Raw genomic sequence first — 144,179 nt, 5'->3', positions numbered from 1 at the left:
AATGTCACTTTTGATCAATTTAATGCATTCCTGTAGAATAAAAAAAAAAATTTCATTACAAAAAAAAAAAGATTACTTAGCCCAAACTTAAAAAAAGTGCTGTGAGTTGTATTGTCTAGCATTAATATATTGAATATTAATTTGCCATATAATTTTGATTAATTATAATACATCAACATGCAGTTCACAGCCTTGAAATGGCATCAGGCGTTGAAAAGCCTATATCTGTTTACTACTAATGTCTTACTAAATATCAGCATTTAAATCTCTGTTTATTTAATCTAATTGCAGGAGGAACATCAACTGAATCATGAAAAAAATAATAATGGTAGTTTCCAAACAGGTTTCCCACCTTTTTGCAAACACAACTGAGTAAAAAGCAAACTGTATTATCATTTATCTCAATCCTCTGATTTTCATCCAACTTGCTAAATTTCCACAGTGGGCCAGTGTTTTGGAAATTGAACTCGATTCCCAGCCAACTCGCCCAAGATTTATGAGCAGCTATTCTCAGAGGACATAAATGTTTGAGATTAAACAGCTCCCCGTTATCACAGAACAGAAACAGATGCTTTCATCAAGGTGTCCACATGGCCATAACTCTCAGACACAGAGGAACACCACCCCCTCTCTAATAGATTAAGGTTTGGCGGGGTGCCGCTTGTGGACAGACAAGTGCAATACATTTCCAAACAGGTCAAACACTGCCATCATGTGTCCCGAGAGGAGCGGACATTTCTGCACAAAGCAAAGGTGTCAGTATCATTTTTAAACATGATTTAATAACAGATGCTGAAATCGGGTAAATCAGGTAACTAATGATAATAAAACCTTGATAATAATAATAATAAATAATAATAATGAGCATAATAAAAGTCTATTATGCTCACCTAGGTAATGTGGCATATTATTATAAATTAGAATAACTGTTTTTTTTTTAAATACATTTAAAAATGTAATTTATTCCTGTCATGCAAAGCTGAATTTCCAGCAACATTACTTCAGTTTTCATTTGTCATATGAGCCTTCAGAAATCATTCTAATATGTTGTTAAATAAACATTTATAACAGATACTGAATCATGCAGGTGATCAATGATATTAAACCCCCAAAATAATCATCTCTTATGCTCATCTCTTATGCTCACCAAGGCTGCATTTAAATTTAATTTAAAATAACTGTTTTCGACATGTTAAAATGCAATTTTTTGTAATATGCTGATATGCTGCTTAAGGAACATTTATAACAGATTCTAAATCATGCAAGTAATCAATAATATAAAATAAAAAAACATAAATTAAGCTTTTTAAATGACTCTAGCAGAGCAGTTAAAAGTCCAAATCAATTCCATTCTTAATAACCATATGATTTTGATTGTTCTCAACATGAAATAAAACATAATTCTAGCTTTCTTCCATGTTCTATTCTAGGGGACCCAAATCAGAAGAACCCAAAGTGATAGACAATAATCAACCCCTGCCTCCCATTCATCCTCTCCCTGGAGCAGCGGAGTGTGAATCACTCCCAAAGAAACAGCCAAATCACCCACTCCACGCAGTCCACGGCTGCCACCACACACACTGTGTGAGACACGGCACAGAAACAACCACCTGTTGATCCCGCATCTCCAGCAAACTACAGATGCATCACATGCAGCCGCGAGCTACACGTAATGAAATCCCTCTTTAGTGCTTTGGGAACACTTCCCAATTTCACCTTGAATCTAAAACAACACACAAAATCTCAGTCCTTTGACCTCAGTTCCTCACGCACTTTGCTCAAAGCAGAAATCTCTTACCTCACATCTGCAGCACTCGCAATTCTCTCTCGGCATCTGAATTACTGAGGTTCAAAATAACATCAGCCTGCAACTCCGAAAAGCTCTCTGCCTCTTGGAGAAGGACACAACAACTGAGCAGAACGGAGGACGTGAGGGAGGTAGAGAGAGAGAGAGAGACGGACAGATAGAGAAGCAGCTGGAGGAACGTTTACGCAGTCAATCAGCACAGCAACATGTGGTTATGAGAGCTGGAAACGAGTGCTTGTCCTGTGCAACACATGAACATGAACCCCACCAGCCCCCCGCCAACGCTCGATTCTCCCCTCAGCATCTGTACCACCCACCTCTCTGTCTCTTCGTAATCAGTGACGAGAGCCCATTCATGCATCCTATTTGATAGCCAGGGGTGCCACTGGCTGAAATGCAACACCATGCATGGGGGAAACGAGGGGAGGGAGGAGATCATAGATCATGCGAAGGATCCAGTTTGAGAATTTTGGTCTCACATCCTTTTCTGTCGCGTTATCCGACACTTTTGTCTTCCCATCATTCATGTTTTTCCCTCCAGTGACTGCTAAGCTCACTATCTTGACTTCAATATGACAGGGACTGTTTTATTTCATTTTTTCTGAATGCATGTTGTGGCTGTGGTGCATGTGATTAATCTGCTTTTGCGGAAGACGTAACCATGACAATCAATATGGAGCATCCAGAGCTTTTTAAAAAGACAACAGGTTGGTTGAAGAACGTGTGTGTGTGTGTGTGTGTGTGTGTGTTTAGTGATGTGCTGCCTTGGCTTAAACCTCAGCTTCTGTTTCTCAATTAAATTAACATGTGCTATTTACTGTATCTCCCTCTCTTGCTCACTCACTCACCCTCGGTGAATGTCTCTTATCTCATCTGCTGGGATTTACTGAGGGCTGCAAAGGCTGCTGATTATTTCATCTGCAATAAAGAAGAAAATATCTCAAATCCAGCTTCCGAAAGCTATGATTGGATATCATAAATATCAGCTGCACAATCTTGTTAACTAAAGATTCTTTGTACATATACATTTGACTCACAATTACGATGGAAATCTGTATTTCCTATATGAGAAAGCAGGCAAAAATAAATAAAACCATTATGCATAATGACTTTTGAGACAAATGCAAAATTGCATGACAGAAAAATGGCCTCGAGCACATTTTAATAAATCATTCTAAGCACTGAGTTGTCGGTTGAAGTAGTTTTTTTTTTTTTTAGAAAACAAGCATGGTCCAAACAGGATAAATCCCATTGTTGTATTAATCAATCGTTTTGGATAAAAGCATATTCTAAATTAATAACTGTACAAAAAGAGCATGGCTTCTAAAAAGTGCAACATAAGGTTAGGGCATCAATAAAATCTGTATAATGGATTTAAATAGATCAGAAAAAAGATTTTAAAGATTTTAATGGAAAATTCTGTAATCATTATTCTTACATGATGACCATAACCTAACTTTGGCATTTCTAGCAAGAGCAAAGTAACCACAGGCAAAAACAAGCATGTCTCTTTATTACCATGGTTACATCAACTATGGTTTCCTATATGATGATAATGAAGGTATTCAAGTAAAAAGGGAACTATCAAGAAATGTGTAGCCAAAACACATTGTGTCATTATGTACACTGTGCCTTTCCTCTCCTAGATTATAGAGTACTCATCAACTATCGCTTGCAAAATACCATATTACTACATGTTTTACATGTGAGAGATTAATGGTCACAATAAAAATTATCCATGGTTTTACTGCAAATTAAACCAAAACCCATGATTATAGTTACCATGGAAAACACAAATTAACCATGGTTTTGCTAAACTAATCACAGTTTAACCATAGTATTTGTAGTTAAACTGTGGTTATACAAATGGTAATCAATACATCAAAAAAACATGGTTACTTACATTTTTCTAAAATAAAACAGGTTAATTTTCATAAGGGTGGAACCATTTTTAAGTAAAAAAGTAAGTTAATGTAAATAATGTCTAACCATTGCTTTGGCCAACAATTATTGCAATGAATACATTTTGCAAATTGCTATAATTTAGTACAGTATGTGACCCTGGATCACAAAACCCATCATAAGTAACACGGCTATTTTTGTAGCAACATTGTATGGGTCAAAATGATCGATTTTTCTTTTATGCCAAAAATCATTGGGATATCAAGTAAAGATTATGTTCCATGAAGATATTTCGTAAATTTATTATCTTAAATATATCAAAACTTAAATTTTGTTAAGTAATATGCATTGTTAAGAACATTTGAACTACATTTCACCCTCAGATTCCAGATTTTTCAGTTGTATCTCGGCCAAATATTGTCCAAACAAACATGAATGGAAAGCTTATTTATTCAACATTTCAGATGATGTATAAAATAATTGACCCTTATGATTGATTTTGTGTGTCTAGGGTCACATTTATAAAAAAATATGATGAAACTGAAATTTTAATTTGGTGCACGGAATTCACAATAAATAAATAAATACGTTTATTTCTTTATATATAATGCATAAAAAAATAGAAAATGTGGTTGGTTACCAAGGAGCCAACAATAAAGCTGATAGTTTAAGTGAAGTTCAATCAATATAAGCAAAAAATGAGACACTGAGGGTATATTTGTCTGCTCTAATGGCTTATTATAGAAATACGGTATACTAACTTACAGTAGCATTTAATTTGTTTGAACTAAAACCCAGATACTTACAGGAAACTGCTTGCAATAAACAGTAAACCTGACCCAAAGTCACTTTTGTAATCTCTAGTCTTTTGACTGGAACTGAGTGACCTGTGCTAACTTCCGGCCGGACAGCGTTCTGTGCGCGCGCTGTCAGTGTGCGTGTTCTCGCGAAACTAACCGAGTCGAGTGCAGTGAAGTGAAGCCCATCGGAAGACTTATCAAGTCCGCCTAATAGTTTACATATCTTCCACTGAAGCGATGGCAACCGACTCGTGGGCTCTAGCTGTGGACGAACAAGAGTCTACAACCAAGACTGTGAGTGAAAATGCGGTTTAATTGTGTTGTAATGGATTAGCGGACTAGCAGCGTTGAGTCAGGCGCTGGCTGTGTCTCAAAATCCTAGTGAGCTGGCTATGGTAACTGACTTACCTAGACAGCATTTCTGCATGTCACAGGCTTGTTTGAAATGTCCAAACAAGGTTTTGGCCATCAATATACTTTTTATTTAAGTTTTGAGACACTGCCTGTATGAGATTTTATATCTAGCAGCAACAGTTCAACTGTTAACGTGCGTAGTTTTAGTTTGAAAGCTAACGTAATTTGGTGTGTGTTTGTATAATACACGTTAGCAATAAAGGACTTGTATGATTAGCAGCAAACAGTTCTGCTTCATTTATATCATCATCGACTTTTGTTTAATCAGTTTGAGACGTTATTGACTCATAAATTATGAATGTTAATTATTAGATATTGACTCAAATGTATTAAAACGGTAAATGTTCTTGTTTGAAAACAGATTGGGAACTTGCGGATTATGGAAGCGGGAGATGCCAATTTACATCAGACTGATGGTAGTCATTTTTTGCATTATTAAATTGCATTAAAGCATAGTTCACTCACAATTTACTTGTTCATGATGTTCCAGACTTGTATGACTTCTGTGTAACACAAAAGGAGAAACTTAAATTAAAAAAAAAAAAATGTAGATAATTTTTTTGTCCATACAGTTACAGTAAATGGGAACTGGAGCTTGCAATCTTCAAAAATAGTGCAAAAGTACTATAAAGTGTCATTATAAGTGTGCACTTTTATTCTAATACTTTCAAGTCATGCAATATTTTTGTGAGGAACAGCCCAAAATCACGTCATAATAATAACCTTGCTATTATCTGGTTCTTGATGCAAGGAACAATCAGTCCTTTTCTGTCTCCCTTTTTAGTTCATCTACTGAACAAAGTCATACATATTTGAAGTGACATGAAAGTGATTAAATTACAGTTTTTGTGTGTGCACTATTATTTTAACTATTATTTGTTTCGACAAAACATAACCGTTAACAATAATTGCATGAAAATATTTCTTAGCATTTTCTGACCATCTATTTTTTCTCTCCTGTATCATAGATGATGGCGACAAATCCGACGAAGAGGAAAAAGGTTCATTTTTAAACTGCAGTCTGCATTTAGAGTCAACATAGGACCAAAATATATAGTTAATTTATTTGCGTAGTTTAGCGCAACAGATTTTTGTGAGTGATTCTGATTCTTAAGCTGCTGTAAGTACTTAAGTAGTTTAAAAAGTGTGGGGTTACATCTTAAGTTACTTATTCAAATAACATCTAAGCTTTATGGATTAACTGTAAAAGACCATCATAGTAGCCTGTTTCTTTCCTAATCTACTATTTAGAGGACAGAGCCACACAGTCTCTCCTAAACAAGCTGATCAGAAGCAATGTGGTCAACAACACAAACCAAGTGGAGGTTCTTCAGAGGGACCCAAACTCACCACTTTATTCAGTAAAGACCTTCGAGGAGCTGAGACTGTGAGTGCTTTAAAACAGTGCTATCTGAGGAAAAAAACTGAAATGACACAACCATTCAGAGATCTGAGGGCAATTTTTCACAAAAATATTAAGCAGCACATCTTTTTTAAATGTTTATATTAAACAAAAAGTAGATTGCAGCAAAATATTAGAATGATTTCTGAAGAATCATGTGACACTGAAGACTGGAGTAATGATCCTGAAAATAAGTGGTCGAGATCTATATATTTTTTTTTGACAGCCGATGCCGATATCTTGGAAAGCAGGGGGGCGGAAAGCCGATATAAAGCCAATATAATTTTTTAAAATTATTATTAATATTTAAGAAATTTGAAATAATTTGACAATGGATTAAAAAATAAATGTGTAAAAGAAACATTAGATGACAGTATTTTTCACAAATAAATGAATAGTTAATAAAAATGTAATTAAAAAGAAAGTAAACACTGTAATCAACAGGCCACTCAGAATTCTGGGAAGTTTGTGTGCACTAGGAATCATATTTTTTAAATAAAGCCAGGTTAACCCTCATTTTACATATAGCACACAGTGAAAGTGACATGAATATGACAGTGGGCAAATGCATAAAGCGCAGCATAATTTGAAATCACGAGTTTAAAGTTTAAAACCATTCAATTCACAATGACTGACCGTCACAGAGAGAACACACGATCATGCTGAATACACACTTCACAAGATCTCACAGATGGATTTGACTAAGTTTGTGAAATTAAATGTTCATTAAGCATTCAAAGATTTGTTTAAATTATATAAATGCATATTTTTGTAATTCTGACGGCAACGAGAATGTATTATAATGTTTACCTTTCTACTAAAAGGCCTAATATAAAAGCAATCGTTATAATACTTTCTGTATACATTAATTCCTTTATTTAACCGTTCTATCTAATTATTACACAGACTTCTATATGTATTAGACAGAACTGTTAACGACGACAACAAACAAGAAAGAGAGTGTGAGCACTGTGCGTGCTCAGGGGCTGCCGCTCTCAGCGCTGTCAAAATAAAAGTCCCGCTTCGAACACATCGGACAGAAAAACTTATCGATCGATGCCGATATTTGAAAAATATCAGCCTTGGCAATATATCGGTTGACCACTACTGAAAATCCATCTTTGCATCGCAAGAATAAATGACATTTTTTAAATGTATTCAAATAGAAAACATTTATTTTAAATTGTAAAAATAATGCAGTTTTATTTGTATCTTGTGTCGACCCCAAACCTTTGAACTGTATTTTACATTCCTAACATTCAGAACAATCACTGCTAACAATCTGTTCAATATATGGGAGAACTTAATATAAAAAAAGAGCATCCAATATATATGGAAAGCTCTCAGACAGCATACATAAGTCAATTTTATTCATTTTAATTTGTGTAACTTAGGAAACCACAGTTGCTCAAAGGCGTCTATGAAATGGGCTTCAACAGACCTTCTAAAATCCAAGAGAATGCGCTTCCCATGATGCTCGCCGAACCGTAAGTCCACATTTTTTGTCAATTTTATTTTAATTTAATATAGAGTTCATATTATAGGTTAGGAGCAAAAAGTTGATTTCACTATGATCCTGTATGGGCTCAAAACCATTGATATATACAACTAGAATTATTATTATGGTTTTATTTTAACTAAAAGCCCACAGATTGAATATTTGATTAATAAAATTGGACTATCCAAAAGTTTATGTGAAATATCTGGGTATACGTGTGAATTGAGGTTTAATAGACTCGTATGTTTCCCTGACTCTAATGTGTTTCCTTCACTTCCAGACCTCAGAATCTGATCGCTCAGTCTCAGTCTGGCACTGGTAAAACAGCTGCCTTCGTGCTGGCCATGCTCAGTCATGTGGACCCAGGCTTAAAATGGCCTCAGGTGAGTTTGAAAACTGAGATTCACTCTTATGTTCCCTTTCATTCTGACTAGAGGCAAGATGCTGCAGGTCAAAACCTTTGTTTTGTTTTTTCAGACACTGGTCAATTTTTAGATTTTAGGTTCATTACATAATGAAACATTTGCATATTTAAACATAACATTTCAGAATTGAAGCAGTAAAGAACTGCCTGAATGTACTGTGTTTAATCAGCTGGGAAAAATATAGCCCTATCTGTTAGTTTAATATCTATTCGTTTATTCCTTTCAATAAAGTTCATATCTCAGAATCTTCAAAGTTCAAATTGTAAGATAAACATTCACAGTTACCTTTATTTATTCCTTGGCAGAATTACAAAATGTCAACTCAGAACTTGGAGGGGGAAAAAAATTTACTAAGATTTCTTAAGTTTATAGATCACAATTCTGACCTGCAAAAAAAAATTAGAAATGAATTAAATTCCTTTTTTGTATGAAAAAAAACTTTTTCTGCCATGTACTCAGCCTCATGTTTTTATAAATGTAATCATTAAAGTCACAAGGGTCATTTCAGTGTGAACTATAATGTAAATGCTGTTAATACTTTGGTGTCCAATCTGTGTCTGTCCTGCAGTGTTTGTGCATTTCTCCCACATATGAGCTTGCTCTGCAGACGGGGAAAGTTATTGAGCAGATGGGCAAGTTTTATCCAGAAGTCAAACTGGCATATGCTGTTCGAGGACATAAAAGTAAGTGGTGAAATGAAGCCTCAGAATCGTGTGATGTGTAAAGCAGATTTAAATGCGTGATGGCTGCTGTGCCCTCTGCCAGTGGAGCGTGGCGTTAAGATCAAGGAGCAGATTGTCATCGGCACACCTGGGACGGTTCTAGACTGGTGCGTTAAGCTGAAGCTCATCGACCCCAAAAAGATCAAAGTGTTTGTTCTAGACGAGGCCGATGTGATGATCGCCACACAGGGACACCAGGACCAGAGCATCCGCATTCAGAGGTGAACTCAGCCTAGCGTTTGAAGACATGCTGCGGATTATATGATCTATTATGATTTTGATCTACTGTATAATTAAAAAATGTTGTTGCCCTACCTTGTGGATATATAATTATTATATATATTTTTAATGTAAGAAATAATTGTTTAAAAAAATAATTCATTTTCACTTTTATTATTAAGTAAAAAAATAAGTAGTGGGACAGCTTTAAAAAAAAATTGCCATTTTGTTTGCGAGATTCAGAGGGAAAAAAGACCTCATTATAAAGTCAGAATTGCAAGAAATAAAATTCTAAGTTTATGTCTTGCAATTATTTTTTAGAATTCTAAATTCATACAGTATCTTGAGTCTGTATCTCACATTTATGAATTATGAGGTGAAAAAAGTCTGAATTGTGAGCGAAAAAGCAATTACATTAAAAAAGTACTTCTTGACAGAAATGTACAGTGACATAAAAACTCCTCTTCAAAGATTAACATGATTTTCAGATTAAAAAAACAAAACAAAAATTGTTCTAATACTAAAATTCTTGAAAAATACAAGTGTTTTTTTTTAAAAGAAAATTCATGATTAAAGGATTATATTATATATAATATAAAAGAACTAAAAATTTTGTGTTTGCTTCTGTGTTTTCAGGGTGTAAAGAACATATTTTGTTTTGTAAACAACTTTTTTATTTAATTTGAACACAAAGATTACATTAATTGATATCCTTATTTTCCTCTGATAGTTTTGCATATTTTCACAAAAAACTAACTCATTGTCCTTCAAAATGATGTCTGTGACATTTATTTTTTTAAAGAAATAGATAGGTTTAGCACGAGATAAAGTATAAATGGTTTCTATTTCCCATCACTGACAGAATGCTGCCCAAAGGCTGTCAGATGTTACTTTTCTCTGCCACCTTTGAGGACTCTGTGTGGAAGTTTGCAGAGCGGGTCGTGCCAGATCCCAACATCATCAAGCTTAAGCGAGAAGAGGAGACCCTGGACACTATCAAGCAGTACTACGTGCTCTGCAACAGCAAAGAGGACAAGTTCAACGCACTCTGTAACATCTACGGAGCCATCACTATCGCACAAGCTATGATCTTCTGTCATGTGAGTCTGTTTGCCTCTGGTTGATATCTATTAGTTTGCGTTTCTTTCATTTAATCATCCTATATTGTCATCTTTTCTCAGACTCGGAAAACAGCCAACTGGCTCGCCGGCCAGCTGTCTAAGGAAGGCCACCAGGTGGCGCTGCTCAGTGGGGAAATGGTAGTCGAGCAGAGAGCTGCAGTTATTGAACGTTTCAGAGATGGCAAGGAGAAAGTTCTCATCACTACTAATGTCTGTGCAAGAGGCAAGTACACCATTGCATCTAATAAGATGTATTTCTGCAGCCTTGAGAGAATATAGAGTTTCTATTTTAACCAAAAGTTGGGAGTATTTGGTCCTTTCTCATCTGTGTGTAAATTCTGTAGTCTTCAGTAATCAAGCTTTCCATCCACAAGGTATTGATGTTGAACAAGTGTCAGTGGTGATCAACTTTGACCTCCCTCTGGACAAAGATGGCAATCCAGACAATGAAACGTACCTCCACCGGATCGGCAGAACAGGACGTTTTGGTAAGAGAGGACTCGCTGTCAACATGGTGGACAGTCAGCGCAGCATGGAGATTCTCAAGACATATGAGAGGCATTTTAGTAAGTGTTTCCATTAGTTTATATCAATAGTTCACCTGTAGTATGTAATAGTATGTATGAAAAATTATCTATTAATTTTTTTTAATCTTAGAATTATTATTGAATATTTTGATTAATCATAGATCTTTCTCCCCCTGTACATATGGGTCTATATCACCATACTGTAGAGTGCTTTTCAAACCCTCACGATACTCAAAAATTTTGGTTTAACTTTCCCATTCGCTTGGTCAAGTACTATAGAAACATATTAGCTCCGCTCCCACGCATTTTTCTTTAGATAATTGTGGGCCATTATTCGATAATAAAACATAAGATATGCCCACCTTGTCAAGGACATATATATTACTGTTAAATACGTTTTCATTGCAAAATTATGATGCAAATTATATTTTCTGAAAGGAATGATGTCTCTTTCTTAAACAGGGTTATTTGTTTGCTTTCAAAATATGAATACATAAAAAATGTTATGTAAGCCATGTGTAATCTTTAAATAATATAATTACATCCTCAATCACATCTTATATAGCCCAGCCCCATTAATTTGACTTTTCAGCAATATTAACTACAAATGAATGCTTTGTCCACCCTGTCATGTCTAGACCAAGATGGCTTTTAGAGGCTTTTGCATTGGAACTTTTCATGTGTGTGTGTGTGTGTGTGTGTGTATATATATGTATATGTGTAAATTACAAAAATAATAAATAATTATAAAATGAGCTTAAATGTTTTATTTTACTAATTTGTTTTATCCAACAGATAAGAAAATTGGGAGGCTGGACACAGATGATCTCGATGAAATTGAAAAAATCGCCAACTGAAGTGATGAAGCACTCTACATTATTTTCATAAATATCAGTTCTGCTGTTACCTTGTCAGATTTGATGCTTGAAAAATCTGCATTACAAAGACAGATGTTTACATACATTATTAACTCATATTTAGGAGAATATGCTTTAACTCAAGCTTAATGCCAAATAATGTTGATGCTATGCTTCTAGCCGTTACAGGACTTTTTGAATCAGTTTGCGTTTGACAGTTTGTTTTGATTTTGAAGTGAATTGCCGTACTAATTCCTACATTTAATCTTGTTTACAGGGGAGAGTTTTACATAGGCATTTTTTCTGTTATCTATTTGACTAATGAAGCATACCTTGCATAGGGCTGCGCTGTGAAGAAAGTGGACTACTTTTGGTTTTGTCTGTGAATAGAATTATAACAGACTTCAGTATTTATTCCATCACAGTATCTAATAAGATAAAAGTTAGGAAAAGAATCTCTGATAAATATGGTTTACATGCCTACTGATTGGTACAAAATTATAATAAGGCGCACAAATGACACAGTCTCTTAAGACCAACTCAAAACACTAACATTCCTCAAGACAAGAGAACTTTAGAATAAAAGATCATTTTAAATGAGAATTATTATGAAAAATACAATAGAGTATTATTTTGATGTGTAGCAATGCCATTGTACTTGAACTGCAAAAAGCATTTAAGCTCTTTGAAAAAGAGTTTTTGTTCTGTTCAGAAAGACCAAATAGTAGTTAAAGTTTTAGTTGAACTGTGAATTATTTGCTCAGATGTTCTTTTCCGTTGCAGGAAATGTGTTACTTTTACAAAGTATAAAAAGCTACTGAGGAGTGATGTTGTATTGTAGCTATATTGTTAGGAATAGCTGCTCTACTGTTGTTTGCGAAATGCTAAATTATTTGAGTTTGTTTACATTTTTGCTGCTTAAATTAAGGCACCTTGTTTGACCGAAACCCATTTGTGATTACATTTAGCTGCAGCATTTCCGTTTCATTTTTTTGTACATTGCTGCATTTAGGGTTTTATAGTTGTTTCCTATATATTCTTATAATAATAAAACTACCATTTGGCTGATTTCTATGTGGGGATATCAATCATTTTTACGTGTTTGCAAAAATGTATACTTTTTTCATTTTTGCTTTTTTTAGTCTCCAACTCCCTGCATCCACTGTGCAAAAGACAACACCTTTATTATAGCTTGTAGACCTGCATCGAACATCCAGTCTTGAATCAAAAGACAAAAAAAGTTGTATAAAGGGGAAAAAAACTTTTTGGATTCTTTTATTTTGTGTAAATCAAAAGTTTGTAAGAAAACTGTATATAAACTGTAATTATAAAAATAAAAAAATTAATGTCAAAGCAAAAACTTCTTAATGGTCCTAAACACACTTAATGACCACTTTCTTTAAGCAAAATGTAAAACTTTTTTATCTGTAATATATCATATATTTTATCTAGATGTCCGTTATGTCTAACTCTTCCCATTGTTTATGACCCAAACTGGTTCTTGACAGATTTTGTCAAGCAAGATGTTGATTATAGTAAAGAGTAAACTTGAAGAGCATGATTTAGTTATAGTAACCATGAATTTTTATTATTATTATTTGTGGTAAAACCATGGTTAATTTCCGTAAGGGGTTATTTTTCTTGTTTGTGGTACAATATAATGCTATAATTTATTTATTCATTTATTTTCAGGTTGTTATAAATATATATATTACATTTAATATATAAATTATATATATATAATCACGGTCACATTTTATGTTATTTCATATCGTTACTCATGAATTCATGTGGGATATTTACTAATATGAGATATTCACATCTCCTAAAAACCTTTAAGCAATTTGAGGCCAAAAAAGTCACTTTGGAAGAAACGTGAAAAAAAAAATATATATATTAGAGCTGCACGATTAATCGTTAAAAGATCGCGATCTCGATTCAGACACCCTCTCGATCTCATTTCTAAAAGACGACGATCTTCAAATCCGTGCGCGCACTGCCGCTGACACAGAGAGAGCTCTTACCATGTTTGGTTAAGAAACATCTTCACAAACAGTCTTTTCAACTACACAGTATTATATCTGTCTTACAGTCATTTATATTATCACAGAAATACTGGGATAAAGTTTATAGTTTAAATATAAACATTGATGTCTATATGGCAGCGATCAAAATATAACAAATCCCCTTTTGAAAGTACTGCGCTTTAAATAACGTTTGTGTCGATTGCATTGTTTCACCAATAGGTGGCGACAAGTGTCTTAATTTATTTGTCAATGAATTAATTTTTCATTCAAGAGAATCGTTCAAAAACGCTGATTCATCCAGAAATGAAACAAGTGTAGTAGGTTTATGAGTGAGTCGTTGAATCAGTGATCTAAACAACTTTTTCATCATTCTAATATTAAAAAAACTGGGGTTTTAAATATATTATATATACACTACCAGTCAAAAGTTTTTGAACCATAAGATGTGTAATGTTTTTTTAAAGTCTCTTCTGCTCACCAAACTATATTTATCTGATCCAAAGTACAGCAAAAACAGTAAAGTTTTGAAATATTTTTACCATTTAAAATAACTGCTTTCACTTGAATGTATTTTAAAATGTAATTTATTTCTGTGGTGTGCAGCTGTATTTTCAGCATCATTACTCCAGTCTTCAGTGTCACATGATCTTCAGAAATCATTCTAATATGCTGTTTTGCCGTTCAAAAAAAACATTATTATTATTATTATTATTATTATGTTGAAAACAGATGAGTAGATTTTTTTCAGGTTTCTTTGATAGAAAGTTCAGAAGAACAATAATTGTGTGTAATATAAATATTTTGTTATAAATGTCTTTGTCACACTTGATCAATTTAAAGAATCCTTGCAAAATAAAATAATTAATTTATATACTTGTGATAATGATAATGTTAATAGTAATAATAATAATAAAGAAACGTAGGAGAATCGTGATCTCTATATGAGATCAAAAAATCGTGATTCTCAATTTATCCAGAATCGTGCAGCCCTAATATATAGATTAACTAAATAGCGTTGTATTGCTTGCTAAAAAGTATGTGGTTTGTTAATCTGTAAATGAAGTTTTTAATACTGAAAGTAGTAAATACCATCATCCCAAAAATTATTGCTCAGTGTTATTTTAATTTTAAATATAATATGAGAAAAACCATAACAAAAACACATTCCTTAGAAAATTATTTTCAATTATTTAATTACATATTATTTATACATTCACTACAAAATCCCCGCTTTGTAGTTTCAACAAAACTGCAGATGTATGACGCACATTCGACATGAATTCAAGTAAAAGTATTTCCAATAAAATAATTAACACTCACGAAAAAAAGAGCTATATATTCAAATATACATTAGTTCACTTTTAAATTCTAATTTAAATATGTATCATGCACATCCTTTGCCTTTAAATAGCTTTATATTGTTCCCTAAGCTCAAATATATTGAAGTACACCCAGCATTTAATGCCCACTTGGTGTTGTGTAGTTGATAGCTTAAAATGAGCATTAAATCTGCATATTGCATGTTTGTTTGGTTTATAAAAAGCCAGACAAATAAGTTGATGTTTGTAGATGTGCCACAAGGATTGTGTATTAATTAGTGTTAAGATAAAAATACATCTCAGCCCCCCTCTATGGCAACTCCAGGAGGTTGTTCTTCGCATACAAGTCTTCTGTGATCTGGTAGACTTCAGCAATGAGAGGCAAAGACTCTCCCAACAGAGCCACCACTTGCGTGTGATCCCCCGCATTCATCACATCAAAGAATGTGTCCCGCCCTGGAAGGACACAGAACGCCACGCCGACAGCTTTCCGGATGAGCCAGGGGTGGTGCTGAGCCAGAGACTCGTTATAGGCATCAGAACACATGACGGAGGTCTTGCTGTCCTCGCTGCTGGTTCGTAGTCTCTCCAGGAACAGCTCCAGCCAGCGCAGAGCCCGATGGAGCCTCAGAAGAGTGCGGCAGCCAGATTCTGGGTGGCTGTCTCTTTTGGTGAGGTCCACCAGGTCATTCTCCAGCTCATACTTCACCATGGACTGGATGGTGGCATAATAGGACCCGTTTTCTCCTGAGAGGAAGTTCTCTAGGATCTGGATTTTGCTGACCACATCCTTGGAGATGAAAGAAAACACGTTCCCTAAACTATTCATGAAGCTGATGGTGGGAAAAAAATAGGGATTTACATTACTGCATTTTTTTTTTTTTTTATTGCTCATAGTCTTTATACACAGATGGCTTTTCTAAATTTTTTGACCAATGCATTTTACAGCTGAGCATTAAAAGCTTTTAAATGACAATATACATTTACATTCATTCAAAATAATAATTAAATATAAAATAAAATGTTCTTAATATTTCACGAGATGTGGCATCACTTCTTTAAATATCCCACGACTATAATATAGACAGTATAAAAACAGTAAATAAACAGTATAAAACAATATATAAACAGTATAAAAAAGGTACTCACGAGACCAGCTCTTGCCATCCTGCTATATAATATTTAATGTAAACCTCCTTATTCTCACTCATACTTGATCTGAATGCTTCCAGAACCTTTTGGAGACTGAATGTATCTGCCATGTCTGGAAAAAAATCCTATATATTAATTTTCAGTAGCTTATGTGTTCTTCATTGGGATAATATCGCTGTAAATAATTTGCTTTCCTCTTGATTCTCTTCCGGGATTTTTTTTCAAGCAACGTTAGACCAATCAAATCGTGTTTTTCATGTCACATGACAAGAAGTGCCATGTGATTGGACTTTGGTTTTGGCCCTCTGTAGTTGTAAATACCTAGACGCCTCATTGGCCGCTTTGAGCCGTTGCCGCGATACGTCAACGCGTCCGCCATGTTAGTGATGGCAAGACTGCCTTAAAACCTAAAACAAATGAAAGTAAACGGGGGAGCTGCGGTTTTTACTGAATAAAAACACGTTCTCACTTACCAACCAATTTCAGAGATTAAAAAACAGTTAAAAAAATTTTTGCCTCCAGTTGATTAGTAAGGTTTGGAAAATTATTAATTGAAAGATCACATTTGTCTCACTTGATGATTTATATATATATATATATATATATATATATATATATATATATATATATATATATATATATATATATATATATATATATATATATATATATATATATAGAAAATCCTCTGAATCAATCTCAGCTCAAGAAACACATTTTATTTAAGTTTTCAGTTCTGCCTTTCTCTGGGAATAGAGTGGTTTATTTGTGAAGACAAAACCTGACTAATAAACATTAATTCCCCACCACTTCCCTCAAGATTTTCTATTTTATTCAATTAATGAGTCAAATAATGTAAAATACTTGACGGTGCTTGCTTGACATTTTGTTCTATAATGCACATTAAACACACTCATGCAGAAAACACTCATTTTGAAACAGTGGTTTGTTTTTCCATATATGTTGGGCGGCACTTTGGAGCCTGTTTGCGACTCGGTTGATTCAGATCGGCACTTCGGAGCTTGTTCGCGACTCTGTTGACTCAGATCGGCACTTCGGAGCCTGTTCGCGACTCTGTTGATTCAGATCGGCACATCGGAGCATGTTCGCGACTCGGTTGATTCAGATCGGCACTTCGGAGCCTGTTTGCGACTCAGTTGATTCAGATCGGCACTTCGGAGCCTGTTCGCGACTCTGTTGATTCAGATCGGCACTTCGGAGCCTGTTCGCGACTCAGTTGATTCAGATCGGCACTTCGGAGCCTGTTCGCGACTCGGTTGATTCAGATCGGGACTTCGGAGCCTGTTCGCGACTCGGTTGATTCAGATCGGCACTTCGGAGTCTGTTCGCTACTCTGTTGATTCAGATCGGGACTTCGGAGCCTGTTCCTGACTCTGTTGATTCAGATCAGCACTTCGGAGCCTGTTCCTGACTCTGTTGATTCAGATCAGCACTTCGGAGTCTGTTTTTATTATCGTGTGACGGTTTGTAGGTGTCCAATCTGTCGATGAGTCAGGTATGTTTTCTTCTGTCCTGATGTGAGAGTTATGAGAGTTGCCCGCTCCAATATGGCGGCGATGTTGACGTGCGGTCGAGCGGCCAATGAGGCGTCTAGGTATTTATATGTCTATGGTTGTATAGTAAGTTTTAACCGAGCGGCAACCTCGCGCTCTCTCTCGTGAGGCCAATAAGGAAGTGACTAAAACTGCAAATCATCGACTGGCCGCTTGAGGCTGGCTGCAGAAGAGAGTCAGTCCCATAGACTCCCCATGTTAAAATGCCCAACTTTACAGCAGAAAAAAACATGTTTACAGCCTGGTTCAAAAAATGATTTTGGTCTATATTGCTAATTTTGCCCTTCATGACAACTGTGAGGGGGATGCATTTTTTTATAACTCATCCGTTTAAATTATATTAAGCCTTAAAGTTCTGCATAATTAAGGGCGTGGTCACTTGAGTGACAGGTGGATTGCCGCTGCTGACAATGCCGTCGCGCTAGGTGGGCGTGGCTTCATCAATCAGCTCCCGCCTTTTTGCCCATTTTCGATTATCCGGGAGAGTCGTGCGGTGACGCGCTGCCAAGATGCCAATCAGAAACGAGCATGATAGGTCCAAGCCACCAGCGCTGTGAAAAGTAACAGTTACCACGTGACATGTCTGTTTTAGTTTACTTTACTAGTGGACCTGGTAGTAATTTATTCATGAATAATAATTATAATAAAATACTGTATTACCCATTAAATTGAAATAAACAGTAAATAATTAAAATAATCAAATTGTTCTTTAGAAACAAATGGGCCACTACGCCACGCCCACATCGGTACCCGATGAAATTCTATTGAATTCTACTCTCTTGTCATGCAGTGGCGTGAAGTTGTTTAGCTTGTTGTGCTAACCGGTGTCTGATTGATCCACTATTTGAACACTTTAAAAAGTCATAGCTTACTTTTGGTTTACATCCCTTGTAAGCTGACTGACATGCACCCCTCAAGTGTTCATATCCGGCTAAAGTACAGTCAACGTTAGTGTTTGACCATCAGTCTCTTGTAAACATAAAACATTCATTTCTGAGCTTTTCAAAGCTGTCAAGATGCCCGAAATCAGAGTTACGCCTTTAGGTAAGAAGTTGACTTGATTTTTAAATAAAACTTATTAAAAACGTTAATAAATAAGAAATTATTAAATATATAAGTTAATGCTTAACAAATAATATTGTGCAGTATTAGTAGTTGGTGTGTGTGTGTGTGTGTGTGTGTGTGTGTGTATATATATATATATATATATATATATATATATATATATATATATATATATATATATATATACAGAAATAAATATAATATAAATGTTCATATAAATATGCTTTCTAAATGTGTGTATCTGTTGTTTTGCAGGGGCTGGTCAGGATGTTGGCCGCAGCTGTATTTTGGTCTCCATCGGAGGCAAAAACATTATGCTTGACTGTGGGATGCATATGGGCTACAATGACGATGTGCGTTACAACAGTTATTGCTATCTTCATTTGTTTGTATTTTGAGCATAATAGTTGAAGACTATCCCCTTTACTTTCTGTGTTCATTTTCAGAGACGTTTCCCAGATTTCAGTTACATTACTCAAAACGGTCGCCTCACCGATTTCTTGGACTGTGTTATTATAAGGTTAGTTTGTATTTGACATGTTATGTGACTGTTGTGTGTTTTTTTTTGTTCTCCACTGTGATTTATATATATTTTTGTTCTGCTCAGTCATTTCCACCTGGATCACTGTGGTGCTCTTCCTTACATGAGCGAGATGGTGGGTTACGACGGGCCCATCTACATGACCCACCCCACCAAAGCCATCTGCCCCATTCTGCTGGAGGACTTCAGAAAGATCACCGTAGACAAAAAGGGAGAGACCAACTTCTTCACTTCACAGATGATCAAAGACTGCATGAAGAAAGTTGTGCCACTCAACCTCCACCAAACAGTTCAGGTGAAGTTTACAATTTTTACAATTCACATTAATGAAGTGAATTAATTTTATGTATTGTTATAAATAAAAAATAACAAAAAAAAATCATTTTAGTAAACTTATTAATGATTAAGGAAGTCGTGGCCTAATGGTTAGAGAGTCGGACTCGCAATCGAAAGGTTGTGAGTTCGAGTCTCGGGCTGGAAGGAATTGTGGGTGGGGGGAGTGCATGTACAGTTCTCTCTCCACCTTCAATACCATGACTGAGGTGCCCTTGAGCAGCATAAATGGCTGCCCACTGCTCCGGGTGTGTGTTCACAGTGTGTGTGTGTGTTCACTGCTCTGTGTGTGTGCACTTTGGATGGGTTAAAAGCAGAGCACAAATTCAGAGTATGGGTCACCATACTTGGCTGTATGTCACGTCACTTTCACTTTCTTTAATGAATTTTAAGTGTTTTGTTATTGTAAAATTTCCTTATTGAAAATGTTGAAAAACATTTTTGTCTTACAAATAACGTAATCATCAAATTAATTTATAAATATTTGTAATATTTTTATTTATATTTAAATAAATATTAATATATTTTATTTATTTCAATCTACTGTTAATGCATTTTTTATTGTGTAATAATAATAATAATAATAATAATAATAATTGTAATAATTATTATTCAGTTATGCATGTTTTGTGATATTTCTTTCATTTCTTATTTTCTTTATTGTAATAAAATAATTACATTTTAAAAATAATTTTTTAGATGCATAATAATATTTTTAATTGAATATTTTTTTTGTTTATATGTAGAATGTATTTAGATGTTCTGATGGATTTTGCTGTAGTACACTTTCCCCACTGAAAAGCCAGAATTGTATTTAGTCTGATTTAATAATAATAATTTTTTTGCATGTTTTTATTTTTTTTTCCAGGTTGACGAGGAGCTTGAGATCAAAGCGTACTATGCAGGTCATGTGCTGGGAGCCGCCATGGTTCAAATCAAAGTCGGCTCAGAGTCTGTCGTCTACACCGTGAGTGTCACATTGCTAATTACATACATACTCCAATTTTAAGATGTTCCAGCTGATGACATCATTTGCAAATGATATATAAATCTGTTGTTATAGGGAGATTACAACATGACACCAGACAGACATTTAGGGTGAGTAAAATCTCTTCCTTTGTCATTATTTTATGTACATTTTGGTTCGATTAATTCCGGTTAAATTAAGTCAGGTTTAAATTCTCAGAGCTGCTTGGATTGACAAATGCCGGCCAGATCTTCTGATATCAGAGTCCACATACGCCACCACGATCAGAGACTCCAAACGCTGCAGGGAAAGAGATTTCCTCAAGAAGGTCCACGAAACTGTGGAAAGAGGAGGGAAGGTAATTAAGGCACATAAATATATGTAGAATTCAGTGGGTATTTATCCACTCATCCAGATTTTAAAGCCTTTTTTAAAAGTGTCTTTGTTCTGTTCATCCCGGTGTCTCTGTTTTAGGTCTTGATTCCAGTGTTTGCTCTGGGAAGAGCACAAGAACTCTGTATTCTGTTGGAAACATTTTGGTGAGCTTGTACAGTCGTTTGCTGCGTACAGTTTTTGAATACGTTTAATATAGTGAATTCTGTTAGAACACACTTAAAAGCTCTGTGTTGAAACAGAATTGTGTGTAATTGCTGGCTGTTCGTTTTACCAGGGAAAGAATGAATCTGAAAGCCCCCATTTACTTCTCCACCGGTCTGACTGAGAAAGCCAATCACTACTACAAGCTCTTCATCACCTGGACCAATCAGAAGATCCGCAAGACCTTCGTACAAAGAAACATGTTCGAGTTCAAGCACATCAAAGCCTTTGATCGCTCGTATGCTGATAACCCTGGACCAATGGTGAGACGGCTGCAAAGAAATGTGTATAACTGATCATTTATCATTGAATCTGCAAGCCCACAAAGAGATATTCATGCATTTTTATTATAAAAAATATTATCTATTTTAATTTCATATTAAATGATACATGTAGAAACTTTCTAGAATATTAAGTAGTATAAAAAAAGTGGATTGATTTCTTTAAATCTGATTTTCTACTATTAATATTAATAAAAAAAAATATCTAATACATATACTCTGATAATTGATACATTATTAATGGATGTTTATTGCAAAATTATTATTACTATTATTTGTATTAAGATGATGGTTAAATAATGCATATAGGAGCCTTTTAGAATATTAAACATGACGTGTTAAATCTTATTTTTTTAATTATTTTTTTTCCTTATTTTGATAAACATTTAATTTGTATGAGTTACATAAAAAAAAAAACAATTGTAGTATTTAAAATGATTTCCCGCTAATAGGTTGTTTCATCCGTCGCTGAATAAATCAGTGAAAAGTAAATCTTTTTGGTTATCAGAATCAAAAGGGTTGAGATTTGGTTTGAATCTTGATTGCCAAGGCCTCTAATTTTAAGTCCTAGGTAGAGCTAGCTTTTTCTGCTGTTTCAGAATTATCAAAAAATAGTTGATAGATTGTTGGAAAGTGGAATAAATGAGTTCATGATATTCTGGAATATCAGAGACATTGTTATTCTGTTCCCTCAGGTTGTGTTTGCCACCCCTGGAATGTTGCATGCTGGCCAATCTTTACTGATATTCAAGAAATGGGCCGGCAATGAAAAGAACATGGTAAAACCCCTTATGTTACTGAGACTTGCGTATCACTTCAACTCATTCAAAGCCCGCTTTGGCTCGAAATAGAAGATATGTTTATTAAGTTGAATATATTTATTTTCTAGGTCATCATGCCAGGGTACTGTGTGCAAGGCACTGTGGGACACAAGATCTTGAATGGACAGAAAAAACTGGAGATGGAGGGAAGAGCAACGGTAATAACTGGCACTGATTTTAACTGAGCTTCACTAGATGGCATCAGAGAACTCTGAGCTGTAGTTTATATTATCCAGTTTCCCATAAAAATCTTTTCATTTTTACCCTCTCTAACCACACCTGAACTTTATTTACGTCAAACCTCTATAATTTACATATGCATCTCTGGATTTAAGTCTCATGCACTAAAATTTTCAAATACTTAATATGAAAGCATCAATATTGTGAATTGTTGCCATTAAAAATACCTGTTTTCTATTGTAATATATTTTAATAATAATAATGATAATAATAATAATAATAATAAAATAACTGAGCAGTAAATCAGCATATTAGGAATATTTCTAAAGGATCATGAGACTGGAGTAATGGATGCTTTAGGAGTAATAACAGGGATAATTATATTTCAAAATCCAGTATAGAAAACAGTTATTTAAAATTGTAATGATATTACAGTTTTTAGTGTATGTTTAATCAAATAAAAAGTGAAAGTGATGTGGCCAAGTATGGTGACCCATACTCAGAATTAGTGCACTGCATTTAACCCATCCGAAGTGCGCACACACACCCAGAGCAGTATAAATGCAGCCTTAGGTGAGCATAGAAGACTTCTTTAAAGCCATAAAAAAAAAAAAAAAAAAAAAAAAAAAAAAAAAAAAGATAATTTTTTCCAAACTGTTGGCTGGTGTTGTATGCGGGGTGTGTGTCTTTAGTTGGATGTGAAGCTACAGGTGGAGTACATGTCCTTCAGTGCTCATGCTGACGCTAAAGGCATCATGCAGTTGATCCGCATGGCAGAACCCAGAAACATGCTGCTGGTGCACGGAGAGGCCAAGAAAATGGAGTTCCTCAAAGACAAGATCGAGCAGGAGTTCAGTAAGTCATTTCAACTTTGGACTGTACGGCATGCTTGCTAATTTCCAGTTTTGTGATTTTATTTATTTTTTTATTGTGAACTTTAGGGATACAAATACAACACAAAATTGTGGGATATGATCACTTTAAGTAGTGTAAATAGTTTTCATGTTGTCTTTGTGCTGATGTTTTACCCCATGCAGGTATCAGCTGCTATATGCCAGCCAATGGAGAGACGACGAGCATAGTGACGAACCCCAGCGTCCCCGTGGACATCTCGCTCAACCTGCTGAAGAGAGAGATGGCTCTCGGAGGTGTTTATTGACTCCCACCGACTCCTTTAGTTGACCTGAAATGCCAAAATATCTTTTTGTTATGTGGGTCTTGTAGTTTTATGCTTTTCCTCTTTTAGTTTGAGTTTCTGGATCCCATATATAATATAAGCATGCATTATTGATTTTACACCGTGCACAAATTAAACTGATTTTTGTGTTTACTTTTATTTGGTATGACACATTCACTAACTGCAATATATATATATATATATATTTAAACATTAACATACAAATACATTGTGACAGGATTTCTTATGAAACTGTTACAGGTCCCTTGCCTGATGCTAAAAGACCTCGCACCATGCATGGGACATTAATAATGAAGGACGATGTAAGTCAGATTATTTATTCATCATTTATTTGACTAATATAAGGTTTCAGACGCTGTTTTCTGAATATGTGTGTCTGTGTAGAGTCTGCGGCTGGTTTCTCCAGAACAGGCTCTTAAAGAACTGGGTCTCAGCGAACACCAGCTGCGCTTCACCTGCCGTGTGCTGCTCCACGACCCCCACAGCGACACCGACACACTCGGCCGCATCTACACACACCTCAAGAGGTCAGCAAACTATACCACACACTTTTCTGTTGCAAAAATGGATGCAGTTAATCATGCATGTAACAGGGTTCACTTAAAAATGTTAGAAACTTTTCTAACTTTTTTAAATTTAAATAAAGCAGAAATACAATTAAATTGAAATATTAGAACAGATTAGAAAAATGTAATTAATCCTAAATTTAAAATAATAAAGGCTGAAATGCCAGATTGCTTACTAGAAATGAATAAAAAGAAAACGTCATCTAAAACTGCAACTGAAATAAGAACAAATAAAATCTAGATAGAAGTAATTCTAAAAAATAATGACAAAATGCAAAACAGTTACTAAATATGAAACTAAAAAAATAAATTAAAGCGTATTCTAAATATTTATAAAAACTGTAATAGATTATATAAATAATGCAAAAAACGATACTGGTATGTATATTAAGTAAAGCAAATTTTTCTAACCTTCAGATTAATTGAAGCTTGAAGGTCGTGTTTTTCCAAGTCCACAGTGGTGTGGGATGTGTTAAACGCTGAATTAACACTTAGGGGTTGGGTGAGACTTCTTCAGCAGTTTTAACTTCGGAGACACAGTTTTGTGACATGAAAATGAAAGGAGACTAATGGAAACGGGGCTCAAAATGCCACTGCAAAGTACAGCTTTATTTAAGTTGGGGGAAAAACTTTATTTTTCTTAAAAAGTTGGTTGAGTCACTGCCGATAGCCTTGTGTGCAGCACGCTGACCTACAGCACTGCTGCGCTACGGGCGTCCCGAGATCGAGTCCCAGCTCGTGGACCTTTCCAAGTCCCTCTCCCAATTCACTGAACTGTCCTATCAAAGCAAAAAACACAACTCTGCATGCGTCCATCCATCAGAGTTTATGTTGTCAGAGAGTAAAGCAAACTATGAAAGTCTGATTTATGAACAATTTACTGTTGTAAACCTTTTTTAATAAGTTAAATAGATTGACAAAGCAGTGTCAAATGTGTAGTTTGAATCTGAGTCACTTAGACAGTAAATTATTCAGAGCTGGAGTTATTTATCCAGAGAGTAATATATTCAGGAAAGTTAGAATCAAATAAAACTTGCAATCATTTTAGGTTTTTGGAGACTTGCATCAGTCTATCTACAGGCCTGTTATTCATATAACAAAGTGTAATTAAATATCCACGGCAAAGCTTTGGTATAACTACAATGGAGTTTTAGTGCCATGTTAAAGATTACAAGGTTCAAGTCATAATATTTAGCGAAAGTTGAAATTATGAGAATAAAATTGTAGCAATGTGAGAATAAAGTTAAAATATTTTGAGAATAAAAAATACAAATTACGAGAATAAAGCCAAAATATTTTGAGAATAAAGTCAAATGATGACAAATTCTTTCAAAATATTATAATTTAATACATTTATATTATAATTTATTAATTGGTACGATTTAATTTTCGTTATTATTCTCTGAACATTTTTACTTTATTCTTGAAACATTCCGATTTTATTCTCTTAATTTCAATTTTCTTGTAAAATGTTGTCATTTTTCTTGTAATTTTTACGACTTTAATCTCGTAATCTTATTTTTTTATTTTTTATTATTGTTATTCAACTTGGCACTAAAACGCCATTGCATGTAATCAATTTAAATCAATTCTAATAAATTCAAATATTTGAATTTTTTCGAAGTTAAAAAAGCTATTTCACATTCTTGGTACTCAGTCATTTCACCCAAATGTTCGCCCCTCAGTGAATGACACATTTACCTTTCCTCCAGCCACAGTGTAAATGCCAGTCCCTATGGGCAGCTATAAGGTTTGAGGTTCCTATATGTGCATGAACCACACATGTGGTTCATACTTTCAGAAAGGTCTCATGAGAGGTCAAGTCTGTTTTTCATTCTCTCTTACAGTGTATTGAAAAGTTACAGCATCCAGCACGTCTCAGACGGCACCGTCATCGTGGAATCCATCGTTATTAAAGTGACATCCTCGGCCGAGGAGCCCAACCTCAAAGTCATTCTGCTGTCCTGGAGCTATCAGGTGAACAAATGTGATGATCTAAATCTCTAATAAATGAAACTGGATTATATTGTCTCAAGTAAGTTATATTTTGGGTTTGTTTATGTGGAACAATACACTTTTTTTTTTGTCTTGTGGTCACATCAGGAATTTACAGCACCTCACTGCCCACAAGGGGAAATTATTGCACTTATGTTTCCAAACCAAGACTGGTGTCACCAAGTGCCTGGCTTAACAAACATGCATAAAATCACATTCTTCAGTATATTGCAGGCTGTCACAAATGGATTGCAATTGAAACAGCAACAAGTGTGTGAGAAAGTGTGAATATGTGTTGTCACCTTCTCACGTGGTTTACATTACATTTGTCTAATATTGCATCTTCTAAAAATGTCTCTGACCGCACCAAGACACACTCAGTGGATTCAGAGCTTGTACTTAATTAGACTCTTTTTTTAAATAAGCTTAATTTGAATCTGCAGCGAAGCAATGGATTGATCAAAAATGACCGTAAAAGCATTTAGAATGTTACAAAAGATTTTTTATTTCAAATAAATGCTGTTCCTTTGAAGGTTCTATTCTTTAAAAAATCCTGGAGAAAAAAATAAGAACTTTTTCTTGAGCAGCAAATCAGTATGATAGTATGATTTCTGAAGCTCAAGTAACACCGAAGACTGTAGTGATGGCTGCTGAAAATTCATCTTGGCATCAGAGAAATAAATTACATTTTATTATGAATAATATAAAATGTATTAAAATAGACATCTGTCGTGTAAAGTGTAATAACATTTTGCAAGTATGACAGGTTTTACTAAATTTGGCTGAAATGAATGCAACCAAAAAAAAAACTATATATCACATTTGAGATGTACAATTTTAGCTTGTTTCTCATTGTGTCCCTCAGGATGAAGAATTGGGGAGTTTCTTGTCTACGTTGTTAAAGAAAGGTCTGCCTTCGTGACCGGAGACACTTGATGACATTTGATGTTTGTCGTCGGTTAAGAGAAATGACAATAAAGTTTTTTTTTTTAGTAAAATTGACAGAATTGTGATTTGTGAAAATATATTTATTTCTTAGCTGCAGATAAAAGTTAAACAATTTTTTTTTTTAAAGGTAAGTATTCATAATTTGAGACAAAATACAGTGATGATGATACAGACATTTACATCTACTAATATATGTAATATTTCAAAGGTAAGAAACGAGACACAAAAAAAAAAAAATTCTGTGAACCACTGAAATGACAAGTCAGTAAAATTCAGAGCCGACTCAATTGGGAATCAGTTTAGCTGCCAAGATCATAAAAAAAGCCAAATATTGGCCAATATATCAGTCTATCAATAAGTTTCCTTGTTTGATTTTGGCACTGTATTAGTACAATTATATGGGAAATATCCTGACTCCGATTCTTCAAGCCACACTGGAGTCCATATTTCTGTATTGCAGTTTTTTTGGCTTTACGGATTCATTTTAGGTGCTTTCTTTCCTCTCTTGAAATAGTTCATTTGGAACGAAGCTTTCAGAAGCTCAAAAGCAATTGGAAATGGAATAAACACCCATTTTCTTCTTCAGCCTCAGTCTTTTGGGCCTCCACTTGTAGTGACCCGTGGCAAAGTAGTACAGAAGCGGGTCCAAGATGCTGTTTAGACTGACCAGAGCCATGGTCACCCTACGGAGGATGAAAATCATGTCATTCTCTTTGATGTTTTTCAAGCGTGTCATGAGGTACGCAAGATGCACGGTGTGATAAGGAAGGAAACACAGAAGGGTGATGGTTAGGATGGCGTAGATGATCCGCCGTGCCCCGCGGGCGGTGGAGTTGTTGATCCGGGCGATGCGATGGGCCACGATGGGGTAACAAACCAGGATGACCGCAGAGGGCAGAAGGGATCCAAAAATAAGACTGGTTATGCTGTAGGGCGCCAAGTCGCTCCACTCTTCTTGACTGAAGCCCTCAAAACACATGTTCCCTTTGCTTGATAATGGGCATTTTAACATTAATGCCAACATAGCCGACCCAGAGACCAACCATACAGCGGTGCTCACCAGCGCTGTGAGGTTCGTGTTGCGAAGCTTCAGGTAGGTGTGAGGGTGGAGGGTGGCGATGTAGCGGTCCACGCAGATGCAGGTCATGAAGCTGATGCTGATGTAGATGTTGGCGAAGAAGATCGTACCAGTGATGCGACACATGGCATCGCCAAATATCCAGTTGCTGTCATTGAGGTGGTAGTGGATTCGAAATGGCAGGGCGAACAAGAAAATCATGTCAGCCACGGCCAGGTTTATGATGTATATGTTTGAAGGAGATTTCTGTTTGATTTTAAAGATGAAGTAATACAAAGCTCCGAGGTTTCCAATCAATCCGAAAAACAAGACCAGACTGTAGACGGGTGTAAAGAGATAGCGCTGGAAATTAATTTGGAGTTCGGTTATGTTTTCCATGTCCTTGGGTAAATAAGATTTTAGAGATCTGCTCACATCAACTGCCAAGATGACTTGCTAGAATTATAATAAATGCATTGTTCGTTATTTGAGTTAGTACTGTGCTTTTCGGTTCCCCATCGGGATAGAGGTGAAAGTCCGTGAGTTTCTGCTGTGAAAATAAAATATTAGAGTTTATCATGTACTGTAAATCACCCTAACGTGAATTGCACAAAGTGTTTATCATGCAAACAGCTGCCAGGTTCAATACAACATTAGAATTTTTACAAGTACACAAAATGAGTTTGCTACATCATGTCAAAACGTGTTGTGGCTGCACTTCTAAAACAGTGAGAAGTATATTTAATCGTTTATGGATGAATTGATCAACTGACTTCCATTATAAGTGCCTCATTAAGAAATGAACGTTGTGAGGTAATCAACGAGTGCTGTCGATGGAGTATAACTGAATATTCAGTTAAAGCAAAAACGGATTTCTATGGCGATTTATAATTTAAGAAACGTATTAATTTATACAAAAAATATAAAATTGAAGCATACATCACACTCAGAAAATAATTCAAATAACTTTGATGTAACGTTAACTTACAGTAGAAGCGTCCTTAATCCCGTCGACCCCGAGTTAATGTAAAAAGCACATTATTTTCAGAGCAAGTCTTATGAAAGCTAGCTGTTGTTCTGTCAGTGGTGGAAACTTATTGTGAGCACTGTGGTTTTACGCGGTGATATGAAAAGACAGAACAGGAAATCCAGAAAATGCTGCCTCCCCCGGTGTTTTGAGGGCGCTGTGGGGGACATGCAGACATTTTAACCCGTGCATTACATGTTCCACTCAATGAACTATTGTGTCTAGACACTTTAAAGGTGGAAGTGTAAAATGAGTCACATTGGAACTGAAGGGTGGTCGTATACTGCATTGACTGAGAGTGAAAGTGCACTGTACGACCAAAGTGTAGACTACGACCAATATAGGCCTATGAGTCGTTACTCTCTTTTAGCTTATCGCATTGCTTCTTTTCTGTTTTTGTTACTCTTGTGTAGAATCAGATTTGCTGATTTAAATTAGTCTCTGAAACCTAAAAAAAAAAAAAATTGACTTTATGTGATAAACATCTCCAATCATTGATGGTCTAGACACTAGATGGCGCTTTAAAGCTGTTATAACGATATTATGGACTGAAAGTAACATTTCTTCAACCCAACCAAATTATATTTTATCATATATATCAACTTTCATCTGCTATTATTTTGTATGATAATGGTGCTTTCCAAGGCAGTCATTACTAATACTATTACTATTTTAACAAATTAAAGCCCTAAATAATCTAATCCTTCATGTGTTGAAAATTCGATTAGATTTTTTTCCCAATATATATTTTAAAATATATAAAATTAATATTTTTGAATGAAGTGTTTAAAAATATACTTTGCCTACAATGAAGGCTTATTTCAATCCAATAAAAAATTATTAATTTATTAGCTACAGACTCATGAGGACAGTCAATTTCATTTAGGATTCTGTAAAAGCCATCGTGCTGAATGGAAAAGGCTGCGTTGAAGTTTGAATCAGAGAGGACAAGAATGAGATTTGTGTTTTGGTTTAAGGGCCACATTAAGGGCCTTTATATAGTGACAGATGAATTCAGTGAATACAACCCCATCACATTCCACACTTCCTGTGAGGATGAGCTTGGCATTCATGATGGAAAAGGGCTCTGAAATGAAGCTTTTCCGTTGTCAAATTTATAAACTGATTGTGAAAGAACAGCATTTTGTTGGTTAGCATTTTAGCTCTTGATACAGTAAGTGGCTGAAAATCAATAGGATAAAGTGCAGATAAGCATGTTTTATCAAGATGATAAAGAAACTTTGCTTTCACTATTAAGATAGCATGGAGAGATCTGAAATAGTCTTTCTTCCCTTCATTTTTTAAAAATGTATTATTGAATTGTCTAAAATTACTGTTTACATTAAAAAAGTTAATTTAGTATCACAGATATATTATTTTTTTATATCTGAATTTGTTTTTATTTTTTTATAATTTTTTAACATGTCTGTATAGCTATTAGAGCAGTAACAATTTATATTTGGATGCTTTCACACAAAGTTGCATTGCATTCAAGTACATGATATTTTGGTTACACTTTACATGAAGCCTTTATAATGCATTATACATTTTTTATGCATTTTTAATGCATGAATTATTTCTTTTAATGCACCTCATAATGCACTGGTGTATAATTATAATAATGTATAATAATTGTACCAATAGTTAGCCTAATACATTATAAAACCATTTATTTATATATTTATATTTACATACTTGGAAACTAGAAAACACAAGCCAAACTTACAATTTCAGACATTACAGTGAATCTGCAATGTATCATAATGCAATTGCACTTGGTTATAATTATTTATGAAAAGATAAATACAACACTTATTTTCTTATATATATATATATATATATATATATATATATATATATATATATATATTTTACAGACTTATGCACATAAGTCTGTAAATCTTAAAGCAAGCATAAGACATAATGCTTTACAAAGTCATGCTACAAAATGTTGAGAGAGGATGTTTGCACTGAACTGCATGACAGATTATCTTTGATGCATTCATCTTTAATGTGCTGTAACTTAAGGATGTGGTGCTTTGGCAACTGAAGCATCTCGATGCTGAATTAAAAGTGCCAGGATGGTAAAACTGTTAAATCACCAGAAATTCAAAAGAAACTGAAATTGAGCAGTCACCTTCTGTAACATCCTGCCCTACATGTGACCTCTCATCTAATGGTCTGATGAATGTAAGTAGTATGTTTAATTGGAGAGTTGACTTCATCTAATGTTGGGAATCTGACCTATAAATAGGAGCAGATGGTGTTTCCCACCCTAACCACCTGCTCAAGTGAAGCTTAGGATTTTCTGGAAACCATGTGAGGTCAGATGCTGTTTGTTTGGCATGTAGAGAGTCACATGCTTGTAAGAATCCATTCAAACACTAGTTGCAACAACATATTGCTTTTTTTATTGAGTTTACAGAAATACAAAGCGTAATTCCCAAACTGAATCACATGTATTCAGAATTTCCTTTGACTTCTTGTGTTCCAAATTAGTAGTTAACTCTAAGTTGTAATGTGGCAGAAAAACTTTGTATGTTGAATTATTGTTAGGGAGGAAAAAGAATATACCAAATATGTCATTATGATTCAACCCATGGTTTAAAAATATAGGTTGAGCTGAACTTGAGAAACAGATGAGTCAGATTCAGTGACGAATCATTCAGACTGGATTTGTGAAGTTTTATTACAAGTTCAGACTAAAAGTAAACCGTTCTGAATGCATGAACACATCAAATAAGCCTAAAGGGGTCATATGATGTGATTAAAATTTTTCCTTTCTCTTTGGAGTGTTATAAGCTCTTGGTGCATGAAGAAGATCTGTCAAGTTGCAAAGACTATAGTCTTAAAACCAAAGAGATATTCTTTATCAAAGTTAAGACTCTGCCACACCCCCTAACACGTCTCGTTCAAACACGCCCCACATATCTACATCACGATGTGGAAATATTTGTGTAATGCCGCCCAAAAAAGAAGGCGTGGTTTCAGTAACACAGTTAGTGTTGAAGCAGTCATGTCAGAGAGATGCTGTTTTTTTTGTTTTGTTTTTTTTTAAATAGAATAATCTTCTACCATATTTATATATATATGACAAAGAGTAATAAATCAATTCCATTTGTTGTTATCAACAACATGAAGTTCAAATTACATCAAAGTTTCCCAAACTGGGCTTGTGAAGGAACATGCAGGGAGTTTATGAGTTTAATGAAAAGCTAATAATGAATTAAATCATAAAAATGTTCAGTTAAAACAAATAACCATAACCAACATCAGTGAACCAAGAACATGCAAATGTAAAAAATAACCGACTGAGTGATAATTTAAATTAAGATGAATGTGTTAATCAGTAGTTAATGCAATATTGAAACACTTCTTAATAAAATTAAAATGATATTTTCAAATCAAGTAGTAAAATGCCTTGTAACCACCTGACTTTCTGGGAATATATAAGCAGTATCTATTTTAAAAAAATAAAAGGAAGCATTAGGGAGAATCAATAAATCATGAATAAATTATTACCATTGTGTAAACATATAATAAATAAAAAGTAACTAGTCTGATTATGAGCATTTTCAAATGTAATTTAATCTAATTACAAGTACTTAATTTTTGGAATCTGATTATAATCCAGATTGCAAGTAATCAGTTAACACCCAGCTCTGTAAATATTATCATGCATTAATGATTTTACAGCATTACATTTTTTTTTTACAAAAACTGAATTATTTATGCACGCATCCACCAACTGCAAAATAACAAAATGTAACAAAATGTTTGCACCATTTTGAATCTTATTGGTACAATTGTCCAGATCCTTCATGCTGATCCTAAAAATAAAACTAAAATAAACTCTGGCCTGGTCAAATAATCCAATTTACATCATATTTGCAATATGTTTCTCATTGCTACTTCCATTTTTCAGACCCATTAAATGTTTAATTGCTACCAGATGGTCTAAAAACCAGCTTTATGGGTTTATTTATTTATTTTAACTGTTATAACTTGGCATTTAAAAATGCACTTGAGACTTAGTTTAAGATGTTGGCATATGGGTCTGTCATAGTCTCATATGTTCTGGTGACTTGGACTGAGCTGCTGAATCTATTTTATTGGAGCTAAAGGATGTTTAGTAAAATTTAGTAGGCTATGTTGCAAGACTGAGTTATTTCCTGCTAATCAGTTCTGAACGTTTGTCTGTGTAGCCGTTGATTCACTGAGATGATGAATTGTTGCCAGTTTGTGGTTCTGATGGGAAGAATTTGAATCTCATGGAACAGAAAAACTAAAAAAATCTGACTGCAGAGACTAAAACACTTCCCACAAAAAAGGCCAGAGTATGTACTAAAAAAATGCAAACACACTGAGGATGAATAATGGATCAGAGACAGACCGAATTAGAGAGAGAGAGAGAGAGAAAACATGCATAATACACTGTTGGCAAGAAAGTGGCTGAATCACTCCAGTGGCTTTGAGTTGTAGCACCTGCAGTCAGAAATGATACTGTTACATACGGTGTGTAATCAGTGGAGAGTTTACATCTTCCAGCTGGAGAAAGAGGGAAAGAGAAAAATAGAGAGCGCTGAGAAGTGCTGGGATCAAAAGTAGGTCATTCTCCCTGAGACTCGCATCTCTCGCAGCAAATCCCCCAATCCACACTGCTGCAGCACATGTGCCTGAGATGAGAGAAGAACCGACAAAATCTGATCTGACAGGACACGGCCACAATACAGCTGCTCATGCGCTCTGTTGTTCTGCTTTGGCCTATATTGACTCGTTTCTTTCTGTCTGTCTGTCTGTCTGTCTATCTTACGCAGAGGTGTCAGACATGAGCTATTAGAATTTCCTTTATTCTGAACGGTTTATTCTGAATAATCTGCTCCATTAATGAGATATTAAGATGTAGAATTCTTTATGGAATGCCAGCAAAAATAATGGAACAACTTCAACAGAAGAGATGGAATACTTCTTGTAAATCTCTCTCTCTCTCTCTCTCTCTCTCTCTCTCTCTCTCTCTATCTCTCTCTCTCTCTCTCTCTCACTCCTCTGCCTTTTTTCATTACTAATTTAGATTGCTGACTCAACAGATACCAAAAAAAAAAAAAAAAAATCCAGCTTTGATCTGTGAAAGTTGTGGAGAAAGCTCTGGGGAAGGGAGACAGGAGAATGGGAAGTCTCACTGGATTTGAAAGCGCTCTAATTTTAACACCCGTAAGAGAGCAGAGGAGGTTTGGCATGTGAGACGCAGCTGGAGGCTGAGAGCAGATACAGACACGTGTGCTCTGGTGTCCTCACGATCTCACAGCGGCTGATTCCATCACTGCTGGTGTCCCGAGGCCCGGAATCAGCATTTCAGTCATGCTGAAATGGAGAAACTATTTGCTGTTTGTGTTTAGTCACAGGAAGGTTTTGACTGAAGCTGGCCTGAGTCACTCAAATGACAACACCATGTTGGAGCAGCAGCGTTTCGGGCGACCCGAGTTCAAGTCCCGGCCTGAGGTGCTTCATGATCCCATTCCCCTCTCTCCTTTACTTCTCTTCTCAAACTATCCTGTCAAAATATAGGTAAAAGGGCCAAAACTGTCATTTTAAAAGACAATACAATAGGCTTATCTGGGACGTTATAAGCTTTAATAATGGGGATTGTTTCTGAAAATATAGGACTATACATTTTAATCAGAATTAGTAAATGATCTAATCTTCTTTATTGCTGCATCGAGTGAACCTCTGGATGATTGCTTATGGATTTGACTATGTAATCAAATTTACCCCTTTAACAGATTTATTTCTGTATGTATACATGCATGTAACTCAAAAAGATTTAGATTCACGCTTAAAAACAAAAAAACACAATGTTTAAAAACTTATTAGAGGTACTTTATGCAGTTTTGCTTTTAAAGTTAATTTTAACATATTTTAAGGATGTTTAGCTGTTTTATCTGGACATTAATGCATTTTAAGTGTTCACTTTTATTGTTTGCTTAAATAAAAGTGAAGTGTTTCAGTGTGGTGTTTGCCTGTGGATAACTCTGCAACATTGTGTCTGCAGCACAAATGCTCAGTGATGAATTATGCTCTGATGATTAAGACTTTGAGCTAGACATTTGTTCTAAATCTCAGTATGAGCAATAACAATGTGACTTAACTTCCTAGCCCACCTCAAACAAACTGTCACGGACAGTCCAAGCCTATTCTGACATCTCAAGTGTGGAAAAAAGGGAATGACATCATTCCAATTTATGGGCATGGCTTTCCCTGCGTGGGACAAGACTGAACAATAGCTTTCTATAAAGGCCCGGAGTAAAATCCGCGGGCCTGTCCCTCCCCCAGGCTGCCCCATTTCCTGTGAATAAATAATGCCCTCTATTTTTGGCTTCAAAAAGGAAATGCGGGCTTTTGAAATGCTCTAATTTGGTTCTTGCCATAAAAATGCCATTAGAACAATTGACATGTTAATTTATCTAAATGCTGGCCATCTACTCATGAATGACCTTGTGGATTACAAAGAACAATAGAGATAATTATGAAGAGCCCATTCCAAATATGTCATTTAATTAAGTAGCTCAACTGTGATGTTTCAGATTTAGTATTTTAGTATCTTCTCCAGTGTATGCATTTATTTAATTAGTAAGGTGTGTGTGTGTGTGTGTTTAATTCAATTCAATTCAGTTCAAGTTTATTTGTAATGTCGCTTTTTATGATACAAATCATTGCAAAGCAACTTTACAGAAAATTAGGTTTCTACAATATTAAATAGTAGCTTATCAGTGTTGACTGACAGTTTATGTGCATATGACAGAAATTAAAGAAAAATTAATAAAAGACGTAGTTAACCAGAGGATGAACACTATTAACAGCAATTATGATATGATGCAGTCACACTTGTAGCAATATTTGTTAGTTCTGTATGTTGTTTCAGGGTTAGTATCATCTGGGGTCCTCTGAGGGGTTGACATCATCTCTTCTCATGTGTTCTGGATCCAGACTGGAGCTTGTGTAAATCCTAGTTACCACGGTAGGTAAATCCCGTGGTAAAACAGAAAAACAAATAGAGACATAATTAGTGTAGCTGCTGTTCCAACCAAGTAAAATGTATTAGTTTAACCCGAGCTAAAGACTAATAATCTGCATTTGATCAGATACAACTGCAGCCACAAATTATGAGATGCATTATTTGAATACTTGGTGAAAGAGATGTTTTTAATCTAGATTTAAACCGAGAGAGTGTGCTTGAACACCGCACATTATCAGAAAGGCTATTCCAGAGTTTGGCAGCCAAATGTGAAAAAGCTCTACCTCCTACAGTATACTTTGCTATCCTAGGAACTACCAAAAGTCCAGTGTTTTGTGACCTTAGCTAGGTAGAAGGCTAGTTAGGTATGCAGGAGCTAAACCATTTAGGGCCTTACAGGTAAGTAATAATAATTTGTAACTGATACGGAACTTAATAGGTAGCCAGTACAGAGACTGTGAAATTGGGGTAATATGATCATGTTTTCTTGACCTGATAACGACTCTAGCTGGTGCATTTTGGACTACCTGTACTTGTTTATTGAAGATGCAGGACAAAGAAGTGCATTACAATAGTCCAGTCTAGAGGTCATGAATACATGAACTAGCTTTTCTGCATCAGAAACAGGTAACATGTTTCGTAGCTTGGCAACATTTCTAAGATGGAAGAATGCTGTTTTTGTAACATGAGAAATATGATTTTCAAAAGACAAGTTGCTGTCTAATATAACACCCAGATTTTTGACTGTAGAGGAACAGTACATCCGTCTAGTTGCAGATTGTAATCTACAAGATTCTGTGTAGTGTTTTTTGGTCCAATAAGTAATATCTCTCTCTAATCCGAATTTAATAGGAGAAAATTATTGGTCATCCAATCTTTTACATTTTTAACACTCTTTTAGCTTAGATAATTTTAAAACCAGAAGTTTCATCTGGTCACGGTGAGATAGTTAACAGTGTAACAACATAACAGTGGAAACTAATCCCATATTTTATAATAATATTACCAGGGAGCAACATGTATATTAAAAATAGCAGAGGACCTAGGACAGATCCTTGTGGCACTCCATATTTTATTGGTAATAAATGAGATGACTCCTCATTTAAATAAACAAAATGGTAGCGTTCGGACAGTCTAAACCATGTTAGAGCTCGCCCTTGAATACCTGTATAGTTTTGTAATCGATCTATGAGTATGTCATGATCTATGGTGTCGAACGCAGCACTAAGATCAAGTAAAACTAGCAATGAGATGCAGCCTTAATCTGACGCAAGAAGCAAGTCTTTTGTAATTTTAACAAGTGCAGTTTTGTGCTTCTTCAGTCAGGTTATAAGCAATGGGCATAAGAGACTTCTTTCAAAAACATAAAAAATTAAATAAAATACTTTCAATATACTGTATATGACCTCATAAGAACATAATATCATAATAAACATTATTTTCTTCTGTCCAATGTAACTTGATAAGCAGCATTGTTTTGCACAAAATCCTCCACAGATGTTTGCATTTCTGCTGTGGCATTTATCACAGCCTGCCAGAATGCAAATCCCTCTTAGTATCAGGTTTCTCTGTGAGATCTACAAACACTTACAGATTTTAATCAGTGCAGGAACTGTAGTTGTGTTAGTTTATTCTGCCAATTTCAGGGCAGAAATGGAGTGAGCTTTGATTCTTTAGAGAACTCAGACCTTCTGACAGTAACACACTGAATCTGTTTTCATAATAGATTAAGGGCATGTTCACACTTGGCAAGTTTGGTTCTGTGTGACTCTGGCGCAATTGCTCTGTTAGCGTGGTTCATTTGAATAAGTGTGAATGTTGCGATCAGAACCACTGAAAAGTAGGGTCTCAGTCTGCTTCTAAACAAACTAAGGCGCGTTTCAACTGAATTACAGTATTAATATAACATGAATCAAAAAAAGGATATGATGTCACAAGATACAACCCTAAAAAGGACAGAATGCTTTGCAGTTATGAGCTGGTAAAAGTACCATCATATTTAAACACATGCAACAAGTGCATTTAGCCCAGAATACAGCATTGTTTTGGATGTTCTGTAAGTTTGCAAAATATATGTCATAAAAGTTGTCCAATCAGGTTGTGACCATATCATTACACCTTTTGTATATATCTATGTTTGGTGTTAACAACGACAGTGTGAATGCTGAGAAAACAAATGTTTTCTTCATTTTATTTTTTGGTTCAGACCAAAATCCCAACTAAAGTTTCTGGTTCCCAGAACAGACGTTCTAATGTTCTAACAAGTTCTAAAGTTGTCTTTACATAAATAGAGATTCCCTATAAGTTTGGAGAACGTTCCTTTAACATTCTCAGGACGTCTCTTCTTTGGTTCCCAAAACATATGCAAATTGGAATGTTAGGGGAATATTCTGTGATTGCTGGGGAAAACAAATTACAAGTATAAACGCAATGTAAAATGCCTGTACATTCAGCTCAAATTAAAGTACATACTGTGCATTCAAGGTCATGGGTTCAGTTCCCAGGTAATGCATAAACTCTGCTCTGGATAATGCCTAAATGTAAATCTGATGTAATATTAATGACGTTCATTCAGTCCTACAATGCTGTGCTTTTTTCTATTAATAAAACCAATTTAATTGCCTTTGTTTTTATTTATACCAGCTTGTCTAGTGATGAAGTATGGCTGGCTAATGTTTATATTTCCATTGAGACTCTTATTCGCTTTAAATCCACATTTGGGGAATATTCTAAATTTATTTGTAACTGATTCAGCAGTTTTGACCCAGGAGGAACAATCTAGCAACTTGGTTCTGTTACATTAAACCTGTGGTTTGTGCTAAAGATTGCAATGAGCATTGCAGGTTTTTCAAGGTGAGCTGATCATCATGTCCTCAGTTTATTTGCCTTTGGTCAGCAAGATGCTAATATACCCAGCTGTTGTCCAGGCATTTTATGTGAATTGGCGCTGCTTTCCAGAGCTGAATATGAACTGGAAACATTTTAAACAAGACAGGAAAGAGAGAAGCTGCCAAGTTAAAACATATGTTGAAAGATATCTTCCATGCTGCAGTAAGATTTTCTGAAAGAGGAGAATTCATAGTCTAAACATCCTTGTAGGATGAAAAAATGACTAACTGTATGTGTATATATATAAACGTTAAAAGCATAACATGAAAACATTCCTCAATGCAGGTTTATTTTTGCAGTCTGCATGTAATACCCACAATCGCCTATTGTCAGACCAATTTGCACATTTACAGACTTTAAATACACGAATAACATATAATCTATGAAAATAAAATAATTATATAACATGTAAAACAGCACATGACCTTTTACAAATGACTAGCCTTTATTTCAATGCAAATATAAGATTGACAAGGAGGTGTGTTGGACCTGAATAGATTTAGGGATCATCTCAAAACTCTAATCACACAAACACTTTCACTTTTCTGTTACTTTCATTTATTTCTGTCATAAACACACACATGCACATATATTATTATGATTTTCTTAGGGATATTAACCAGAAGCAGTGTTGATCTTTGACATCTTGAGTTTTAATTAGACTTTGATTATATTTTTTATTAAAAACACATTCTAAATATAAGCAAAGTAAAGGGCAATAAAAAAAAAAGTGATAAAAGATGTATTCTCAATTTAATAATAAATGTTGAAATGTTTATATGGGATGAATCAAAAATTTATTGAACTAAAAAAAGACTTCACAGATCAGAGGTTGCATGAAATTAACACAGCATGAACACTAAAATATACTGAAGTAGTCTGAGCTTAGACTGGTAAAAAGTCCTTATGAGAAAATGTCAACAAATTATATATATTTTTTAATTTATTTTATATTTAGTTTCATTGTTATTTTACTTTAGTTAATTCCATTTCATTATGTAATTGTTGTCTTTGTTTTATTTTGTTTATCTCATTTGTAAATTTAATTTTAATATAATTTTATAATTTTGTCATTTTTAATTTTATTTAGCTTTCATTTCATTATTTTATTTTTATTTTATTTTATATCTCATTTTCATTTAATTTCTTTATTTTATTTTATCATTTTGTCCTTTTATTTTAATTTTCTTTCTTTCGTTCAGTTGTTTCATTTATTTTATTTTATTTTATTTCATTTATTTTTATTTTATTTTATCGTTCAGTTGTTTCATTTATTTTATTTTATTTCATTTATTTTTATTTTATTTTATTTATTTTTCATTCGATGTAATTTGATTTGATTTTCAAAAATGAATAAGCATAAAAAAGACAAAGACTCTCGTATAAACTAAAGTCTGACGGTAGCCGTTCACGATTTTATGCGCTTTAGTCAGAGTAGAGAAACTGCTGACAGTCCCTTACTGTAGCATTAGGAGCGAGTCTTGAGCTCCGTGGATTCACTCTCTGTCTGTGGAGTGAAGAGGCTGTAGTACCCATTTACACTCTTGTTTACTGACGGCGATGCAATTTCAGTTTTAATCTTTGGAAATAAATCGTCCAGGATGACGGTGGATTTTGAAGACTGTATCAAAGATTCACCCCGCTTTCGGTAAGCTGAAATATCTGTTTTCCACGATACGTTTGTGATGAGAGGTTTAACGTTACATTGAGTTAGTTGGTTAGGCGCTGTAATTAAAATATGTCATGTTGCGAATGAGATATTACATAGCTTTTATATATTTCCAATTGCAAGTCTTAAGTTATTTGCTATTCTGTTGTTTACTCACGATTCAGTTGATCAGCGAGTCGGTGCCTTAGACACTATGAATTCATTTTATGCCAATCCTAGTCAAGCTGAAAAATGTATGTAGCTAGAACAGAATTGTTACTGATTTATTATAACTTAGTTATTATTTACCCGTGAGTTTTGAAAAGCTGTTCCTAAGTCTCAAATCTGGTCTGAGAACTGAAAGTTTTCAAAATTATGTACTATTTTGGTGCTAAAAAAGCTATGGTTTCCCCCCCTGTAAACACACAATAAAATAGTGAACTGTCTAGGCTGCTCTGTTCATGCAATGTGTGTCATGGTGTTGAAGATGCAAAATTGAAAAAGCACCAACAAAATAGTCCATTTGTTAAGTATGCTAAAGCGTGAGTGAAATTAAGTGATTGTTCACTTAATTCACTGCTATTGTGCACAAATCTTGTCTACATAATACTTGATCAATGTGAGGGTGAATATGACAGATTTGTAATTTTTTAAAGTGAGACATGAAGAAGGCTAACTTGGGATTAAACCTCTACTAAATGAGTAATTAGTCTGCAATTTGTTGCTTGAGTCATTGATTTTACCCTAATTACCTGTTAGAACTGCCGATTAGATGTTGCATTACACTGGTGCTGAACACTTACGGGTTTAATGACTGACTTAATGGTCAGGATTTACAAATCCAAATCTGTTCATGGAAAGACCTTCTATTGATGTGATGTTCCACCGTGTCAGCTGACTGAGCGTGAGAGGGATGCTTGGCCAGCTATCCAATGCCCAGCAGTCATTGATTTTCCATGATTCACTCAGCGTGGCTCATATCCCATGCTCTGATGTCCTGATGTTCCTCTCAAGGGCTCAGAGTAGTTTTTTGGCTGTGATTACATGGGCACTTAAGGTTGAATCATGCACAGCATTTCTTCATACTTGTTTCCTTTTGTTTCTTTGAGTTAATGCTCTAAATAATGCCTCTTTGTCTGGGCTTAAATAGTAAAATGAAAATGTATATGCCAGTGGCGTCTAAGGATTTTTTTTTTTCAAAATATTGTTTACATTATACAAAATATTGTCTTTTTTTGTTTTCAGTTTTAATACATTTTAAAATGTAATTTATTCCTGTGACGCAAAGCTGAATTTTAAGCATCATTACTCCAGCCTTGATTGTCACATGATCCTTCAGAAATCATTTTATTATTATTTTTTGATACAATGTTAAAAACAGTTGCGCTGCTTAATATTTTTTGTGGAAACTGTGATCATTTTATCTCAATATTCTTTAATGAATATAAGGTTCAGAAGAACAGCATTTACTTAAATTCAAAATATATGTTATTGGTTAAAATGTAGTGCATCCCTGCTAAATAAAAACTTAAAATAAAAATATAAAGCAAACATAAGAAAAATTTAAGATATATGAAATATATAAAAATAATATTAAATAGTAAGTTGTAGCCAATATTTCTCAGATCATGTTTATTTTTCACGAAGCACACTGGGTACAATTCTATAATTTAAAGCAGAGCAGCTTGATACAGTGTGAATGAATGTATGGTTGAAATGGAAATGGTTGAGAAAATTCCTTTCCCATCCGATGGCTCTCTTGACAATATATTCCGAGAAGCTGGAGGTAAGCTGCTCCAGCATTATGGTGGAACATCGGATCTAAAGAATTCCGAGTGTCCCACGCACTGACTCTAGCTGTGACTGTGGTGAGCACCGAGATCCAGAGGTTAGACAAATAAAGCAGCATTCCTTTACACCCACATCCCCTCCTCAGCACCAGCTCCAGTTACTCCCCACGTGAGCGTGTGTGTCAGAGTGAGAGTGTGTGTGTTTGAGAGGGCGGCATATATAATCCCTGCTCCTAATCAAAGACTTCCAGACTGGGAAGCAGCAACTTAATGGATGCCATCTGGCCGTCTGAGTCAGGGCTCCGCAATCTCTTCAGGGATTTTCAGGAACTTTCTAATGTTTATAACGAAACTAGATTGATAAATCTTCTCAAGAAGAAACAATGTGTGAGAGTGAGATGTCATTCGTATCTGAGCACAAACATACATTAATGCTTTGGGTGAGCGAGGGGACTTGCATTGTCCAAAAGGAGCAATTAGGACACAAACAGTGAACAAATACAGTGATGTTTAGAGCAGGTGACTATTTTAGAATTAGAATTAAAATATAATATTTTATAAAGTTTTTTTTTTGTAATAATAAAAAAAAATTCTGGGCGCAATTTGTTATATTTTTAATAGTATATCATATATACAAGTGTATATTCATATTTGAATGTATAATAAATGCAATAATTAATGTAATCATATTTTGTCGTTCATTACTTAAACATTTTAAAACCCAACATTTTCAAAGAAAAAGAAGACTACTGTTCAAAAGTTCATGGTTGATCAATTTTTCAAATACTAATGCTCACTGAGACTACATTTATTTGATAAAAAAAAAATGCAGTAATGCAGAAATATTGTGAAATATTGTTACAATTTCAAAGCACTGTTTTCTATTGTAATAAGATTTAGAATGTAATTTATTTCTGTTTAATTTTCGGCCTCATTACTCTATTCTTCAGTGTCACATGATCCTTCAGAAATCATTCTTATTTGCTGATTTGATACTCAAGAAACATTTCACTTATTATCAATGAAAACAGCTGTGCTGCTTAATAATTTTTGTAACCTTGATACATTTTTTAGGATTCTTTGATAAATAAAAAAAAATAGAAAAAAAATAAAAATAATAAAAATGTATAGAAATCTTTTCTCTCACATTTGATTAATTTAATGCATCCTTGCTGAATAAATTATTATATAAAATATTATTAACTTAAATATTTTTTCTTGTCTTAAAATTTGAGTGTGGTTCAAGCCTTGATTAGCATCCTGGACACAAGTACTGTATTAAGGGCCTTTGTATGGAGGTAAAAGCTCTTATGTAAGATCCCAGGATGTTTCTGGGGTTTTCTTTGTCTAAAACATTTAATACAATCTACTTTCTTCACTTGTTGCTGCATGCTGCGCATTACCTTTGCACGGCTAGATTCACACACTGACTCTTCACATGGCATTCATGCATCCACACCCTGTACAATTATCCATCCCTGTCATCTGGAGCAATCCTATTCCTGCCAGTATATCTGGCAACCCTCGAAGTCCTTGCGCTTTGGACACAGACCCGTCCAGTCACTCTGTGAATGGTCGTTTGAAAGGTCAAGGCCACAAAAGCGCCAGGAGGTTTTGCATTAAAAAGTCTATTTTCTTTGTGCTCAATCAGAAATTTGGTTGGAGGTCATTTGTGTCATTTATGTGCAGTTTTCAGATTTCAGTTATATGTCTAACAAATATGGAACAGATTGTAGCCACCCGACTAAATATTATTCATCATTCCTGACTCAAGTCTACTGTGTCACCTTCCCTTCCAACAAACACTGAGAGCAAATCAGTGCATTCCAGCGCCTGGACAGAAGTTACTAATTTCACAGAACTTTCACTTCCAATCTCCAGTTCATTTGAGGCCTTTTACTGTCTGGGGAAACACAAAGCACATTCGAGTCGGTGTTGTTTGGGTGCTAAGCTCAATGATTCAATCAATAAAGTGTCTTGTGTAATTACTCGGTAGAGAACCGACTGCTTTTTTTTTTTTATCCTGTGAAGCTTTTTAAGTTACTTTAGTGTTCCGTTGAGTGCACTAGAGGCTTTTGCTTGCGTAAAATGGTTATGAGAGGTCATTGTGGCTATATTTGTCCTAGACCACTGAAACCATCTCTACAAGACTGAATTTTGCAAGTAAGGAACCTATCATCATATAAGAGCTTTTATTATCACTCTTATAAAAAATGTTTTTGCCATAAAACATTTAGTGGACAGAAACTGTGCAGCTTATATTTAGGCTATTTGCGAGTGTGAGTGCTTTTAATATCAAGTACTAGTGATGCACAATATATCATTATATCAAAATATATCCAATATATCAAAAAATATTGTATATATTTTGGCCTACTGTATATCAGATATTTTATTGTGCATCCTTGTTGTTCCTATATTTACATAGTGGTTTTTTTTAACTATTTTATCACATTTGTTAACATCTAATGCTAAGTTCATCTTTAAAAACACTACTAGTTTTATAACATTGTTAAATATAATCATTACAAATCTCAAAATGAATATCAAATTTTATACTGTACATTATAATGTTGCACTGCCTGAATTCACTTTTAGCATTTGCAATTATCGATTTGACTTTTTATCTTATGTTTATTTTTTTTTTATGTTTGAATTTTTGTTAATTTTATATATTTTTATTTATTTCATTATTCATATATATATATATATATATATATATGCATACATACAATGTAGGTACATATACATTGCATATATGTGTGTGTGTGTGTGACATAAATGTCATTGCCTCTTTATTAAGAAATCCTTTAAAAGTTCTTGGAAAGCTCTGTCCTTGTGACTTTGTGTGTCATTGCCTGAGTCTTGAATGGAGCTGCTGTTTATATGTAAGGGGCATACTGTGGGAAGAGGGCACATCCTCGTCCTGTTGCTGTGACCCGCAGCATAAGTTCAGTTTATGATTCACATGTGTCGTCTCCGGCTCGTTGCAGAATGTTCTCATTGTTCACGATGCCTCTCTGTCACACTGGCTCCTTTCACTGAGACCGATCAATTGGGTCAACATGATTAGAGACCAACAGCTGGATGATGTATGGCTTCTCATGAGCATGTGAGGACTGGAAGACCCAGTCACACCACAGGAGGACTTCTGGACTTGTGTACAGATTCATTTATCAGTGTTGGAATGTTTTATTTGTCATGTATCTTCTTCTGAACTGCTTCATCTTGAATTGTTGCCTTGTTTAGATCCAATTTTAGATAATGACCACATTAATCTGTGGTCACAGATCATTTGAACCCTGCTTTAGAGTTATTTTGAGCAGATTAAGTGTGTTGTCTACAGATATCCTGTATACTAAATACAGACTGTAATTAGTGTCAGTAGAACATACACTATGTGCTAAAGAAAGCTGACTAAAGATAGGGAATGGCTTGCTTTATTTAGAAACATTATAAACCCTTTGTACAAGCTGCTCTGAAAGTGTGCTAGACCATCAACCAGGTATTTTATAGTTCACTAAAATTGAATCCATAATGTGTGTACGTATACCTAAATTAGTAACTTAAACAGATTTAATTTCAGTTAGAGTTGCCATTAAAATAACTAAACCTGAAATAAAGAATAAGGAAAGCTATATCAAATGACAAACTTGATGAAAAACTTTAACTAAAATAAAAATAAAAAATAATTAATTAAAATATGTATAAAACTTTTACTCATTTGATGTATATTGCACCTAAAGTCAACCTGTTTTTTAGATTTGAAAGAACTCAGCATGTCGTCAGAGAGGCCGTTGTTCGGTACGATTTTGAATTTGTTATTAAAGAGTTGCTGTTGCTTTGAGCTGGAAGGGATTTCTGCAACATGCTGTTATTTCTTCTGCTCTTCATATTGACCTCCTTCTGTTCTGAATGTGTGCCAGCAGGGCCAACATCTTCCTTACCTCCACACACCCAGATGGGCTCAGATGACCCTCCCATAATTGGGCTGAATGACCGCAGTGTGGTCATAACAGGTTTCCTGACCAATTATAGGTCACCTACAAGATCTTATAGCATGATTCTAATATAGAGAAGGGTATTTGGGCCAATTAAAATAATAAGCACACACAGTGATTGCACAGTTTTGATCTTGAATCAACGTGCGACGCCTCTTTAGCTCTGTGTTTTGAGCTAATTAGATGCCCCTCACGTCTAGATTCCGGCTCGCCTTCAAGGCCGTCCCGTTAATTTAATTGTTCTATTTTTACATGATTAAATAAAACGCCGTGAGCATGTCATTGAGCCCGATGGAGATTCTTCTCATCTACGAGTGTCACTGATTTGTCTTGTCTTTGCCTTGTGGGATGACGGGCTCAATGTGAAAACAACAGGGATTAGGTCAGCAGTTTGAACGTTTCAGCTAATCATGGATTAGCCCACATTCCCCCCGGACACGGTCCCGGGACGTCAAGGTGTGTGGACAGCTGTTTGATCACCGCTGCTTGATCCAATGAAAATCATGAAAACAGTGTTAGATGACTCATCTTTAATGATCTGTGTAATGTGCATCATATATAGCTGCACAGGCTGCATTTATTTAATAAGAAACTACAGTAAAAAAAGTTATACCGTCAAAAATTATTATTATTAACTTAAAATATCAGTATGAATTAAAAAAATATATATACATATACACACACACATAAATAATACTCAAGTTTGGAATAATTAAGATTTTTAATGTTGGCTACGTTTATTTGATGAACTATAATGTACACTGTATTAAATTTATAAATATATATAATATTTAAGCTCTGTTTACAGCAAGCCGTTTTGTTGCATGTTCCTTTAAATGCAAATGAGCACTGCTGACCCCGCCCCTCTCTTCCAGGCTGCTCACTGAGAGACTGTAAACTTTACCCGCGTTCATTGTGAAACTTGCTAACTAGCACATTACTAGGAAAGATGATATGCAAAGATTCGTAAAATAACTTTACATTACTTCTGTGGGTGAAGCTGGGTCACGAATGATTCTGAATACCGTATTTTTCCGACTCGGATAAGTCGCACCTGAGTATAAGTCGCATCAGTCCAAAAATAGGTCATGATGAAGAAAAAAACATATAAGTCGCATTTAGTTAGAACCAAGAACAAAAAGAAAACAATACCGTCTTTAGCCACGAGAGGGTGCTCTACACGGCTGGAGATGGTAATGGTTTCTCTTGGTTCATGTCTCTTAGTTCATTTCTCTTGATTCATTTCAAATTAATTTTGATAAGTCGCACCTGACTTTAAGTCGCAGGACCAGCCAAATTATGAAAATATGGTACCTTAGTACCATACCAACCATGGCATCTCTAGTTTGTTTGCTGCTGTGATAAACTCCTCGAGTGCCGACCACATTCCTACCTCTCCAGGAAATGGGATGAGCCTGTAGATCTTTGACAGGCAGGATTTCTTAAGCTAGCCAGGCTCAGGACAGCCGTCGGAGGATTCCTTCCATGTGATGATAGGACCGTGTGAAACAAACCAGTCCCAGGACATACAGCTGACTTCAGAGGGAGAGCAATCTGCAGAGGATTGTGGGGGAGTCTGCATAGTTCTGTGGCTTAGGATCTAAGAAAGAGACCATGAGATTCTCAGTCTTATCCTTGATTTGAAAGAATTTAGATATTTGAAGTGTAAATGGGAGTTTTTTAAACATTTTTTGTGATCTTGAAACCTTTAATGTCTTCCATAAATCCTCAACAGAAGAGCATGAAGGTGAATGAGAGAACTAAGACCCTGCAAGTCATGTTAAACAGACTTAATTTATGAGGCTGAGCTCATGTCAATACAGGCTTTTGTGCGCACGGCTCTATGTGAAGCCTGGCAGTCCTTCCTGTCTACAAAAGCTCAATAGCCTCTCCATTCACACACCGCCGCACAATGGCAGTGCACTCTGAGTGGTTTGCACATCTACGTTTATGCAACATCCTGGAAGAGATGCCACCGTGAGTGAGGACCCTAGAGTGCGAGCGGTTTATTAAGTGAAAGGAAATCGAATAACACGACCGTATGACTCAGTTTGCTTCCTGCTCGTGTTTGGCTAATGATGGAGGTTTGTTTTGTTGAGTCACAACACAATCCTTTGTTGATGGCTGCACAGCGCACAGGAAAGGGGGTAAAAATAGGGGGAGATTTCGTTTTGGAGGCAAGCTAAAGCTGGGAAACCTGAACCCAAAGTTGTATTGGCAAACAAGTGGTTCTTAAAAAGAATGTACATAGTGTGCCTTTGATCTCAATTGCTCTCAGATTTCTTCCTTTTGAGTGTAAATCTTGCACTCCCACCAATTTTTACACTATAAAAATTGTTTTTCCGAAGGTTGTTGGAGTATGTTTTACAAGAAAATGCTATTTCAGTTAAAAAAAAGTTATAGAAACAATTTTCAATCAGAAATTGCTAGTAAATTTCACAAAGGAGCAGCAAGTAAAACAAAATTAAACATAAATTATTGAAGCAGAAAAACTGAAACAGTATTTTCTAGTAAATTGTAATCTGCTTTGTTTACTGTACAGCTTCATTTTTTTTTTTTTTACGGAGTACTTAAAAATTTAGGGCAGTTTCTCTGTAATTAATTGCAAAAAAAATCAGTGATTTTTTTATTATTTTTTTTTTTACAATTTTTGTACACTTAAAATATTTTTACAACTTTTAAATAAAACATTTTTAGAGTACATTTTATGAGAAAATATTTAACATCTAATTCAGTAAGTTAATTTGTTTCTTTTAAATTATTTGTGAAATTTACTTATTTGAAGCCATTTTGTTTCAATGGACATCAGGAGGTTACTGTAAAAAGTTTCCCACAAAGCCCCCCTGTTGATAGATGATGCAGTCTTTCTAAGTCCGTCTCCACAGGAAGAACAACATGATTCCTTTATTCAATGCTAGGAACTCTAAGATATGCAGCATTTCATAAAGTACTAGTAAACAACCTCCAATCCCTCAAACGGGTAAAGCAGTTAAAAGCCTCCTAGCGTGACCAACAGGTGGATGTAAAGATTCTCAATTAGGATTATTGTTATCCACCCACTCCCATCTTTCCCTTCTGCTGAAGTTCACAGCAGGCAGCATCTCAGCGGGTGGTTATAAATCTCTTATAACTTAGCATTTATAAAAATAGTTACCATAAAGCTCTATGTGGATTAGTCATATATACTGTAACCGGTGTGATTTACTGTCATGAGGCATGAGGCTGGGGAATTATGCTGACACTCTTATCTTGTGAACTTAAAGTATGAAGTGAACCTTCTTTTTGCAGTGCGACGTATGATTCTTTTTAGTGAATCAGTTGAATCAACTGGTGAATCAGACTGATTCGCTCTTTAGAATCAGGTCTGAATCATGGACTGAATCAACTTGATGAAACACAGGTTGTTATGTCTGACTGGAGCTGAGAAGCGGTACTGTTATTTGTACTTAAAAAAAAAATGAAAGCTTGTATGTAAATAAATACATAAATAATTTATTTTTGTAGTTCAATCAGATAATCAGGAAGTCGAGAAGGAGAAGCTAAAAATCTCAACTGATATTGCATCCAAGTAATTCACTCTACAAATAGGTCAGATCAGAAAGATCAAGTGCATTGCATTGTGGGATACAGTAAACTTGTGCTGTATACCACGATGTTACATATTTAGGTCATATATTTAGAACCTGCTTCAACTGACTGTACTTTTCTGATTTGATGTACTTGACTCTGTAGAGTACAGTAAAGAGGAACCGCTTTGGCGGAAGTCCAGAGAGGGAACCTGGCATTAACTAGATGACTTTATTTTTATTTATTTCTTCCCCCTGAATCTTTGTCCTGTATCTAACAGTTCCTCTCCTGCTGAAGGAGCGTGTTCGTGAATCACGTCGCTCCATCTGGGTCTGTTGCTGACTCACATCTGGAGCTCTTACAGGCATCTGGTCCTGATCGGGATAAACCCACTCGCTTTCTCTTTCCCTCTGCGCTGCTCCGTCCTGTCCCTGTGCAGCACAGGAAGTGCACGTGGATGATGGTGGCCTACTGGAATATTAACGAAGGTTCGGCAAAGTCAGCAGGGAGCGTGTGTGTGTGTGTGTGTGTGTGTGTGCTTTATTCACAGCACCCAAAGCTCCATTCAATCTGAGTGAGCCAGGTTTTCCAAAAACAGTACAATAGCTCATTGTGACATACAGTTATTGTGTACAACATTCTTTACAGTTGAATAATAACTATAATCACAGTACTGCACAACATTGAGTGTCCTCCTGCTTTATTAAAATGAGGAATATGTTGCAAAACAACGTTCAACTGTAACAAATAGTTAAATATGTATATGTAAAAATAATAATAGACACCAAATATTGTATTTATTTATTATTGTTTGTATTTTTGTTACCCTACTAATCAATAATCACAAGATTGCCTAAAAACTGTAAGACTGTGGGTTTGTAAATTTCCTAAATGTTGTTTATCAGGTTAAGATAATGACAATTTCAGGCATTACACATAGATTTTTTTGTATATTATGCAAATTTTGCACTAAGATGCTTTAACGCAATAAACACCTTTATTAATAAACATCATGATAAACACCTTAACTTACTTTATTAATCTCCTAACTTGTTATCCAGTGAGTGTATTGACGTGTGGAAGCCAAATGTTTTTTTGCCTTTAGATTTTTAGATTTTGCATATTACATCGATTTTTGAAACGGGTCATCCAGTCAAAATTTTGGATAGTAGCTATATGTTTTACAATAGTCTTTGCGTTAATACTCTGCTGTTCAAACAATTTGTGCAAGTCATTTTTTTTAGAGAGGCTTCTTATGTTTTGTAACAAATATCTTTACTGTAATTTTTTAAAACAATTTAGAGCATCAATTCCTGCATTAAAAGCTCAGTAAATGCTCATTAGTGTGCTCCGTGTAATTGTTGAAGACTTTCCCTTCATCTGTGGCATTGCGTCAATGTTACATTGAGGGCTTTTGAGTCTCAGGAGAGTCTGTGGTTTGCGTTTAGACTCAATGAGGCTTGAGGGAACTTCCTCTTCCCGCTGCAGGCCTGTTTGCACACTGATGTAAGCTTGATTCCCAAAAGACCTGCTGCCACTTCCAAGAGTGCTAAATATACACTGACCACATCCATCAGTGTGGAACAGCTGAGCTGACATTTCTTCAAAACCTCCGGGGTTGACATATTTCTTGTACTTGCTATCAGTGACTTATATTTTAATATGAGTAGTTCATTTACTCACAAAAAAATGTGTAATGTTTAAACTTTTAATTAAATACTTCCCTGAAATTTGAATTGAGAAACATTCAAAAGCGTTGGGGTCCACCATTGCTTCTACAGTATATTCTGTGATGAATATCAGTGTGTACAGGATGGACTGCGCTAGCTTTCTGTCACGTGACTGGCGTACACTGGTTTACATCACATATGGAAAGTTTATCAACATCCTGGTCAGGATGACAGCATGGTGACGTCTAGTGCATACTATTGAACCCAATTTTCAGGAAGCACCTGGAGGAAGGAGAAATGAGCATAACCTGTGATATGTGGCCTCCCTCTGGTTTCGTTTGTGCGTGTATCTTGGACAGTTCATGGGGTTATTATTTGCTCTTCCTAGAAGATCTGCGGAAACTATAGAGCCTCAGTCCATCCACTGATGGAAACCAGAATGACCACAAGTCACAATATATATATGTGTGTGTGTGTGTGTGTGCATTTATTATTATTTTTTTATGGTATAGAATTGTAATTTAATACATTTATCAGTTGTCAACAATAGCAAAGATTATCACCTTTACAAGTGATAAAAATAAATTCAGTTTTATTTTATTTTTATTTAGAAATTTACTTTTTTTATCAGCAATAACAGAATGTCTTCTTGATATTTAAATATTTTTTTATTTTTTTATTAAGACACTGTATGGAATTTTAATATCGGAAATGTATCAGTTATTATCGGTCTTTTTAGCTATCTGTAATTTTGCAGTATGATTTTAAAGTAAAAGAGATCTAGAAGAACATCTTTTTGTTTTTAGTGATTTATTTTTTGATTTATACTATATAATTACATTTAAAAACATTTTTTAGACATGATAAAATTGTAATATTGGCCATTTATCGGTTATTGGCAAGTTTATCGTCTTGTCAGCAGTAAAAGAGATCTTTTAAAACTCCTGAAGCTGGTTTCAAATGGCATAATCGCAGCAATGTACATTTCAAGTTATTAATGAAATCAAAATACATATTTTGTGTGACAGTGAAAGTTTCAACTGCTCAGTCTGTTCTGAGTCCCATTTTAGCCACTTTTTACGGGATACATTTCCAGGAACAAAAACTCCCCGTGTCTGGTATGTTGTTCCAGAGCCCTTCCAAACTACAAGTGCAGCCCACAAAAATGTAAGATCTCTCCACATCAACCAGAGCCAAGACTGCTGGAGCGTCAGGAGATTCTTTTATATGCAAGTTTTGCCTTTTTTCCTCGCATATGGTCACAAACGGCAGCAATAATCCTCATTCCCTCATTTTCATTAAGCTCTCTCTCTTTCGGATGAGATTTGGGAGTCTCTTTTGTCCCTCACCCCAGCAGTGACGCATTGTGAGGTCTTTTCTCATAGCCAGCGTCCTCGATCCATCTCAGCTCAGCCAGGCGGAGTGCGTCTGTGTGTGTCTCTCCATATCTCCATTGACATTTTTGCATGCTGGAGTCACGACGGACCACCCTGAGCTAATATAAACCAGCCCGGCTAGCCAAGACGCTTCACATCCTGAACACTCACCGTCTGCCCTTCGTCTTCGCTCCTGGACCTACATTTGGGTCTGATATTTCACCACATCACGTCCTTGCCCCAAGTGTTGTGTCTAGCTGTCATGAACATCTTGCATTCCTGGTATTCCAAGTTGCTTGAAATGTAAATGAAACACTGTAATGTGAGAGATGCTGTGTGGAATGCGCACAGAGCGCTTGTCTATAGTTGTCGGACTCGGTGGCGGGAACAGAATTTGTATGAGGGTATTGTGTTAGAATGAAATACATGACCTGAAAGGGTTAATTATGCCACTTCCTCCCTGTGATGGTCTTTGTTTGGTTGCTGGGCTTCACGTCTGAAGTGTCTGTTCCCCATCGGCGGTGCCCTCATCGCAGGCCACACGCAAAGAAAGGGGTGTTGGAGGGCCTTATACCGCAAACACTTGAGCCTCACTTTAATTTAAACTGAGACCTCTCAGGTACTGTGAGAGACTAGAACTGCAAATCGAATAGAATTTTATTATCATTATTATATATTTTGAGCTAAGGTTTTGCTACTGTGTAGGCCTGTCGCGATTGTCGATAAATCAATTAATCACACGATAAAAAAAAATGAGCTCGATTATTTTTTCAGCCGCGATAATTTCTTTTTTTATTTTTATTTAAGTAATGTAACATGTCACGATGTGGGGTTGGTCTGGAGTGCTGCCTGTGGACAGCCCGCAGCAGAAAACACCCTCTCCGATGGCACAGATGTCCCGGGAATAAAGAGATAACGTCTTGCTAGAGTTGCCAGCTTTGATACAGCATACAGCACTGAAGTGATACAGCATTGTACTTGCACTACTGCTTTATTTTAATACCGTGTAGCATATTTTGCAAGTAACTTCGTTGCCCTTTCTCTCGAAATGGGCCTACTTTTCGCTCGCTTCCTTTGGCTTGCTCAGCTAAATATGTCTGTACGCGTGTGATTGCGTGTGTCAACGCGCCCTGTGAATTCACACGCACTCGGGCAGTTGCGCTCCTGAGGCGTCTGTCGTTGCTAAGCATCCATCAGCTGTGATTTCCGTTTCAAAAAGGACATTTCAGGAATGGATTTCCACCACCGAAAAACCCTTGCTGTAACTCTGCTACAAGATTTATTTTCGAAGAAAAGTAAAAACTCTGCAGTGTTTCACCCGGAAAGGAAGCCAATTGAGCTGGTTCTTTTCACATGACCTGCTGCGCTTGCGTGTTTTTAACTAGATGTTGTGTGGACGCGCAAGCGCATTGCTTCCAATATGAGCGTGCATACCGCATTTGAAATAACGAACTTGAGCACAAAAAAAGACGTGATATGTGAATGGCCCCTTCATCGGTCAAAATGTGTACTTTCGGTTAAACGGTCAATATGAGCATCCCTAACTGGCATAATATAACATAAAAACATACAAAATTAATTAATTTTAAGCCACACAAAGTCAACATTTTTGTATTTCTTGCTCTGAATCTGCCATAAAATAAAGTTTATTGATCTTTGAAAAGGTGTACCTGGTTATTATGCCATTATCATTATATTAGTTGAAACTGGTCTTAGAACGGCAATATTATCGTTTATCGCGATAATTTCTTGGACAATTTATCGAAGAGCAAAATTTGTTATCGTGACAGCCCTGCTACCGTGACAGTGTTACATTGAAATATATAATATATTTGCTGTCATTTCCTATATACTTTACACATGTCCCCGTGAGACTGTAGTGAGCTTGATGTGCAGTATTGTCTTTTTTGTGTGACTTTGTGATTTCTCCTTCCTGTTTTTATTCGGACTGTAAAAACTCTGTCCATCACTCTCGTCATCCACTGATATAATTTCTCATTTGTTACATCCGTTTATTTACTCAACAGTTTGCTGACATTGCAGGTACCAAACCATGTGATTTTTAAAATGCAGCGGAAAACCATCCCTGTAGCTAGTTTTTCCAGATTGTAGCCTGGCTCCGGAAGGATGTTATGGGTCAGAGCTTTGAGTCCGGCTGGCGTCTGTCCCTCTCAACCTCACGAGACCCGAGCCTGGTCTGTGGCCCCGTCCTTCCTCCACTCAGCCTTAAATCCCAGAGGATTCTCCCATAAGCCCCAGCGTTGTGCTGGCCGCTTCCAGGCTTTAGCATCGACTCTTGGACAAACATGTAGCGGTAATGAAATCCCACTAGACTGTGACAGAGAATACGTGGTTAACAGCTTATGCTAACAGCCTGTCAAAACCATGATAGCTGTAAAAACAACAAAGCTAGAGCAACAATAAATAGTTTGTTAAAGAAAATTATTCTGGAATGTTATTCTTTAGCAAACCAAAATGAATAACAATAACGACCATATTAAATTTGCTAAAAACTACTTCATTACCTCTCATCGTTTTTAATCTGAGAGAAATGCCATCAACCCCAGAACATTAAATAGTTCACCAAAAATTGGAAGTTCTTCCATCATATATTCAATCTAGACACTATGTGACTTAATTTCTTATATTAAACGTTGCACTCATGAACGCTACTTTGTCAGATTAAATGAAAATGCCATTGAAACTTTTCTAAAGGACAGTTGGTTCCCTTCAGAGATACTTTCATTGTGCCCCATGTAGAAAACGAATAAGATGTTTAGCAGAATGATCATGCTGCTTATTTCCATACAATAGAAGTGAATGCAGATTCAAAAAAGCATCAGAATCCATATGAGGTTAACTTTTTATTTATGAAAATGATGAATTTGGAATGATTTTCATTTTTGAGAGAACAGTTCATTTAAGACGGCAGAGTATTTTTCTTCGCTTTAATTTTAGGAAATATATTTTAAATTTATGAATCAATAAATGAACTTTTTATGAGTACATTTTATTGTTTAGCCCATAGTTGTTGTCGGTTGAACTTTGCTCCTTTTCTGGAGGTGGTTTTATTATTTTAACAACTGCAGACGCCACATAAATGAAATCTTCATATTTTCTTTCACATAAGCTCTGAAACAGTTGTTTCTTTTATCTTGACTCCATAAATCCTTTTGACATATGCATGATTAAATACTTAAATTTACAACTGTAATAGAGACCAGTGTAAATACTTCTAAGTCTCTGCTGAAGTATTATTTAAGGATCTTCTGCGTGTGTGAGGTAAGACTGTCTATGAACATCTCTGTTTATTCTGTAGTCATGATGAGGGATGGTTAGGGCAGCTGCTCTCTCTTCAGGGGTCAGAGGTCAGGCTGGAGTCACTGGGATCCTTGGCTGCATCAAAGCCCATTGGTGGCCTGCAGTTATTAGCTGTTTTAGTGCATTACTTGCATAGCATCCATTGCTTCAAATGGTGTTGACAGTGAAATTGTTAAAATAGCTTTATGGTTTATTTTTACACAAGTTATTTTGATACGAGCAGATCGGGTCAGAAGTGTCAATGATTTATTACACTACTTTTTCAGGCGTGTGTTTCAGCAAAGCTGCATCAGATTTGGAGCCTTTGCATGTCGTGTGCTTGTAGTATCTCTTCAACTGTTTTGGTTTAATGTTTTGTCAAAGTAGAAATGTTAACTTGTTGTTTTCCTACAAACGCTTTCATGATTTCTTATTGGCATTTCTGGAAATCATGTGAAAGTAAATGGTGTCTAAAACCATGCTTGACAAGTTTTCCAGTATCGGGTCTTTTGTAAGGTGATACTGCAAAATTACAGTGTACAAAACTACAGTAAAAATACAGCAAATTGAGAAAAAAGAAAAAACTAGCTTCAAGGTGATTCATAACATTATTTCATATGAAGTAAAAAGATTTCAAAATTGGACAAAGACAAATGTGCAAGACTGTACATGATGGCTTAAATAAAAAAAACTACAATACAATGATGCAGAAAGATGGATAATATAAAACTATTGATATAATGATCAAATCAACAATTTATTGAAGTTTATTATGAAATATATGTGTGTGTGTGTGTGTGTGTGTGTGTATATACACACAAACTTAATAGACAGAGCCATAGATCGCTGGCAAACTACGCAATATTGCGTTCATTATCGAAGGCAATTCATCTGAAATAATGACGCGATATTGGGTAGCTTGTCAGTGATCTACTGCTCTGTCTATTAAGTGCCGCTCCATTTGAAAGCAGGTGATGGCGATTTAGTGGTAATCACGAAATCAGATTAACTGACTAGATGCGCATGATCATATAGTTAGATATATCGACCAGCCCTAATGTATTCTACTGAAAGCTGCTGATATTGACAGTTAATTCCTCTCAGGAATGTGCAGAACACGTGTTAGTTTGCTAGTTCTTTGAAGTCGGCTTGGTGTGTTCTGGTCTTTTAATAAAAGGATATACTGTACAGTAGTTTTGTCTTTAGAGATCTGAGTTGTCTTAAAGTTTTCATTTAACCTTTATTTAACCAGGCTATTTAAGAACATGTTCTTATTTTCAGTAGTCGATTCACACATATACGAGTTATGAGGCATTTTCTCCTGATAACCCTGAAAACACTTTCAGTTTTGATCATACAGATAAGAGTAATACATCAATCGAATCTGTAAAGAGTCTACTTTTGTTTGTATATGGACATAATATACAAATAAACAAGAAAACTTTGTGCCTTTATAAAATAAAGATAACAAAAAAGGTGTGCTGTCTGCAGCCTTTGTCTGCGCTGATCTTCATTTACAAACACGTCATTAAAATGAACTGTAACTCACCGAATACTGAACGAAGAGACATGAGAGAGATATCTATAGAAAGCTTGACATGTCTACTTTTAACCTACCGAAAACAAATATTCTGTGATAAAGTTATCCATATGAAAACAACTCGATGTCAAGTCTTTCACGTCTCCCTTCATTATATCTAATGTGACTACACATTAGCTGAACGCGCTATTGAGATTATAATGTTTCACTGAAGCACGTGGCTTGAATACGCCCACACAGAAAACAAAGCAGTGAGACTGTTCTTTAAGTTATACTTATTTTACTGTTAGCTTCGCGCCGAGAGGAATAAGACATAATTTACCCCCAAAATATGCACTTTGGATTACCTCAGGATTTGAGATTTGGATGTCCTCAGAAAAAAAGCATGAAGCGCTTTATTCAGCAGAGATCATAAACAAGAGTAAGTCTCTTTTTATTTATTTATACTTGTATTAGGTTTCACATAATGTGTAAACATTTTACTAGTTAGACTTTTCCAAGCTATAATTCCTTACTTAGTGTATAATCAAGTGAAACATTATGAAGTTTAAATAATAATATACAACTATACCATACAAAAGCTTGATGTAAAAATACAAATAAATGTAACTGTAACAAATGTAACAATCAATGCTGTTCTTTCAATTTATCCCAAAATAACCTGAAAAAATATTCTCAGCTCTTTTCCAAATTAATAAAACAAATAATAATAATAACAATAATTTTCTTTTTTTTTTTTTAGAAAATCAGTGTGTTACTGGAGCAATGATGCTAAAAAATCAGCTTTGAAAGTCAGCTTTGATTGTTCCTAATAAACTGTTTTACTGCACTCGCAAGTGGATTTTAAATTATTTTGTGGGATAATTAAATATATTGTAAATAAACTACAAACATAAAAATATATTAAAGCTGCAAGCAGCGATGAACGGGCCCTCGCACCCGGGCTCACCGCCATCGTGTGGCTTTAGTAAAAAGGCGAACGTTGAGAAATATGCATTTAATGTCCTAAATATAAGTGGAATATATCAAAGTATATCCCATATATGTGCCAATCTTACCGTTGCCAGCAGGTGGCGCTATCATTATAATGGAATATTGGCCTTCAGATGTGTTCAGGCCAGGACTCTTATCAAACATGTGGAGTTTGGGGAAGATTGAACATTTTATGCTTGAGTTACAACAACTTCTCTTGCTGTGGCAAGACATCAAATTTTGTCATGGCGCCATGGAAACGCCCTTTAACAAAAACTCAAGATCTCCAAAAGTTAACATTGCACAGGCCTTTAGATTACACTGACCACAAAATATATGTTAATCTCAAAAAAATTATAGGAGTAGTTTGTCGCAGCGTAAAACATGTCACTTCCTGTTGCCAATAGGTGGCGCTATGACTATAACTGAATGTGGGCATGGAGATCTGTTAAGGGCAGAAGTTTTATCTAACATGTGAAGTTTGGGGCAGATTGGACATTGTATGTCTGAGTTACAGCAACTTCCTTTTTCATGGCGAAACATCGAAATTTGTCAGGCCGCCATGGACACGCCCTTTAACGAAATCTAAAGATCTTCGCAATTTAACATCGCAAATGGCTTAAGATTACACTGACCAGGTTTGGTGTTGATCTGAATAAATCTCTAGGAGGAGTTCGTTAAAGTACAACCCCTGAAAATGGCAAAAACAACGCCAATTTTGCAGAGAAAATTCTAAATAACCGACTTCCTGTTGGGATTCGGATTTCGTACCAAGAGACTTTTTTGTAGGTATTGGTGTGTTACATGTGTATACCAATTTTTGTACATGTACGTGAAACATAGCTCGAGGCGCACTCTGTTGAAAGTGTATAGGTGGCGCTATCGAGCCATTTTGCCACACCTGATGGAATTTTGGCCTTCAGATGTGTTCAGGCCAGGACTCTTATCACACATGTGCAGTTTGGGGAAGATCGGACATTTTATGCCTGAGTTATAACATATTTTATTCCCATGGCGAGACATCGAATTTCGTGACGGCGCCATGGACACGCCTTTTAACGAAAACTCAAGATCTTCACAACTTAACATCGCACAGGCCTTTAGATTAGACTGACCACAAAAAATACATTGATTTCATAAAATTTCTAGGAGTAGTTCATCGCAGTGTAAAATATGTCACTTCCTGTTGCCAATAGGTGGCGCTATGACTATAACTGAATATGGGCATGTCAATCTGTTCAGGTCAGGAGTCTCATCAAACATGTGAAGTTTGGGGCAGATTGGTCATTGTATGTCTGAGTTATAGCAACTTCCTGTTTCATGGCGAATCATCGAAATTTGCCTGGCCACCACGGACACGCCCATTAACGAAAACTCAAAAGCTTCGCAATTTAACATCGCCTTCAGATTAGGCATACCAAATTTGGTGTTGATCTGAATGAATCTCTAGGAGGAGTTCGTTAAAATACAACGCATGGAAATGACAAAAATGACACAAAATTTGCTCATAATATTAGTAATAACCGACTTTCTTTTGGGTTTCGGATTTTGCTCCAAGAGACTTTTTTGTAGGTATTGGAGAGTTACATGTGTATACCGATTTTCATACATGTACATGAAACGTAGCTCGAGGCGCACACCGTTGAACGTGTATAGGTGGCGCTGTTGAGCCATTTTGCCACACCCACTTCTGAAACCCATATCAGACGTAAATTTTCGCCAGTTCTGAGGTGTGTGCAAAGTTTCATGACTTTTCGAGCATGTTTAGGCCCTCAAAAATGCGATTCATTTTGGAGAAGAAGAATAATAATAATAATAATAATAATAATAATAATAATAATAAACGGAGCAATTCCAAGAGGGTCCTCACACCATCGGTGCTCGGGCCCTAATTAAAAAAAATGTCCTCACATTCTTTCTTGTAACTCCTCCCTCTCAGTGACACACAGCTGACTGAAAGGCTCATTATGCAGCTCATTATGCAGGCCTTTGTCTTCTCAGGTGTAAATCACAATGATATTCATGATAGTTGACGCCTACTCGAATATGACTTTTACAAACAAAAAGTGTCTTAGAAAATTTTAATCAATATATTGTTTTCTGTAAGTGAGTAAACAAGTTTATCTTCACATCATTTAGAAAGAAGAATTCTAGGCTACAAACAAACAATCCCGGGAACCAATGTTCTGTGTGTGTCTTATGGACTTATTCAAATCATAAAAAAAAAGAAGTTTTTCACTAACCACACATTTTTTTTTCCACAAAAACACAATCATGTACATACTGCTGCTCACATATTATTATAGCACAGTTTGTGCTGATAACAGTAATATTAGACTTTAGCCATTTAGATGTGTGTAAGTAACTGAAAAAAGCACAAATGTCAGGGCATGACAAAACTTCTCCAGGCCCCAAAAATACCCTTAGACCTCAGAGGGTTAAAAGTTATCATTAAAAATCAATATCTCTGTGGAGAAATTGAATGAATTTTTGAACATCTTATGAACCCGATTGTTGCACTTTATAGCTATTTGTGTGCAGCAGGATTGTAAACCAATGAGATTTTAGCGTGGGCGGAGCTATGCAAACAATAGCGCAAAAATAAAAAACCTAGTAGAATTGCTGTTATATTCCACATTTGTATTTTGTTTTGGGTAATATTGTTTGCTAAACAAATACATAAGAGAGTATAGTGTCACAATAAATGTATCTCTCTGATTTCTTCCCAGCCGTTCCCTCGATCTTTGAGTTTTCTGCCATTGATTTTGTAGCATGATGCCATGTTGGTTTGTAATTATCTCTACAGTATATTCCATCTCTTCTGTGTCAGGCTTTATCTCTTGACGCAGATATGCCATGGACATTAGGAAGGAAGAGATTTCATGCCCCTGCTGTGGAGATTCACTCTTATGTGTCCTTCTTTTTCCATTTCCTCAGATCGTATCGAGGCTATATCATTATATAATGAAGCTTATGTAGAGAAGAACATGCCTGCCATTTGAGCCACAAGTTTTCTTTTTTAAACTTCTTGAAAGTCTGTATCCATTCCACACAAATCCTATCGACCACCTCTTGGCATTCCCACTGTGGTCTGGTGTTCATTGGCTGCACAGGAAGTGGCTCTAAGCTTTCCTCCAGTGCTGCTCAGAGGTGGGTGGTAGAACATTCCTCCAGCGACGGCTGTGAAGACACTGTATCTCTGCTCCGTCAGATAACATACTGAGAGCTGTGTGGGGTTGTGGGAGTGCTGTCTATCCCAGACCATTTCAGATGACCTTTGAGAGCTGAATCATCTCATTTGCTTCGATAAATTACTTTTCTTTGAAGATGACAAGAAGTCTTGCACATTTCAGTCGATTAATCTTACAAAACCTGTCAAGACCTTGTATTTGCATTTTTTACAGTAATTATAATCATCTTTGGGATTTGTATTACTTTCTACTTTTGTTTTTAATTGTCATTAAAGATAATTGATAAGAATGTGCTTGACTTTGATTTTTAAATTTTTTTTTAAATAATATTATAATAATGTTTCACATATTATAGATATATTAATATGAAAATGAAATGAAATTATGATGTTGTGTGATGAATTTTACAATAGATGTGCATTTTATATATTATTATTTAAAATAAAATGAAGTTTAATGGCTTTTAAGAAACAATTCATAATTTAAAGAAATTTTAGGATAATTAAGATTTCTATTTGTGACATTATTTTCAATATTATATTATGTAGATAATATAATATAATTTAATATTTTACAAGTATATTTTATAATTGTTTAAAAAGGAAAATTAACTTAGTTTTAGGACCATTTTCATAAAAATTAAGTACAATTAATTTCATAAAAATTAATTTCCCTGATCTACATAATGAAAATGATCATTGAGAATATTTTTACTCTTGACTTTGTTTGTAATTCTTATTAAATATAACTGAGGAAAATAGTGTCAGTGGAGGAAAATAATAGATAATCGTCATTTTGTAATAAATTATCCGTAAAATAACGTCACAGTGAAGAAAAAATCTTAGCAGGATTATATTATTTCTTACTTAAATATTATACTACTCCTTGAATATAATATAGTCTTATCTATTTGTTTGTTTGTACTTATTGTAAAGTGTGTCATATAGAGTTGAATGACTTTTGGTGTTTGTGTTGTCAGGAGAGTTGTCTGATCTCCATCTGCTCTGACCTGTAAGAATGTGTGTGTAACATTAGTTAAACTCCCACACTGCACTGCACAAACCCCTCGCTCCTGGACGCATTAGCACCTCAGTACGTCTGGAGATATTTTGTGACATCAGCTCTCAGACAGCAACAGATTTTTGGGTGGGAAAGGATCCGATAAAGGGAGGACCACCGTGTTTACTCACACATGATCCTCACAGGAGGGTTTAGGAGCGGCGATTAGGAAATCGTTTGCACGCACACGCCAGCTGGGTTCACTTTGCCCTGCCAGAACACCACTAAACACAGATAACTCATGGTGTATCTGGCCGTGGTGGCCTCGCGGGGTCTGGATGAGGAGGGGTCCGTGTGGGCCACTCTCCTCTCTTTTGCTCATGACACATTTTTGATGCTTGACTGCATGCTAACCCCTCCAAAATCAACACGCTTTCGCTGAGAGACGTCTGAGAGCTGACGTCTCCAATGAGCTGGACGGCCCTGTCCTCCACACACCCATAAAGCAGACTAGAAAGAAAGCCCACTTGAGTTAAATCCGTCTGTGGCTTTTTGGAGACTAAAACCAGACCTGAATTACAAAACAAACACAGACGCAGCAAGTCATGCAGCTGTAGAGGAGAGAAGTAGTGTCACTGATAGTTGTTTAAAGCGATAATGTACAGTCATTATCACAAAAATAAACTTGAAAAAAAGAAAGAAAAAGGAGGAGTCTTTTTATCACACTGAAGTTATTTATATTGCATTAATTTACAATGCTTGTATAATCTTTCCATTTATGCATCATTGCATCATTCAAATAAAGGAGCTTCAGGCTTCAAGTAAATGAAGAAAAACAGAGCAAACTGACAGAGTCGTTATAAAATGTAATAGCCCAAAAAAATGTGGATTAAAGACATTGTGATACTAAAAGAATTTGTCTTTTGAAGTCTGATGCATTTTCAGATTAATTCGATTTTTATGCACACTGGACATGTTGCAAGCTTCGGTCTTGTCTCTCTTGTCTGGATCGGACAATATTTGGCCGAGATACAACTATTTGAAAATCTGGAATCTGAGGGTGCAAAAAAAATCGAAATACTGAGAAAATCGCCTTTAAAGGTGTCCAAATGAAGATCTTACCAATGCATATTACTAATCAAAAATTACATTTTGATATATTTACGGTAGAAAATGTAGAAAATATCTTAATGGAACATGATCTTAACATCCTAATGATTTTTGGCATAACAGAAAATCAATCATTTTGACACATACAGAGTTTTTTTGGCTATTGCTAAAAATATATCCCAGCGACTTAAGTGATCCAAGGTCACATGTAATAATATTTTTGCAACCAAAATTTGCTGTTAAACCATTTTGAAATGTGTTGAATTAGCCATTAAATTATAATGCTTTTTAATATGACACTAATTTTTCTTTATTAATTCAAATTTTCTGCACACTGGCCACACTGATGCATGGTTTGCTCTGTTTTTGGACAGTGGCTGTATAGCTGGAGGCTGCAGGAGAATTAAGGCTTTTACTGAATTTAAGAGGTCCAGACAAGAGCACGAGCAAGAGGCGTACAGTCACACACACACACACACTTCTCTCTGAATGACTCACTCAGACACTCAGGTCTCCACTAGAGCACTTGGAGCAATCATTCAATCAATACTGAGCGCAGTGACGTCATCATCATCATCAGACCCTCATGATGACCTCATCCGGATGGAGAACCTTTCAGCAAATCTCAATACATGCAGTGATTAAAGCTGTGGCAGTGTAACAGTGAAAAGATTCCCTCTGATGTGTGTGATGTGTCTGAGAACACAGTGGATGTTGTTCTCAGCTGCTCTTTTTTGCAAATTAGCAGGTCATTTGAAAGTGTCCGCTGGAGTGTTTCTCTCATGGTGGGCTCCCAGAGGACGAGGGTTGTGCCCCTTTAAGCTGGTACCATCTGGCAAATGCGTCAAGGTCAAATAGTACAGGTCACTCATACCGTATTGTACTGAACCTATACTGAATCACGTTGTGCTGTGATGTTGTTCTTTTGTTTTTTGGATTTGATCGGATTAAAAAAAAAGTTGAATGAAATTTGTTTGTCTGCGATTGTGTTAATGGTTATTATTATCATGTTTCATTGCCCACATGGTCTTAGTTATATCGCCAACAGTATTGTTGAAAGTGGAGAACCTTATAAAGAGGAAAGTCAAAAATGTTTTCATGTTGTCCTTAAACCATATTGCTATTGTATTCTCTTCATTTGCAAGTTCAAGTGATCTAGTCAGACATAATAGGGTCTGTAAGTGTGGGGTCAGCCTCCACAGCGGTTGCCATGGTTACAGGCCCGGGGGCAACGTGTGCATCCATCCCAACAGTGGCATGTGCAGTGAGCTGGCATGATCACGGGTGAGAGAGAGAGAGAGAGAGAGAGAGAGAGAGAGAGACACGGCAGCTGTGCCTATTCTGCCCAGGAAACGCATCAGGAGGTCAGACAGCTGCAGGACTCTTCAGATGAAGCTCAGCAAGTCTTGAGACATTATATAAAAGCTCGGCCTGGGTTTGCTGTCAGGGCAGGATTCCCAGAATGAGCAAATGTTTTGGTAGGGATAAAAACAGACTTTATTTTGGTGCAGGTTATAGAAAGAATGAACAAAAACAGTTGAATTCGATGAGAAAGCAGCATATTAAAGATCTTTGTGACACTGATTTGTGATAGAGGAATGTAGGATTTGTAGGTTTTTTCCAGACATTGCTGTGCAGCTGTAAAGGTGTTTTGAGTTCCCTGTTTGAGAATTGCAAGGTGCTTACAGGGATGTAATGTAACTTTAGGGGATCTTTCTGGGGGGTTTTCTGCCTTTTATTCTTATCTGTGAGACAGAAATCGTAAGGCAGTGCTTTGTCACCATCATGTTAATTCTGTGTGTGCGTGTGTATTTTATCATTTATAATAATTATTAATCTGTATAAATATACATCATGTTTATAAAAAGTGTGTGTGTGTGTGTGTGTTTGTGTGTGTGTATGTGTGCATTAGTTTTTTTAGTTCGTAAGAAATAGATTTTTAAAAAATTATTTCAAATTGTGTTAAACACTTTTAACTATAGATGTGTGTATGTGTGTGTGTATAGTTTGTTTTTAGTTCTTTATGTATTTCCTTTAAGTTTTCATTTTTGGGGGGAAATTGTTCTAATGCCATAAATATATAAACACAAATATACATATTTAGATTTTATAATATATATATATATATATATATAAAATGGTCAAAACCTGTCACTGGGATGGTACCTTTTAGGATTTAATGTGTACACCTTAGCTACTAATATGTATGATCAAGGTGCCAATATAGACCATTTAGTCCTGGGAGTACTGCCCCAGCTTTTATATAAAATGGTCCATCACTCATAACCATCTGGTGTGACACAAGTGTGTGTGTCTCTGTACTCAAGGCACAATTGCTTCTGCTCTAAATGGAGTCAGCGCAGCCTCGCTCAAACACGTCACACGCAGAGCACAGCAAGAGACAGAGAGATTACACAGAGATTCAGATCTCAGTGATATGGCTTAACGTAAAGCCTGAAGCTTTTAAACCTTACAGTTCAGAAGAAAACCCTTTCTCATTCAGGAAGACTGGACAGAGGGAGGAGACAGAAACTTCTGAAAAGAAAAGGCCAGATCTGATTGGTCAATTGTATTCAGGACTCGTCAGGATGATGATAGTTGCGAGATTAAAAGACTTTAACTGTTGTTGTTGCTGTCATTTCGGTTGTTTTTACATGTCGGAAAATTTAAGAAATATATGAATGGTTTTAGTTTAGAATGGTGCTGGGAAATGTTTTAAAATTGTGATTAATCGCATGATTGTCTGCGATTAATCGCAATTAATTGCATTGTTATGCACAAAACTAACAATGCATTCAAAAGTAGTGTATTGGGCTCTTTTTGTTCATATAAAAGTACTGCTATATGACCAAAAGTTCAATAATATTTGATTTGCAATCACTTCAAACAAATAAGGTGCTTTTTTTACAGCAGTATTCCTTTTACATAGTGGCAGTTAAAATATATATTTTAAATCTTAATAAACTTTGACATTAATGTTATCATATTAAATATAAAACAAGACATTTGTCACTGCCAGGACATGGAAATTTTTTATAGAAAATATTTTATAGTTTTAGAAAAACAACTCTTGATGTGCGGGTAGAGACTCATGTGTACGGGAGAATAATTAGGGTGTGCTCACACTAGGCAGTTTTAACCCCCAAAGCCTGGTTCGTTTGACTAGTGTGATCGCTCTGTTTAGAATTGCTCGGTGGACAAGAGCACAGTTCAGTTACATGTAGATCAGTGTGTGTGCACTATCCGCACTGGAGCGCAGATCTTCTGATACGTGCTGCATGATTGCGTGAATATTTCTGAGCGGCAAAAGCAATAGATGTATAATGCAATACATTGTGAGAGAGCAAACTATGAACTCCACTGTACTGAGCAAGCTCTTCTCTGCTGTCTTCACATGCTATCAGAAACTTCCTATTTCCCATTTATGAAGTCATGATTACGTATGATTACTTTGTGAATGCTGATGCTTAGCCTAAATAATCTGATCGGTAGCATCCCCCCCTGTGACCCGTGATCTGTCTGTATGTGTATTAAGCCAGTGCGCAACAGACTTTCATAATAATAAAAAAAAACTGCATTAACGCACAATGAAATAATTATCGCGTTTAATGCGTTAACGCGATAATAATGCATCAACTTGCCCAGCCCTAGTTTTTACTATTCAGAAGCTCATAATTACAGTAAATCCTTCATGAAAGCCTCATAAAGTCACAGAGTGGCTGCGTTTTATTTGCATATTCGTGCTACAGTATGCACTAAAAAGTGTGTACTTTACTAACTGTGGGAACTTACATACTGCAGTGTGCAGTCAAAATGTGTGCCAGAATTTGGAGATATTACCATACTATATCATTTAGGAATACAAATTTAATTCATACTTCACGTTTACAATTATACTAATAAAAACTGCAGTAGCAGCTACATGGCTTGTTTTTCGTCTAAATTTTTACAAGTGGAAAATCTGCCTCTCACCTTATTGCAAGGGTTTGTTAATAATATTAGACAAAAAAAAAAAGTATGTTCTTTGAAAATCAACTGGAAAAATGAACATTAGACTGCAGGAATTATTCCACGATAAGCATTTCATGCTACCTTTTTGTCACATGACCTCATTGTTATATATTTGGTTGATCTTATTTCCTGTTTGTTCAACACTAATCCGGATTTTGTTTTATTATGTAGTTGTTATCATGTATTCTGGGTAAGATTTAGAGAGTATGCATTCTGGATACTGCAAATATAGTAAGATTAATATGAACATATTGTTATTCTCACTAACTATTTCGAGTGAATACGAAATGAAGAATGAAATGTAGATCCTATGAAATCTGCTGTTAATTTGTTCCTTTCTGTGCCATTCGTCAAGCTGTGAATGTCGAGCCAAAATAATTCACGTCATCGTCTGTCTTGTGTTCCAGGGCTAATATTGATGAGGTGGAGACGGAGGTGGTGGAGATCGAAGCCAAGCTTGATAAGGTACAGTAAGACGCTTTAAAGCCGTCACTTGACCTTCTGACCCCACCAGAGTGCATTTAGGCCACATGTTTGAAAATCACAGCTTGGATTTGTTAGAAATCACATCTAATACCTTCCAAGGCCTCTGTAGCCAAACACTGACATCAGCCGCTCCCACAACAAGGTCAAGCGGTCAAGCTCAGGCTTTACGGATCATCAGTGTGCAAATGCTGGTGTAAATCTAGCAGAGAAAGCAGGGCAGTTCGTCATTAGAGAGCAGAAAAGGCATGTGTGGAGAGACGTTTGAGGTATATGAGTTTGGAGGAACATTGTGGATTAATGTATAGCGATGGTAATCCTGTTTAAATGCTGTAAAAGATGGCTGAACGCCATCGACAGGAAGATCTAATACTGTAATACAGGAGTCTAGTCTTGTGCTCACAAGACACTACCTTTGGGCAGTTGACATGACATTTCTGTTTTATTTTATTTTAGATCACAAAAACGAAAGCTAAATATAAATTTTATTCCAATTTAACATGAATTACATTTTCCTGTATTAATAAAAATGACCTCTTAACCTTTTTGGAGTGCAAATATTTCTATTTTTGTGATCTTTTTATATTTATTTTATACAAAATTAATATGAGTGAAAGTTTGTCTTATATTAATTAAATTGACCACCTATTAATACAAAAAAAAATGGCTAGAAATGATGACGAGTTACAAGTTAATCTAAAAATATACACACGATCCCTTATGTTTATACATTTTAATCTAAAAAAACAAAAAAGCTAAAAAAAGATAATTCATGAGAAGATATAGGTTAAATAATCTTTAAAGAAGTGTTCATGTGTTGACAGATGTCTGGAGCACATATGCTTCTCTAATTCCTGCGATCTCCATCTGTTCCTGAAAACCTTGAGTGACAGCTGTCAATCAAGATTACACAAGTGTCATTTTAAAAGTCTTCTTTGGTCTTTTTTTCTGAAATAATCAGGATTTAACAAATTACTTAAAATGTATATTTCTTTTTTTATTATTAAATTACTGATCTATTTATTTTTTACATTTTGTGTTTAATGTTTTTATTTAATGTATATAATTTACTATAGAAAAGTCCTAGATGCAGTGATGCAGAGAAATGAATTGGTCTCCTCTCATGCATTAGGTTTAGTTGTTTGTTGTTTAGTGTTTCCATGCATTTTAATCACAACAACGTGCAACTCTTGATCACATTTCATCAGGCTCAGCAAAACAACAGTGTGTGTTTCTCATGACTTCTGATCTCATGTGACTATTCTCAGGGGAAACTGTTGGAGAAATCACACTGAAAAGAAATCCTATTGTTTGTTTATCATATGTAGGAAACTTAACATTTGGAGTCTTACTCAAAAACAGTAAATGATGCAACTCATTCTATTTTTGCATGACGATTTCTTTGCTAGTTCTCACGTCTGGCTGTTCAGATGTGGAGTCTGTGGGTCTGTTCGGCAGCTGTGTAGAACAAGGCTCTTTGTGTTGGTTAGATTGACTCATGAGGAGAGTCTGGGAAATTAAGAGATTTTCCCAAAGCCATATTTTCAGCTGGATGTGCGTGTGCGGACGCAATCGAAACGGCACTTGAGGTAAGAAAGAGGAAGATAAAATACAGAAGAAAGAGCAATACAGGAAGAAAAGGAAACTAACCAGTTTGAACATGAGGACAGACACATGGAGCCCATCTGAGAATGTGTCCCATCAGGCACAAAGCAAACACACAACCACATGTGAAAGCCCTCCGCTGAGTCTGTGCAAAAGTGGGAGATTTTTGCCTTGGCCTTTACATTTTGGAGCTGGTAATTGGCACATTAGTGAGGAGAATTACTGCACAGATGAGAGCGCACCTGTTGTGTGTGTGTGTTTGTGGGATTTAAAGAAAGATTTCAGCTTTCAGTTAACCTAATGTTTAAATAAATGTACTGCATTGATATTTTAGACTGATGAGAGAAGTGTGATTAAAAAATATTAGTTTTTAATAGTATTAACTAAACTTATTTCAGTATTAGTGATGTAATATTAACAAAAAATTTCACATTTTAACTAAATGTATACATATTACTAAAAAATACTAAATATTTACATATTATTTTTAAAAGTATGCTTTTGCATCCTTCTAAAAATAATATGTAAATTAAATAAAAATAAACATAATTTATATATATATATATATATATATATATATATATATATATATATATATATATATTAGTCATTTATTAGTCAGTTAAGGAAATGCATTAGAATATGTCACACTCAGCATTATATAAAATAATTGTGTTTTGCTACAAAACATCAAAGGGTAGCCTATTAATATTCTGCTCTGTCAGCGCAGTTGAGGTTATGATTAAGACTAAAAGGCTTTACGCATGGATGGCTTATCGTGTCTTATGTTAACCTCTTTCTCTCTTGGTTTTGTTTAATAGCTGGTGAAGCTGTGTGGCGGTATGATTGAAGCTGGGAAAGCGTACGTCACCGCCAACAAGCTCTTCATCAATGGCATCCGTGACCTATCCCAGCAGTGCAAGAAGGACCAGATGATATCGGTAATATTTGATTGTGTGTGTGAGTTTGCTTTGTCGTAATGGAAACTGTAAAAAAATATGGTTCCTAAGAATTCCGTGAATTATTATTTTAGAAGCTTCATAGATGTCTTAACTTAAATAAACAATCAACAATAGTATTTATTAAGGGTTACCCCGACTAAGCATTTTCATAGTTTAATTTTGCCGTCGAATCATGTGTTTGGGGGCGGGGCAAAATACATTACCAAGAGTCGAGTAGTCAGACATTCAACATGATTACTGATATTAACACACAAGGAAAATAGATACAAACGGGGTTAATAATTAATAATAACTCGTTTCTGTTTTGAGCTGCCTGTGCTGAAGATAACCAGTAGAATGAAGCATAGCAGGTTTTTAATCAATGGGATTTAACTCATTTAACTTGTATAGAATTTGCTTTGTTATTTTTACAACATTTCGTTAATATTACAACTTCTAGACTATCTGCACAGAATCCCTCAAATGCACAGGAACGTGTCTGCACGGCTCTGAATCATCTCCTTTTATGGACGTGTTTTTCATCTCACAACGTGCAAAAACACGGCAACTAAACTAAAAAATTCACAGAGTAATAGTTTTCTCATTATAATGTTATGAATATAACAGTCCTAGTCATAGTCAATATTATGCATTGTTGTTTGTCCTGCTCGCGCTGAAGAGATAACCAGTGTAGTAACTACAGTGAAATAATTTACTGCAGCATAACTCAACCAAATGCATCTTATACGAAATAAATAATACATAGGCCTACACAATATCTATTAACCATTTTGAAATCACTTGTACCCTAATCCATTCTTTAACTCTGCCTGTGTCAGTTTGAGTATTGTTAAAGTTTTAAATACCTGCTGCCAAGAGGCTCCTCTGTCACGGATTTTGAAAAGTGAAATTAATAGGGGTGGTTGGATTTAAAATGTGTATTAAAATGTTAAAATATTTATTAGAAGCTTATATGTTTTTAGATTCTTATTAACAGCATTATTTTAATAGAATAACCCAATAATTCTTTGTGAAATCAGACATTTGAGCAACCCCATATAGCCAAAATAGCATGATCATAACAACCCTTGAATATTTGACTGTGAGATTGGTGGTCACATCAGGCTCCTTCTATCAAAGCATCGGATCTTCGACTATTTGGGGTCATCCCTAGTATTTCTATTATATAAAATTATACTTTTAAAAATTTTAGCTTTAAAACTTTAATTTTGTTTTATTTTTCTTTCATTATTTATTATATATTAATCACTATTATTATAACTTGTTTTATTTGTATTTAAAGGTATCATTTTTATTGTATTTATTATTTATTATTTACTATATATTAGTTATTTATTTTTATAATAAATATAATATATATTAATTGTATAAAAATATAATAACAGTATAATATTTGTATTATTAATTTGTTCCATTAATTATATAATATAATTGTAATTATTTTTATTATATTTTAATTGTATATAATATTATATACAATTACATTTATATTAATAATTGTATATTTATATTAGAATTATATAATCATTTTAACATTTACATTTTTTATTAGAATTATATAATATTTTTGTTTACTTTATTGTAGATTTGTTATATTTATTATTAATTATAATAATAGTATAGTTTACTTGTTTATTATTAGTTTTAATTTCATTATTATTAGTATTCATTTATTATATTATTGTTATTTATTGTTATTTACCACTTATTTATTACATTTGCAATTTATTATTATTATTATTAAGTATACTTCTGGGAAGTAAATCTTCCAAATTCACAAACATAACACTGATTCAATGAGTGAGACATTTGGCTGATTCAGTCCAATTCACTCTTTTTGGATCACTTCATTAAAAAGTCTCATAAAAGTAATTAATTCATAAGTCAGACCTCACTGCATGCAACCAAAGAGGAGATTGCGGTAAGAAAATGTGTAGCCTCTCTCATTACATTCTTATGGCGATGTAGATAAACATTATAGACGTTCAAGAACTGTTAGCAAAACTGTACACCATAAATCACTCCATTGTAGTCATTTTTCAACCCTAAACTCGCGTCTGTTTTTAATTTTGAGCTCTTTACTGGCAGGCTCACTGACATGAGGGCGTCAGGCTGCTGTTTTGAGACACTCTTTGACCCTGATTAGACATGGATTTAGTCAAAAAGAAGCAGGCCGGGGCTCCTGTACTCTCTCATTTCTCTCTGTCAGTAGTGCCAGTTGGGTTAGACTCATTGCCGCCATCTGTAAATGCTATTAAGAGTCTTTTGGCTTCTCTTTCCTTGTACCCAGCTGACTAATGTTGAGCATCTTATTAAAACCTGCTGCTATTTGCATTTTCCACTGTAAATGGCCCTCAATTACATTTCCATTTTGACAAAAGCTGTTGCACGCTCAGCGGGGCTTGTTTTCCTCGGGCGGACGGACTTTACATGGGCCAGAATATGAATAGATGATGATATGAGAACAAAAATGCGAATGAATTACCAGTACCTCATAATACATTTTTGGTCTTGATAATGAAAATGATCAAATTTGAGTAATGATGACTGTGTTTTCACAGGACTGTCTGGAGAAGTGTGGCGAGAGTTTGCAGGAGATTGTCAACTATCACATGGTATGTCCGCTGTTTTTCTCATTTGTTTCTCCTCAGATGAGTGACTGCGGGATGAATCCGCTGAGAGCGCCTCACGGTGTCATCGGATCGTGAAATGTTAATGTGTTTTCCCTCATGTGTCGCTCTGCTCTAGAGAAGGTGCCCTGGTTGTGATGTGTGTGAATGATTTAACGTGCTGCGATGCTGTGAATCATGAATGATCCTTGTGTTGAGTGTAAATCATATATGATGCTCTGTCTGTTGTTGTGAATGTCTTTTCTGGTTATAAGAGATGATAACTAGAGCAGCGCTTTTGCTTCAGGACCTACATTTTATATTTGACATCAGGTGGTGACACAAAACAGTAACAGAATTGTGCAAAAGCAAAAAAAAAAAAAAAAAAAAATATATATATATATATATATATATATATATATATATATATATATATATATATATATCTGTGTATATATTATAAAATAAAGTAATAGAACTAAACTGAAGTATTATTTAATATTTAATAGTTGTAAGTAGATAATACATAGTGAAAAGAAAAAGTAATATTAATATATTTAAAGTATATTATGTATAATCATTATATATGTAAATTATAATATATTTATAGTAATAGAACTAAACTAAAGTATAGTGTAACATTTATGTGTGTGTTTGTGTGTGTGTGGTTTATGTTCTGTACACACAATTTAATAAATAAATAAATATATATATATATATATATATATATATATATATATATATATATATATATATATATATATATATATATATATATATATAATTTAAAAATTCAATTAAAATATGCTCTCAACTATGTTTATGTATAATTTTTTATACAATTTCATATATGTATACAATTTATAATATACAAGTGCATCTCAATAAATTAAAATGTTGTGGAAAAGAACAAATTGTGAAACTTGTGTATTAAATAAATTCAATGCACACAGACTGAAGTAGTTTAAGTCTTTAGTTCTTTTAATTGTGATGATTTTGTCTCAGATTTAACTAAAACCCACCAATTCACTGTTTCAACAAATTAGAATATGGTGACATGCCAATTAGCTAATCAACTCAAAAAAGCTGCAAAGGTTTCCTGAGCATTCAAAATGGTCTCTCAGTTTGGTTCACTAGGCTACACAAGGGGAAGTAGTGGCCTAGTGGTTAGAGAGTTTGCGTCTCAGGAGTCTCGGTCCGGCAATACCACGACTTAGATGCCCTTGAGCAAGGCACCGAGCCCCCAACTGCTCCCCGGGTGCTGCAGCATAAATGGCGGCCCACTGCTCCGGGTGTGTGTTCACGGTTTGTGTGTGTTCACTGCTGTGTGTGTGTTCACTGCTGTCTGTGTGCACTTTGGATGGGTTAAATGCAGAGCATGAATTCTGAGTATGGGTCACCATACTTGGCTGTATGTCACTTCACTTCACTTCACAATCATGGGGAAGACTGCTGATCTGACAGTTGTCCAGACGACAATCACTGATACCCTTCACAAGGAGGGTAAGCCACAAACATGCATTGCCAAAGAAGCTGGCTGTTCACAGAGTGCTGTATCCAAGCATGTTGACAGAAAGTTGAGTGGAAGGAAAAAGTGTGGAAGAAAAAGATGCACAAGCAGAATTGATTCAGGAATTTGAGTGAACTTGACAAGAAATACACTGAGGCTGGGGTCAAGGCATCAAGTGCCACCACACATAGACGTTTCAAGGAATTTGCTGAATCACAGACAATGTCACAGGCTCCTTACCTGGGCTAAGGAGAAGAAGAATTGGATTGTTGCGCAGTGGTCCAAAGTCCTCTTTTCAGATGAGAGTGGGAGCAAGTTTTGTATTTCATTTTGAAAGGTCCTAGAGTCTGAAGGAAGGGTGGAGAAGCTTATAGCCCAAGTTGCTTGAAGTCCAGTGTTAAGTTTTGACAGTGTGTGATGATTTGGGGTGCAATGTCCAGTAAATGAACAGAATTTCCAGAAGGCCAACAGTTCACAAAAAAAAATAAAAATTCTTCATTTTAATTTTCTTTGGTCTTTATGAAGTATTCTAATTTGTAAATTGGTTGTTTTTTGTTAAATCTGAGGCAAAATCATCACAATTAAAAGAATCAACAAATAAATAACCAACAGATAACCTTATATCTTTACTGAACAACCAAACACATGGATGAGGAGGGTTTTGCTGAATTCAACACATTCAACACTCATCAACAATCATCCCTCAATAGCTCATTCACAAACTGGTCCAGCTGGGGCTCAACACTTCGCTGTGCTACTGGCTGTTGGACTTTGTGATTGGAAGACCTCAGACAGTACGGGTCGGGAGCAACACATCCAGTACCATCACATTGAACACAGCCCCCCAAGGATGTATGCTGAGCCCCTTCCTTTTTACTCTGCTGACCCACAACTGCACACCGTCATACAACTCCAAACTCTTCATTAAGTTAGCAGTGGCTCTCATTAGCAACAGAAATGAGACAAGCTACAGGAGCGAAGTGAGCCGCCTGGCCGGGTAGTGCGGGGACAATAATCTCCGTCTGAATGTGGAGAAGACGAAGGAGATTGTTGTTGAACAACACGTCAACACGTTTTTCTAATCATCAACGGTGCGACTCTGGAGAGAGTGAGCAGCACCAAGTTCCTGGGTGTGCACATCACAGAGGACCTCTCCTGGACCAACAACACTGCAGCACTGGCTAAGAAAGCACAGCAGCATCTCTACTTCCTCCGCAAACTGAGAAGTGGAGGAGCCCTACACCATCGAGACCATCCTGACTAGCTGCATCACTGTATGGTATGGTCCCTGCAATGCGTCCTGCTGCAAGTCACTTTAACACATTATGAGAGCAGCTGAGATGATCGTTGGTGTCTCTCTCCCCTCCCTCCAGGACATTTATGAAACCCGTCTCACCCGTAAAGCCCTCTCAGACTGAAGGACAGCCTCATTCATCAGGAAGCTGAACTCCCTCCCGACCATAACTTCCCTCTTCTCTTTTGTCTCAGTCACCACTGAACTCTAATTGTAATTTATCTGTATGCACCAAAGGTCTGAGAGTAATGCAGTTTCAATTCTCTGTATGTATGTGCTGTACATGTGGAAGAATTAACAATAAAGTAGACTTAATTGACTTGACTCATCTGCTCATTCTATAAGTGTGTTGTTTTCCAGCTCTCTCTGAGGTGTTAAATCTGAACCGTGCACCGCAGGCTGTCTGTCTGTGAACTCAGTGCCTGTTTGATGCCCTCTTTTGAGAACCGAGCACTGGGCCTTTGTAGAGTAGCTGTACAGAGGCCAGCAGCGCCACATGAGGAATTGACATCACAAACCAGGTTAATGTGCAGGGTCATCAGAGGGCTGGGAACTGAATCCTGCTTTGCTGGGGGAGGGGGGGGGGGGTATGTGTTTGGCAGCACCTGAGTAGTGTGTGCAGTGAGGTATAAACATAAACGATTGAGGGTCACTTATAGAAATGGATGCAGAAAGACAAACACATGCATCAGTGCACAGGAGCACTTACAGTGAGACAACAGGGATGTAACACCCCTCCATTATTAATACAATTTGCATTAATTATATATATATAAAGGTAATATTTCGGACCTTAACTGTATATATATATATATATATATATATATATATATATATATATATATATATATATATACATAAATACTGTATATATCTGGTGTATATTAATGATTGCATGTTTTTAGTGCTTTTAAAACATTTTATTTATTTATTTATTTTTATTTATTTTTGAATAGGCTTGTGCTTAATTTTTCTTTTCTTTTTTTGATAAATTTAAACATTTTTCTTTGCAAATATATATTTAAATGAAATAGTTTCACGTGAAAATGTACATGCATGTGTAAAGTTAAAATGTTTCTAAAATAATCCAGTTAATTCATGACCTTATTATTTTAAAATGTGCATAAAAGTAATCATTTACTCCATTAACTTGAAGTGCATACAGACTGCTTACGATTAACCATGTTCTTTATCAGACATCATAAACATATAAACATGCATGTGAACACCTAACACCTTTACTTTGAATGTTTTTCCTTCTTTTTTTTCATTTCATATAAACACTTTTTCAAATTTTTTTGATCTACAGTATTGATCAATGACAGATTACAAAATTTTGGTAACTGTAAAAAGGGGAAAAAAATCACCTAATTTAAAATAGAACTAAACATTTGTTGTCTATACTAGACAGACGTTATCACAAAATTAGTTTGCACATTTTATTTGTGAATTTTGTATATTGCTAGAAAAGGCATTTCTGTGTTCTTAAATGGAACAATGTTTTTCTGCATCAGAACAGAGATAATAGAATGAATGGAATTCACCTGATTTCAGGACAACATGTTTATTAAGAGATATACTGTTGGAAGGAAATGAATCAAACTGTGAAATGCAGTGATAGTATGTGGAGATGAAGGTCTTTTGAAAGAAAGAGGGGTGTTTAGGGAGTTGTTTGGGAAGCTAAGTAATGAGAAATGACATAACTTCCTAACTCTTTCCTCAGCTCTTTATCCCAATAATACAGGAATTGTCTGGAAAGTGGGAAAAGGGATTGAGGGGCTTTTGCGTGTTGGAGGTATCTGATGAGCCTCACGTTGTTACAGATAGTCCTAAATCTCCTGCTGAGACTAAAGCTGCTAACCTACTGATATATCAGTGGGGTTACTTGACATTTTGTCATTGTGAGTACAGTTAACCTTTTGGTTAGCCCTTCATACTGTTGTGTGCAGAGAGCAGGAAATACAGGGGAATTAAGCACAGGAAGAGCACACGCGACAGTAAAGGCCAGTCAGGACATTTTTCAGCAAAGCCACACGCTCTTACATTTACACAAATGTGTTCAGAAAAACAACACAAGACAGGAGGGAAAACAAAATAGAGCACAAACCCATCAGCATTAATGCATGAATTACCTCTTTTTTTAATAAGAAAATTTATTATCTATATCTACTTCTAATATATATCTATATCTAATAAATCTATATTTAAATAATGTGTTGTTATTCAATTAAATTGTTGTATTTAAATAATGCATAATTTATTTTAATAGTAAATAGGTCAAATTTATAAATTTTGTATATTCATGAAAATGTATTAAATATATATTTTCAAAAGTCAGACCTACAAATATATAAATACAAATTATACATTTTTATGTTATCATTAATTATATCATTTAAATACGACATAATTGTTTAATTAACATTATTACATTGAAAAAATATCATTTATTTTGTAAAAAATAAATTGCGTAACGTGCATGTAATTTATATATATATATAAATTATTATATTATTTAAATATTTCATAAATATTTCATAAAAATGCATATTAACATCATATGTATATACAATTATTACTAAAATTATAACTATTATTACTTTTTTATATTAAATATTTACATATATTTATATTTAATTAATTTTCAAAATTTTAAATATTTGTTATTTATAAATGAAATTAATTAAATAAACTGTATGTTATTTTATGTAGGGGCTTTGCATTCTTGTTATTTATTTTTTTCTTTATGTATATATATTTTTTTTAAGTATGCATTTCTGAAGTTGGTGTCTTTGTGTTATTTCAAACAGAGCTCAGATTTAATACTCACTTAGCACTTGGAAATGTATTCAACCACAATATGTCAGTCAGTGGACCACACACAGGGCGTTTCTCTCCCTTCCTGCCAAAGAACGAGACGCGCTTTGCTGCGACAGACGGGCGGTCGGTTGGGTTCTTGGTTTCCCAGAACCTGCTGCTTCATTTAAAGGCCATTTGGATGCAGGATAAGTCACTGCATCTGTTCAAGCTCTGTTTAGTGATGGGCGTCTCGAAAAACAGAGTCCTGTGTTTTATCGAGGGTTTTTTGTTGCCTAACTGTAGGGGAGGCCGTAAACCTTGACATGAGGCACAGAGGAGCACAAAAGCATCGGCCTTCATCACCAAGCACCTTATTTGGGCCCTGCTAGAGATTATTGAGCTATAAAGAGACCCCCACTAAGAAAGAGTGAAGTGATCTGCTTAGTTTTAAATGTATTCATTTGGGGCGTAACATCAGAATCTGGCTTTACAGCCCTACTGACTTTTAGATCATAATATTGAATGATTCAGATCACCAAACAAATTTTTATATTACATAAAGATAACCCGAGTAAATCTAAAAAGCAGTTTTGAAACAATGATTTCATTTATTAAGGAAAAAAAAGCTTTCCAAATCTGTCTGGCCCTACATTAAAAGGTAATTGCCCCCTAAATCTAAGAACTGGTTGTGCCACCCTTTGAAGCAACAACTGCAAGTAAGCATTTGCGATAACTGCAATGAGTCTTTCACATCGCTGTGGAGCAGTTTTGGCCCACTCTTCTTTGCAGAATTGTTTTAATTCAGCCACACTGGAGGCTTTTCGAGCATGAATGGACTGTTTAAAGTCATGCCACAGCATCTCAATCGGATTTAAGTCCGGATTTTGACTTGGTCCCTCCAAAACCTTTCTTGAGCCATCCAGAGGTGGACTTGCTGGTGTGTTTGGGATCATCGTCCTGCTGCATAACCCCAGCGCGCTTGAGGTCACAAACTGACGGCCGGACAGGATTTTCTGATAGAGTGCAGTTCATGCTTCCATTAATTATGGCAAAGCAGCCCCAGACCATCACACTACCATCACCATGTTTGACTGCTGGTATGATCTTCTTTCAATGAAATACGGAGCTGGTTTTACGCCAGATGTAACGGGACACACACGGCTTTTGTCTGAGGCCTGCAGTTCTTCAGATGTTGTTCTGGGTTCTTTTATGACCTCCTGGATGAGTCGCCGTCCCGCTCTTGGAGTCATTTTGGTAGGCAGGCCACTCCTGGGAAGCTTCACCACTGTTCCAAGTTTTCTCTATTTGTAGGTCTTTTCTAGCTCTTTAAGCATGCTTCACTTTATCAGACAGGTTCTATTTAAGTGATTTCTTAATTCAACAGGTCCGGCAGTAACCAAACCTGTGGCTTTTGATATTAAGCTCAGCTTTCTAAAATAATGTGGTTAATCACAGTCCTTATATGATTTAACAGGAGGGGAATTTATTTTTCATGTAGGGCCAGGATGATTTGGACAGCACTGTGTATATGTGTGTATATACATGTATATATATGTGTGTGTGTGTGTGTGTGTGTGTGTGTGTGCGTCTAACTTTTTTACCTAACTGTTTTTCATTCATTTTTATAAAAAAAAATATTTAACAATACATTTAGAAGTGTATTTATGTTGTATTTAACTTTTGTTGTCAAAATAAATGCAAACAGTATATCTAAATCTATATAAAAAAAGATAATTAGTTATATTGTTTACATAACACATATTAGGTGTTCACTTTATGAATTTTACAGTATATAGGTCTGCGTCTGTGTGTGTGTGTGTGTGTGTGTGTGTGTGTTTGTAACACCTACACACATACACACACATTATATCAATTTATTTAAATTCATACTGAAACAATCTTTCTTATATTCATCATATAAATCTAAAATATATAAATGTAAATATATGAACAGTTTTTAACATCATATTTCCAAGCCCTAGTCTTTGGTTCTCGGTGTGAGTTGCCCACTTATATGGTTTTATTGACACATTTTATTTGTATGTGTAATTTAGGGGAGGTTTATTTGAAATAGTTGGTACCTCAATAATAAATTGATGTGAGCAATTTAATTCAAGTAATTTGAGACTGTCTGTGTAGAAAAATGCTTTGACCTTTTAACCCAAAAGTAATAAATACGGAATATTTCACAAATATGAAAATCTGCGATTGTGATTGTTTACAATCATAGTAAGATGTGTTCCTGTGGTCTGTAAATCAGCCCTGAAGGTGCAGCGCTCTCTTGATGTCAGACTAATGCTTCTGTGCTGATGTGGATGGGACTGAAGCATCACCTCTCTTTGTTTTTCTGTTGTTTCCTTTGCTCTTCTCCTCCTTCATGTCGCTTGCTCCCTGCCCGAGTGACCTATATTTCCTCCGTCGCTGCAGCGTGGCATATGAGATCAGCTCAGTATTGTTCAGAGACTTGTGCTGAATCTCAATGAGGCAGAGGGCTGTGATGATGATGATGATGATGATGATGATGATATGTGTGTTGGGAGCTCATACTCACAGGTTAACATCCATACAGCTCAGATTAAACAAATGCAGAGCACCATCTAGTGTTGACAGTGGAGCAGTACATGCAGTATTCCAGTTTCTCATGATCAGCAGTCATTTGTTATGGGTGTTTGGTCTAAAATACTGTGCTAACCTTACCTTCTGAGTAATAAAACAGTAATTTGTTGATAAGAGTGTTGTTCCTGGATTAATATAGGATGTTGACTGGTGAACATTTCCTTATAAATGTTATTGCTTTCTTTGTTTTCTTCTAAAATAGGCTTGTCTGTTGTTGCATATATTCATTTATAAAACCGGATAAAGAGATACTCGGATGGCGTTTGTTCAAACTAGAGTGGTATTTTTATTCACGTTTATTTTTATTTTGTGGTTTTCAGATCCTGTTTGATCAAGCCCAGAGATCAGTCAAGCTGCAGCTGCACAACTTTGTTAAAGAGTGAGTTTACTGAACCATATCTGTACACTGCTGTGTGTCTTACTCTGAGAAGGATCTTATATTTGACTTAGACTTATATCTTATAACACAGTTTTATCAATATTATCACTATTGATATTTGGAAGAAATCTTATTTTTTTTAAAATTCTGAGAATTTTTTTTTGTGATGTTAATGTTGATTTATTTGTATTTTTTTGTTTTCAGTCTCAATATTAAGTTTTGCTTATATATGATATAGAATTGTAATTTATATATATATATATATATATATAATAACTATTGCAATAATTTATTTAAAAATTAAGACGTATTTAAATAATATAATACTGATGATGGTGATAATAATCAGTACAATCTTTTATGTGTACTTATTGTAATATCATAATGTTTTACATTGAAATGATACATTTAAAGTTCTTACTAAAATAAAAGTTTATTAGCATGTTTAGCTGTACATAAAAAAATGCTGCAGTTTATTGAAATCATATTGTTAGTACCTCATCTTATCTCCATTAAAATTGCATGCATTAAAATATGAAAATTAAACTTGCTGAGAATAATAATATTGATAATGTTTTACAGTACAAATATTTGTGTGTGTATTTATTGTAATACACATTTTTACATTAATATTATAAATTTAAAGTTCATACCAAAATAAACGTTCATTAGCATGTTTAGTTCAGAAATGCTGCAGTTTATTGAAATCATATTGTTGGTACCTGCTCTTCTGACATGCATTAAAATGACATGCATTAAAATATGAAAATTAAACTTGCTGATATCCCTCAGAAAGGTCAGAGATGTGGAAGTGTCACCCTGCCGTGGCCAGCAAATGTGAAAGCGTTCACTAGCAAACACTCTCTAAGGAGGGTTTTTTATCTTTGTGCTTCCCGCAGGCTGATTATAAATAATGATCTGACTTTTGGAGCTCATTAATAATGAATGGATCCTGGTGGAGCGTAATGGGATTCTTGAGAGCAGGTTGCTATTCATTTATCACAGATGATCACTGATAATGCAGTGGACGGAAGATTTAGACGGCAAAACTAATGGCATTTCAGGAAGACCGCTGCGATATGAAGCTTTTATTAGCTCCAACTGATCGGTCATGTGCAATTATATCAGACAACATTAATATTTCAGACGTGTTTTGTTCAAATAAGCGCAACTGCCTCTCATGTTGCTGTTCAAAAATGACATTTCCTACTGAAGCCTCCACATCAGCAGCTTTGTATTCATTAGTCTATTCGGATAATGCATGTCCGTCTGTACTTTCAGTGACGTGCGTAAATTCAAGGACACGAAGAAGCACTTTGATAAGGTGAGAGAAGATTTGGAGATCGCACAGGTGAAGAACGCCCAGGCACCACGAAACAAACCCCACGAGGTGGAGGAAGCCACCAGCACCCTCAACTTCACCCGCAAGTGCTTCCGACATCTCGCACTGGACTATGTGCTGCAGGTAACAGAGAGACACAGAAACACTCCGTCTCCACACGGTTAGGATGGGATCATATTTGGCTGAGAAAATCTGGAATCTGAGAAAATCGCCATTAAAGTTGTCCAAATGGAGTTCTTAGCAATGCATATGACTAAGTTTTGATATATTTATGTTAAAAATGTCTTTATGAAACATGATCTTTACTTAACACGCTGATCATTTTTGGCATAAAAGAAAAATTGATAATTTTGACCCATGCAATGTATTGTTAGAAATATAGCAGTACTCCATATGGCTGTTTTGTGGTCCAGTGTTTCATATAAATCTGCTTTCCTAAATCTAGATCAACGTCCTTCAAGCCAAAAAGAAGTTTGAGATCTTGGATGCGGTGAGTGTCAGTGCTGGTGTATGTGAATGTGTAGGTTTATCGTGGACCGTGCAGCATCTGCATCTGTATCTGTCCTGTCTTGTGCAGATGTTATCCTTCATGCATGCGCAGTACTCGCTGTATCAGCAGGGCTACAACCTCCTGGATGAGATTGACCCCTACATGAAGAAACTGGCTGCCGAGGTGAGCAGTCTTCTTTTTTTTTTCGGACAAATTAATAAATTATTTTAGAAATATTAAACTCCATTTATCATTTAGCCTTTAATGTGTAATGTCATTTATTAAATAAGAAATTTTGAAATTTTAAGAAATTTTTTACAATTTATAAATCTTGTTAAAATGAAAAGTGGTATTTAAATAAATAAATACATTTGTCAATAAATTTATTAATCTTTTTTTTATGTAATTAAAATTGTACGCCAAAAAAGTAAGCCATTTCTTGATATTTATGGTCTATTTGTTTTTATAGTTTATGTCATGTACAGACCTTTTATTGACATGACATTTTGTAAGATTTGAACATGAATGTTTTATACAGTGCAAAATGATTTTGTTTACCTCAAACTTGAAATAATTAAAAAAGTAAAATAAGATAATTTTAATGAATTTGTTTTTATTTTGAGGTCACACATTATTTTTTTGTTTGCAAAATTACCACTAACTCATGTAAAGACCAAGATGAAACTGAACAAACTTGTAAACACTTAACTTTTCTGTAAAAATAAAACTACTTTACTGTAAAGTTGCTTTGCAACGATTTGTATCATAAAATGCGCTAAACAAATTAACTTGAATTAAATTGAATTGAACAATAGAACAGTATAAAATGATTTAATACAAATTTTAGACAAATTTTTATGACATAACTATTCAAATCAATAATTGTCTCTGAGAAAAAAAAACTGGATACATTTTTTTCAGCATCCAAAAAAGAAAAAACATCACCCAACCTTAAAAATAATCAAATACTGTGGCATTCAAAATGTTGAAATCTTGTTTTAGTGGCTGTGTGTTTAAGCCTTGAACTCATTCAACTCAACTTCAGATCTGATTTCTGTCTAATTAGTCCATCGATCAGCCACATTACATCACTGACTTTAATACTTAACTCTCCATCACATCTGAAAGTGCAGTGCTACAACGCACAGATAGACAACCAGTGCCTGTGGATAATAAACACGATCATGTTTTACTAATACAACACCAAACCTGCAATGAGCTATTGTTCATCTTGTCACAGCTGGATCAAATGGTGATTGATTCAGCGATGGAGAAGAGAGAAATGGAGCATAAACATGCCACGATTCAGCAGCGGGTAAGAACAGACACACAAACACATACTGTATAAAAAACCCCACTAAAGCTACTCTGACAAATACCACTATTGACTCGTGTCTAATGGCAGAATTAGGCTGTTAAAGATGCTAATCCTCTAAAGAAAGAAAGTGTTCAGCATTCTTCACTCTGGAGTTAGTGACAGAGGATTATTCATGCTTTAATTGGACTAGTCCAGTTACTAAAAGACTTCTAATTCTAAGCACTGCAATCAAACTTTGCAAAACGGGGTGAAATTAGAAGAAAAACATCTGGCTAAAAGCTGTGGCGCTCATGTCGCGATTCAAGTTTGAGTCTGGCCTGCATCATTTCCCCAACTTCATCATGTTTTCTCTTCATTCTCGAAACATTAAAAGGAAGACAGAATGTGGACTTTAGCCCAGAGTTATTTAAAGATACCTTTTCAGTTTCCTTCAGTGTTTGTACTCCTCTAGAGAAGATCTTCTGTCCTCGAGTGTTCCTGTTATTAATGATGTTGGGCTGACGGGAAGTGGATATATTTTGGGCGAACACAGAGTAGAGCTTTCTAAAGTGCTTCAGAAGATTTTCAGCAAGTGCTCTGACAGTTTCTGACACCTAGTTCATCACTGTAAAAACATTTATAGATGGATATCTACATCATATTTGCTCCTGTATCATGATTCCATGGACACCTAAACTCAGACATTGCTGTAAAACTGATATTTCTTATAATTTGTACATTTTATAGTTAATATTATATAATGATTTTTAATTAATGATTTTAAATTAATTTAGTTATATAATTTGTTAATTATTATTAATATCTTTAATTATAATTTATTATTATTATTATTATTATTATTATTATTATTATTATACAGCGGTGTTAATTTAGTACTATCTATACTGTATAGTGTTATATTTTATCAGTGTTGCAGAATTGTATTTTATTTAAATTTTCATAATTTTTACAAATTTTATGATGTACTTTTTTGTTATGACATTTTTATTCATATTATTATTATTATTTTTTATATATTACTATTCAGGTTAAATTTATTCAATTTATTTTATTTTGGTTTTAGTTTCAGTTCCTTTTTAGTTTTTTATTTTATTTTATTCTGCTTTTAGTGCTCCTACATGAACATATTTCAGGTGTTTTTTGCTTAGTTTAAGTTTTTTTTAATCTAAATTAATATTTTAATTCATTTCAAATGTATTTCATTTGATAAAAAGGTTGGTTTTAGATTCAATAAATGAAAACAACCCTGCAAAACAGACTATACTGTATAAACTTCCTTTGTGCAATTTTAATTTTAGTTCTCTTGACAGTTGCAATGAAAGAGATCTTTTATGTTATTTTGTGAAGTACAAAAATATTTTAAAAAGGTTATTCATTTTTCTGTCTGTTGTAGGCAGTTAATGGGAAAAACACTACGTTTACACTAAGCTTAGTTAAAAACAACCTTTGAAATTCAAACCACTTTATTCTGGAAGTAAGCTTATGCATATTTTTATCCTAGTATAACATGTCAAATCATTTCTAATCTTAATTTTTTCTGTTTTCTTTCATACGGTGCTCTGGGATTGTCTTCATCCTGATTTAGACACTGTTACAGGTGAGCATTTTACTCTAAACCCCATCAAACATGGCTGTAAACATTTTTATGTGACTTTTAAGATGGAAGCTATAAATAATTCATCTGCACTCAGGAAAAAAAAAGTGTAGTTTTGCTCGTAATTCTGACCCAAATCCTGTGTTGTGTAACCGATGATATAATTACAGTTCAGTGAGACTGATTGATTTGTCCTACAAACATATCTGGCTTATGTAACGTCTGATGGCTGTCCCGTCATCCTCCACTCAACACAGTAATTATTTAGTAGATGTTTCTCCCTCTATGGATTTTTTTTTCAGTTCCTTATTGCTGTTTTTGAGAACAGCAGACGTTTCTCTTTGTGCATTGTTTACGAGATTCTTTCTGGGACTGCTTTGGATGCGGTTGATCTCAAGAAACATTCGCGATCCATCACAGCAATTACCCTAAAACCCTGGTGACAGTACTGGGCTGATGGCATCAGAGAGGAGCATATGGTCTCAGAGCTGCTTTAAGGAGAAACTTACCCATAATTACATAATGTCGTGATTTTTAAACCACAGAAGCCTGTTCTGTTTCTGGGTAATTGTCTAAGCTCATATCCTCCTGTCTGTCACAAATCCCTCTGGTAGTTCATACGAAACTTCTTGAAAGTGTTTTGAAGTGTCTCTCTCACCGCAAATCTGTCCCTGAACATCAGTTAAACCCATTATTGGCCCACAGAAATCGCTGGAATGGGCAGAACCTAATAAAATCTGAGCTACAAACAGCAGACCGGCCAGTTTGTATGAATTTTGCGCAGCAGCTATGCATTTTTTCCTCAAAGTACGCTGGTACGATTTGTCACTCTAAACTATGCAAAAACCTACGGATGCCTCTGTCCACGCGCAGTATTCAAAACAGACAACAGAAAAAGATGAAGAGGTCAACCAATCAGAGTGGTTTATTTAAAATTTTTTTGCGTTTTATTTCTTTCCTAGTAGCCAGTAGTTTTTAGATTTAGTTCAAAGCGGCTCGTGCTCACCTCGTCAGATGCTCTGATAGAAAGGCTGCTTGTGAAGTGGGATTTATACTTTCGCCTTGCTCCGCTGACTGCGCGTGCACCTTCCCAAATGGACGAAGCTTTCATACTTATCATATTCCTGTTGTATTATTCTTTTGAAACGACAGGGGGCGACGATGAGTAATTGTGAGATGAATTCATTTGCCTGTACAAGACTTCTCGGTGGATGAATTAGTTGATGAATTAATAATTTTTTTACGAACAAACTGTTTAAAACAATCTTAAACTATTGGCTTTATTTCGCATTAAACACTAGACAACTTTAAGCAAATAGTGTATAATTAGTATCTAAATGAATTCTAATTCTATTTTTATACAATAAAAATAAAACATACTTCAAATAAAAAGCCGTGCTGTGTTACTGTAAGCAAAGTTTTTTGTTTGTTTGTTTTGTTTTTTTGCATCTCGAGTCAACTTCGACTGTTGCGTTCACCCTTTTGAACTACAATAATGAAACTTTTTGTTGGTTGTAATAAAGACTATTATTAAGCTATTATTTATAGAAAAAACAAACAAAACTCATACTTTTCTCATCCTAATTTTACACGTTGAAAGTTACAAAACATATGCAAAGTGCTAGTCTCAGCCTCAGTCGTCACGCCCATGGACCGTTGGCTAAATGTCTGATGCCTATGGGACATGAGGAGTTTCGAAGGCGTGATCGGATTGGCTGAATTCTATAGGATTTCCGCAAGACGTGTGTGTCGCGTTCTTTAACATCTGGAAACAAAGATGCAGTGACGCCAAACCCCCTCACGAAAGAAGAAAGCCGCTGTGTTTACAACTATGTCGACAAGCGCTTATCAGGATCAACTAAACGCCGGATTTTCAAAAGTATGTCATATTTAATTCGCATAAAATCTTTAAAATACGTCTGAGAGTTTTACACACCTGTCTGTTATTGCTGCGACATTTCTACGCCTCAAAACATGATGATGAATGAAACGAACTGTGATTGGTTGTTTGACATGTCAGTCAAACAACCTCATGGGCGGAGCTTGGTCAATGAGAGCTGCAATGAATTCCAGACCTTCTGGCTACACTTATCTCCGATCGACTTCAATCGTAGGATTACACACAATGTTAAACAGACCTGGAACCCGAAGAAATATATTGGATCTGACCCGGAGACAGTTTATCATTTAAAATAGACCTCGAGTCCTTCGTGAAGACCTTTAGTTCTGTCATTTGTAAAGGTGTTTCAAATGGTTGCATGGTTTTCAAGGTGGTCTCTATATATGTTCTGAGTTCTCAATTTCAATTAAGCAGAAGCAGCATGTTCTGTACTGGTTTTGTTCTGACAGTGAGATATATTGTATTCTTGGCATAATTATCAAACTATTGCTGGTGTTATCAGTGTTTTGGCACACTTGCTGCTGACTCATCAATATAAATCAGGTCTGTGTGTTATTTCAAAACCAAAGATATTTACATGCGAGTTACAGCTGAAGATCTGCAGGATTGCAGCCAGTCGTCTCTAAAGGTGTGATGTTAAGATTAATGATGTTTCACAGACTGATTCATTATATGGTGTTTCTGTAATTACAGTAGATAGAGATGGTCTTTTTTTACAGTATCAGATGAAAGCACTATTCGGACGGGACTAGTTTTCTAAACTACGTTTGAGTTTCGATTCTTACCACCTGACGTCTGTGATTTCCATGTACCAATTCGGACGGGACTAGTATCTCCGTGTTTATTACAGAGGTGGGAGGGTCTGATTTGTGCATCTGGGCGTCACAGAGATCACGCGCTCTGTATGCGTGCATTGCATTCATTCAGAATGATTGCCTTAGTATTATTACACAATAAATACTAAATAGCTAGTATAGCAAAACCATGTTAATGTGTGGTTCCTTTAGTTTAACTTGTTTTCCTTTTTTTAATTTTTTTTTATTAAATGTTATGTAACAGAGTACATAAACGAACTTGAATAATCCTACCTGATGCTGATATTACAATAGCCGGTATTAACAGTTTACGCGATCTTGCTCTTGATTTTATTATTTGTATTATTTGTTTATTATTATTTAATTGCCGCTAAGCAAATCTATCAAACATCTGCGCGGTAAGAGCATCTACGGTAATTCACGTTGGCCAAAACACACAAGGAAACACGTTGTGAAATAAAATATCACCGGCAATCACAGACATTCGCATTCGGACGGGATTCGTTTTCTCAGAGGATCACTGAGTTTCCTGAAAAACGGTAGGTAATTTGCTCTGGAATTATCACAGAGGTTGTATGAGAATAACACAGACGTGGCAGTTTCGGACGGGATAAAAATCACCAAGTACGTCTGTGAAACACAGATTTCTCTAACGACCCTCTGTAAAACTAGTCCCGTCCGAACAGGGCTGAAGTGAGCATGATGTTCTTGAAGCCTCCATTGATGCCCAGCAAGTCAAACTGCAGTTCTTACTGCTTCACAGCACTTCACTACAAATAAGACGCCCTAAATTTGAGTTTTAATATTTCATCCTGTGTTTTTGTCCCACTGGAATACTTTAATTTTTGATAGACTTTGTAGTTGAAACAGACGATGGCTTTTATAAGCACACACGTCATCGGCAGCTCCTAAAATAGCGCCACTTGTCTTCTGCAGTCTTACAATGTTTTGTGAGATGCTGCACAGAAGACTCTTCAGCCACAGCTGACAGGTATTGAAATATTCAGCTTTTTAATTACGTTTTTTTTTTCCAAAGACTAAAATTCGCATTTTGGTTAATTGCTCTTTTAAATGATAGTGAGAATACTTTGTAAACAGGAGGTAAAATGAAGCTTAGTTTTGTTGTGACAGGCTGAACATCAATGATTTATTAAATAATTATAATTTTGCTATAAACTATATATATATATTCTTTTTTAGATATTTAAAATATATTTGAAGCAATAATTAATATTAAGTATATTTTATATTATAGTTTTATGACATTAAATAAAACATATTTTGTTAAATTATTTTATATTGTTTAATGACAATTCTAACTATTTGCGTGTATATAATCTGTTTACATATTAAATATTTATTACATATATAATATTTTATAATGTATAGGTTTAGAGTAATGATATTTTTAGCTGTTTGCAGTTTGTTATATATTTAATAATATTAAAGAAAGATATTATATATTTCTATGTATTCATTTTATATAAAAAAATATGTATTTAAATATAATTGAATGACATTTCTAACTATCTGCATGTACATAATGTGTTTGCTCTTTTTTCTTATATTTAATATTTTTAAAGAACGTTATTTATTTTTTACATATTTATTTTATGTAACATTTTTTAAATACATAATGTTTTCAGTTTGTTACATAATATTTAATATTCTAAAATACAGTTATTATATTTGTTTTATATGTTTTTATTTTTTTATATAAATCTATTTTATGATTTAAATATTTACATATAATTGCATGACATTTCTGACTATTTGCATGTACATAATCTGTTTGCAGTTTGTTATATTTAATATTATATTTTTACACATTTATTTAATATATTTTGAATATATTGTTATATTTATTTTATATAAGATTTTGAATATATTTCAATATAGTTTAATATCATTTATAACTTTTTGCACGTACATAATCTGTTTGCACCCTTATGAAACAAAAATATATTGCAATATATTGGAAAATATCATGTAATATATTAGGCATATATTCTTATATATATTTACATTTTTCCAATATATTGCAATATATTAAAAGCGGCAATCATTTGTATATTTTGCAATATATTATATAATATATGTATCATCAATATATTATTAAATGTATTCAAATATATTAAATATTAGAAAATAAAAAGGGACAATAATATATTACAATATATCACAATATATTTTAAGAAATATATTGGTAAATATATTTTTCTTTCGTAAGGGCAGTTTGTTATGATAGTATTTAATTTGGTTAAAGAAAGTTCTGTAATTAAGTGTCATCAGCAGCGTTTGCGCGTTGATTGCTGTGGGCTGGCAGCTGTATGGTAATGAGCTTTAGCTCAGTCAGTGGGCAGCAGTGGGCAGCAGCGGGCAGCAGTGGAATCACACATGATGGACTCTGACTGTGAGAGCTGCCCGGCTGTGTGACTCACTCACAGAGCTGCACTGACTGCATGCTCGATCGGGCTGCACACCCATTTAGTTGAGCTCAGCTGCTTCTAGGAGATGCAATGATTTTAAAATACATAAAACATTTAAGGATGAAGATCTTCGGCAGGTTGGACTTCACTTTGGTGAGTTGGTGCATTAATGCAGTTGGTCATTTGTTTTAGATTTTGTAGCTAAATAGAATTTAGTGGAATTGAGTTCCTTTTTTCAGATGCACATCTGTGTACAATATAATTGCACAAAACTACATGAAATTATATATAATCTGTGTGTGTGTGTATATATATATATATATATATATATATATATATATATTTTTTTTTTTTTTTTTTTTTTTTTTTTTAAATATACAGTACATTTATATCCATCTTTCTCTCTCTTTCTCTCTCTCTCTCTCTCTCTCTCTCTCTCTCTCTCTCTCTATCTTAAATGTTCTGCTTTTTGAATAGATTCAAGGGTATGGGAGCCTAACTGCATTACATGCATGTGTATTGAAGTGTGTGGGAACATGAGAAATCAGCAGAGCGAGTGAAAGGGAGGGTGTTTCTGTACCATTCAGATCTTGTGTGAAGCATTTAGTCTCTGGCTGTAAGGAAACACAACTGAATGGATGTGAATGTTTGAACAGTCACCCTGCTGAGGATCTGGGTAAAATGAGTGACTATAAATAAGCCTTATTGTCACAACCAGTTTAAGCAGAAGAAAAGACTAGAGCTTTACATTTTCCGAAGCGAATATACCACACCACATGAGTGGATACTGGTGCATTCTGGGTGGTGTTTGCTTTTATTTCATCTGTGATTATATTAATCAGGGAACATGGAATGATTTTGCGCAATCTCGTTTAAGATGCAAGAGCGCAGTGTTTGTGTTCAAAGAGCTGTTTCAGCAGAGGGTCCATTCCTGAGGTCTTCAGAGGGTTCACGAGAGGCCAGGACGCTTTGAAAGTTTTGACAATGCTCCCACAGACAGATAGGAAGCTGAAGGCTGAGGCTTTTCAAGGATGTTTGTTTGGGTTGTGAAATGATCTCGTTATGAAGACTCTGTTGATCTCTAATCAGTGCAGTTTACAACACTCTGACATACATTTGGTGTAGATATATTTTGCTCAGAAATTGCTAGTAAATTTCATTATTAATTACGAAGAAACAGCAAGTTATTAAAATGTGACATTTTGTACGTAGAAATTTTTTTTTTGTCATGCTCAAAAGTTGCTCTTTATGACATATTTCTTTGAAGTATCAACACTGTCTAATGTTTTTCTAAAATTCCTTTAAAATAGACCCAAATAAGGCATTTGTTGACGTACAGTGAGAGTACAGAGCTGTAAAATGAATGTGGATAGCAGCTAGACTACCAACATTTGGAATAACTATGATTTCTTTTTTATGTTTTTTTATTTTCATATGTTTTAAAAAGTAATTAATTTGTGTTGCTCCATTACTCCAGTCTTCAGTGTCACATGATCCTTCAGAAATCATTCTAATATGCTGATTTGCTGCTCCATTATTATCGGGTATTATTGTTGCTTAATATTTAACGATTCTTATGATTTTCCATGTTGAAAACAGTTTTTGCTGCCAAATATTTTTGTGGACACCAATTTTTGTCAGGATTCTTTGATAAATAGAAATTTAAATGAGCAAAATTAATTTGAAACTTTACTGTCATTTTTTATCAATTTAATGTCATTTGCTGAATCAAAATATTAATCTTTCTTTCTTTCTTTCTCTCTCTCTCTCTCTCTCTCTCTCTCTCTCGCTCTCTTTAATCTAACTTAACCCAAACATTTGAATGGAACAGTATCATGATTTCAACAAAAATATTAGGCAGCACAACTCTCTTCAACATTGATAATAATCAGAAATTTGACTTGAGCAGCAAATCAGCGTATTAAAATGATTTCTGAAGGAACACGTGACCCTGAAGACTGGAGTAATGATGGTGAAAATTCTGCTTTGCATCACAGAAATCAAATACATTTTAAAATATGTTTAAAAAGAAAACAGATAATTTAAATTGTAATGACTGAATACATTTTTTTATCAAATAAATGCGACCTACAGTACAGTAAGTGAGAATAAGAGACAGAAGCATTAGAAATCTTAACCATTCCCATCTTTTGGCCAGTAGTTTATGTCATTTAGTGTCAGAGGAGTTTATTTTAAGATCTCTGACATTTAGTTGGGTGCTTTCGGTTGAGATCTTCTCTGAAACTCTAGAGGAGACTTTAGGGGCTGTTTTTCTCTAAAGACCTTTAATTTTGCCTCTTGTTGAACTTCTCCTTCAATACTATATACTTATATTAGTCTTTCCCCTGAAGCTTTCGACTACGGGTTGAGTCTGATGGTATAGCACTAAGCACATGTGATTGCTGAGAGCGTGTCATTCCTCCACTCAGAGATGATCAATATAAATGACCTGAGTCTCATACGGACCTCCTGTGATGATTCAGGGCTGAGAGTATTAAGTGTGCTGCCATTATTGTGAATGTGAATACAGTATGTGAAGCTCTTCGCTGGTCATTGGTTGGATATGCTCAGATACTTGCGCAACTGTTTGCGTCATCGTCGAAAAAAGCTGTGGTGGGACATCTGAGAGTGTTGGATGAGTCACTCCGAGTCCTAGTGTGTGTGTGTTGTAGATGCATCGAGAGAAAGTGTTGTGCATCTGCTCCACTTACAGCCTCCTGTTTAATAATGAAGCATTATCACAGACAGAATGTAATGTGTTTAAGTGCATTGGTGGTTTAGGCTCATTTCATGTATATGGCCGTCACGTGATGTTTGTCTCTTGTTCTAAAGCTCTACTATTGTTTTGTCATTCAGGACTTTGCGTATGATGACCCAAAGTTGGAGTTTAATGTGGATGCCCCCAATGGATTGGTGATGGAGGGCTATCTGTTCAAAAGGGCCAGTAACGCATTCAAAACTTGGAATAGGTAACTGAATAAATTATACTTGCTCATTGAATTGTTTCTGCCATCCTAAATCCCATATAGCTTGATGGTGAATCTGAATATTGTTGGTTTGCTTTTAATCAGCGATGCAGCTAGGTCAGGAATGGAACAATATGCAAGAAAACAATAACAAATAATCAGAATTATTTTGGAATGGACTGATGTTTTGCATTAAAATTCTGGCTTGATACTGATATTATTTTAGTGTTATAGATATATACATTCTATGGTATCGTGTCTAAGTAAATACAAGATTAAAACGGCATTTTAAATTCTACAAGTGAATTTTAGCAGCACAACATTTAAGTATGGCAAGAAAAAATCATAATTTTGAGACTTGATTACGATTAACAGTGTTATTTATTATTCTTATTATATAATTAAATTGTTATTTATAAAAAAGAAAATATTATTTTAAATTTTATTTTTAAAGAATAACTTTTTGGGTTAGCTAATGACGGTAAGAGTTATATAAAAGTAAAAACTGAGGAAGTGAGCATGAACTATTAAATATCCAATATCAATATCCTTAAAAAAAATAAAGTACTTATTTGTTTTTTTTCTTTTTCATTTTTGTTATTATTAATATTATTTAATTAAATTATTATTATTACTTTAAGAATTGTATTATGGAATTATTTTAAATAGCTTTTTTACGGATTAACTTTGACTTAATAAAAGTAAAAACTGTGGAAATTACTATTAAATTCTATATCAAATATAACTATTATATATATATATATATATATATATATATATATATATATATATATATATATATATATATATATATATATATATATATATATATAGAAACCATTATAAATCCTTTATATCTGCCAATAATCATTATAGTAAGAGTATCATTATATAGTAAAATTATGTATTATTTAACATTTTTTAACTGTACAGTAGCATGCCTGTGATTAGTTATTATACAAATAAAAATTGCTTCTTTTTTTTTCAGGCGCTGGTTTTCCATCCAAAACAGCCAGCTGGTGTATCAGAAGAAACTAAAGGTGAGCTCAAATCAGCATTTAGTAAGTGGACGCATTAGTCTCAGCAGTTTGGATGCGTTAAGTAATCTGTCTTTGATTTTAACGAGCAGCTTCGTTATACAGTACCTAGAGAGAATGAACTGAGTTTGTGTCAGCTCACAGTCAATGCCACAGGTCACTGAGCTGTTAGATACAGCAGTTGTAGTTTAGCCAGGCAGCATATCTCCAGAGCACTCCGTCTTTTTAAAGATAACAAACCCGTTCCCCGACAGATCGATGCATGCACACACCACTGCCTGCTCTTCATCTGTTTGGAGAACATCCATTTATTTCAGTCCAAATGCTTGCTCAGGGAAGTCTGACGCAGTGCTGTTTAATGCACTTCAGAGTGAAACCGGTTTATTTCGATCGCTTTTCCTCAAGTCAGCACTTCTCCTCCACAGGATTCGCTGACGGTTGTTGTGGAGGACTTGAGGCTCTGTTCTGTCAAACCTTGCGAGGACATCGAGAGGAGGTTCTGTTTTGAAGTCGTGTCACCTACCAAGTGAGTAAAGCTCAAACTTCAGATTATAATAAAGACTCATGGAGCTGTATTACTAGTAGTAATTGTGTTGTATGGATGTGTATTGTAGGAGCTGTATGCTACAGGCGGAGTCAGAGAAACTCCGGCAGGCCTGGATCCAGGCGGTTCAAGCCAGCATCGCCTCAGCGTACAGAGACAGTCCAGACAATTATTACATTGAGGTTTGTACAGTCTACATGCTAAATCACTAGAACAAAGGATGAGCATTGGTTAGAGCAGTTAAAAAAAAAGCAATTAAGCCTGTGTAATATCCCTGTTTTTTGTGCAAACATTTCTCACTGTTGTCAGGTAGATTCAAAATCCAAACAAAATACAGTATAAAAAAAAAAATCAATAAATATATTATGTTTTATGAATGTACATTTTATCAATAAAACAGTACAGAATGCTTTACAAGTAAACCACTGATTAAGTGTTTCGAACTAATTCCTTAAAATAAAAATCATTAGGCTTCAATAAAAATTATATTTTTAAAACAATATTAACAATATTAGTTATTGTTTCTGTTATTATTACTGTTAGAAATAATAACAACAATAAAAAAGTTATTATCATTATTATAAGACCTTTTTATGCAAAATTGTTTTGCTAAAGACAAGACAATAATAATAATGATATTTTGTATAATAATAATAATAATAATATGTATATTATAATTATTATATAATATTATATTATATATGTTGTTATTATTATTATTATTATTATGAACACATTTATTATGATTATTATCGTTATTATTATTATTACTATTATTATGGTAATTAATATTACTCCATTTGGTGTATACTTAATATTTCATCCAATAATGAAAAGTATAGATAGCAGTCCGTTATATATAACAGTTCTATAGTATAAAAGTAACTGAAAAATTCTATAATGAAAATTCTATAATATAATGAAATGAAGATTATTTTTGTTAACCTTTTTTAATGATTACAAATGGATCAGTTATCATTTTTGCTTCTAATATTGAAAGTTTATATGTTCTATTTTGCCCAGAAATAAAGTGCTGTTTTGTGTGTCCGTCTGCAGCGTTTGGACCGGACCGCTTCTCCCTCCATCAGCAGTATAGACTCAGCCAATGAGCCCCGAGAGCGCAGCGGACGAGGCGAGAGCATTCTGCAGCGGATCCTGTGTCTGCCGGGAAACCAGCAGTGCTGTGACTGTGGGCAGGCCGACCCGCGCTGGGCCAGCATCAATCTGGGCGTCCTGCTCTGCATCGAGTGCTCTGGCATTCACAGGTAAGGCATGGAAGATCCCTGATGAGTTCAGTTTGTCCCGTGACCAGCCACAGTAAACACGCCATGTCACTCCTCCCTTGGCTCAGTCGGGTTTCCTAACTGGATTAGGTCAGATTTGATTCTCTCATTAGTCAGAGGCAAGCCAGCAACCAAAGGACTGTCCGGACAAGACAGAAGGTCAGCGACTGTGGTTACTTTCCTCCAGACACACAGTGATGAATACCAAGGGCATGAACATAATAATAATACCATTTTTATTATTATTCACAATTTATGAAACTACTTTGCAATGGATGGAACTGGCTAAATAATAATAGTAATAGGAATAATAATACAAATCTATACCAATTAATGCAAAATTGTTTTACAATGGAAATGGTAGACTTATTATTACTATTTAATGTTATTATTGTTGTTATTAAATGGTTAATAATAATTATTAGTAGTAGTATTAGAAAATCGTAAATAGTAAATGAAAATAGTAGAATAATAATATTCTAATAATAATATTTAAATATGGTGTTGTTGTTATAATGATAATAATAATAATAATATTATTATTATTAAATGGTTGAATAATAATAATATTAATAGCATTAATATTAATTGTTAGCAATTTATTCAAAATTGTTTTGTAATGAAAAAGTAGAATATAATAATAATAATAATAATATTTCACTATATGTTGTTATTATGGTTATAATTTTATTGTTTAATAATATTAGTAATAGTAATAATTTTTGTATTACTAATGTTTTACTTTATTTACTTTTATTATTATTACTATTATTCATCCATTCCCATTGCAAAACCTTTTTTCTTAAATTATCATGTTATAAATGCTTAATCATGTTATAAAGTTAATCTTTTCATAAAGAAAAGTAGAGGTAACAGTAGACTCTACTTAAAATTTGACAGTATTTGTGATTGCTTGCACCTAAAACAGTGGTAAACGTGACCATTTTCCACCCTTTCTTGACCTTTGCTTGATTGTAAAAGAGCAAGTAAAATCATGTATTACATAATATTACCCCTTTTAGGAGTTTATGAGATATAATAGCCTTTAGACCTACTGAATATCAGATTCTGTTTCGAAACATCCAGCCGCGTTTGGACTATCTTCTGGATATCTGAGCTCATAGTAGTGTTTTGCTCCAGACAGTGTGGCTCACTATCACACAGTCTTCACCCGTTTTAACTAGGTTGCCTGGAAACGTACAGATCTAGTGGGCAGAAAGCCCATTTACATCACAGTGTGGGCCTCGTGATGTCCGCTCGAGTGGGAAACATCTTGCTTGAATTGTTAGTTTGAAACACTTCAGCAGCTCAGATCAGAAACATTTCTCAAGTTTACAGTCAGAGATTGAGTGATGCTGCTGTTTTATGGCTGATAGGCTGAATACTGTTTGTTTGTGTATTTGTGTCCTCTAACAGATCCAGACATTTTTAAATGAAGGTTTTTTTTTTTTTTAATGGGCACAATAATATGGAGAAAATTATTAGACTTCAAGACAGAATAATAAGCATAATTTTCATAGTTATTATCATTATTAATGGAATTTTATTTATGCAAAATAATTTAATAAATAAGAATTATAAAAACAACATCCATCATTATCATTATTTACGCTGTATTTATGCAAACATGTAATGAATAATAACAACAATCATAAAAAGGAAATGGTTCCTAATTGTATGTAGGAGTTATTCATATTAATTTCTAATTGAGTTGTCTGATAAATCTGCCATTGTGCATTACAAATATTGTCAGTTTTCAGATAAATTGTTTCCCTTGTTTGTGTAAAAATAGGTAAATATTTGTAATAAAAATAACAATAACCATTGTTATTATCATCACTCTTATTTATGCAGTTTTATTTATGCAAATGAATCATTTAAATTAAGAATAATAATAACGACAACCATAATATCATCATCATTAATGACATTTGTAATAATAATAATTATTATACTAAAACTATTGTCGTTGATGAACTGTTTTTATAATATTTAAAAAAAATTGCATAAATAACGATGATGATGGTAATGATTGTTGTTGTTATGAAATTTGATAAAGTAGTCCTGCAGTGTTTTTTTGTTTTGTTTTTTAGGTTGTGTGCACAATAATTTTGCATTATGTCAGCAGCATTGCACATATAATTTGTAGGAAAGTACCATTGAAAGTAACATTAGACAAAACAAAATACCTTTTTTGTTTTTCCATCTATTCACAGGAGTTTGGGAGTCCATTGTTCAAAGGTCCGTTCTCTCACCCTGGACTCATGGGAACCAGAGTTACTAAAGGTCTGCTCAAATATCTTTTTGGATTGTATTCCTCCTAATCTCTCTCGGATGACCTTTCACTGTGACATGTGCAAACATGCTCTGACATTAACTGCGGTCTGTTCTGTTGCAATGCAGCTGATGTGTGAACTAGGAAACAGTATCATCAACCACATCTATGAGGGCAGCTGTGAAGAGCGGGGCCTGAAGAAACCGGGACCCAGCAGCTCCAGGTGAGTGATGAGAGACATTGACACGAGTGGCTCTGTTTCTGAGAATCTGAATGTTGAGTGTTTAACTGCTGCCTTGATTTGTAAGGCAAGAAAAGGAGGCCTGGATCAAAGCGAAGTATGTTGAGAAGAAGTTCCTGAAGAAGATGATGACGGGTGAAGTTATGGTCCACGGCGGGAGAAAATCTGAGCGGCGATGGAATCCCAGGAAATGCAGGAGACATAACAGCGCCACCACCGTCCCCAAAACACACCGCAAATACAGACAGGAGCCAGGCAGTGCATCTCCTGCAACCCTTTCCTCAGGTATCAATACATTTTTTTTTTCTAATTAACTGTGCAAGAAGGTAGCATGGTTGTACCATGTTTTTGGGGCTTTACCATGCTGATAATACAATGGTATTGTGTGAATTGCTATAATAGATGGTTTTACAGTTTAAAAAAAATTACATTTTCCTCTCCCCCCCCCCACCAAATTTAAGCAAGGGCTGCTCTGGAGAGGAAGTTCAGACGGGAATCCCTCTTTTGCCCGGATGAGTTGGACACCCTATTTTCATATTTTGACACTGGTTCAGGGCCTCGCAGTAAGTATTATATTCTGAAAAAAAAAAAAATCCTTTGGTTACATACTTGGTTTAATTTTTGTTGTTGTTTGTTTGTTTGCCTTGTGTTTCGCTTTACTTAGTTTTTTCTTTACTCTTGTGGTTTTGCTTTGATTTATTTTTGTTTACTCTTGTGATTTTGCTTTGTTAATTACTTTTGTTTTAATTTTCTTTGTTATTGTATACTGTACAATAAAAAAAAAAAAGTAAAAAAAAATTTTTTTGCTTTGTTTTGTTTTGCTTACGTTTGTTGATTTGTGTTTTGCTTTGCATTGTTTTTGTTTACTTTCGTTGTGTGGTTTGGGGTGTTGTTTTTTGCCTTGCATTTGCTTTGTTTTTGTTATGCATTTTTTTTCTTGCTTTTTCTATTTGTTCACTTTTGAGAGATTGTTTTATTTTAATTTGCTTTGTTTTTACATTTATATCTTAGTTTTTGTTTACTTTGGTAGGTTTGTTGACTTGTTAAGTGTTATTTTTTTATGATTTGTTTTTTTTATCTACTTCTGTTGTTTTTTAGTTTTTGTTGCTTGATTTCTTGTTAGTTGTTTTGCGTTTTGCTTTGTTTTTTGTTGTTTTGATTTTAGCTTTATTTTGTGGTTTTCTTTTTCATTTCTTCTTTATGTTGCTTTGTTTGGTTGTTTTTGCAATTTCATATAGTTGTGCAGCTGTGACACTGACACATAGTTTCATCATGTTTGCTTCAGTGCACATTGGCTGTTATTGACGCTCTAGAGTGTAATGTGCCTGTGGTGGGCTTGTGTTGGTCCTGCAGGTCTAAGCAGTGACAGTGGATTAGGTGGCAGCACTGACGGCAGCACTGACGTCTTGGTCTTTGAGTCTGTGGTGGACAGTGTCACAGAGGAGGGTGAGTAAACTACTGTGACTTGATGGTGTTAACCAAGTGTTTGTTGAAGCAGATGGATCATGTGTTCCATGTGTTTTTGTAATGCTCAGAGTGTGAGGTTTCTGAAGACTCCAGTAATGAGGCTGAACTGGAGCCGGAGGCGTCAGATCCAGAGGATCTGAGAGAACTGGATCCCGGAGCGTTACTCTATAAGGCCTGTCAGGCACGAAATCTGCCTGTCATGGCTGAAGCTTTTGCACATGGAGCGGAAGTCAACTCAGTGAATGAAGAGGACGAGGGGAAAAGCCCCCTTGTTCAGGCTGTGATTGGAGTGAGTCATTACAAAATATTCAGATGCATTGCACATGCACATATTAACAGTAACTTAGATAAGAAGTGACAGTAAACTTCCAGCTCATTTTAATGACATTTAAAATAATCATATGCCATTTTGTGATAGTAGAGCCCTAATCCTCTGGTTTTCAACATTCAGGGTTCCTTGATAGCCTGCGAGTTTCTGCTCCAAAATGGTGCAGATGTCAACCAAAGAGATCACAAGGGAAGAGGCCCGCTGCATCACGCCACATATTTAGGTCATACCGGGTAAGTGCATGCTCAAGTTACTCTGAGTAACATTAATAAAACAGATTTTCAGATGTCTTGAAAAGTTTTGGTGCATTGTATTGTCAAAAAGATTTTATATAAATGGACATGAATGTTGAACGGACATGAATGTCACCACAAAGTCATAATTACGAGCAGGAAACTGGATTTTTAGTAAGCCCTACATTTTTTGAGTTGTGGGTGTGCCAACGAGAAACACTTATTTAAAGATATATAGAGATTTAAACAAATATAGTCACAAATAGTACTTCATCTTGCTATAACCAATGTTATGTGAATGCACCCGATGATGTAAATACAACCTCCCAACCAATAAAATACAAACTTCCCAGGGGGACTTGTCATACTTTTATTATGTATTGTAATAGTGAATATTTTTATATTTATGTACTGTGGTATTTACAAGGTACTCATAGACATTAGAAAGAATTCCACAGTTTTACAATGGTATAAGTCAAATGAACTTGTTATGACAATGATGCATAGCCAATAATACAAAAACGGTAATATTATGATAAGATGTCCAAAAAACATGGTAACACAATGATACTTACTGCATTTATTTGCAAGTTCTCAGATGCTGTAGCATTTTTAGCAGCTTCGCATCAAATTAAATTGAGGCTTTTCTACAACTCTCTTTTCTTTATCTTTTCTTCTAGTCAAGTGTGTTTGTTCCTGAAACGAGGAGCGACCCAGAACGATGGTGATGAGGATGGCCAGGACCCACTGAGCATAGCGGTTCAAGCGGCTAACGCTGACATAGTTACTCTGTAAGTTTAACATATTCCTATGCATGTGTGTTTGCCTTATAAGTTTTACCCAGAAAATACACTATCGTTCAAAGGTTTCAAAGAAATTTGTCCTTTTGTTCAGCACAAATGCATTATATTTATCAAACGTTTTTATTTGGTTAGACTGTCAAATAAATGCTGTTACTTTGAACTTTATAATCATCAAGTAATCCTTCAAAAATACATAACATTTACACCAAATATATTAAGCAGCACAACAGCACTTCAGCATATTAGACACTAAAGCCTGGAGTAATGATGCTAAAAAAAAATTCAGCGCTGCATCACTGGAATAAATTACATTTTAAAGCATATTCAAATATAAAGTAGTTATTTTAAATTGTAATAATATTTCACAATGTTACTGTTTTTACTGTATTTTTGATCAAATAAATGCAGCCTTGATGAGCAAAAGAGACTTGAAAACTGACCCCATACTTTTGAATGCTAGTGTATATATAAGAAATTGTACATTTGTAATTGTCTTTTCTCTCTCTACAGGTTACGTCTAGCACGTATGAACGAGGAGATGCGCGAGGCGGAGGGTCCGTTCAGTCAACCAGGTCAATATTCAAGCAGCAGTCCCACAGAGCAGCAGTATAAGAAATGCATCCAAGAGTTTATCTGTCTCAACATAGCCGAGTGCTAGAGAGCCCGGTGCAGCACTTTTCCCCCATCATTCCCACCAAGAACTACCAAGTATTTATGCATTTATCTGTAAAGATGGGCCAGTCTTGCTGGGGATTCCAGCTAAACCAGCTTTAGGTGCTTTTAAATGGTTGCTATCTGGTCAGAGTTGAGCCAAGGTGGTTGATTAGGTGAACTTCCAGTCAAGTTTAACCTAACTTTTCTCAAACTGGTTAGGGCTGGTTAACCATGTCCCAGATCTGGTTACCTAGCTTGACATTTCACATGCTGCAGATTAGTCACAGGATTGTCTGGCCACCATATTTGGGCCTAGCGAACAGTGGTGCTACACATTTCAAGACAGTTTTTATATAATGAAGGTTACCTGTGATTGAGGTCATTGTGGTGGCATTGTCCAAATACAGATTACACTGCACTCGCTGATCTTACAGAGCCCTTACTAGTGCATCTAAACCCTTTGATGAACTAACCCTCAGCGTTAGGCCTGGCTGCACTTTCACTCTTCACTTTCACTCTATGTATGTTATGCATCTATTCTAACAGTGTTCTTAGTGGCATTTTTGTACACAAGGGGCGCTTAAACAAGTGTTTTCTGCTTGCAAGCGCATGAGGGAGAGTGGGTTCAAAACTGTGATTTATTATATGTCATAAATGTCTAAAATGTCTAATCTACTAACTGAAATTGTGATTTTTTTGTCAACTAAAATGCTACTGTTATGCACTTTTTCTTAACTCCACTGTCGTTTCTGTTCGCTTTTTTTGAAAGATGTTGTAGAAAAGGCCTGGATTTTTCTGCTTTTCTTGAGTACCGCCCAGAGCAATAGTGCAATGATACATGATTTTTTTTTTTTGTACTGTTGTAACAGATTGTATTTTTGTATACTTGTAAATTTTACCATTCGCAACCAAACTCCAGTTTAGACACCAAAAAAGAAAAGTCCAGTTTGATTGCTGGGTGTTAAAATCAACAATTAGTGTTCAAAAGTTTGGGGTCAGTATGATTATGTAATGTAAAGTCGCACATGTTCATCAAGGCTGAAATTATTTGATCAAAAATACAGTAGTAATGTGAAATATTATTACAGTTTAATATAACTGTTTTAATATATTTTAACAATTATTTATTTCTGTGATGCAAAGCTCAATTTTCTTCATCATTACTCCAGTCTTCAGTCTCACATGTTCCTTCAGAAATCATTCTAATATAAAGATTTTGTGATTTCTTATTATTATCAACGTTTAAAATAGTTAATTTTTTTTTTTTTTTGGAAACATTGATGCATTTTCCCCCCCAAAAATTTTGATAAATAAAAAAGTTCAAAAGAATAATAACTATTTTTAAATTGAAATATTTTATGGAGGCCATCTCCAATTTAATGCATCTTCGCTGAATAAAAGTATTAATTTCTTTAAAAAACAAATCATACTGACCCAAAACCTAAACTGTAGTGTATGTTAAAAATATAATGCGATAGTTTTATTTTAATTGTTAATTTGTGTTATCTTCCGTGCATTGATTGCTGTTGCTCTGGTCTGTTTGGTTTCCTGCTGCTTTATGAATTAGTGCGTGTAAATTAATCCTCATAATACAGTCACTTAAGGTTACAGGATGAACTCCCATGATATACATATTAATTATCGGATGACATCGTAAGCAAGTTAACACGTGATGTCATATACAGTACACTGGGAGTCATAAATTTCATCTATTAATGTGTTGTCTGTTGTTTGTGAACAGGTTAGAGTACTGTAAAGTTTTCCCTGACATGTTTGGGGTGAAAGGTCATTGTGTCTCACTGGCCAATGAAATCGTAGCACTTTCTGTTTAACGTGAACATTCTGTTTTGTGAATATCAAATCAGTATGACTCCTGAAAAGACAAACAAATACAATTTTGTGAACGATGCAGCCAAAGGGGCACCGATTTAAAAATAAATAAATACTTGTATAACCAGAAATGTTCTAGATGGTGGCTGTAGCACATAACCTCTTTTATTACTTGCGTTCATATTTCTGCTTTTCTTTTCATGTTGGAGTCATTTGTAAAATATGTCTTAATATTGCCTAACTGAACATTCTTCTGCAACTCCTGTTTTTCTTTTTACTCTTGGTTTCAGCCCTTTTATCTCCTCTCTCCTCCTAAACAGAAAAGAATCATGACAATAAATGAAACGTGACTGAAGTACTAACTGCTTGTGCTTGCCTTCACTCCTCCTGGCTCTTTCTCCTCCGTAGTGCTTTGCTGTGTTAGTGTGCAGTATAATATAACCATCTGCATTAACTCCACTTACTGATTTTGCTGCTGTAAGTAAATTCCGTTTTTCTTTTGAGATCTAATATGAAGATTTTTTTAACCATTGAGTGTTTGGGATCGTTTAGGTTCAAATGTTCCTTTGACTGAATCAAACCCCAAAACATGAGGGTTAAAATTACATATTAAGTATATGATACAAACATACCTTTCTGTTCAGAAGTTTGAGGGTTGGAAAAAAATCTTTTAATGTTTTTTTTAAGTCTCTTATGCTCATGCAAGGCTGCATGTAATATTGTTAAATATTATTACAATTTAAAATAGCTGTTTCATATTTGAATATATAAATGTAATTTATTAATGATGTAAATCATCATTACTCCAGTCTTCAGTGTCACGTGATCCTTCAGAAATCATTCTAATATGCTGATTTACATGTCTTACATGTCTCAGTACTCTTACTGTCCCCCAATAGTGTTAATAATAGTGTATTATTATCAAATATAAAGTGCATTTTTTATATTTATTTGAAAAGATGTCAGTTCAATTGCATTAAATCTAGCTTTTAAAGAAATATACTATAAGAAAATAGTTTAACTCGGTAGTGTAACACAAAATGCTAATTGTTTACGGTTTTCCTATAGACTTTAATTGTAAATTGATCAAATTCAATAGAACTTCTGTTTAAAGAGGAATGTGACAGCACTCAGACTTTTCATTCAATGGTTGTTGTGCAGACATTAGTCAGTACGCATGAGTACCCATCCTGGGAATACAGGGACAGTCTCCTCATTGTAAATCAAGCATGAGAAATTCACACAGTTTAGGAAAGTGTTCAACCCCACTCTTTGTCCCCTCCAAAGTTTCAGCTGTTACCATGGTTACCCAGACAGTACAAAGACCCTAAATGGCACAAGAAGGCTCATTTTCATTGGGCTGCTTTATATTGCCATTTCTGTCTCTTAAATTCCAACTCTTAATGTCTAAAGTGGATTAAAACTCACTGAAAACACTGTTATTGTAATCAACTGGACCTACTTACTTCGGCATTCAGAGACCTGCTTTTGCATTAATATAGCTTCTAACATAAGAGAACTATTTACCATCTTTTTATATCGATTCTATACGAAAGCATCCATTCACATTGCAGCTGCATTTCAGGAGTTACGGTAACTGTGTTTGATCCCGTTTTAGGTGACACCACGTACCTGGACATTTTCCGCGAGTTTTCCCATATGGCATCCCACAATCCTGAGAAGCTGAAACGGAGGAGTGTTCACTTCCGTCACTCCTTCAGGTAGTTAGATGACATCCATTAGGCATCTGTAAAATAAATGTAATATAAATTATAATATGTTCTTCTTTTTTTAATCCAGAGTGTGACAGCTCAGACTTCGGACACCAATCAAGCTGGAGCAGAAGACACTTTGACTAGTTTATATCATAAGTGTGATGATGAAGATGAGTGTTATAGACTTTAAACAATAGTTATGGTCGTGTTGAATGTTTGCAATGAATTTAATGCTATTTTTGTATCTTTATGGGGTCAGCTGGACTAATCCCCAGTGTTTTTTGTCATATTTCTTCATTTGTATTCTCCCTCTTTTAGTCCTAGACAGTAAAAGGCACTTAATGGGGCACTATGTCAAAACATCTGCAATTTATGGTTCCATGTCTGTTAAACATATAATCAAAAAATCATGCATGAATACTTTTTTTATTTTTCATTTCATCTCAGTACTATTACAAGCATCACTATTATCTTCTATTATGTATCATATCCAGCGCTGATCATTTTTTCTGTTTTTAAAGCAGTTGAAATCATAAGGAAGCTGTGTTTGGAGAATCTGCAGTGGTTTTGTCTGTTGCTGTAGTGATGAATGTATTGTTTGTATCGACTATGCTGGTGTAGTCTATATATTTTATCTGTGCAGCCACTATAAATCATTTGCCAATTCAAATGCAGATATTGTATATTGTCTTTTTAGATGAAAATTGATAATATATCATAAAATGGTGGTATTTTGTTAAAAATGCAAAAACATTGAGTGGACCTTTTGTTTTAGGAAATAAATATATCTCAAAAAATCTGCTGGTTTTCTTGGGTTCATAATTAAAATGACAATTTTGTCTGCGTGATAACCTTGGTTATTTACACTTGAAGGATCAGGTATTTCGTGAATTAAAGCTACAGTTAATAGTGAATTAAAAAATTACAGTTCGACAAAGTAAAACCGGTTCCCGACCGAATGACTCTTGTGCAGGGACGGATCTAGAAAAATATTGATGGGTTGGCGAGAAGGGAGCAGGAATTTTTGAGGGGTGGCAACATATGGCAGACGTATACAGTATATTGAATTTAGTCACAGTTAGCACAGTTTGATGATAAATATATGTGCACACTACAAAAGGACACAGGCTATCATTTACAAACTTAATCTCATGCAATCAATGTCTTGCATTTGAAACCGTTATAACAAACATATAAGGAATAAGTGACCATACCCCATAAGCACCACCACACACACTAATGCATACAGTATGCATCGACATGTCATTAAGAGCATTATAAAAGGTTCAGTGTTATCAATATGTCAATTTATTATAAGAAACACAAGATTTTAACAGCCAATGACATTTCCAGCTGGGGAGACTCAACTGATTTTCTACTGTTTAGTGTTAATCACCATCTAACTCAACCAGTCAAGAGCTACATTTAGCCTTAGATGTTATATGAATATGATCCCTGAAGCATAGGTTTTATTAGCTGACAATAATAATAAATAAATAAACATTATAGGCACAAATACAAATGTACTTTTAGAAATTGTTTTTGAAAAACATGGTGTTATTGTTTTGGCAAGCTTAAATGAAAACTTCTATGAAAACTTGTGTGATATTCCTTTAAAATAATGTTTTAGTATATCTTTTAAGTATATTTTACTAAGCAATTTCTTACATAATTTCTTTGAGTTAGACCAAACTTTTATTTTGGTGGGTTGTAACAAGAGTTTCTGTGTTTTTTTAATTAACTATTATTATTAGCTAATAGGCCTACTTGAAGTATTGCATACTCTACTGTGCAATAGTACTATATTTATTTTTGAATTTCTTCAAAGTTATACAAGAATTTTATTTTGACAGGTTGTCGAAAAGACATTGCCTTTCCGTCAGTATACGATATGAATGAATGATGATAGTTTTATCAAATGAAATGGTGAAATCCTCTCATAGCACGCTGATGTGCACATGTGTAGCCTACATCATGTGTTAATATAGTGAAGAGCTGAAAATACCACGCATGCTTCAGTGTGTGTGTGTGTGTGTGTAGTAGAGCACACATTCCCAGAGACGTGTATAACAACACCTTCAAGGCCGCTGCTGGCCAGATGGGTGCCCATAAGCAGGATTGATGTTGTGCCCCACTTCCTCAAATATGATGATGAAAAAAAAAACACCTACTATAGGGGTGAAAAAAGAACTTTAATCAAATAAAAAACTAAATGAATAAATTGTATTTCAATTGTATTTGTATTACAAATCACAATTGTAGCTCTTGACATTTACCTGTGGCTATAACTTTATTATGACTCTAATTTATTTTATAGTCTCAAGCATTCAGAAATCATGCAAAAGGAAACTAAGCAGTTTTATTATGATAAAACCATGGTTTATTTTTGTAAGGGTTGTGATATGCACGTTTTTTGTTGAAGAAATTAAAAAGCCTGTGTCATCTATAGCAAAAAGGTGGCCAAAAATGAAAGATTAAATGAACATTTGAATGAAATGTTTGGTCAGTAGCCTAAACAAGGATTTGATTGTCCTGTAAGAGTAACAGCAGCAATCACATGGCATTTGTAATAGCATGTACATAAATTGTTTATTTTGTATTTGCCTACATTATGTATTGTAACAGTGTTATTATTAACCAATCATTATTGCCTCATTATTTTCTTATATAATGCATTTTAAGTCATATTAAAGTCTATTGATGGCTTAGGTCTGTTTTTATAGCGACAACAACAACAAAAATAAATATTACAGTATATTAATACTTTGTAAATTATTATTTGAAGTAACAAAACCATGGTTAATTTGCAGTTACCATGGCTACAAGAACAATGATTTGTGGTGTTATTGTTAAAACCATGGGTAATTTTCGTAAGGGAACCTGAAAAAAAACAAAACACTTTCACAGGAATGTGCCTGAAAGTGATAAACGGGCCTCATTTTTACCCAAATGATTTATACTTTATTTTAATATATATTAAAAATTTATAGGGTGCAAGTCTTTCTTCTCAAATGCTATTGAGCTTCAAATTTGCGTTTGAGCCCATGTGAAAGAGTAGCATCATTTACATATGATTTACAGATTATTTTAATAAATATCAAACATTTAATTCAATTGTGCATTATAGCTGACACTTAAGTTACATGAACAATTACAGTTGTTTTTATGACTATAAGTCATTCTCCTCAAATGCTACTGACGTTAGAAAAGTGTATAACAATATCGCATGTAATTTTAGAGACGGTCCCTAAATTTGATACTCGTCCAACATCAAGCCAACTTTATGTCTGTTTTTTTTTTTTTTACTTTTAGTTTTCTTTTCTCTTCACTGGATTGGATTCACCCATCAATTATGAACATTCAGCCGCAAACATGAGGTGCGAGCGGTTGCAAGCGCGGATGGGAGAATGGAGGAAGTTTTTTTTTTTTTTGGAACAACTGGGATGGTGCCCCCTCTGGGAGTTGGTCCCCTAGGCAGACTGAGTCAGTTCGGGAGTTCGGAGCGGGATCGCGAATCATTTGAGTCAGTTCGGGAGTTCAAAGCGGGTTCGCGAATCATTTGAGTCAGTTTGGGGATGGCGAATCATTTGAATCAATTCGGGAGATCGTAGCGGGATCGCGAATCATTTAAGTCAGTTATGGGGATCGCGAATCATTTGAGTCAGTTCGGGAGTTCGGAGTGGGATCGCGAATCATTTGAGTCAGTTCGGGAGTTCAAAGCTGGTTCGCGAATCATTTGAGTCAGTTTGGGGATGGCGAATCATTTGAATCAATTCGGGAGATCGTAGCGGGATCGCGAATCATTTAAGTCAGTTATGGGGATCGCGAATCATTTGAGTCAGTTTGGGAGTTCGGAGCGGGTTTGCAAGTTAATAGAATTAGTTTGGGAGTTCGGAGCGGGTTCGCGAATCATTTGGGTCAGTTTGGGGATCGCAAATCATTTGAATCAGTTCGGGAGTTCGGAGCGGGATCGTGAATCATTTGAATCAATTCGGGAGTTCAGGGTTCGCGAATCATTTGAGTAAGTTCGGGAGTTCGAGCGGGATCGCGAATCAGTTCGGGAGTTCGTAGCGGGTTCGCGAATCATTTGAGTCAGTTCGGGAGTTCAAAGCGGGTTCGCGAACGTAAATTTTCAAATTGGCCATAACCTTTAATTCGTTGCTGCCAACTGGGGTGACAGCAGGGGTGGCAAGGCCCCGGTAGATCCGCCCCTGCTCTTGTGAGTTTGTTCTTAAAATGAATCAAAGACATGGTTGTCCAAACCAAATGCCCTTTAAAGCATAGTGTATTTTGTAGTCTTTGTCCGAACTCTGAAACTATTACTTTTATGAGCCAGTTCTTTACAGTGAATCATAAACACAGTCTGATTCCTGAACAAAGTGACTCGTTAACATACAGGTCGAGCAGTGTATTCTGATTCCTGAATAAAAGGCTCTGTCGGTTCATTAGACCAAAATCACCAGTGTTGGGGAAATATACTTTTAAAAGTAATGCATTACAATATTGTGTTACTCTCTAAAAAAGTTACATTACTTTTGTGTTACTTTTTAAATATGAGCAGGGCTTGATTGTTTTTAATATAAGAAGTTCTGTTTATAGAAAATGTAAAAGGCCTTCCACAGCAAAAAGTGTGATGAATAAACCTCAGGTGGAAGGAAAAGTAAATTCAGGTCTGTATGTATGAAGAAGAAGATTCAACACTCTTTGGCAATAAATACAATGAAACACATTTGTTGGTTGATCTAAAGTCATTTTTGCTTATTATTATGGTTGAACTGGATCATCAAAGGTCAGCAACAAAGACTTTAGTTAATAAAATGGGAATAGATACATCTGTGTTATTTATCATGTTTAATTATTGCAGATTTGCATCATATGCAGAGTTTGCAATTCACTGTTTTAATTAATTTTGATAAATACCAGATGGTTTTTTTTTTTTTTTTTTTTTTGTGAGTGGGATGAATTAATGTACGTACATACAGCGTACAAGAGTTACTTTTTTTAAAAAATTATTTTATTTTATTTTTCTTTTAAATTAAAAAGTAATGCGTTAGTTTACTAGTTACTTGAAAAAAGTAATCTGATTACGTAACTCGCATTACTTGTAATGCGTTACTCTGGTTACCCCCAAAACTTAAAATCACTGTAGTTACTGACTGCTACACAGTATAACTAGTGTTTTAAATAAATTAATTAATACATGTACTATTCTCATGTGTTATATGTTGATGAATGTATTATTCGGCGACATACTGCATACAATGATGTACTGTACAAATGGTTTATGTATTTATTTCAAACATTTATTTAAAAAATCCCATTGTAACTCGTCTAGTTTCGTCAGCCTATTGTCAGACATTTCTTTTGAAAGGCAGCCGAACGCTTTTCAGAACTTTTATTTTCCTTTTTACCTCGTCACTTCCTGGTGTTTCGGCAGCCATATTGGTATGGGGAACAGATGACAATTTCACCTCAGCCGTAGAGCTACGTTTTTGTTATTTTTGAAAGTTTATCAAGCGCGTATTCACTCTGAAATAGACGGGATATTGATATATCATCCCAGTTTGACCGTGGTCGATCCCGTGGAGGGCGTTGAAAGAGGTGAGACTGAACCGTTGAAAATCCCCTTTCGGTGTGTCAGGCTGTGTTTTAAAACCTAGTAAACTTTCTATCTAGACAGCATCTGTTGTCATTATGATATATAACTGAACGTTTAGAACGCGTCTCGATGGGCAGCTCACTCTGTTTTGAAACTCACTCCTTGTCTCTGTTCAAGCGCTGTGTTTACTCATGTCGTCGTCGTTGTTGTTTACTTTAGTCCTCTTTACATCCGTTTGTCACTGGTATTGTCATATTTTGGCTACAGTTGCTGACTCTTGAGGTGTTAACCGCACAGTAAACATATACCATGTTGTTTTAAATAGCAAAACAGTTCTTGACTGTCTGCCGTTGTGTAATCAAATCTAAGATTACTGTACTCTCAGTTCATGTTAACGCGTGTCAAGCTGCTTATTGACAATCGTAACAGCATGCTAGTAATTAATATATGAGTTGTGTTGATGTGTTTCAGGCTTTAGTATATACTTGTAAGTCTTCTGTTTTGCTTATTAGTCACATTTATGAATGTGTTGAGATTGTGTTGTGTAACTCAGAGTTCCGTGTCATTTCACAGATGAGCAACAACTTAAACAAGAGGGCCCCAACCACAGCAACACAGCGGTTAAAACAGGATTACCTTCGCATCAAGAAAGATCCAGTGCCGTATATCTGTGCTGAACCTCTGCCCTCCAACATTCTGGAATGGTACATTAAAAAATAAAATAAAAAATAAACATTTCTTATATTATTTTGTTACATATATATAAACACACACACTCTACCAAACACACCTCAATAATGAACACTTTGTAATGTTTTTGAAAGAACTCTCTTATGCTCGCCATGGATCTATTTACTTAATAGAAAAATACAGTAAAAATAGTACTTTTGTGAAATAGTCTTGCAATTTAAAACCGCTAATATATTTTAAAATCTGATTAATTTTCATATAAATAGGACTAGATATTTTATTATTATTACTTATTATTAAAGATTTCTATTTTAAATAAATGCTGTTTTTTTTTTACTTTGTTTCCACAAAAATTATAAGCTGCAAAAATCTGATATTAATGATAACTGCTGATAATTAATATTTGAGCACTAATAATTAGTTGGTAATAATTAAGTAACAAATCAGAATATAAGAATACTTTTATCATCAAATAAATGCAGCATTGGTGAGCATGAGATACTTATTTATTAAACATTAACCAAAAAACGTAATTATTCCAAGCATTTGAACAATAATGTATAAGTGTAGTGTTGTATTTTATGTGACTTATTGTTTGTTAAAGTTTGGAGCATCATCAAGAGCTTTATCCTTTTAAGGAGACTTTTATAATCGATTTCATGATTTATATTCTATTTAGCAGATGATTGTTTATACTGTATTTAGCAGAATGTTCTTCCGTTCAATGAAAGATTATAATAGAGATATAATAATATAATAATAAAGAAGGATGCTGTCAAGCTCCCAAAACGTTACAAAAGCACCATGAAAGTGGTCTATAATGATAGACGATACATTCCTAATCTTCTGAAGCAGAATGATGCCTTTGTGTGAGGATTTGGGCTAATATTAATATATATAAAGTGAACTATTTGTATGCACTACTTTGATGGTGCTTTTTGGAGCTTGACTGCCCATTGACACTCACTATATGCTTTTCTTGTATGTAAAAAAAAAAAACATTTGACAGGACTTTTATCACATAGAATGATCTACATGAAAGACATTACACGATTAGATGCTATCACATCCCTGGCCTTCTTTCTCTTTCAGGCATTATCTAGTACGTGGCCCTGAGAAAACTCCATATGAAGGTTATTTCCTCCTTTCATTTCACATTTGCACTTCCTTTTATACACTGTGCAGTTTTTGCTTCCTTTTGACTTGTCTTTTGTATTTCATAGGTGGCTACTATCATGGCAAGCTCATTTTCCCACGGGAGTTCCCGTTCAAACCCCCAAGCATATACATGATCACACCCAACGGCAGATTTAAATGTAATACAAGGTACACAAGCTCAGACTTTCACTTTCTTTTTAAGCCCTTTATTTAAGGTATGTAAGCTTATTTTAAAAATAATTACAGCTCCAGTTTCTTGTTAGGCATGACATCAGTGCCTTACTGCTTTTATGAAGTGTTTACTGTGTGATAAGAATCTTTCATTAGAACATCCATCTGCTGCTAAATGTAAACTAAGTTTGCCATCTCTTATTTAACATCCGAGTTGTTACTGTGATTTTTTTTTGCTCCGTTGGAACACCGAGTTGATGATCAGCATCTACATCGGCTTCTTTAAAAGTCTCAGACATTCAGCTCAGAAGAACAGCACTGTTCACAATTCCTGCATAATGAGTTGCGTTCTCTTTCTCTTTCAGGTTGTGTCTTTCAATCACAGATTTTCACCCTGACACGTGGAACCCGGCGTGGTCCGTATCCACCATCTTAACCGGCCTCCTGAGCTTCATGGTTGAAAAAGGGCCGACTCTCGGCAGTATCGAAACGTCTGACTTCACAGTGAGTCTGACGCTGATTTAAAATCACAGGCAAATGCTTTAAGCATTTCACTGATCAAGAGACTTAAGAGATATACACACCAGTGCCATTTTAAAAAATGTATTGAAGGAATAAATTAGCACTGAATTTTTTTTTTATTTTTTTTTTTTATGGAGTGTAATTGTTTTTCTTATCATATTAAACCCTCAGAGCTTTTTATTTGAAGTACTTTATGAATGATCTGATTTACTAAATCAAATCAAAATAAAATACTAATAACGGTCAATAAATTATGCACAAGATTTGAAGCTATTTTAGGATACAGCTGGGTCTATTCTTCACGGATTTTCAGAGCTCTTTTGTTATTGTAAAGCCATACTAATGCCTATATTAGAATATAATGAAGTACATTACTATTTAAACTCACTACTAGGCCATTTGATTATTTTTTTGTGTGGATTAAAACTTGATTTTATGGTTCAGAAATGAATAGCATATTTAAAAGTGACAATTGTATACCAGATTACATTTTTCAAAAAGGTTATGAAGCATTTTTTTTTATTATTATTATTATTTTAATATGAACTATTTCTAAAGGTTTAGTTCACCCAAAAATGAATATTCTGTCATTAATAATGTTGTTCCAAACCCGTAAGACCTTTGTTCATCTTCAGAAATTAAGATATTCTAGTTGAAGTCTGAGAACTCTCTGACCCTTTGTAGACAGCCATGCAACAGCAATGTTTTTCCAGGTCCAGAAATGTAGCAAGGACATCGAGTTTTCTTTGCGTACAAAAAGTATTCTCGTAGCTTCTGATGAACCACTGATGTCACATGGACTATTCTACTGATGTCCTTGCTACAGTTCTGTACCTGGGAACATTGCAGTTGCATTGCTGTCTATGGGAGGGTCAGAGATCTTAATTTGTGTTTTTGAAGATGAGCAAAGGTCTTAAGGAATGGAATGATTTTTGGGTGAACTAACCCTTAAGTTCTTGTAATTTGCCCTTATGCGTAAACATGCACAAAGTACATATATGGAATAAATTTTAATGGCATGTTTGCTTTTAATGTGTTCCCTGCAGAAAAGACAGTTGGCCTCCCAGAGTCTTGCATTCAACATCAAGGACAAAGTCTTCTGTGAACTGTTTCCAGATGTTGTTGAAGTAAGTACCGTGCCAGAGTTCCTCACAGATGTATGCATGAGCAGTAAACACATGCTTTTAACAAATATCAAATATGTTATACAGGAAATCAAGCAGAAGCAGCGTATGCAGGAGGAGCTCAGGTCCCGCTCACAGGCGCTGCCCCTCCCTGACGTGGTGCCGGACGGCGAAGCCCACCATGCGCAAAACGGGCACATACCCATCAACGGGCACCTGCCCCCCGGCGCGGCCCACCCACCCGACCTCCAGCAGATCAACCGAAACCATGGACTCCTGGGTGGAGCGCTCGCTAATTTGTTTGTCATCGTAGGTTTCGCTGCTTTCGCCTACACAGTCAAGTACGTTCTGCGGAGCATCGCGCAGGAATGAATCGCCCAATGAGAAACACAGACGGGAGGGACGAAAGAAAGGCTGGTGCTGTTCTCACGACCAAAATAGGTAGCGAGAAATCAAAAGGGTTTTCTCACAACCAAATAAAATGAAGCAGTGTCCCGTTAAATGAAATTGAGAGCTTGGTGATTTCCTCCGTAGTGGTGACAACCAGATCCTGTGTAACACGGCCACTTAAAGGTCAAGGTCACGTGAAATGATGGCTTTATTAACATGTAAGGAAATGTTAAAACGAGCTCATTTTCTACCTTACCCAATTCCCAGAAGAAGCCAACGTCATGCGACCATGAAATTAATCGGAGTGGGCTTTTTTTAGGGTCTGAATCAGCATTTGTTGTTTTTCACATTTCTCGATAAACTGGACGATTTTAGAATCCGTGCGTATAGTTTTTATGTGAAAGATTAAAAGAGTAAAAAAAAGGCCAATCATTCCTTAAAAACCGCAAAACCAGAATAAAATACATTTCTGAAGGGTGTCGCACCATTTATTGCTGTGACACAAATCCTTGATTATTTTATTTGATGGAAATGGCTCGGCTGTAAACACGCTTTTCCAACAGAGAGTTTTCTTAAATGCATTTGTGCTTGCTTGCGCTACGCCAACCGTAACAACCAGTTAGGCCAGGAAAGAAGCGGTGTGAAATGAATTATTTGTCTCTTGTTTCTCTGTGATGCAGCGCTCAAGTGTACATTAATTTTCTTTCGAAAGGGGGTCACTGTCTGCTAGAAGAAAAGCATATGAACTTGTTTTTTTTTTTCAGGCCATGTAACACTATAAATTGTTTTTGTGCAATATGTAGGATTGTCAGCACTATCTGGCTTTCACGATACACAGCACTTCTTTTCTTTTCAAGGGTTGTGATTTATGCAATAATTCTTAATGAATTGAAATATCAAGTAAATTTTTCTTATAAACATAGACAGGCAAATATGCATTAAATTCTTACTTTTCCTGTTGTACTGTAAGATCTTTGGTTGTGCTCATTCATACTTTGAGTTGCACAAATAATTCACAACAAAGACTCACAAATCTAAGGCTAGATTACTGAGACCTACATGCACCGCGAAACATCTCTTTCTGGGTCAGAATGGTCACATCGCTGATCATTCAGAGGGAATTATTACTCTCTTTGTACCGGTATACTCTGGTCACCCCCAATTAAAGTGTTCTGATGTCCCAAATACTAGCAGTAATACTTTCTTCAGCACCTCCATGATCACTGTTGATCGATATCCTTTCCTTTAGAGGGGTGTGTAATCAGAGGTAGTCATGTTGTGTTTACATTTTGAATAAATAATATTCTGTTAAAGAAAGCGGTCCTTCGTGTGTGAATCAAATTCAGTTCTTGCCATTTGACAAAACACAGTGATGTAATATAAACAAATTCAGTTACAATACCCAGAGACAAAACACTTCTTAACCTCATGCCTCATGTTACTATATACGTTATAGACGTTATTCACAGCCACTGAGATGTAATTGCATTTGAACACTCCCAAGTCCATTAAAATGAAAAAATTGCCTTAAATTACCAAATACTAATTATACATATTCATAGTTACTACTGATGTCAGTCTTGGAAGTATGTGTAAGAATATTTTCTGGAAATTGAATGAAAAATTACTCTGAAGTATCTAATTTTATATTAACACCATGCTAATATCAATGTATTTTTAAGAACCTTGCTATATGAACAATACTACAAAACAAAGTGCATTAAACATAATTTTACATAATTTTAAATGAAAAGCAGTGAGTTTGATGAAAAGCAAAATCGATTAAAAAAAAAGTAACTAGTCTGATCATGAGTATTTTAAAATGTAGTTTCATCTAACTACAAGCACTTTTTGAAATCCGGTTACTATTTGGATTTTTCATTTAAGACCGTCATTCATGCATATCTCAATACATGCATTATAAACATAAGAAACTTATGTAGATATGAGCGTTTTAACTGAAAATCTTTTCGACACCCATCACATTCCAATTTTATTAACACTTTAAACATAAAGAAGTAGTCAAATAGACGAAACATCTTAGGTTATAAAAAAAAAATATATAATATATTTGATTTTGTGGATGTAACATTTTTTATACAACACAGAAACGGAAAACAGTGTGGTTAGAATACTGCATCAAACTGTGCCGCAGCTACATGTCATGACCTGTTCATAACTAACAAGTCTAGATCGCTTATTTATGCACCATGTGACACGCGTCCGACCAATCAGCGCTCGATTTCACACCCCGGAAATGGAAATGGAGTCCCGTTTAATGTCCCAGATTCCTCTCCAGGTCTCAGACATAATTCTGTGCGCTGCTATCCTTGCAGAATATTAATGTGTAAAGATGGTGTTGACGGTGCGTTGGACTGTGTCTAACAATATTAAACACCCGAAAGCTTGTCGGCTCGAATAAAGCGACATTTTTACGGAGGAACATTTCTATTAAAAAAGAGAGAGAGAGAAAACAATGAGGCCTAATTGGAAAGATGAGGAACAAGAGTCAAGCTGAGGTAAACTCAACACACAACAGGTGAGCTATAAATATTTGACACTGCATAAAGACAGTTGATGTGAGGGTTTCTGACGCGTGTTGCGTGTTTGACAGGACAGTCTCGGTGTGTGTTGACGGGTAATGTTAGTACATGTCAGTGCATGTTTGACTGTCACAGTGAAAGTTTGATAGTTTGTTTGTGAAACATTTGTCTGTCCATGTCAGAAATGGATTCAAATTGCAAATTACTTAAATGCATACATTTAATGATGAACATTTTGTTTACATTTCTAAATTTAAAGGTGATTTCGATCAGTTTTGTTGGGGTAAAATGTCAACAACAACAACAACAAAAAGACGATGAAGTAAATATAACTGAAAAGTGTCTTTAAAAAAGTTAAATTATTGTGGGAAAACGTCAATTTTGCAATAATATTGTGGTATTGTGTAGTGCTATTTCTTTAATAAGCAGTGAAGCAAATGTTTTAAAATATGAATATAAAAAAATTAACTGTAATATTAAATATTAGAATAATGATTAAGTTCTGCATGGAAATTATTTTATAAAACATAAATGTTATATAAAAGTTATTGAATCCATCTCCTCTGTGTTAAACGTTTTTAATTTCTGAATTAAATGTCAATTTAATTTAATTAAGTGTAACTTTTTATTTAAATTATAAAATATCTAGATGGTGTAGATGTAGCTGAAAAAATATTAACAAAAGAATGCAATTCTTGAAAAATAAAAAAATGACAAAAGTTGATTGTATTGTAATGACAATAGTCATTTTATTAAATAAAGAAGTAAAACAAGTCAAAATTGTAGAGAATGCCAGTGTTTGAGGGTCATTTTTTATAATAAATAAAAAGAAGATAAGAATAGAGAGTGCTAGAGTTAGAGGGTCAAAAGAAGATGGAAGAGAAATGTTTTTAGTCATTTTTTTCAAGATGTCTATGGACTCACCTGCTTGGATTGAGTGGGTCAGGTCATTCCACCAGGAGGGAACAGTTCATGTAAAAGTTATTTAAAAATGTAATTTTATACAGCAAAATGTGTTTAAAAAAATAATAATTCCACTTTATCTTTTCTAGGCATGTCCTCACAAATGCAGGCGTTTTCCTCTCCCTCTGTGTCCTCCAGTGGCCTGTCCCGCTCCAAGAAACTGAAGTTGGAAAACCATGCATGGACCGTGAGCAGCCAATCGGGTGAGTGCAGCTATTATCAGCACAGCCCGAACCAACCAAATGGCTCCTCCCCCTCCACAGCTGGATTCAACCCCAATTACAACTCCTCCGACCTGGTCTTTCCTCCTTCTGGGGGCTCGCAGGAACAGACAGTGGTACGTGTCGCAGACAGCACTGGCAGCATCCCGGAGCCTTCATCCTCCTCCTCATCCTCATCCACATCCAGTCAGCATGGAAAAGACTCAGGCTCCACTTCTCTGACATGTGAGGGCTATCAGAAGCAGGGCAGTCTGAAGCGGAAAAGTGAGGAGGTGGACAGCAGTGACAGTGTGCAGATTTTGGAGGAGCTGTCGGCTCCTGTGCTTCCCAACCGCATGGCCGGAGGTGGAGGCAACGCCACGGCTCAATCCATCGCTCATTCCACATCCACCACCAAAAGCAGCAACTCCCACAGTGAGGGCGACTACCAGCTGGTACAGCACGAGATCCTCTGCTCTGTCTCCAACAGCTACGAGGTTCTGGAGTTCCTCGGCCGGGGAACATTTGGCCAGGTCGCAAAATGCTGGAAGCGTGGAACTAATGAGATTGTGGCCATTAAGATTCTCAAGAATCATCCATCATATGCCCGCCAGGGTCAAATAGAGGTGAGCAGTTAACCAGTATTAAAATCTTTCCCAGTCATTGTATATTAGTGCTGTACATGACTGAAGCTCATTTGTGTCTTAAGTGTAAATCAAGAAATAAATAAGAGGTATTAAGAGATGTAAAGCTGCAATTATGAGAATTAGTGTTAGCTATACAGTTGCACTATCAAGAACAAAATATGCAGTTTTATAAAAATATGTATACAGTTGCAATTTCGGGAAACCGTCACAGTTATCAGATTTACATATGCAGTTAAGAGAAATAGTCGCAATTGTGAAGTAGGCCTATGTCACAAGTAGCAGTTTTGCGATATATAGTCGGTTATGAGAAAAAGTTTAAATTGTGAGATATCCAGTCGCAGTTGTGAGATGTGAAGTGGCATTTGTAAGATACACAGTCACAATTACGAGAAATATTTGCAATGCTGAGATTTTGAGATATACGATTACTATTACAAGAAATAGTTGCAGTTGTGAGACATACAATTGCTATTACGAGAAATAATCGTAATTGTGAGAATATTTCAAGAAATAGTCACGTGTGATATATATAATCACTATTATGACAAATAAATGCAATTGTGAAACAATCAATTGTTATTACGAAAAATAGGCACAGTTTTGAGACATACAGTCACTATTACGAGAAACCGCCGCAATTGTTAAACATTCGATCGTTATTACGAGAAGTAGTCACAAATTGTGTAGACGTTAATAAAACCCAATCTGATTCAAATTTTTCTGAACGTGGAAGTCTCGCCCAACTGGACTGATCCTTTACATTTCCAGTCTCTGGTGTTTCTAGTTACATTTACATATTTTTAGAGCTGACAATATAATGTAAAACCTATAAAAAGTGTTTAAAAAAAGCACATGGCACCCCTGGTTTTATCACTTTACAGTGTCGCAATGACCATCTTTTTGCAGTAAAGGACCTGTCATAGTTTGATGAGTAGGAAGATGACATGAAGCGACGCGAGACTAGCTGCATTAAATACAGATGAACACGCATGTGCTGTGCATATACTTTTCCCAATTGCTGGACATGGGCAGATTTTCTGGTACGCTAAACAAGTACTTTGAAGGAAGTCCTTAGCTTATTGCCATTACAGTGGCAGCCAACAACTTAACCCTGCACTAATTTTTATATTTAGTTATATTGTAAAAGTTTCGATTCAGTCCATCCTTTTTATCCCGTTTTAAGATTTATTTCTACAGAGACCGGCCGTAGCTGTTGGGCAAGATGACAGAAAGCCCTATTTTCCTTATCAAATAATAAAGCCCCAGATATACTGTAGATGGATACCCACCTGAGTTTTATAAATATTTTTGGTCTACCATCTCACCATTTTTTTTTTTTTAAGTATGATAGCAGAAATACAAAGCAATGCAACTATTTTATATCATATGAACACTGCATACATTTCCATTTTTGCTTAAACCAAATGAAGACCCATCATTATGTGCGAGTTATAGACCATTATCTCTCACGAATAAAGATATCATGAAGATATCACGCCTTGCAACAGTCATCTCAGAAAACATTAATCCAGATAAAACAGATTTTATTAAGGGACGGCATTTATCAAATAATAGACGATGCTTATTTAACATCATGAATATCTGTAAATTGCAAAATACCACAATTGTTGTATCATGGGACGCAGAAAAAGCATTTGATAAGGAAAATTGGGACCTTTTTTTTGCAATATTACAAGAATTTGGGTTTGGAGAAACAATCATTCAGTGGATCAGAAAACTATATGGAGGAAACAGACTTGTGTAGCAAATACTTATAATTTATATCAGACTGATGCAGTGATAAATGTAATGCATCTATTTGTAAGTTTGCTATTAATCATTATTCAAGTGCTTGATACAGATCTATTTAAATCTAATGAACCATAGACTGTAAAAAAAGATGCACGACGCGTCTTCTATTCATTTCACTTTAGAAAAGTGAAGCCAAAGCATCTCAGTATGGCTGCTGCCATCTTGAATAAATGACGTCATTTGGAGCCAGAGGCTGAGCAGTAGTGTTGTGAAGTGGAGCCGGGGTGTTAAACTCCCACCCAAACTCCCACAGACCCAATCAACCGTAATGACACGCCACGTTTTTATAGCATCAGATTACTTGCTAAAATCAAAATGAACACAAAAATGAAGATTTTAACATATATCAGCATGATAACAATTACTTGAAATGACCAAAACCGTGTTTTGGAAAATTGTATTGGAAGCAGTTATTTTTTTAATTTTAACTCAAGTCCCATTTGTTTACATGGAGAGGGCGGGGTTTATTACCTGTACTGTAGCCAGCCACCAGGGGGCGATCAAAGAGCCCGCAGCTTCACTTTTCAGGACGCGTGAGGCACACCTGTAATGAACTCAATCCTGTCCCATTAAAGGTGAGCATCCTCAGCCGTCTGAGCACAGAGAATGCAGACGAGTTCAACTTTGTGCGCTCTTACGAGTGCTTCCAGCACAAGAACCACACGTGTCTGGTGTTTGAGATGCTGGAGCAGAACCTCTACGACTTCCTCAAGCACAGCAAGTTCAGCCCGCTGCTCCTCAAGTGTATCCGGCCGGTCCTGCAGCAGGTTGCCACAGCGCTGATGAAGCTGAAGAGTTTGGGTCTCATCCACGCTGATCTGAAGCCTGAAAACATCATGTTGGTGGACCCCATCAGACAGCCCTACAGAGTCAAAGTCATTGACTTCGGTTCAGCGAGTCACGTCTCGAAGGCGGTGTGCTCCACCTACCTGCAGTCTAGATACTACCGGTAAGGGATATTTGATGTCAGAAGGAATGGACAAGTGGTTGTACATTTACATTTGTGGATTTAGAATCTAAAGTGAATTAGTGCATCAGAGTTCAAATTTACTAAGCTCTATAAGAAGGAATGTACATACATTCTAAACAAATAAAAGCAATTGCAATAGAATTATACTAATGTTACAGACATGAATTTATATAAATTGATATTGATATAATCCTATTATGTGTATAAAAACTATTAAACTCCCTTAAACCCTAATACTGTGTTTACATTTAGGCATTTAGATATAGGAATTTGGCTAGTTTTAGGGTTTTATTTGAATATAATGAGAAATAGACACGATTGTGAGACATACATACTGTAAATGACCTATCAGTAAGTCTCTCCACTCAAACGTAGATGAGCCAATGGCAGGCGAGTATCAGTTAGACGGGGAGCAGAACTCGGACATCTTTAGGTTTCAGTGCCATAGAGAAACATTGGAGGATCCGAAGCTCGTATCAGTTTTATGGTGCTTATGCTGCAAACATGGAAACAAGTGCAAGTGGTTCTTGAAACAGTGATTCCAGGTATTCTGAGAGGATAGGCAATAGAAACCCAAACAAAACAGTAAAGTGTCCCTAAGCATTCAATCCCAATCCCAATGAAGACATAAACGTTCCTTTTCTTGTTGCATTACTCTCATTAAGTTACAGTTTTCAAGCAGAATGTTAATGTCATCTTGCATTTCAGCAAGGTATCTCTGGCTAAAACTAACATTAAAGTTAGTGAGTCAATGCTATCGGTGCAAACCTAAATAGCGGACTGTTCTTGCGTCTTGTACAGTGTAGGTCAAAAACTCATAAATGAAGGTCTACATTCCAGTGCCTCTCCATATGAAAATGGTCAAATGTAAATTAATTTAATCGTACCCTGCGATACATGAAGTGTGGATCCTGCATGTTGCCAACCGCGATCGTGATAGTCATAATATGAGACTCACATTGTGATTTGTGAACCCTTACTTCGAGTTACCCAACAATATTTATTTTAAAATCTTTTATATATCCCTCCATTGAATATATAATTCCCACCTGAATGGGGGCCCTTCTGTGTCCAAAATTTGTGAAAATTGTAAAACCTTTCGTTCGCTATTACGAGAATTAGTGAAATGCAGCTGATTTATTCATTAATGTGTTGTAATTTGTGTGTTGTGGTGCAGAGCTCCTGAGATCATTCTGGGACTCCCGTTCTGTGAGGCCATTGACATGTGGTCACTGGGTTGTGTCATTGCTGAACTGTTTCTAGGCTGGCCTCTGTATCCAGGAGCCTCAGAATACGATCAGGTCAGTAATTAGGTTTTGTTTGATTAAATGTAATCAGTTCTGTGCTAAATCAATTAGTTTTATTCCAAATTCAATTGAGAAGGCTATTAATAGATTTGGAAAGCAACACATGGGGTCGCTAACACTTAAGATGCCAGTACCAGTAATCTTAAAACTGACAATACTTTATTGCTAGTAAATAATCATGTACAGCAAATATGGTCTAGTTAGCTTTCTCTGCATATACTACTTGGCTACAAACATCTGTCCATTTGTGAAAATGGGTGTGTAATCTACATTTAATGTATATCTCTACAGATTCGGTACATTTCCCAGACTCAAAGTTTACCAGCTGAGTATCTCTTGAGTGCTGGCACTAAAACCAGCCGCTTCTTCCACAGAGGCCCAGACTCCAGCTACCCTCTCTGGAGACTCAAGGTACGTCCCACTTAAAGCACTGCTATGTATTTTATATTCAAAAGCATCATGATACAATGCTTATCCTTACTGATGTTTTTCTGTTTTTAGACTCCCACAGAGCACGAGGCAGAGTTTGGGATAAAGTCCAAAGAGGCTCGCAAATACATTTTCAACTGCCTTGATGACATGATGCAGGTAGTGCTGTATGTTCAGTAATTTGTCAAAAAACTCACTCACATGTTAAATATTTATATATATATATTAGTGCTGTCAATCGATTAAAAAAAATTAACTAATTAATCGCAAAATTTTTTTTTACATTAATCGCGATTAATCGCAATTAATCGCAATTAAAAGACTGAAACTTTTTGGATATGTAAATATGTAAAATGTAAATAATTAATGTAAACTCAAGACAAAGAAACTATTTAAATTCAAAATATGATTGTTTATTGGAATTTTTGTTTAACTTGTAACACAGATTTTCTCATGTAAACAACATACCTGCAATAAACCATCAATATCCTCCAAATTAACTGTTGGCTTGAAAGCCATATTTATTACAGAAATAAAAACACAGGCATGTAAGTACCATTTGAATTTCAAAACAATCAATGCCAATAAAAAACAAAAATGATTTCCATGTTGAATTCTAAGTGGACTGCATAAAAATTCCAAAGTATAGTCATTGCCAGTGCTTTAAGTGGGCCAGTACACACTGGTACTTAGTACAGCCACTTCCAAATATAGCTCTTGAGCGTACCGCCACCTCTCCGTGCGCCCAGAACGTGCTTGTAGCGTACCGGTACGCTCATTTGGACATCTGTTTTAATAGAGGTTTTAATCTTTCACCTGCACTGCCGATTTTCAGAGCGCCCTTCACAATGCAAGCTTCCTAATTCATCCCACCCAGAGCAGAAACTACATTACCCATTCACCCTTAAGTTATACAAGTGAATAGCGCATGTGTCGCTTTCCCCACTGTTAAGTGTCAACAACTCAACGTGGCCGGAGAAGGTGTGTGAAACTCGTTGTGAGTTATACTAAAGCAAAATCTTGAGTATTTATTGTCTGATAAACATTAAAAAATGTCCGCGGAGGTTGAGTCGTCCTGCAGCCCCCGCTGGCTGTTCATTGGCTGCAGCATCTTTTTTCTAAGTTCTAAAAAAATACCGTAGACGGCAAGGCACAAATTTAGATATTCATTTATCTAATTAATCTATAGCCTATGCACAAAGACAATATGATCTTTTTGTTCCCTTTTTGTTTTAAAGCTTGATGAAGAGAGAGAGTGCAAGTTGCTGCAGCTGCGAGGACAGTGATGCACGCGCACAGGAGTGATTGACAGTTCGCGGCACTGTGTACAAAAAATACTCCGCTACACAAGTATTTCGTTATTTTCGTTTAATCTTATTAACGTTAGCGTTACAGAAAGGTCTGATTTACGCACTGTTACAGTCATCCGGCAGAGTTTTATACGGAAACTTTCCGTCTAAAAGTCCTTCCTTGGTCTTATCCATATTTCTTTGCACGTTGAACACACATAGGCCACAACCAGAAATAAAAAAAAACTGCAACCGTGTTAATTGCGTTATTTTTTTTAACGCGTTAAATATTTCAAATTAATCGAATGCGTTAACGCGCTAATTTTGACAGCACTAATATATATATATGTCAGGATCTTGGCAAGGAAGAACTCAGGTGCAGACAGGATTTACAACACAAACAGGTTTATTCACAAAAAGGGGAAAATAAAAACCCAAGAGGGGGAAAACAAGGACTAGGGTAAACACTAAATAATTCTACAAAACACAATAAACAAGGTAAACAAAGACTGAACACTAACTACTAACAAACACTCACTGCAGGACAAAAGACTTCGAGGAGTTTCAAGGACAAGGTACAATCACGAATGATGAACACATATGAGGTACACAAATCACAATTCTTAGGGAACAAATCTCAATGAACCGACGCAAGACAGAGCACACTAGGAAAGCTAAATAGGGGGAACAATCAAGACACGACAGGTGGCACAGATGGGACAATCAAGACACGACTAGGTTAACAAGGGGGGCGGGGCAAGGGAACGAGACAACACAAGCACATGGCCCAAAGGCAAGGCCATGTGCTTGTACACAAAACACGGGTCTGTCATGATCCTGCCTCAAGACTAGGAAAAATCAAGGACACGAGGGCAGAATCATGACAGAACCCCTCCCTTAAGGAGCGGCTTCCAGACGCTCCTCAAGGGAACATCAAACACGAGACATGACTGACATGACGGACTGGGACACCGACACAAACCAACAAGACATGACAAATAATAACAAAGGCAGACATGAATACACGACGGCAGGGTTAGGGTGACAAATCAAAAAAAACAAACAGGGAAGGGGAGGAGGCGGGACCACAAAGTTCATGGGGGACAGACCAGGGTGAGTGGGTGGGGCAGGAGTTTTAGGAGGACAGGACGAAGGCTGACGACGGGGGGTACGGGCAGGTCTGGGTGGTGAGGGGCGGGGAGGGGTCTCGGGACAACTGACAGGGGACATGATAGGAGCAGACAAGGGACGCGGGGCAACACTTGCGGGACGCGGGGCAAGACTTACGGGACGCGGGGAGACGACAGCTGGACACGGGGGGACAACATCTACTGGACACGGGACGACAACATCTACTGGACACGGGACATCTACGGGACACGGGGCAACATCTACTGGACACGGGGGGACAACAGGACACGGGACATCTACGGGACACGGGGCCACATCAACAGGATACATGACTACATCAGCAGGACACGGGGCAACACTCACGGGACACGGGGAGACGACATCTACGGGACACGGGGAGACGACAGCAGGACACTCGGGATTTCTGGGGACAGGGTCTGAGGACAAGACAGGACTGACGGGGACTTCTAGGATACGGACAAGACTAGACAAATAATCTGAAAAGGCTTTAGCCGCTAAGACAATTGGCATCTCCTTACGAGATGAGACACACTGTACTAAAGTCCTTGCTGCAGAGTCGGCCGCGGCACTCTCCTGCGCTCTCACGACTGCCGACTTGCATACTGCCCTCTTCTTTGCCGGCTCGGGCACGCCAGCGCTCACCGCTGCTGGCTCGGGCACGCCAGCGCTCTCCGCTGCTGGCTCGGACACGCCAGCGCTCTCCGCTGCTGGCTCGGACACGCTCACCGCTGCTGGCTCGGGCACGCCAGCGCTCACCGCTGCTGGCACGGGCACGCCAGCTCTCTCCGCTGCTGGCACGGGCACGCCAGCGCTCACCGCTGCTGGCACGGGCACGCCAGCTCTCACCGCTGCTGGCTCGGGCACGCTCACCGCTGCTGGGTCGGGCACGCCAGCTCTCTCCACTGCTGGCACGGGCACGCCAGCGCTCACCGCTGCTGGCACGGGCACGCCAGCTCTCACCGCTGCTGGCTCGGGCACGCTCACCGCTGCTGGGTCGGGCATGCCAGCGCTCTCCGCTGCTGGCACGGGAGGAGACAGGGTCACAGGACCGGCAGGCCCCCTCTTCCTCCTCTTCCTCCTTGGGCGTGGTGCAGAGGCCACAGCTGGGTCAGAGGCGGGTTGGGGGAGTTTGGTCTCGGGCAGGGCAGTCTCGGACGCCGAAGACTCAGAAGTTGACTCCCATGAAAACCGTCTCCCTCGTTTCATGGGGAGACTGCTGGCTGTGGAGGGCACCACAGGACTCTGGGAGGGGCTTGCCTGATCCCCCAGGGTTGCCACGGCCAGGACACGACCCTCTGGAATTGTTGGCAGGTGGGTAGGCGGAGACCTCTGGGGCTCCTCCTCTCGCCCGCTCGCTCCGGAACGACCTCCCCTGGTCCCGCGGAACACCACAAGGCGAGAGCCCTCAAAACAATCTCGCTGGCTGGCTGATACCATCCAGCATTGCCTCCTGTCTGCTGAGTTCCTTCGCGGTCGGTTCATTCTGTCAGGATCTTGGCAAGGAAGAACTCAGGTGCAGACAGGATTTACAACACAAACAGGTTTATTCACAAAAAGGGGACAATAAAAACCCACGAGGGGGAAAACAAGGACTAGGGTAAACACTAAATAATTCTACAAAACACAATAAACAAGGTAAACAAAGACTGAACACTAACTACTAACAAACACTCACTGCAGGACAAAAGACTTCGAGGAGTTTCAAGGACAAGGTACAATCACGAATGATGAACACATATGAGGTACACAAATCACAATTCTTAGGGAACAAATCTCAATGAACCGACGCAAGACAGAGCACACTAGGAAAGCTAAATTGGGGGAACAATCAAGACACGACAGGTGGCACAGATGGGACAATCAAGACACGACTAGGTTAACAAGGGGGGCGGGGCAAGGGAACGAGACAACACAAGCACATGGCCCAAAGGCAAGGCCATGTGCTTGTACACAAAACACGGGTCTGTCATGATCCTGCCTCAAGACTAGGAAAAATCAAGGACACGAGGGCAGAATCATGACATATATATATATATTTAACATTATCAATGTCAAAAATATTTTTCGATTACTAATCTTAAAGCTGCTGTCTGTAACTTTTTTGGGTTAAATATCATTCAAAATAAATATTTGAGCAAGTATATTAACCAGCAAGTGTTCGAAACTATCGCCTTACTTTAGCCCGATTCACAAAAGTTAATTTATAGTAATGTTTTCTAATTTGAGTGGAATGGATAGATTTTGACGGGAAATTCGAGCATGGCACTTCGTCATTACGTCACGTCTGTAAACATGAAGTTGTTCGGCTATCACATGTGAGGATCCTGCAGATGGAGGATTGTTTAATTATAGCCTATTCCCACTTCAACTGGAATAATTAAATGTCAAAAAATAATAAGAAGAAACTTTATATGAAACACATCTGAATTAAATTAAATTATTTTCCAGTTTTAAATGTGCTTAAAATTACAGATAGCCTGGGTTTACACAAGGTGTGTATTTTAAAGACAACCAGTTCGATGGAAGCATAGTTTGCTCTTTGGGTTAAAATAATTTCTTAATATTAAAGTAGAATGATGTTACAATTAGAGATTAGACTCTTATAGTCCAGTGCGACTTAGAAATTGAAATTTACATGCTAATACACACTATACTCATAGTCACACAATGCTAATGTTGTAAACAAAATAATTTGAGCATAAAGAATAACAATACTAATCATTTGCAGGGTTTGATGTGCCATGAGCTAATCAACCGTTAGATTAAATCACCATTGGTAGCGTGATTTATTGTAATGCTTTTTTCCTCAGTTGGTCAGAACAAAGCGTTGTTACTTACTTGTCCAGATGACAATATATGGTGAAAATTCTTATTTGGGTCATATATAAAATATTCCAAGACTAGAATCTGTGATTACTACGTACATTGAATATCCACACCGGTGCGGTGACAGACAACCACGCATTCACCTCAAAACAGATTCATCCACACTAGATCACATCCCAGCATGGAATATAATTCCGCAAGGAACTGCAATTCCAGGTTTACAAACGTAGATGGCAACAAAGAGGCAACACTTACGGACTCCTCTTTAAAATAATGCAGGATTTTTTGGTTTTATATTAAAACTTATTATATTGTCAAAGGTTTAAGATAGTTCTTTCTCACTCTCCAGGTCAACATGACTAACCTGGAGGGCACAGACATCTTGGCGGAGAAGGCTGATCGGAGGGAGTTCATTGACTTGCTAAAGAAAATGCTAACTCTAGACGCAGACAAGCGAATCACGCCCACCAAGACCCTCAACCACCCGTTTGTGACGATGGCTCACCTGCTTCACTTCCCACACAGCTCACAGTAAGCCCTGCTCTGCTGAAGAGTTGATTATCTACATATAATGTAGATATAATAGCCCCATCTCTCCCAGTACTCCTCTGATGACACTAACACTAGTGCCACCCTGTTTTGTTTTGTAGCGTAAAGTCCTGCTTCCAAAACATGGAGATCTGCAAGCGCAGGTGCACCGCCTTCGACAACAAGAACCTGTTCACCAGCCACAACACCCCCAGCGCAGCCGCCAACCTCACCGTCACCTTCAGCAGTCAACTCAATCAGCACAGCCAGGTATGTGGAACAGCACAGATGCATTATGGGAAATTTAATTTGTTTGTAATGCATTTCCTTTCAGGTTGTTTTTTTTTTAATCAAACTACTCTAGTGTTTTAAAGGGATAGTTCACCTAAAAATGACAGTTCTGTCATCATTGTGTCCCTCTCATGACATTCCAAACTACTTAATTTTCTGTGAAAGACAAGAATGATTTTTGACAAAGCTCTTTTTCATACGTCATCATTTCATAGTGGCCAATCTCCAAATATGATGGAAAAACTCCCACATATTTAATCTGAATGACTCAAGTCTTCTGAATTGATATAATTGCTGTAAGTTTGTGAACCGCTGCAACTGAATCACTGAATCATCTCATATTCAGCTCATTTGACTCGTGAGGTAACAGCTCACTAGATTACCAGTGAATTTAAATATAAAACTTTGGTTTCTTCTTCACAATGCTATCGTATCATGACTTCAGAGGACTTGGAATATAGCAGTTTTATATTAGTATTATTTACATGCTATTATAGTGTTTAATACTGTTTTTAATTAGTTTTATATTTTAGGTTTTTGATCTAATATTTAGATTTTATTTTATTTCAGCTTTATCTCAAATACCAAAAAATGTTTTATTAAAAATAATGCACAAGTCATATGAATTACTAATATGGGTTGGGGCTTGTTGTTGTTGTTTTTTGTGTTTTTTTGGAGCTTGACAGATTTTCTGCATGAAGAACAGTCTGCTCAGAACTGTCATTAATAGATGAACTACAGCTTTAAAGCATAGTATGCACGCTATATTAAGATCTTCAGTGCTATTTCTGTGCTTAGTCAATGTTGTTAAAAATCTCCCTCTCTTTTCGTAACTGCCAGATGGCCTCAACGGGGGGCCAGTCCCTGTCTCTTAGCAGCAATGTCCCTTTACTGAACTACCAGCCTGGTCTGTACCAGCAGGCCACTATAAATATACCAGGCTTGGCTCAGCAGAGTGTGCCATTGCAGGCTCGCCCTACTCAGCTGTGTGCCCAGACAGAGCCCTTCCAGCAAACCCTCATTGTGTGCCCTCCTACCATCCAGGGTGAGCCTATACCTGACCCTGCCTCTCTGTCCAAACCCACTTTTCCCTACACCCTACCCTCAATTCCTTTAGACTCATGCCGCTTCCCGAATGCATGAAGTGATTGAATCGCTCATGTCTGATTCCCCAGGGCTGCAGACCTCCAATAAACAGGCTGGATATCCAGTGAGAATGGAAAACTCTGTTCCCATAGTGCCCCAGAACCAGTCCACCCAGCCGCTACACATTCAGCCCAGCATGCTCACACAGGTAGGCATCACGTTTGTGTGTTTTCCGTTTCTCCTCTTACACTGTTTTACATGATCCTTGTTTCTCTGTTCTTGTGATTTCCTCCCTGTTAGCATTTACTTAATCACCTGTTTCCTCTTGAATGTGCAGCTAGAATTACAGTGAAGACTAAAAACCAAAAAGGCAGTTGTTTTAAATCCTTTTTAGTCTGCGTCTCACTAGCCGATTTTCAAGCAAGTGTTTTCAGCTGGTATTTACGTTAAATGTGATTAAACCAGGATCATTTCACATGCAACAAATGTCAACATTTCTGTAATCTGATCTGTTGAAGTTATTGTTTCTGTTCGCACTACTTAACATTCATAAGTTTTTAAATGTTTTTAATAGAAGTCTCTTATGCTCACCGAAGTTGCATTTATTTTTTTATCAATAATACAATAAAAACAGGAATATTCATATTGTGAAATATTATTACAATTTAATATAACTTTTATATCTGTGACGACAAAGCTGTATTTTCAGTGTCACACAATCCTTCAGAAATCATTCTAATATGCAAAGTTTCTAATTATTATCAATGTTGAATGCCATTGTTTAGATTCATATATTTTTGTGGAAACCATGATCAAAAAATTTCAGGATTCTTTGATGAATAGATAGAAAGTCCAGAATAACAGCATTTATTTGAAATATTTTGTGATTTTAATCTCTGCTGTCACTTTTTATAGATTGAATGCATCAATTGATTAAAATTATTTTTTTTATTTCCTGACCTCAACATGCTGACCCCAAATGGTAGTGTATTATCAGCCGAAATGTCTTGTTTAGCTTTACATGACAATGAATCAGTAGGATAATTCAAAAGCAGACATTTATTCTGTCACCAGCCATTATTAATATGTGACTTTGGAAGACACAAGAAGTTGCTACAAAAAACAAAAAGTTGCTACAGTAACGGTTGTTACAAGTCAGCTAGTGAGTCGCTGTCTTTACTGTCAAATGATATTGATCTGTTTTGTCTTTGACATCATTTTTCTTCATTTTGTCACTATAACAATGATAATGTTGGTGGAAAGTCTTTCGCCGTCAGTTCAAGTCAGCGTGTTGTAACCGCTCCACCCTTTCCTCCATCCTCAGTTCCTCCACACATCCCTCTATCCCTTCCCCAGCCAGACGGTGGCCTCCGTGCGTCTTCCAGTGGCCTCAGGCTCTCGGCGGCTGGAGCAGAGTGCCACCATGCTGGTAAAGCTGCGCCCCGCAGTGTGACACCAACTCCTCTTCTTCCTTCCTCTCTTTTTCTTTTACCTCCCATGCATGTTACGTTTCTAGGCCAGATTTCTGAATCGAATGAGACAAAAGATAGTGTACCAAACAGATGTTGCCAAGAAATTCATCAAATTGTTGTTTTCATGGGCTGCATGCAAAAACAATACAATGCGAACAGTGTAGAGTAATTCACAACGAATGACTCTTATGAACTAGTTCTTTGAAATTGTTCAAAAAGATTCATAAACTGAGGTTCAGCCGAATGAATCGGAATGCTTTCTGAATCATCTAACTGCAAGTTATCATTATTTTCATTTCATTTTTTTTGTTTGTTCATAAATCCAATTTTAATAATAACAGTAATATTTTTGTTAAATAATACTAACGCAGTTTTTATAAGTGATGTTTTAATTTAATAATAATAATTTGATGTGATTTGCTGTTTATGCTTATTTCTTTAGAAGTTTTATGGTGGAAAGTGGCTGATTTAGATTAGTTTTCTTCTTTCTTCACCTATCAGTCATGGTTTAACAAGGCGTTTTTCTCTTGGACTCGTGCTGTATCTCTTCTGGGCCCCAGGGCTATATACAGTGTAGCATGGCTGCTTGACTCTATGCAATCCAAATGATTTCTCTTTCCACAGACCCACTCCTGTGGTAACAAATGTCTCCCCGTTGACTCATTCTCCTTTTTTCCTTCCACTGCTAACCAGTAATTTCCTCTCTATGCAGATAAATGGACTGGCAACCGTAACTTGTCACTTTATTGCTTTGGTAATCGCTCGAGTTAAATTCCCTTCACAATTGTAATCGTTCTCTTGTGTATTTCACATCTACTCTTTTTATCAAAGGCTGATCTGCTCAAACTCTATCATTCCCCTTTCCCCTTTAAGCATGAAAGATTCACGATTGGTCAAGCAACGTAATTGAGATGAAAATTGAAATGGACTTTGTCACTGTGTTGTTTTGTTTTAATGAAGTTCTGCATGATTTTAAGAGCTTGTAGGACAGGATCTGCTTTTCATGTATGACAGGAAGAGATCAAACTCAGACTGGAGGGGCCATGCTGAATATGCTCATTATGCTATATCTGTCAATCAAAGTGTAATAAATCAATGTTTTAAGGCTTGTTTACACCAAGATTCACCACAAATAGAGTAAAAAGGAGCTATATGAAAAGCAATTGTTGACAAAATGAAAGTGTGTGTATTGCATATTTATACTATACCTGTCCAGCATCAAAAGCGTTACGATTATTTGTACAAGTTCAGTTCAGTTTATTGAATCACTGTTCACCTGCTTGGACATTAATGCTCTGGAGTGTTTTTCGAGCTTAAACAGGCCTTGTTGCTCCACATTAATTGAAAAAAGAGTTTCTGACTAATTGGTTTTGTTCATTTGTGGTTGTGTATGTGCTTTAGCAGGGCTGGCCAGCAGGGACCCAGCAGATCCTCATTCCCTCTTCATGGCAGCAGATGTCAGGCATGGCCATGCACAATCCCAGCCAGCCTGTGCTGTCCGACTCACCCATGGGCTCTCTGCTCTCAGACAACACCACACAGCAGAACAGTAGCTGGAGGTGAGAAACACCCCTACAGAAGTTTTATACTTCAGGTTCTGTTGCAAACCTGCATTCGTTCACCCATCAAGTCTGCTTTGTGTAAAAGCCTTTCTATAGTGCTGTACTCGGGTATGAATGCATCTGGGGTTTGCATAGGTGAATCTCACAAAACCTTTCAAAAGTATCACTTCAAAATCAAAATATTGTTATTAATTAAAAATAATATATATATATATATATATATATATATATATATATATATATATATATATATATATATATATATATATATATATATGTTAGGGGTCACCATACTTGGCAGTATGTCACGTCACTTTATTATAAAACAATTAATTTCTAATTTAGTTATAAATATTATGTGATTATTGTAGTTATTGTGTCTGTATTGTTTGTTATCATTATTATAAGTCGCTCAAAATAGAAGGAAAATATTGACAATATTGTTTCAAATTAAGTTTTTCTATATATTCTAAATATTATTATTATTATTATTATTATTATATAACAAGGAATTCCAGATACTGGTGTTATAATAATTAATATGATTTAATTATTGTAGTTAGTGTTTTTATAATTGTTGTTTGCTATTATTATCAGTCAGCTCAAAATAGTAAAAAAAATAAATAATAGTTTTAATTAAAAATAAATAAATAATTGAATTATTATTGTTGTTGTTGTTATTATTATTATTGTTATTGTTATTATTATTATTATTATTATTATTACATAACAATTAATAATTACTAATTGTGTTATTATTATTATTATTATTATTATTATTATTATTATTATTATTATTGGCTCCAGACTGCGACCAAATGGTTGCATTTTGCCACCATTTTTTCTGCCGATGCAAATAAATTTTGTGAGTGTGACCACTGTTTTACCCAACTCATAAGCGCTGCCATTTCTGCTGCATAAGAAAAACATCAATCGGCAAATGAAAACAAAAGCATATCGAAACCACGCTACACAGATATCTGCTCAGAACAATTATTGAGTGCAGCACAAGCACAACTATTTCCAGCACTTTAAAGCTCTAAAATGATCCAGTTTAAATGTTGTTTTTAATGAGATAACAAAATGTACACTCTTTTAAAATAAAATTTGAAAAAGACATCAAATTATCACTATATCCAGTAGATGGCAGCAGAGGAGCACTTACTGACTATTAGTTATTTATTTCCATTCCATTCATTTCTTTTTTTGCATTATGTTTCTATAATATAACATTTAGGGGGATTATCAAATCATCAAAAAAAAATAATAATAAATTAAAAAAACTATAATATATATATATATATATATATATATATATATATATATATATATATATATATATATATATATATATTATTTTTATTTATTTTATTTTTTTAGGTTTGCACTTTTCATGTACAGTGGGGAAAATATTTTAATTTTGTAATTTTGTCCACTTACCGTATTTTTCGGACTATAAGCCGCACCTGAGTATAAGTCGCATCAGTCCAAAAATAAGTCATGATGAGGAAAAAAACATAAGTCGCACTGGACTATAAGTCACATTTATTTAGAACCAAAAACCAAGAGAAAACAATACCGGCAACAGCCGCGAGATGGCGCTCTACGCCTTTAGGGTAGAATACAGGAGCACTGAGCAGCAAAGAGCGCCCTCTCGCGGCAGTAGACGGTAATGTTTTCTGTTAGTTCATTTCTTTCGGTTCATTTCAAATTAATTTTGATAAATAAGTCGCACCTGACTATAAGTCGCAGGACCAGCAAAACTATGAAAAAAAGTGCAACTTATAGTCCGGAAAATATGGTACAAAGAATTGAAAGGTCTTTAATTTTTATGGTAAGTTTATTTTAATGGATAGAAATAATACAGGCCAAAAACCCAGAAAAAAAACACATTATATCAAGGTTAGAAATTGATTTGCATTTCAGTGAGTGAAATAAGTGTTAGGATCCCCTACCGACCAGTAAGACTTCTGGCTCCCACAGATTGGTTATGTGTCCATGTGGAACACAGATTAGTCCTGCCACTTCTGTATCTTCCATTCCAACCTCTCCCACCACCATTGGCAAGACCAAAGAGCTGTCGAAGGATGTCAGAGACAAGACTGTAGATCTGTACAAGGCTTAAATCAGCACCATCAGCAAGAAGCATGACAGTGACCCAAAAATACCACCAAGGCTACAAAGAAGTGGTTCAAGAAGAAGCACACTAAGGTCATGGAGTGGCCTAGCTAGTCTCCAAGACCTCAATCCTATAGAAAATCTGTGAAGGGAGCTGAAACTTTGAGTTATCAAACAACAGGCAGGAAATGATTTAGAGAGGATCTGCAAAGATGAGTGGAGCAAAATCCCTCCCAAGATGTGTGCAAACCTGATGACCAACTACAAAAAAATGGATTACCTGTGTGCTTGCCAACAAGGGTTTCTGCACCAAGTACTAAGTCATGTTTTGCTTGGGGGTCAAATACTTATTCAGTTCACTGAAACGCAAATCAATTTTTAACCTTTATATAATGTTTTTTTTTTTTTCTGGATTTTTTTGGTTTGAATTCTGTCTCAATAAAATAAAATAAATTCCCCACTGTACGAAGTAAGAAAACTCACATAGTGCCTTGAAAAACAAACTTCTGTTCAATATGCGACTAATTAATGCATAAAGTAAAGAGCGCTCCTTTCATAATCACTGAAGTTGTTGGTCAGTTCAGTATATACTATAGAAAGAATAATGAGAGTAGAATATATAACTTTTTCAATATAAAAATTAGATTTTGCACATTAATGTTGTTAATAATAATAATAAAAGTAAATTTTGTGTGATCCCCAACTCCAGCTTAGTGCTTTACGGTCAAATATGCATTACCAAGAAATAAATGTGTTATAGTATTAATAACTGCACTTGTTGTTGCAAAACAATAGTGTTTTTATAATTTAATTTTCTTTGTTTTTAATACCCACGCATTAATGGGGCTGGTGCCACTGCTCTTAAAAGGAGGTCTGGAGACCTGTATTATTATTAATATTATTATTAAAAAATATAATTTTTAAACGTTTTTAAAGTGAAATATGACCCGGGCAGGTTCTTAACACGTTTTTCTTGATTCACATGTGCTTTGTTGTCTGATTACAGTGATAAAAGCTAGCGGTGGTACTTATGTTGATGACAGAAAAGCATTTAGCATATTTACCAAGTGTGAAAACTATTTAAAAGTGATGAACTGGAATATTGCACCCATCTGTTCCCAAATGTATTTCCTCTTGTTAGCCAATCGAAGTCGCTGCAGATTGACACTGGGACTTTTGTTGCTGCTGATTATAATGTAGAACAACATGCTGCTGCCATGAAAACTGATTGTTTTTTTAGGAATTGCAAATAGCTAATAACCGGTTACAGTTCTCAAAACAGCGTGCATTTAATACACTCTGCCAGGGGTCGACATGGGGGTCAGTGCGATGGGACGCAGCAGGGCTCTGCAGCACACACGGGGGTAGCCAGCAGTCGAACACAGCAGAGTGGAGCCAAGAGGTCAAAGGGGCGACATGCCGAGAGCAAAGCCAGGTACTGCTCTTAATGAGTGTCTTAAACGAGTGTCTGGATAGATTGGAAAGCATTGCATAATAAATAAGTCGATTTCAAGTCAAACTGTTCAAAATATGTTACTGTGTACTCAGTTCAAATCTGTTTTCTGTCACAGACCCAGGTCGTCCCACAGCTGCGGTGATGCGTCCCAGCCCATCATCATCTGTGACACACCCAGCCCCGCCGTCAGCATCATCACAATCCACAGCGACTCTGAGGATGAGGACGACAGGAAGTTTCCTCCTGAAAGGTGCAACATCACCTTCACATCACAGTAGAGGGGTGTAACGGTGCATGTATTCGTATCGCACTGTTCACAGGGCAAATTCCAATTGGAAGTGAAAATTCAGTTTTCCATCACAAAAAATTAATTAAACAGTGTTTCCTTTATTTTTGATCAAAGAATGCCTTGGTAAGCCTAAGAGACATGATTTCAAATGGTTGTTCTCTGGTGTGGCAGCTGTAGTGTGCAGCAGCGCACAAACGTCATCAGCTGTGTGACTGTGCATGACTCCCAGGACTCGGACTCCTCCACCAGCACCCCTCTCAGCCCCAAATGCCTTCCCAACTTCATTGAGAACAACACTCACTCCAAGTCTCTAGCCGTGGTCACGCCGTCGGTGAAAACACAGCTCTGGGATGGAGCGTCAGGAGGTCAGTGAGACTTACTTCTCATCATCTAAATACTGAGCTTAAACTGTCCTCATTCTGCACTGCAGCTTTTTCCCTTCATGTCCCTTTCCCTTCCATTCAGGATACACAAGGGCTGTTACGTCAAAATGACCATTTTAGAATTAACCAGGATTTTATTTTATTTTTTTGTTACTGTACCTTTTTATTTAAAAATGACCTCTGTTATGATTGGCTCACCACTTTACATGTGAAATGATTAAGAACAAGTTGAAGAACAAGTTGTTGAATATTGAATAGACTTGGATATACATATTTAAGTGGTCATATGATAATGTGTTGGTTGTACAGATTTAACACTTTAAGGTCTTTTTCTGTATTTGTAGAGCAAAGTGCTAATACTTCTGGGAAGTCAAAGAAAGGAATGGCCTCAAGGTCCAGCGACCGGCATCAGAGAGCAGCATCGAACCGATCTCAGCCTCTCAACCTGAGCCAGGTACATCTGAACAGGTCCTCTCCGCTTTTTAAAGACCACATGACATCAGAATTCAACTTTGTGGCTTTTAGTCGATGTCTGTTAACCTTGAGGTCATCTGAAGTCAAAGGTTTGGGTTAGTGTGTGTTTTGTTCTTTTTAAGAAATTAATACTTTTTGATGAATTGATCAAATTAGTAAAAAGTGAGAGTAAAGACATTAATAATGTTACAAAAGAGTTCTATTTCAAATAAATGCAGTTTTTTTTTTTTTACTTTCTGTTTATTAAAGAATCCTGATAAAATGTATAATGGTTTAAACAAAAATATTAAGTAGCTAAAATTTCTTTTAACATTGATAAAAAATACTGGAATAATTCCAAATTCAGCTTGGCATCACAGGAATAAATTGCATTTTTATATATTTATATACAATAGTTCTTTTAATTTGTAATAATATTTCATATAATTGCTGTTTTTATTGTTTATTATTTTGATTTTAAAAAATGCAGCCTTAGTGAGTATAAGAGCATTAAAATATAAATAATAATGATAATAATAAAAATATTAATCATCTATACAGGTAGTGTATCTGGCTCAGCTTCCTGTTTCGACAGCAAACACAACATGAGATTAAAGAAAATAGTATGCTTACCATTTCTAAGGGTGATTTCATGGCTAAATTTTGTGTATTTTTTTTATTTGTTTATAATCAGGTTTTTTTTTTTTTTCTTCTACTGAGTAATCAAGGTATTCTTTATGCTTTGATTCACTCTGTGGTTTACTCAACAGACGCAGCAATCAATGATGTCATCCCACGATCATGCAGGGGGCGGATCCCTGAGACGCCAGCCCACCTACCCCCCTACAGGCTCCTCCCACTCCTACAGGCTTCATGAAACATCGCTCTTTGGCTCCGCCTCCAGTCTGTACGCATACCCTGCATCTGCAGCCCTGGCCTCTGTGTCGCAGGCCGTGGACCAGCTGCACAATTCAGCCGGTTCCTCCTGTTCCTCTTCCTCTGGTCGGCACACGCGTACCGCCGGGCCGTACTCGACCTCTCTGAGCCTTCTGCAGAAGAACAGTGCCATGGGCGTCATGTGTCCGGCTTCAGCTCCGTACCAGCAGCAGCAGCTGTCCACACCGTCCTACCAGCGGTCCGCGGCGTTCCCCCTCAGCCAGAGGAAACTCAAGCAGTACCCGTACCTGTGAGGGGCATCTGTGTGTGATGATGTATGGAAAATGCCAGGATGGTGTCATGGATGTTCACGTGGAAATGCAGTTTTAACCTTCTATATTTAATATTAATGTTTTATTTTCTTTTATGCATTTCAGTGGAGCACGTCTTGCATTTCAGATCATTTCAAACCATGTCATAAACCCAAAACATTTGGCTGTTTCTTAAAATATCACCTGCAGAGAAACCTCTGGACGTCCAGAAAAAACAAACGTTAAAGATATTTTAAAAAAGGCCACTTTTTTTAATCATGGAGGAATTTTATCTGATTTGATTTGGTAATTAGAGAATCATATTTCTCAAATATTTCAGCTGTCTTTGGGATGTGCGTCAGCAGACAGAGAACAGCTAAAATTATATTTATAAACCTTTCATTGACGCTTGCCCAATTATAAAAATGTGTTGAAATGATACATAAGTGACGTCTCTTTGACAACACTAAAGCATTCTTTTGGCAGACCCAAATGTTATATTTGGGATGATTACGTTTGCAACATATTTTTAAGTGATGGCAGCATGACACAGGATTTCATCATCACTGACTAGAAACTGAACAAGTCAAAACTATCAGGAGAAAGTCAGCTAAATATGATACACAGCTGTTTATATATATATCAGATTTATGCTGAAATGTATTCCTTGTTGTTTACTATTATTATCAAACAGTCTTGTTTACTCCATAACCATATGAATATGTTTTGAAATAGTCTTTTTTATATGTATAATGTTTAATAAGTGACATTTTATTTCCATATACATTTTTTTGTGACAGAGCTGTCTAGTTGCACACTAAATAATCAAGGTTTTGCTTTCAGTAGAACTTTCACTGTGCTTTATTTATTTACTGAAGAAATGTGGTCTTCTAATTATGTGTGTAAAACCTAAAAATAATTGTGCTTTCTTTTAAATCATTTTAATTCTCTTCAACTTTGTATAATTTTTTTACATTGGTTTAAAAGTATCCTCTTATTCGACTAGCACTTATGTTTATGATTTGATTTGTCAGGATGGTTACTTGTCATTTGTTCTGTAATGTTGTCAGCAAAACATGATGTGTCTGAAAGATGATGGTGTGTGTGTGTGTGTGTGTGTGTGTGTGTGGGAGAACCTACCCTGTTTGCACAGTGAAATCAGAGCAGGATCTCACAGATTATCAGACTATGTGGATAGCACTTAAACCGATGGTTAACATGTTAGCTGTTCATCTCAGTTGATCTTCGAGCACTTCATGTGTCGTACTGAGCTTGTCTGGTGAATGTTGCCGGGGTTCTGGCTCTGGTGCAATGATGGCTGTTTATTCTGTTTTATCACCATGTGAAGTGGAGTGCAGAGTAGATGAAATCCCAATAAACGTTCACCCAGAACACGGTGTGTGAGTCTGCTGAATCTGAGGCTGCAGTAGCCAGTAGGCCGAGTGATGAATGAAGCCGCTTACTACACTCGTAGCGCTGCCTTTATTTTTATCATCTCTCTAAGGGGAATGTATTTTGGTCATAATCCATTGTCGCTGCCTTTTTTAGAGCCAGTTTGGCTTTCCTCCCACTGGTGCTAAAAGAAATGATGCCTTTACGGACAGGTTGGGACTTGAGTTGTCC

The 144,179-nt window shown here is 35.7% G+C and overlaps 7 protein-coding genes across 15 annotated transcripts; 5 read left to right on the top strand and 2 right to left on the bottom strand.

Moving 5' to 3' along the window:
- Positions 1–4,601: 4,601 nt before the first annotated feature.
- ddx19a (DEAD-box helicase 19a) lies at positions 4,602–12,760 on the top strand. Its single transcript, XM_052593182.1, has 12 exons — positions 4,602–4,803; positions 5,285–5,339; positions 5,892–5,924; positions 6,175–6,310; positions 7,720–7,812; positions 8,104–8,206; positions 8,817–8,931; positions 9,014–9,191; positions 10,052–10,289; positions 10,371–10,533; positions 10,685–10,876; positions 11,633–12,760. The coding sequence occupies exons 1-12, from the start codon at positions 4,747–4,749 to the stop codon at positions 11,692–11,694; spliced, it is 1,425 nt and encodes a 474-aa protein (XP_052449142.1). The 5' UTR covers positions 4,602–4,746; the 3' UTR covers positions 11,695–12,760.
- Positions 12,761–14,897: 2,137 nt separating this feature from the next.
- LOC128011755 (ceramide-1-phosphate transfer protein) lies at positions 14,898–16,431 on the bottom strand. Of its 2 annotated transcripts, none has more exons than XM_052594459.1 (2): positions 16,190–16,431; positions 14,898–15,873 (listed from the first exon to the last, which is right to left on the bottom strand). In XM_052594459.1, exons 1-2 carry the CDS (start codon positions 16,300–16,302, stop codon positions 15,351–15,353), a joined length of 636 nt encoding a protein of 211 aa, XP_052450419.1. In that variant the 5' UTR covers positions 16,303–16,431; the 3' UTR covers positions 14,898–15,350. The 2 variants fall into 2 exon arrangements, with proteins under 2 accessions (XP_052450419.1, XP_052450421.1); XM_052594461.1 differs by having other exon boundaries at positions 14,898–15,830; positions 16,190–16,350.
- Positions 16,432–18,531: 2,100 nt separating this feature from the next.
- On the top strand, positions 18,532–35,278 carry LOC128012141 (integrator complex subunit 11). Of its 2 annotated transcripts, none has more exons than XM_052595159.1 (17): positions 18,532–18,810; positions 19,087–19,184; positions 19,278–19,351; positions 19,439–19,667; positions 20,574–20,672; positions 20,769–20,803; positions 20,892–21,030; positions 21,147–21,211; positions 21,343–21,532; positions 22,246–22,329; positions 22,440–22,529; positions 23,244–23,406; positions 23,589–23,699; positions 23,990–24,051; positions 24,134–24,276; positions 26,163–26,292; positions 34,414–35,278. In XM_052595159.1, exons 1-17 carry the CDS (start codon positions 18,783–18,785, stop codon positions 34,468–34,470), a joined length of 1,797 nt encoding a protein of 598 aa, XP_052451119.1. In that variant the 5' UTR covers positions 18,532–18,782; the 3' UTR covers positions 34,471–35,278. The 2 variants fall into 2 exon arrangements, with proteins under 2 accessions (XP_052451119.1, XP_052451118.1); XM_052595158.1 differs by lacking the exon at positions 34,414–35,278 and adding an exon at positions 27,176–27,308.
- On the bottom strand, positions 27,521–29,459 carry LOC128012142 (lysophosphatidic acid receptor 4-like). 2 transcript variants are annotated; one of them, XM_052595160.1, is made up of 2 exons: positions 29,304–29,459; positions 27,521–28,865 (listed from the first exon to the last, which is right to left on the bottom strand). In XM_052595160.1, exon 2 carries the CDS (start codon positions 28,712–28,714, stop codon positions 27,800–27,802), a length of 915 nt encoding a protein of 304 aa, XP_052451120.1. In that variant the 5' UTR covers positions 28,715–28,865; positions 29,304–29,459; the 3' UTR covers positions 27,521–27,799. The 2 variants fall into 2 exon arrangements, with proteins under 2 accessions (XP_052451120.1, XP_052451121.1); XM_052595161.1 differs by having other exon boundaries at positions 27,521–28,862; positions 29,304–29,430.
- A 5,447-nt stretch (positions 35,279–40,725) lies between the features above and the next one.
- On the top strand, positions 40,726–108,736 carry LOC128011773 (arf-GAP with coiled-coil, ANK repeat and PH domain-containing protein 3). Of its 2 annotated transcripts, none has more exons than XM_052594481.1 (26): positions 40,726–40,891; positions 68,826–68,883; positions 71,328–71,447; positions 74,030–74,083; positions 82,617–82,675; positions 83,957–84,140; positions 84,463–84,507; positions 84,595–84,690; positions 85,748–85,822; positions 87,411–87,422; positions 95,420–95,532; positions 96,518–96,569; positions 96,992–97,092; positions 97,181–97,292; positions 98,167–98,375; positions 100,610–100,679; positions 100,797–100,891; positions 100,977–101,194; positions 101,371–101,472; positions 102,263–102,355; positions 102,445–102,665; positions 102,828–102,937; positions 103,618–103,728; positions 104,251–104,312; positions 107,843–107,945; positions 108,025–108,736. In XM_052594481.1, exons 1-26 carry the CDS (start codon positions 40,845–40,847, stop codon positions 108,029–108,031), a joined length of 2,529 nt encoding a protein of 842 aa, XP_052450441.1. In that variant the 5' UTR covers positions 40,726–40,844; the 3' UTR covers positions 108,032–108,736. The 2 variants fall into 2 exon arrangements, with proteins under 2 accessions (XP_052450441.1, XP_052450439.1); XM_052594479.1 differs by having other exon boundaries at positions 101,371–101,474; positions 102,256–102,355.
- A 4,616-nt stretch (positions 108,737–113,352) lies between these two features.
- LOC128012002 (ubiquitin-conjugating enzyme E2 J2) lies at positions 113,353–118,910 on the top strand. Its single transcript, XM_052594855.1, has 7 exons — positions 113,353–113,540; positions 114,112–114,242; positions 115,321–115,361; positions 115,452–115,554; positions 115,923–116,061; positions 117,126–117,206; positions 117,291–118,910. Exons 2-7 carry the CDS (start codon positions 114,112–114,114, stop codon positions 117,573–117,575), a joined length of 780 nt encoding a protein of 259 aa, XP_052450815.1. The 5' UTR covers positions 113,353–113,540; the 3' UTR covers positions 117,576–118,910.
- Positions 118,911–119,839: 929 nt separating this feature from the next.
- On the top strand, positions 119,840–143,948 carry LOC128011742 (homeodomain-interacting protein kinase 1). Of its 5 annotated transcripts, none has more exons than XM_052594443.1 (17): positions 119,840–120,132; positions 121,189–121,925; positions 124,334–124,707; positions 125,906–126,029; positions 126,327–126,446; positions 126,537–126,623; positions 132,081–132,262; positions 132,382–132,529; positions 133,391–133,595; positions 133,726–133,844; positions 134,961–135,065; positions 136,510–136,667; positions 140,095–140,223; positions 140,360–140,494; positions 140,705–140,898; positions 141,261–141,370; positions 142,140–143,948. In XM_052594443.1, the coding sequence occupies exons 2-17, from the start codon at positions 121,191–121,193 to the stop codon at positions 142,557–142,559; spliced, it is 3,345 nt and encodes a 1,114-aa protein (XP_052450403.1). In that variant the 5' UTR covers positions 119,840–120,132; positions 121,189–121,190; the 3' UTR covers positions 142,560–143,948. The 5 variants fall into 5 exon arrangements, with proteins under 5 accessions (XP_052450403.1, XP_052450404.1, XP_052450407.1 ...); XM_052594444.1 differs by having other exon boundaries at positions 119,850–120,132; positions 136,513–136,667; XM_052594447.1 differs by having other exon boundaries at positions 119,850–120,132; positions 141,261–141,485; positions 142,140–142,389.
- The last annotated feature ends 231 nt before the right edge of the window (positions 143,949–144,179 follow it).

The sequence above is a fragment of the Carassius gibelio genome, chromosome B23 (assembly GCF_023724105.1).
Source record: "Carassius gibelio isolate Cgi1373 ecotype wild population from Czech Republic chromosome B23, carGib1.2-hapl.c, whole genome shotgun sequence".
Classification (NCBI taxonomy): Eukaryota; Metazoa; Chordata; class Actinopteri; order Cypriniformes; family Cyprinidae; genus Carassius; species Carassius gibelio.
The sequence above is the reverse complement of the archived record's forward strand: the minus strand, read 5'-3'. Positions and strand labels throughout refer to the sequence as shown.

Excerpts from the sequence above, each read along its gene's own strand:
- ddx19a (XM_052593182.1), top strand. The coding sequence starts at position 4,747 with ATGGCAACCGACTCGTGGGCTCTAGCTGTGGACGAACAAGAGTCTACA. Across the intron at positions 8,932-9,013 it reads TGCTGTTCGAGGACATAAAA|TGGAGCGTGGCGTTAAGATC; the intron begins GTAAGTGGTGAA and ends GCCCTCTGCCAG. Across the intron at positions 10,290-10,370 it reads AAGCTATGATCTTCTGTCAT|ACTCGGAAAACAGCCAACTG; the intron begins GTGAGTCTGTTT and ends ATCTTTTCTCAG.
- LOC128011755 (XM_052594459.1), bottom strand. The coding sequence starts at position 16,302 with ATGGCAGATACATTCAGTCTCCAAAAGGTTCTGGAAGCATTCAGATCA. Across the intron at positions 15,874-16,189 it reads GGATGGCAAGAGCTGGTCTC|CTTCATGAATAGTTTAGGGA; the intron begins GTGAGTACCTTT and ends TCCCACCATCAG.
- LOC128012141 (XM_052595159.1), top strand. The coding sequence starts at position 18,783 with ATGCCCGAAATCAGAGTTACGCCTTTAG. Across the intron at positions 22,330-22,439 it reads CCGGCAATGAAAAGAACATG|GTCATCATGCCAGGGTACTG; the intron begins GTAAAACCCCTT and ends TTTATTTTCTAG. Across the intron at positions 26,293-34,413 it reads TGCTGTCCTGGAGCTATCAG|ATTGCTGACTCAACAGATAC; the intron begins GTGAACAAATGT and ends TTACTAATTTAG.
- LOC128012142 (XM_052595160.1), bottom strand. The coding sequence starts at position 28,714 with ATGGAAAACATAACCGAACTCCAAATTAATTTCCAGCGCTATCTCTTT.
- LOC128011773 (XM_052594479.1), top strand. The coding sequence starts at position 40,845 with ATGACGGTGGATTTTGAAGACTGTATCAAAGATTCACCCCGCTTTCG. Across the intron at positions 102,666-102,827 it reads TTGTTCAGGCTGTGATTGGA|GGTTCCTTGATAGCCTGCGA; the intron begins GTGAGTCATTAC and ends TTCAACATTCAG. Across the intron at positions 102,938-103,617 it reads ACATATTTAGGTCATACCGG|TCAAGTGTGTTTGTTCCTGA; the intron begins GTAAGTGCATGC and ends CTTTTCTTCTAG.
- LOC128012002 (XM_052594855.1), top strand. The coding sequence starts at position 114,112 with ATGAGCAACAACTTAAACAAGAGGGCCCCAACCACAGCAACACAGCGG. Across the intron at positions 115,362-115,451 it reads TGAGAAAACTCCATATGAAG|GTGGCTACTATCATGGCAAG; the intron begins GTTATTTCCTCC and ends TGTATTTCATAG. Across the intron at positions 117,207-117,290 it reads TGTTTCCAGATGTTGTTGAA|GAAATCAAGCAGAAGCAGCG; the intron begins GTAAGTACCGTG and ends TATGTTATACAG.
- LOC128011742 (XM_052594443.1), top strand. The coding sequence starts at position 121,191 with ATGTCCTCACAAATGCAGGCGTTTTCCTCTCCCTCTGTGTCCTCCAGT. Across the intron at positions 126,030-126,326 it reads GAGCCTCAGAATACGATCAG|ATTCGGTACATTTCCCAGAC; the intron begins GTCAGTAATTAG and ends ATATCTCTACAG. Across the intron at positions 140,899-141,260 it reads CTGGGATGGAGCGTCAGGAG|AGCAAAGTGCTAATACTTCT; the intron begins GTCAGTGAGACT and ends CTGTATTTGTAG.